Source organism: Mytilus californianus, unplaced genomic scaffold, assembly GCF_021869535.1.
Source record: "Mytilus californianus isolate M0D057914Y unplaced genomic scaffold, xbMytCali1.0.p SCAF_3, whole genome shotgun sequence".
Classification (NCBI taxonomy): Eukaryota; Metazoa; Mollusca; class Bivalvia; order Mytilida; family Mytilidae; genus Mytilus; species Mytilus californianus.
This window is the reverse complement of record NW_026262679.1, coordinates 127,593,986-127,738,164: the sequence shown is the minus strand read 5'-3', so window position 1 is coordinate 127,738,164 and position 144,179 is coordinate 127,593,986. Positions and strand designations below refer to the sequence as shown.

At 32.8% G+C, this 144,179-nt stretch overlaps 4 protein-coding genes and 4 long non-coding RNA genes across 10 annotated transcripts; 3 read left to right on the top strand and 5 right to left on the bottom strand.

The window, feature by feature from the left end:
* Window positions 1-4,423: 4,423 nt before the first annotated feature.
* On the bottom strand, window positions 4,424-19,951 carry LOC127736162 (uncharacterized). The gene is made up of 5 exons (XR_007998834.1): window positions 19,784-19,951; window positions 18,255-18,382; window positions 14,942-15,100; window positions 13,918-14,002; window positions 4,424-4,928 (listed from the first exon to the last, which is right to left on the bottom strand). It is a non-coding gene; the product is annotated as an uncharacterized LOC127736162 (long non-coding RNA).
* A 67-nt stretch (window positions 19,952-20,018) lies between these two features.
* LOC127736163 (uncharacterized) lies at window positions 20,019-24,595 on the top strand. Its single transcript, XR_007998835.1, has 3 exons — window positions 20,019-20,275; window positions 21,046-21,173; window positions 24,230-24,595. It is a non-coding gene; the product is annotated as an uncharacterized LOC127736163 (long non-coding RNA).
* A 5,379-nt stretch (window positions 24,596-29,974) lies between these two features.
* LOC127736161 (uncharacterized) lies at window positions 29,975-35,530 on the top strand. 3 transcript variants are annotated; one of them, XM_052246717.1, is made up of 2 exons: window positions 29,975-30,192; window positions 33,708-35,530. In XM_052246717.1, exon 2 carries the CDS (start codon window positions 33,710-33,712, stop codon window positions 35,228-35,230), a length of 1,521 nt encoding a protein of 506 aa, XP_052102677.1. In that variant the 5' UTR covers window positions 29,975-30,192; window positions 33,708-33,709; the 3' UTR covers window positions 35,231-35,530. The 3 variants fall into 3 exon arrangements, with proteins under 3 accessions (XP_052102677.1, XP_052102678.1, XP_052102676.1); XM_052246718.1 differs by lacking the exon at window positions 29,975-30,192 and adding an exon at window positions 30,580-30,656; XM_052246716.1 differs by lacking the exon at window positions 29,975-30,192 and adding an exon at window positions 30,735-30,929.
* A 14,408-nt stretch (window positions 35,531-49,938) lies between these two features.
* LOC127736160 (charged multivesicular body protein 3-like) lies at window positions 49,939-60,125 on the top strand. Its single transcript, XM_052246715.1, has 6 exons — window positions 49,939-50,040; window positions 52,362-52,422; window positions 53,866-54,045; window positions 54,845-54,966; window positions 56,603-56,714; window positions 57,567-60,125. The coding sequence occupies exons 1-6, from the start codon at window positions 49,996-49,998 to the stop codon at window positions 57,701-57,703; spliced, it is 657 nt and encodes a 218-aa protein (XP_052102675.1). The 5' UTR covers window positions 49,939-49,995; the 3' UTR covers window positions 57,704-60,125.
* Window positions 60,126-62,744: 2,619 nt separating this feature from the next.
* LOC127736159 (ankyrin-1-like) lies at window positions 62,745-80,524 on the bottom strand. The gene is made up of 5 exons (XM_052246714.1): window positions 80,207-80,524; window positions 76,419-76,565; window positions 72,240-72,491; window positions 71,455-71,667; window positions 62,745-65,420 (listed from the first exon to the last, which is right to left on the bottom strand). Exons 1-5 carry the CDS (start codon window positions 80,496-80,498, stop codon window positions 64,933-64,935), a joined length of 1,392 nt encoding a protein of 463 aa, XP_052102674.1. The 5' UTR covers window positions 80,499-80,524; the 3' UTR covers window positions 62,745-64,932.
* Window positions 80,525-88,574: 8,050 nt separating this feature from the next.
* LOC127736153 (short/branched chain specific acyl-CoA dehydrogenase, mitochondrial-like) lies at window positions 88,575-121,697 on the bottom strand. Its single transcript, XM_052246710.1, has 11 exons — window positions 121,657-121,697; window positions 103,564-103,726; window positions 102,867-102,967; window positions 102,308-102,514; window positions 100,135-100,305; window positions 99,065-99,190; window positions 94,737-94,829; window positions 94,469-94,558; window positions 93,884-94,021; window positions 92,609-92,708; window positions 88,575-90,789 (listed from the first exon to the last, which is right to left on the bottom strand). Exons 1-11 carry the CDS (start codon window positions 121,678-121,680, stop codon window positions 90,719-90,721), a joined length of 1,284 nt encoding a protein of 427 aa, XP_052102670.1. The 5' UTR covers window positions 121,681-121,697; the 3' UTR covers window positions 88,575-90,718.
* Window positions 104,756-119,381, bottom strand: LOC127736156 (uncharacterized). The gene is made up of 3 exons (XR_007998831.1): window positions 119,250-119,381; window positions 118,227-118,857; window positions 104,756-106,756 (listed from the first exon to the last, which is right to left on the bottom strand). It is a non-coding gene; the product is annotated as an uncharacterized LOC127736156 (long non-coding RNA).
* LOC127736157 (uncharacterized) lies at window positions 108,364-110,706 on the bottom strand. The gene is made up of 2 exons (XR_007998832.1): window positions 109,927-110,706; window positions 108,364-109,349 (listed from the first exon to the last, which is right to left on the bottom strand). It is a non-coding gene; the product is annotated as an uncharacterized LOC127736157 (long non-coding RNA).
* Window positions 121,698-144,179: the final 22,482 nt, after the last annotated feature.

Genomic DNA, 144,179 nt, shown 5'->3' with positions numbered 1-144,179 from the left:
TATACCTCGAAAATAAATTGTCATGCTGATTTTGATAATTCCGTTTATCCAAGTATATATTTGACATAACTTACATTTTTCTTAGAGAAGTAAAGTTCAATTTCTGTATTAATAATAAAAAAATATGGGGTTTTTTTCAACACACAGTCGACATTCCTAACTAAACCAATTGTGATTCTCTTATCGCCAACTTGTTCTTTTATTAGTGTGACGGGATTGCCTCCCTTGCATAGTAGATACTTAGCCAGCCGTTGATATTGCAGCCGTTAGCGGTTGAGTTATGGGAGTTAGCTCAGTCGTTCATGGTTGCACATGAATGATATAGACTTCAAACAATGGCATATCGCGAGGAATGAAAAGAAGAGTGCATATTTTTTCAACTTAACCTTTCATGTTCCTTACTGAATAATTAAACATTTGTTACTAGCTGTTATGACCTCGATCATTTATTCCATTCGATTTGTAATAAAGGATACCACAAATACAGTTATGTCTGCTTTATATCATAATTCATCTCTAATAAATGATAGCGACGTTCGTTCAACAAATATTTCGAAATCAAAAGAGATGACTTCTAATTTTCCTAATAGGAAATTTCAATTGTCTAATCAGAGACTTCAAAATTTTATTATATGTTTGCATAATAATTGAAAATAGGTACTTGAAATTTCGTGCAAATTTGAAAAATTAGTATATCTTCCCAATAAAGTATTTAAACTAAGTCGATTTAAGTTTCCTTCTGTAAAAAAAAACGTATGCGTACACAAATAGAGGTGCAGATTTTCAATGTACATACAAGATATCTCGAAAATGTTAAAGCTTTGGCATGAAAACGTAGGAGTCGATTATAAATCAAAAACTGGTACCCTCTTTCTTTGTTGTTGTACATTATTTTCAATTTTATAATTATTGCTGGAGGTACCAATTTTGTGTAATCTAAATCCCCATTTTGTTTTAGTTCATATATGCAGTCTTTTAATCATAAATTCGTGAATATACTATCATAATGCTCGAACCTGATGATTGAAATTATAATAGAATTTGGGAGATGATCATTACTCGTATGTGACATCCTCGAATTAGACTTATTACCAAATGCAAGCTTGTACTTACATGAGGAGCACGACGGGTGTTACGTGTGGAGCAGGAACTGCTTACCCTTCTAGAGCACCTGAGATCTACCCTAGTTCTGTTTTAAAGGGGTTCGTGTTGCGCTTTCTTTAGATTCAATTGTTGTTATTTGTACTAATTAAATTTCCAATGTCTGTGTTTTTGTACGTGTAACAGTCTTGTATATCCTTTGTCAAGCACATTCAGTCAAGTTTCAGGGTTGGGAAATTTACAAGACGAATGGTTTAAGAATTTGGTGAGGTCTTTTGGTATTGCATGGTATCTAATTACTTGATATATCCATGACAGTATTCATTTTACTTCCGTGGTATCACCGTATTTTATCAGAGTAACACGACATCTGTCAGATATGGAGCAAGATCTGCTTACCCTCCCGGAGCAACTGAAATCACCCGATATTTGGTGGGGTTCGTGACTCAGTCTTTAGTTGTGTATGTTTTGTTTTGTATACTGTTGTTTGTCCAATGGTCGTTTTTCGTTTACTGCCTTTGCGTTGTCAGTTTGTTTTCTGCCAATGAATATCCCTTTGGTATCTAACACCTCTCTTTTTCAACTATAGGTTGATTTTAAAAAAATCCTTCTAAATTTTCTATTAATTTCAAAAGATTTTTTTAGTACCGCAAAATGAGTTAGACTTGAATTAAGACAACAGTAGTTTATCTATGTTCAAATATCGTAAATTGATCAAAAACAGAAAAAAAACAAGGAAACGGATGGAAGCTTTTGGATAACGCGATGTTTCCCTGTCTTCATTTTATGAAAGTTGTGTATTTTCCTGTAATTATAAAGAAATTTTTTTTAAGCCATGGAGCAAAAGATTAAATCTGATATTTTTAACAATGTCGAAGATATCTTAAGAGATAAAAAACTGAAGGTAAAATTTGTATTTTGCATCAATTATTAGCTATGCGAATTCCAGCTTTTGCTCTGTTTAAATCGTCGAAACTTGTATATATATTTTTCTATCTAAACATGACATCATCATTAAGATATAGTTAAATACAAAATCAGAAAATCGGAGACAAAAAACAAGCATAATTCCACTCTCAATTTTATAATTGTTCCGATACCTTTATATAATGTATATGAATAATGTCAGTATCAAAGGACTGACTACACAACACGGTTAATATTAATTGAAACTACTATTGCACCAGTGTGTCGTAGAAGTTTTAGAAATTCCCATATAACCGGAGGACTATAACATTTTTCCAGAAGTGGTACCATTGAAATTAAACGAAACAATTTTGGTCGTAGAATTTGTTCTATACAGTATACTTTAATACTGAAAACTATCCAACAAGTTTCAAGATGAGGAAAAGCAACACAAGCATATCGGTTACCGCATTCAATATTCATTTTTTTATTTTCCTGTATGAGTATGAAAATAAGATGTGTTATGATTGCTAATTAGACATCTAAATGATACAGGCTGAAAAATGTGAAGTTGTCCGCACTTTAAAGAATAAAGAACTATTGAACGGAACCTTCGAATAGTCCACCAGGGAGATTTTTACTACCCATTTCTCCCAGCCTTATTTTTCAGTGACAATTCTCCCTGCTCAAGTTGAATCAGACTCGACCATTTGATATATGTTTAACTTATTCTCATCCTGAATATGCATGATATAAATTTGGCAATTCATTAACCTACGCGTATCTTAACTCAGTTACTCGTATCTCTACAATTTCTACAAAAACAGTTACCATAACGTAAAATGTCACAATAGGGTTATATGACACGATCGGTTAATTCATAGATCGGACGAATATTTATATGACACGAAAACATGTTTCTTTTTCTTTAAGACGCAGACACGTCGTATAGGTTAACCTATTCGTAATTTTAACATAACCTGCTGGAGCATGGGCTTCCAAATTCTATATTTGGGGCTATTGGCTTAACACTGTCTAAGTTGTTAATGTTAGGACTGTTCCTTCTTTGTTTTTTTTTTCTGTAAACGAGAATGAATAATCAAGGGTGCAATTAGAAATCATAAGTCCGATAAAAAGAAACAACATCATAACCAAAAACGACGAAAAGACAAACAACAATAATAGAACACTTCACAGAAATTTTCAAGTTAAGGAATACGAACCCAGCCAAAACCTGCTGATGACCTCATGTGCTCCACTTCACAGAACACTTCACAGAAATTTTAAAGTTAAAGAACACGAACCCAGGCAAAATATGACCTCATGTGCTCCACTAGTGGTATCTGTCGTGTTTCTTATTGCAGGTAAATATATTTTGCATTCGTTGATGTCGCAATTGAGGAAAAGGTGGTGAGATAGAGGTTACGACAAGTTGGACATATCCCTGGTCATATGTGACACAGATATACCATAAAGGTTAACGAAATCATTATGGTGTCCGTAAAACTTTCTAAAAATTGACCATTTGTAATCCTTGATTCAATAGCTTCCTTGTAACCAGTAGCCTTCTATATCAAGTGAATCATGATATGAAACGACCTTCATTGTCAATTTCTAGATGTAAGTCAAGATATGAGACAGACTTAACTGTATCTGTTGTATCCTTTATCTCAATTTCGATGGGATAGATGCGATCAACATAGTCACCAAATTTTGAATTATATAGTGAGAGAACATCATCATTATAGCGGAAAGTGAAGTTAAAGGATACTTCTCAATGCTTTTTTTTTCTTCCTAAGAAGTTCCTGTATGAAGTCAGACTCATACACAGGCAATTTTTTCCAACGGGATTTTAACATGGGAATCACGTGATATTCACGTTGTCCACACCACGTGAGTACAACGTGAAACGAGCAGAAACGTAATATTCACGTTGTGAGCACAACGTGAAATAAACGTTCGTCTCACGTGATATTCACGTTGTATATAAATCCACATAATATCAACGTGATAATACAACGTGATATTCACGTTTAATATAAAGCCAAGTGATATAAACGTGATAATACAACAAGACTTTTATGTGAAGCAGCCACTAGGAAAAATGAAATATCGTCTTTGTTGCTCTCATTGACATATCATTTTTTGTTCTTGGTCATCTCTATTTGAAGATGTTTCTCTGGTTCTTTATGGTAAAAGTACTGTAAAAGTGAGTTATACATCAATAAATTGTCTTATATTGATTATCAGTTACCTCATATGCATGTTTTATCAACCTGTTATCATCCTGAATATGTATGTAATATTTGTGGCTGGATGTTAAGCATCCATTAAAACTTATATATATATATATATATATATATATATATATAAATCCAAATCTTATTTAAACCATGAGACTGTTTCTACATGTTTGAAACCTTTCGAATCTTCCTGTTAGTATTTCTTTTTTTGTTTGTTTGAAATTCTTGCTTTATAATCGCGTTTGTTTGACAATTCATAAAAAATCTAAAAGTATGAATACCAATGTCAAAGTCAGCTACATTTTAAATTTATACAATGTTTGAAAAGAAGTCGAATTCGAAATTGCACAACAAATAATGCAAAACCAAATGTATACCAAACAACAATTCAATACAGACTAGCTATTTTACAATGTTCATTCTTCAAGAGTTGTGTCCCTTGCAGGTTTACCATGACAAATCTAAAAATAATCAGCTTATGATTAAAAAATTGTCCCTAACAGAGGCATATGTTACCAAATGTTAAAAAAAACAAAACACTTTCCACATTAAATTCAATTATATTTATATTTAAGAATATTCTAAACAGTTAACATTTGAAAAGTTACTGAAATAGTAACAAATAATATTTGATTGTTCCGTCTTCTAAATGCTCCACTCTTTTGAAAGTTTCTTCATCTGAAAGGATAAAAAAAAGAATTTTATTTACTGTTATAATATTATCTTATTTAAGCATACATAATGAAAGCTTTATTTTACTTCTAATATGAGTGTTGCTTTTGCTTTGTAAACAACAATGTGATAAAATTCTCAATATATCTATAGTTTACAACCCTATTAAACATTATTATTATATACATATGCACTTTCATGGATCTACAATCTGTCATTTCCTGTATCTTGGCATTGCACCAGGTCATGTTTTTTTCTGATTGTTTATGATGTCTTTACACTAAATCCATTGGATGTTGGATGTGTACTGATTGATAATTTATTCTTAGATGCATTTTTTTTTTTAAGTTGTTATTGGCTTTGAACTAGCTGTCAGTATCTGCACTCTCAGATTTGTACTAAGTGTCTGTTTGTTGTTGGGATGTACAAGTACCCATCCACGTCCACTCTGTGTTTTTGTTGTATGTATTTCTATTTGTATCCATCTGTTGAGTGCAGCCTTTTTCAACTGATTTTTATACGACCGCAAAAAAATTTTGTGGTCGTATATTGGTATGACGTTGGCGTCGTCGCCGTCGTCGTCGTCGTCGTCGTCGTCTGGCGTCGTCGTCAGAATACATAATGGTTTTCGCACTCTAACTTTAGTTTAAGTGAATGGATCTTTTTGAAATTTGACCATAAGGTTAAATACCACAAAAGGAAGGTTGGGATTGATTTTGGGGGTTATGGTACCAACAGTTAAGGAATTAGGGGCCAAAAATGAGCATTTTCTAGTTTCCAGACAATAACTGTGGAACGGTGTATGGATCTCTCTGAAATTATACTACAAGTTTCCATACCACAAAGGGATGGTTAGGATTTGCTTTGGGGGGTTATGGCTCAAACCGTTTAGGAATTAGGGGCAAAAAAGGGGGAAAAACAAGGTTGTCCTGGTTAATGGACAAATACTTTAGTACAAAACATAATTTAAAGCAGTGTAAGGGAGATAAATCAAATACATCATTGAAATTATCTCCCTTACACTGCTTTTAAATTATGTATAAAGTAATGGTTAATGAACAATAAAGATAATCTAAAACAGTGTAAGGGAGGTAATCCAAATACAACGTTTTGGTTACTTCCCTTACACTGCTTTTAAATTATGTTTAAAGAAATGCATATTTATAAAGGAAGACCAGTAAAAATATCTGCAAATGTTTTCATCTTTTTTTTTTACAAAAAAATCCATATGAAAGATTTGACACTATATTTTTATTAATTCTATTATAAAATAGATTAAGTTAGCACTATGGTAAATTTAAATGGGTAATTATGGTTGCCAACTCCATTGGAAATTTGAATTGAGATTATGACCATATCTTGAGGGAAAGAATTTTTTTGGGGGAAAAAGGGGGGGGGGGGGGGGATAAAAAGAAATTGTGGGGGGCCAATTTTTTCTCATTTCAGATTTCAGAAATTAAAAAGAATTATTCTTCAAATATTATTTTTTTTTCAAATTTCAAATATTGAAAAATTTCAAGAAGTAATCTTTAATTGCACAGTATGGCGCATTAGATTTGTAAAATCTTTGATCACATTTATTTATTTGTTATGCCGAATCTAACAGTGTATTTAGATTTTTAATTTTGGGTCCAGTTTTCAAATTGGTCTACATTAATGTCCAAAGGGTCCAAAATTAAACTTTGTTTGATTTTAGCAAAAATTGAATATATGAGGTTCTTTGATATGCTGAATCTAAACATGTATTTAGATTTTTGATTTTTGGCCCAGTTTTCAAGTTGGTCCAAATTGGGGTCCAAAATTAAACTTTGTTTGATTTCAACAAAAATTGAATATATGGGGTTCTTTGATATGCTGAATCTAACCATGTATTTAGATTTTTTATTTGTGGACCCCGTTATCTAATTGGTTCATATTGAGGTCAAAATGGTCCAAAATTAAACTTTGTTTGATTTCATCTAAAATTGAATTATTGGGGTTCTTTGATATTCCAAATCTAACCGTGTATTTAGGTTTTTAATTTTGGGTCCTGTTTTTTAAATTGGTCTACATTGAGGTCCAAAGGGTCCAAAATTAAACATAGTTTGATTTTAACAAAAATTGAATTCTTGGGGTTCTTTGATTTGCTGAATCTAAACATGTGTTTAGATTTTTGATTATGGGCCCAGTTTTCAAGTTGGTCCAAGATAGGGTCCAGTATTTAAACTTTGTTTGATTTCAACAAAAATTGAATATATGGGGTTCTTTGATATGCTGAATCTAAACATGTATTTAGATTTTTGATTATGGGCCCAGTTTTCAAGTTGGTCCAAGTTGGGGTCCAAAATTAAACTTTTTTTGATTTCAACAAAAATTGAATATATGGGGTTCTTCGATATGCTGAATCTAACCATGAATTTAGAATTTTTATTTGTGGGCCCCGCTACCAAATTGGTTTATATTGAGGTCAAAAGGGTCCAAAATTAAACTTTGTTTGATTTCATCAAAAATTGAATTATTGGGGTTCTTTGATATTCCAAATCTAACCGTGTATTTAGATTTTTAATTTTAAGTCCCGTTTTTTAAATTGGTCTACATTAAGGTCCATAGGGTCCAAAATTAAACTTAGTTTGATTTTAGCAAAAATTGAATTTTTGGGGTTCTTTGATATGCTGAATCTAAACATGTGTTTAGATTTTTGATTATGGGCCCAGTTTTCAAGTTTGTCCAAGTTGGGGTCCAAAATTAAACTTTGTTTGATTTTAACAAAAATTGAATATATGGGGTTCTTTGATATGCTGAATCTAACCATGTATTTTGATTTTGGACATTGGACCATAATAGGTAAATTAAAAAAAGTTCTTAGACCACATTCTTTCTGTGTCAGAAACCTATGCTGTGTCAAATATTTAATAACAATCCAAATTCAGAGCTGTATCAAGCTTGAATGTTGTGTCCATACTTGCCCCAACTGTTCAGGGTTCGACCTCTGCGGTCGTATCAAGCTGCGCCCCAGCGAAGCATTTTATTTTAGTTCGTTCTAATGTTGTGCTGTTGCACTTCTGTCCCAGATTAGGGGAGGGTTGAGATCCCTCCCAACATGTTTGACCCTGCCACATTCTGTATGTATGTGCCTGTCCCAAGTCAGGGGTCTGTAGCTAAGTGGTTGTTTGTTGTTACATATTTGTTTTTTTCGTTAATTTTTTCATACATTAATCAGGCCGTTAGTTTTCTCGTTTGAATTGTTTTACTTTTGTGATTTATAGCTGACTATGCAGTATGGGCTTTAGTCATTGTTGAAGGCCGTACAGTGACCTATAGCTCTTAATTTCTGTGGCATTTGGTTTCTTGTGAAGGGTTGTCTCATTGGCAATCATACCACATTTTTTTTATATGTATCATAACTAATGTGGTGATTTGCCTGTGTAAAATTGAAATGAAAACTAGACAAAGTGACTCCACTCTAAAGTAACTGTATTATAACAAAGTCAATGTATGACTTTCTTTGAGATATTATTGTGTCTGGGAGACACAATTGATGCCCCCGCAGATGCAAAGTGTTATTATAAAATAACTATAACATTTAAATTAACGCTTACACCCAAAAAATGACAAAAGTTCAACTATCTCCCAAAAGAGCAAATATTAATAAAAATCGAAACCCTGACCACATGCACACCTTCAATGTATGTACAAACAGCCAGCAAAGTGAAAAATTCCTAGCATTCAAACTGTAGGAGGAGTTATCTGGAAACGCTCCTCTTATGAAAGTAAATACTCCAAAAATTGACAAAGTTCAACTATCTCCCAAAAGAGCAAATATTAATAAAAATCAAAACCCTGACCACATGCACACCTTCAATATATGTACAAACAGACAGCAAAGTGAAAACTTCCTAGGATTCAAACTGTAGGAGGAGTTATGCGGATTAACTATATACCAATAATGGGACGGACGGACAGGGGTAAAACAATATGCCCCCCAACTTTCAGTTGCGGGGGCATAAAAAAAACATGACTGAATGTACAGGGCCAAATAATCTCCATGGAAATGTGATGTGCCAATACTAATACAACTGAATACCAAATATCATTGGCCCATCACTAAAGGTTCCCCTTAAACTGACAAACATTTTTGGGGCCCTTTATAGATTGCTGTTCGGTGTGAGCCAAGGCTCTGTGTTAAAGACCATACTTTGACCTATAATGGTTTACTTTTACAAATTGTGACTTTGATGGAGATTTGTCTCATTGGCACTCATACCACATCTTCTTACATCTAATCACAAACTTATATGCTAAGTGACTTTAGTATTTCATTGTCCGTATCATTTCACGGTATGTATAAAACTTTTTTCTTTTTTTTTACATTTCTTTTGTTGTGTGATATCTAATAAATTTTGTATATATATATATATATAGGCAATCGCCAATGGCAGTCAGCGGGGTTTAAGAACATCAGTTGTTCGACCTGTTAGTCAAATGCGTTTTGTTAAAATATACTTTTTCACTTTTTTGGTCTTTTGGCAAATGTTGTTTGTGCTGTATTTAGACCCCTCTACCAAGAAATTTGTTTTGCATGCACATGTATAAAAATTGCGGTTTTTATCCAACGCAATCATAGGTTTGAACGTCGTTTTCAATTTAGACATGTTTATATTTTTTTTTTGGGCTTGTATTATATTTTCCTTCGGGTTTATATGATCCGTTCATCCTATTTCAACTCTTTAAAATTCAAGAGTCTATCCTAAATTGAGGTAAATTTTATGGCCTTCCAAATACTGTTTCGATCCCTAACATCACTGAAGAGACATTAATTGTCGAAATCCGGATATGGTGTACTAATTTTTGCACCTTTTGTTTGCGGTATACCATCTTTTCCGCATATTTGTTTTCTGTTCGGTATTAGATATTAATTTTTAAAGATCCATTTTGTTACATCTTGTGATCCGTTTATTTGGCAATCGCCAATGGCAGTCAGCAGGGTTTAAGAACATCAGTTGTTCGACCTGTTAGTCAAATGCGTTTTGTTAAAATATACTTTTTCACTTTTTTGGTCTTTTGGAAAATGTTGTTTGTGCTGTATTTAGACCCCTCTACCAAGAAATTTGTTTTGCATGCACACGTATAAAAATTGCGGTTTTTATCCAACGCAATCATAAGTTTGAACGTCGTTTTCAATTTAGACATGTTTATATATATATATATATTCATTATATCTCAATTTCCCTTAAAATGACCTAATCACAAACTTATACATTGTTGAAACAGCACCCCTAGATCTAGCTTTTTCAAGGCAAGACAAAAATAATGAAAAAGAGAAGACAAAATTTTGTTCTTTATGTTTCTTAATTTTTCAATGTCTGTGTTGTTTTTACTGGTACTGTCTTGTCTATCCTTTTCATTAAAAATTTGCAAATTTCAAAACTTCACATTAGGTCAAGATTTATTGATTAATGGTTGAAAATTTACATTACTGATGCTTATTGAATATGGTGATATCTAAGTGTTAGATTAAGAGTCAATAACCAATCTGCTAGTTGCCTGATGCCTAATGACTTAGTATAACTTGGCAAAGATATTTTTTTGGAATAACACGATAGGTTTCACATGTGGAGCAGGATTAGCTAACCCTTCTGCATTGGCAAAGATATTTTTTTGGAATAACACGATAGGTTTCACATGTGGAGCAGGATTAGCTAACCCTTCTGCATTATCTGAGATCACCAAGATATTTAGTGCCGTTGTGGTGCTCAGTCTTTAGTTTTCTACATTGTGTATGCAGTTGCTTGTCTTTTAGTCATTTTTATACGACCGCAAAAAAATTTTGAGGTCGTATATTGGTATGACGTTGGCGTCGTCGTTGTCCGGCGTTGTCGTCCGAATACACAATGGTTTTCGCACTCTAACTTTAGTTTAAGTGAATGGATCTCTATGAAATTTTACCATAAGGTTCAATACCACAATAGGAAGGTGGGGATTGATTTTAGGGGTTATGGTACCAACAGTTAAGGAATTAGGGGCCAAAAAGGGGCCGAAAATAAGCATTTTTGTAACTTCCAGACATAACTTATGTGTTAGCATATGGATCTCTTTGACATTGTACCACAAGATTCCATATCACAAAGGGTCAATGCTGGGATTGATTTTGGGGTTAATTGCCTCAAAATTTTAGGAATAAGGGGCCAAAAGGGGGCAAAAAACAAGCATTTTTCTAGTTTCATGACAATAACTTGTGTGTAAGTGTATGGATCTTTCTGAAATTTTACTACAAGGTTCCATTTCACAAAGGGAAAGCTGGAATTGAGTGTTGTGGTAATTGCCCAAAACGTTTAGTAATAAGGGGCCTAAAAAGGGGTTTAAAATAAGCATTTTTTAGTTTCTAGACAATAACTTGTGTTCAAGTGTATGGATCTCTCTAAAATTGTATTACAAGGTACCATACCACAAAGGCAAGGCTGTTATTGAGCTTGGTTTGGGGGGAAAGGGGGGTGGGGGTGATGAATCATAAGGGGGGCGGGGGTCAAAAAAGGGGTAATTTTTTTTTTCCTTTTTTTTTTGTTTAAAATTTACATTTTAAGTTAGTTATTTTTTATCACGAAGAGAAAGTAGGAATTGAGTTTTGGGGTTAATTGCTCAAACATTTATGAATAAGGGGCCAAATATTGGTCGAAAATAAGGATTTTTTTAGTTTGCAACAAAAACTTGTGTTCAAGTGTATGGATCTCTGTGAAATTGTATTGCAATGTACCATACCACAAATTGAAGGTTGTGATTGAGGTGGGGGATGATGAATCAAAAGGGGGTTGAAAAAATGTGTGGGGGTAGGATTTTTTTTTTTTCCTTTTTTTTTCTTTAAAATTTTCCATTTAAAGATGGTTGTTTCAGATTTATATATGAAAGAAAATAATAATGATACGGTTATATATCATGAGGAACTGAAATTTAAAATTTTGTATATTGGAAATTTAGGTTACATTGGAAAGTAATAATTGCCTTGGGGGGGGGGGGGGGTGTTTATGGCTCTAATGTTTAAGGAATAAGGGGAAAAAAGGTTAAAAAACAAGGGTTTCCATTTTAATAGACAAATAATTGAGTAAAAAACATTATTTAAAAGCAGTGTAAGGTTGGTAATTCAAACTCATTTAAATATCTCATCTACACTGCTTTTAAATTATGTAAATTGGAAATTTGCCAATAACTTTATTGTTAATAAATGCATTGGAAATTTGCCAACAATTTTAGTGTAATAAACTTCATTGGAAATTTGCCAATATAAAATTTTGCTGATGAAGGTTTTTTGTTTACCTTTAGCCTTGACTATGAAGTCATTTTCTATTTTTATAGCCTTATGATGTAGTTGAATTATTTAATACTTTTATGATGTGTTTAAATGGGGTTTTATCATGTTTATGGTTGCAAATTTATTGTTTTAGTATAATAAACTCCATTTAAAATTTGCCAATAAAAAAAATTTTTGTTTATTTTTAGCTATGATTATGATGTCATTTTCTATTTTACTTTTATGGTTGCAAAGAAATTTTTATTTTTAGATATTACTGTTAAATGATGCTGATTAAGGTTTTTGCTATGTTTAGCCATGACTATGATGTCATTTTCTATTTTAATATCTGTTATGATGTATTTAAATGGGCTTTTATGGTTACAAAGGAATTTTATTTTTAGATATTACTATAAAATGTTGCTGATGCTGATTAAGGATTTTGTTTATTTTTAGCCATGACTATGATGTCATTTTCTATTTTAATACCTTTATGATGTAATTTCCATTTTTAGATATTACTGTTAAATGATGCTGATTAAGGGTTTTTTGCTATGTTTAGCCATGACTATGATGTCATTTTCTATTTTAATATCTTTATGATGTATTTAAATGGGCTTTTATGGTTACAAAGGAATTTTATTTTTAGATATTACTTTAAATGTTGCTGATTAAGGATTTTTGTTTATTTTTAGCCATGACTATGATGTCACTTTCTATTTTAATACCTTTATGATGTATTTAAATGGGCTCCCATGTATTTAGATTTTTGATTATTTATACATGTTACCAAATTGGTCCACATTGAACAAAAACGGTCCAAATTTCAACTTTATTACATTACATCAAACATTGAATTCTACATATTCTTTGATATATTGAAATTAACAAACAATTTAGTTTATGGATATTCCACCATAATAGGTAAATTAAATTTTTTCCAGTTCTTACACCACATTCATCCTGTGTCAGAAACCTATGCTGTGTCAAATATTTAATGACAATCCAAAGTCATAGCTGTATCAAGCTTGAATTTTGTGTCCATACTTGCCCCAACTGGTCAGGGTTCGACCACTGCGGTCGTATCAAGCTGCGCCCCAGCGAAGCATTTTATTTATTTTGTTTTATGGCGTTTGTCAGTTTGTAAATCGACCTTTGAGTTTGAATATATCCCATTGGTATCTTCTACCCCTCTCGATTATTAAAATCTACTATTCAAATGTCATTTAATTGCATCAACATGATAATCCATGATGAAGGTTTCATATATTAATAAATAAAAAAAAACTTTAACCAAAGACTGAACTTTAAATATAGCGGACTATACATTATGGATTTTTCTCATTGTTAAAGGCTCTATGGTTGCCCATTATTGCTTACATCCACTTTCTTTGAACTTTGGTGGATAGTTGTCTCATTGGCAATATCATACCTCATCTCCTCATTTTAATATTTCTATTATCACCAGTTTAATTCGCCCTTTCAGAATCTAAATAAATGCATTCTGTTCTGGGTAATATTTTCGAAAGCGTACACCAAAACGTTGTGATTGGTTTAAAAAGTTCTAAACAATAGAAATTCAACCAATGAGGTAATGTTATTTTCATTTTGGTGTACGAACAATTAGATTACCCATAATCCTTTAGATTCTGAAAAAGGTGAATTATTTCTTAATTAATCTTCCTTTGTCTAATTTGTACAATATACAAATAAGATATTAATGTATTTACTTACATGTTCAGCTATCAACAAAAAAGGCTTCCTTTTAAAGTCTGACTTGAATAGTGAAGGTGTAGCCTAGATCTGTTTTACTATGAAGCTGTAAATTAAAAAAAAAATAACATCATTATGTCAATATGTGCTTAGGAACAGGATCAAACAAAGCAATAACGAGAAGAAAGGCATACATACATCTGGAAGTCTTAAAAGATTTTTTTTAGATCTCAATCCTTTGAGCCTTCTATTTAAATCTGGGTCAATGAATTAAGAAATACTCAAATAGTTCATAAAATGAAAATAAGCCAAGAAAATGTTTTACTAAGGGCTATCAAAAAGTATAGTATACAGTTTTTATAAACAAAATGAAATTCTAGATATTCCTCAAGGTTCTGAGCATCAGTTTCAGATTACTGTTCAATTTTTATGTCAAAATCTTTTAAGCTATTGTTGCTGTCAACATGGTCAAATCTACAATTACCGGACCCTCATAACTTTATATATTTTAATTTGAATGAGCTGTCAACAAGACAATATATGAATTACTGAAACTCTAATATTCAATTATTATAATATAATTGACAATATATTATTATCTACTTGAAAAGTAATGTTTGATGAGATTATAATCTTAATTTCAGGCATGCAAGTATAGAAATAACCTGCAGTATGAAGGATTTAATCAATATTTGGTTATGTTTTTGTAACATCATTTTTGAACAATAAAGCCAAAAAATGTATACACATATTTGCTGTCTCCTGGCAGAAAGCTAGGGTAGATAGATAAAATAATTGTATTTTTTATTTTTATTTTATCTAAATTATTAATTTACTATATACAACATGTTCTGAACTTAAATGGTGCTTTACCAAACAAATTTTGACTTCTACCAGTACTTTACAAAAAAAAAAGCCAGAAAATACGCAAGTAAATTGAAAGGGAGACAAAAAAAAAAGAACTTTACCATATTCTGACCTAAACATCAAACTTTATTTTAGTATACTTGAATAGGAAACATTTCTTGTTTTACTATTAAATTACCTTCAGCTTAATAACTTGATTACAACCAAAATACTACAAACTTCTGTAGCCAAATGTGATTCTCTGAAGCACTGCTAAAGTATCATGTACTTTATCCATCTTATATCATGTGTATATATATACATGACAGTATATATTTGCCTCAAATTCAGATTTTTTCTGGAAAAATAAATATTCAAATAAATGTACATGAACATGAACTTTAGTCCACATATTATGCCTCCTTCTACTGACTGACAAACAAATGGCACATAATCATCTTTAGTAATGTTAATAATATGAACAGTATATACATGTAACATGTTATCATTAAAGATTAACATCATTGCATAGGGATTTTATGCTGAGTGACTTAAATATTTCTTTGTGTGTATGTATAAATCTTTCTTTTTTTTCTTTCTTTATTTTACATTCCTTTTGTTGTGTGATATTTAATTAATTTTGTATATATATATTTATTATATCTCGATTATATGGGGCCAACTTGGACGAGTATTCTAAGTAGTCGAACTTCTGTATCACCAGCCAGCAGCCAGTCAACACTAAGGTTGTGAGTTCAAATCCTGTACGTGGCAAGTGAACTTAACTCCAATCTTAATGGACTAGGATTGTCAGTTTTCCTACCAAAGGTCATGGTTCTCTCCAGCTTCCTCCATCAATAAAACCTGGATGCCACAAAATAGCACCATAGTGTTAAAAGTGGCGCTAAACATCAATCATTCAATATCTCAATTATGAGAAAATAAAATTTAATAAACAGCTGCGATAGGACTGCACGATTACAAGCCCTCCAAATTCATATCAAATTTGTTTAAAGTATAAAATGAAATGTTGTAGAATCAGACATGATTTTATAAGTCATTTTTTATTAGCTCACCTGGCCCGAAGGGCCAAGTGAGCTTTTCTCATCACTTGGCGTCCGGCGTCGTCCGGCGTCGTCCGTCGTCGTCCGTCGTCGGCGTTAACTTTTTACATTTTGAACTTCTTCTAGAGAACCACTGAATGGAATGAAACCAAACATGGCATGAATGTTCCTTATGAGGTGCTGACCAAGTGTTGTTACTTTGTAGCCGATCCATCATCCAAGATGGCCGCCAGAGGGGGACTTAGTTTAACATAGGACCCTATGGGAAATGCATACAAATGACTTCTTTTAGAGAACCACTGAATGGAATAAAACCAAACATGGCATGAATGTTCCTTATGAGGTGCTCACCAAGTGTTGTTACTTTGTAGCCGATCCATCATCCAAGATGGCCGCCAGCGGGGGACTTAGTTTAACATAGGACCCTATGGGAAATGCATACAAATGACTTCTTTTAGAGAACCACTGAATGGAATAAAACCAAACATGGCATGAATGTTCCTTATGAGGTGCTGACCATGTGTTGTTACTTTGTAGCCGATCCATCATCCAAGATGGCCGCCATCGGGGAACTTAGTTTAACATAGGACCCTATGGGAAATACATACAAAGGTCTTCTTTTAGAGAACCACTGAATGGAATGAAACCAAACATGGCATGAATGTTCCTTATGAGGTGCTGACCAAGTGTTGTTACTTTGTAGCCGATCCATCATCCAAGATGGCCGCCAGCGGGGGACTTAGTTTAACTAGGACCCTATGGGAAATACATAAAAATGTCTTCTTTTAGAGAACCACTGAATGGAATGGAACCAAACATGGCATGAATGTTCCGTATGAGATGCTGACCAAGTGTTGTTACTTTGCAGTCTGTCCATCATCCAAGATGGCCGCCAGCGGGGGACTTAGTTTAACATAGGACCCTATGGGAAATACATACAAATGTCTTCTTTTAGAGAACCACTGAATGGAATGAAACCAAACATAGCATGAATGTTCCTTATGAGGTTCTGACCAAGTGTTGTTACTTTGTAGCCGATCCATCATCCAAGATGGTCGCCAGCCGGGGACTTAGTTTAACATAGGACCCTATGGGAAATACATACAAATGTCTTCTTTTAGTGAACCACTGAATGGAATGAAACCAAACATGGCATGAATCTTCCTTATGAGATGCTGACCAAGTGTTGTTACTTTGTAGCCGATCCATCATCCAAGATGTCCCCCAGCGGGGGACTTAGTTTTACATAGGACCCTTTGGGAAATACATAAAAATGTCTTCTTTTAGAGAACCAATAAATGGAATGGAACCAAACATGGCATGAATGTTCCTTATGAGATGTTGACCAAGTGTTGTTACTTTGCAGCCGATCCATCATCCAAGATGGCCGACAGCGGGGGACTTAGTTTAACATAGGACCCTATGGGAAATACATACAATTGTCTTCTTTTAGAGAACCACTGAATGGAATTGAACCAAACATGGCATGAATGTTCCTTATGAGTTGCTGACCAAGTGTTGTTACTTTGCAGTAGATCCATCATCCAAGATGGCCGCTAGGGGGGGGGGGCTTAGTTTAACATAGGACCCTATGGGAAATACATACAGATGTCTTCTTTTAGAGTACCACTGAATGGAATGAAACCAAACATGGCATGAATGTTCCTTATGAAGTGCTGACCAAGTGTTGCTACTTTGTTGCCGATTTACTGTTCAAGATGGCCACCAGGATATTTTATTAAATAACGGGACCAATATTAATCAAAATTTGGCCTCAATCATTATTTGGGTATCTGTTATGATTTTTATCTATCTTTACATGATTTCTAAAACCAAAGTAGAGTCAGGTGAGCGACACAGGCTCTTGAGAGCCTCTAGTTTTTATTTTTTTAAAGGTAACAATGACAAATGAATGAGTTGCATCTGATGTCATGCCAAGTAGTCATATTATATTGGGGTGGTTGTAATTTCCTTAGAATTTCTTTAGAAAGATACTTCATTAAGTAAAATTAATTTTTATATTACGGGTGGTTGGTGTAAAAAAAGACCCTGTTAGATAATTCCTGAATAGCTCCAAGATATATCTATTGTTCATGTTGTTTAGTCACTTCTTAGGTACATTTGTATATGTACCGTATATATAGTTGGTTTTTTTAGTTACACATTTAAATGATTATTCGATTCTTATCACCTTTTACATTTGACTTATCAATTTTTGTATGCATTACATAACGTCCTTCAGTTGTCCAGTGGCAAATATTTAATGCTAACATTCAGAACATTTTGTTCTGCAAAGTTACTTAAATATCATATGTAGCATTAATGTACAACAAATTAAATCTATTCTTCCTCTGCACATATGTTGCAAGCCAAAAGGCATGTTGTTCTTTTTAAAGCACACTGTTTTATTAAATGCATTACATTTCATAGAATGGAAATAGTGCATACATATCTGTTGGAACTTTGCTGAATTATCCTGGTAACGTTGAACTGGACATCTCTCCCTGTCATTTTCTTTCTCATGTCTGGAATTTTCAAACAGATCCTCCATACTTCGTTCATGCCCTGCTTATTATCTGTCATATAGAAAAAAGAAATGCATAAATTTTAAGTATTTTTTTACACATACAGTTATTGTCATAGTCTGTCAAACTTTAAATTGGGAAAATTACAGTGAACTACCAAAATTGTGTGGTAAATATTAATAAGTGGAACAATGAAAGGTAATTGCCTGATAATTAACTCAAGTGTCATTCTATGATCATGAACAATCTTGACATATATTTAACTGGTGAAATAAAATGAGTTATGTGGTGTATGTCTATGAGACATGTGTAGTTTATATACCACTCCAGACAGATAAGTGTAAGTGATCAATACATGTAGGTCCTCAGTACCTGCAGCTGAATGTTAAAAAGCCCCTATTTATTTATTGAAGTCTTGTAAAAATCAAAACCCACATATATTTATGTCTAAGGATGTTCGTTCCTCATGTTTTTGAGTTTTTGCCAGATATTCAGAATCCTCTGGCTTTATCCATGATATTCTGACATTAAAAAAATCCCAATAATCTCTACTTTTCTTTTCATAATTTTATTTTGAATAGATATATAAATATAAAGTAATTTATCTATAAATATGAACTTTAGTTCTCTTTCATACTGGTGAAGTAAATCAGAGACATTATATATGATGTCTCTGAGTCAGTCTGAGTAAAATTGAGAATGGAAATAGGGAATATGTCAAAGAGACAACAACCCAACAAAGAGCAGATAACAGCCGAAGGCCATCAATGGGTCTTTAACGAAGCCAGAAAATCCCGCACCCGAGGTGGGCCTCAGCTGGCCCCTCCATAATAATGTGTACTAATTGAGTAATTCAGTGAAAATGGACGTCACACTTAACTCCAAAACATATAAATGAACTAAAATTTAAAAACAAACAAGACTAACAAAGGTAAGAGGCTCCTGACTTCGGAGAGGCAAAAAAATGCGATGGGGTTAAACATGTTTTGTGAGATCTCACCCCTCCCCCTATACCTCTAGCCAATGTAGAATAAAGAAACACACAGCAATACGCACAGTAAAATTCAGTTTAAAACTTAAAAAAAAATATTTATTTTTTACAGAGATTAAATTATATACAAAATGCTAGTGCCTGTGGTAATTTCTTTCAAAAGTTGGGTATTACTATTAGTGTGATCATTTGGTCTTCATGATTAACTCATAAAAATCATACGGCCCAGGCATGTATAAATGTTGTCAGGACAGTAAAATTTTAATGAAAAAGGACTCACAAGTCACAAACCATAGACCCTAAATGATTTAAATTTAAAGGAATTTAAAAGTTTATGACGGGTTTTTCCAATTTTCAGGCAGTCAAGTGTTTCATGAAGACTGTATTTGTTCAGGGAATGGTACGTTTTAATTAACTATTGTACACATACCTTCATAACGGGGTTGTTAAATAAAATATACCTGTTATATCTTCAAGAGTATCTGCATTACTTTCCATTGCCACTACTGTGGTGTCAAAATTGGTGTCGTCCAAATGTGTCGTCTGAGACGCTCGTTTCTGTGAACCGTACGGGATAATTCTCTGAGAGACGAAGCACATCAATTCTCATTTAAACTGAATTTACCGATTGTATTTCATGTTTAAATATTCAAATAATCAATTTAATTAAATATTTAAATTATATCAAGCTACCAGCTGGATAACAAAACAATGTTAATAAATTGATTCCGCTTCTGGGTTACACACCGATTCCGAAATTTTTCAAGGTGTGCGGTATTTCCCGCGGTTATTTTTGGCAAGCAATCTCCATGTCAATGTGATAACAGTCCATATGAAACTGACAGACTGAGAGTCTGTGTACTGTACAATGACGGAACTGTAGAAGTAAAAAAAAAGTTCTGTCTCGGGTCTACTGTACTGTGTACTTGTGACTTTAAAAATATGCAGTGCAGGTAAGTTCGATACAGTTTTTTTTCTGATTTTTTTTTACCCTACGGCTACACTAAAGTTTAGTTAAAACATATATTTTATTTAAATAACCTTAACACAAATTCGATAAGACACAAGTCAAACCGATTTATGAACTCTTTTTCCATATTCAGTGGTGGATCCATAAATGACATAAATTTTAATAAAAGGGGGTGGGGGATGGCATTGATTGTCTAAGGTAAATCCCACAATTAAGGGGGGCATTGCATGACTGCCTAAGGTTAAGCCAACAAAAGGGGGCATTGACTGCCTAAGGTTAAGCCCACAAAAAGGGGGGGGGGGGGGGCTGCGCATTAAATCTGTCTCTGATATTAGTACAGGTGAACATTAGGGGAATGACACACTTTTGGGTTGTGGGATATCGAGGTTAAAAAAAGGGGATTTTTCATATTGGGGGTGAAAAAGTGGGGATGTGGGATTTAGTTGGATTCTTCAATCTTTGTCTTGATGACAGGATAATTCTCTTCTCTTGTTAAACGATATTTTCAGTTGTAATTTCTCCTTAATTTGTACTTCAGGGGGTTAAATCTAATTGATGATATCATGTCAGTCAGCTTTGAACAGCTGTCTTTTATTTTATGTTTAGCTTACACATTTATGACATTACTACATATAAACTTGAGCTACATGTAAACAAATATTTAAGAGTAATATTTCTATTGTGTAATAAATAATACCATTATAAAAATGAAAGATTTTTTTCCATCAATTGAATAATTTGATATGTTTTTAGGGATACAGCAAGTTCCCAAGTTCTTAGTTAATGAACAGAGAAAATTGTTGAGGAGCTCATTGGGGAAAAAAAAGAAATTAACAAAGGAAATGTACTTTTTCAATAAGGAGAAGAAGTAAAAGCAGCAGGTATTATATACTTATTTTATACTTGATTAACTTGGCTGTAACGGTCAAACGATTGAGATAAATAAATGAAAAGAAATGTCATCTATATTTCAATGAATTAGCACCCGAACAAACAACAAAACCAGTAGAGGCATCTTTTGGTTAAAACAAAAGACTTCAATATACATTGTAAGTGTCAATACAAATGTAAAATAAATAGGATGTGGTAAGATTGCCAATGAGACACTCTCTCCAAGAGACCAAATGATACAGACATTAACAACTATAGGTCACTGTATGGCCTTCAACAATGAGTAAAACCTATAATGCATAGACAGCTATAAAAGGCTACTAAATGACAAATGTAAAACAATTCAAATTTGATTGTCTCTGCTCGTGAATATTATGTACTGGGTACATGTATCCGAGATTACCAAAGAATGGTCTTGGGCAGATATCCTGAAATGACTAAAAGGTTAAAGATATAAATAAAGGCTATATATATTAGCTTGTCCATGCAGCCTCATTATCTAAGCAGACCAAGAGAACTTGTATTATTGTTTTTGTCCCGTCAATCTGACCGTCACAAAATTTTCTTCAGTATTACTGTAAACTTTGTATCAGGCATGCATTGAGTTTTGTCATTCTTCAGTGTTACTGTAAACTTTGTATTGAGTCTTGTCATTGTACATATACATTTAAATATATAAATGTCTAAGCAGTTTCTTATTTCATTGGGTATGGTAATATATCTTGGATTCAACCTTCAAAACTTCAATTTTCATCCTCATTTGCTTTTTCATCACTTCTTCCTTCAAATCCCATAAATGTAGTTTTTATTGTCGAGCCTGCGACTTTAGTCGCTGAAAGCTCGACATAGGGATAGTGATCCGGCTGTGGCGGCAGCAGCGTTAACTAACTTCTTAAAAGCTTTATATTTTAGAAGGTGGAAGACCTGGATGCTTCATAAATTGTATATAGATGCCTTATGTTACAAAGTTTCCGTCTGTCACATGTCCATTGTCCTTGACCTCATTTTCATGGTTCAGTGACTACTTGAAAAAAATGTTAAGATTTTTTGTAATGTTAATTTCTCTCTTATTATGAGTATTGGATAACTATATTTGGTATGTGCGTACCTTGCAAGGTCCTCATGTCCCTCAGACAGTTTTCACTTGACCTCGACCCCATTTCATGGATCAGTGAACAAGGTTAAGTTTTGGTGGTCAAGTCCATATCTCAGATACTATAAGCAATAGGTCTAGTATATTTGGTGTATGGAATGATTGTAAGGTGTACATGTCCAACTTGCAGGTGTCATCTGACCTTGACCTCATTTTCATGGTTCAGTGGTCAAAGTTAAATTTTTGAGTTTTGGTCTTTTTTCTAATACTATATGCAATAGGTCAACTATATTTGGTGTGTGGAAATATTTTATTATGTACATATCAGTCTCGCAGGTTTTATTTGACCTTGACCTCATTTTCACAGTTTATTGTTCAGTGTTAAGTTTTTGTGTTTCGGTCTGTTCTTTAACTATAAGCAATAGGTCAACTATATTTGTTGTATGGAAGGATTGTAAGCTGTACATATCTGCCTGGCATGGTTCATCTGACCATGACCTCATTTTCATGGTTCATTGGTCAATGTTTAGTTTTCTTGGTTAAGTCTGTTTTTTAGAAACTGTTAGCAATAGGTTAACTATATTTAGTGTATTGAATGATTGTAAGGTGTAAAAATATACATACTACAAGTATTTCTCGTTTGGTTTATATGACCTTGACCTCATTTTCTTGGATCATGTTAAGTTTATGTGATAGTTGTAGTTCAGCTTTATATTTAGGACTATCAACATAATATCAATGGTTAGTAAAGAAGGCGAGACATTTCAGGGTGTGCACTCTTGTTTTTATAATATACATGATATATTTATACAGTCGCAAATTTAAGTTAATGGATCTTTATGACACCACAAGGTTCCATACCTCAATAGGAAGGTTGGATTGATTTTGGGGGTTATGGCCTTAACCATGTTAACAGTTTAGGCATTAGGGGCCAAAAATAACACTTTGTTTATTTTTTGTACATGTATAAACTGCTTTTTTCTTGACCAATTTCAATTGTGTTTAATTCAAAGTCTTTATTTTATTTTTCAAACCTTGTTACTTGTATATAGATTTGGCCTCCTTTTTAAAAGAGGTCCACATTGAGGTCCCTAGGGTACAAATTTAAACTTTGTCGTTTGAAGACATATAAAATTTAATAATTTATTGGTTCTATTATATGAGATATCTAACTGTTAAGTTAAAATTTTAATTTTGAGCCCTGTTTTTAAATTGGTCCCCATTAAGAAGCAAAGGGTCCAAAAGTAAACTTTGTTTGATTTCAACAAAAATTGAATTTTTGGGGTTCTTTGATATGCTGAATCTAATCGTTTAGTTAGATTTCTGATTTTGGGCCCCATTTTCAAATTGGTCTATATACCTCTGTGGTCAGTCATATCAAGCTGAGCCTTGCATTTTATTTTCAAATTGGTTAACTTATACTCATGTTAGAATTAAAAAATTTTGTATGTATAAAATCGAGAATGGAAATGGGGAATGTGTCAAAGAGACAACAACCCGACCATAGAGCAGACAACAGCCACCAATGGGTCTTCAATGCAGCGGGAAACTCCTGCACCCGGAGGCGTCCTTCAGCTGGCCCCTAAACAAATATGTATACTAGTTCAGTGATAATGGACGTCATACTAAACTCCAATTTATACACAAGAAACTAAAATTAAAAATGATACAAGACTAACAAAGGCCAGAGGCTCCTGACTTGGGACAGGTGCAAAATTTATGCATACTCAATTTAATATAATATTATTATCCTATTGTATACAGAAGTAAAACTTGTGTCTGATCCTATTTAAGTCAATTGTTCGAATAAAATAATCATAAACTAAAACATTCATATGATGTAGTTTTGCATCTTCTATTTAGAGCATGTTCAGTACCAGTAGAATTCAACGACAAAATTAATAAGCTATTATTATAATTTCTTTGTTCTTACTACTTTTCTTATGTTTGCAGGGAAAATTGACACAGAGTGATACATCTTCTATGAATAAAAAGAGGAAATAAGTGTCTGCAGCAGTAAATCATTATAACAACAAGACTGTGAAAAGACGATATCAGAACATGAAATGAGTTTTATTTCTTTTAAAAAGAATTGTTACGGAATATACCTCTTGTGATTCTAATGAAAACCATTGTCAACTTGAAGTAAAGGAAGATTTTATAATTTGATAGAACAGGAAATAAAGGAAGACTCATTTAGAGCATAACAAAGCACAATGTATATTTCTAATTAGTTTGTTAATTCAGAATAACCCTGGTGAAGGAATTATAGTTTACAGTAAACAACATACAATACACTTACAATTTCATGTTTTGCAATTGGTGAATTTTTATGTTGTACTCAGGTAAAATTTATATGACAGATGCATTACCTTAAATATTCACTGAACACATGAAAATCCAACATAGCCATTGCAAAAATAACTTGCACTTACATGTACATATGTTATTCATGTGATATTAATATGAAATTCACATCACCATCATGTGAAAATATAGATGTGAAATAACACAACTTTTACACTTTAAAATAATGTGAAAAAATTTAAATGTGAAATTAACACAATATTTACACGTTAAAATCACGTTTAAAAATTTACGTGTGAAATTAACACAATATTTACACGTTAATATCACGTTAAAAAATTTACATGTGAAAATAACGTTACGTTTAAACGTGAATATCACGTGAGCAGATTAAAACGTGATTATCACGTGAGAATCTTGTGTGTGTCAAATACAGGTGATATAAACGGTGTGATACACACGTGGAAATAACATAGTTTTCACGTAATGAGCACAAACGTTAAACACACGTTGGAAAAAATTGCCTGTGTATGAATAAAGGAACAAGGCGGCAAGAAGAGGAGCACAGTTGGTTCCCATTGGAATGCCGATTGTTTGATGAAAAACATGTCATCCACACGTAACAAATATGTTGTCAATCAAGAAATCAAGCATCTTGATAATGTCAGTTTCAGAGAATTTTTTGGTAGAATCAGAGTGATTTTTTACACAGTCAGATTTATCCCTCCCTAAGACAAGAATCTTGTATCTACGTAGGCCATTCTTTTTTATAACAAAGCAGGACCAACTCTTTCAATTTGTCTTTTAGTTTGGAAAGGGGAATACTTGTGTAAAGTGTAGAAAAGTTAAATGTTTTAATAATATTGCAAGATGAAAGAGTCTTAGATTGTATGTACTCCACATCTGATTCACGCCACCTCTAGAAAATGTAATTCCACAATAACTTTAAAGCCCGGCTTTTATTGCTGATTAAATTGATGTCAATAATTTAGAAAGAAGTTTCGTGGAGCACTTGGAAAACCCAGCAATATAACGTTGTTTGTAAGAACACTTATGTAGTTTAGGTATCCAATACAGTGAAGGAAGATCCAGTTCTTCATCTTTGGTTGAAATTCCAAAGGAACATAGAACAGACCTATGATTATCCAGGTAAGTGTCGTTGGGGTATATGTTGAGTTTCCAAGCGAATTGTCAATACCTAATTCATTTATCAAGCAGTTTATGTAATGGAATTTACACACAAAAACGATGCTGTTTTGGGCTTTATCTGAGGGGATAACAACATATTTGTCATTAAGGTAGGACAGGTGTTTTGCAACATTTGGGTCTTTAAAGATTGAGGTAGCATAGGTATTCATAGACCCATTCAGTTTTTTTTTTTAATGCTGATTTGTATCAACGACCTCACAGCCTTAATCCATTCGGAAAGAGTACCTATGTCTTCTTTCTTGCGTTTAACCCATTGCCTGGCATAATCCTCGACTGAATCCATTATGAAGTTGTGTTTCCAGTTGATGGATTTAGGCTCACGATATTTCGGGCCTTTGGATAACACATTTGGCAGAGAAGTGTTATTGACAATGTTTAGGTCATCAGTAATAACGTGGCCAGCGGGATTATATATGAATGGGGAACTAGCACAGGTGCAATCAGGAGGTTTAGACTTGAAATCGTCAATATTGAGATCTTGAAAAATGTGCCATGTGATTGGTTAGCGATAAACGTGTCGACCTTGACAATACAGAATAGTATATAGAACTTTATAATGACAGATCTAACACATGAAATGAGAATAAGCTTCGGACGTTTCGTATGTACAAAAACTCTGTGAAAAATGAACAATACGTTAGTTTAAACATTTTTCGAATGGAAAGACGAACTATGGCCCTTTTCCGCTCAGGCTCCTTTCCTCTCGTAATTGAAGTAGGGAGATGCTACAGGACGCATACAGAGGAACGTTTATGTGAAATGTGTGACTGCAGAACCTTTGTGCAGTGATCTATGATATGACTAGTTTCACGAATGTTTTAAACACATTGCGAATTTTGACACTCTGAATATTAATGACAAATTTCTAAATATTATGAATTTCACAGAAATCCAGCATTATTTTTGTAAAAGTCTACATACATTTTTTATTCGAAGAAAATTATGTTTATAATGATCATCAACGTTCTTTTTCGTGCCTAATTTGAACAAATAATAGGGATATTAAATTTTTAAAGTTTATATTTTTAGCTTAATTTTTACTTATTTTTTAGATTATGTGATTTATAAACTGATATTTTATTATAAATAGGATGCTTTGAGATTTTTTATCATTCAATGTGAAATGATTATGTTTTAAATAACTTATTATAAGAGATTTATGCTTAGGTTTATTCTTTTGTGTAAAAGACATATTTATTTTATTTTAATTTTTACGCTGTCTCAATTTGTAAATAGTTATTTGGTATATAGTGTCTCGTAAGTCAGAGGTTTGGCTGGATATTGGTTGTTTTATTATGTATGTATATTGTCTATGAATTCTTTTTATTACAATCAATATGTGACACTTTGATAAATATTTTATTTATTTATTTATGTATACTCCATATGCATTGCTACATAGAAATAGTCCGGGAGTAAAAAAAAGTTCACAATATCTCTTTTGTCGTAAACAAACAGGCTTAACGTATTTGTTGTGTACTTTATGTCTAGTTTATTTGAGTGAAAGGCAGTCAACATAGTCATCAAACTTTGAGTAATCCTGTGAAAGGACATCACTTTTAAAAGGAACGTGAATTTAAAGTTTAACGCCAGCTTCTTTTCATTTTTAAAGACAGGCATTTGTATTAAGTCTGCCTAATAAGAATAAAGGAGCACGTCGACAAGCATAGTAGTACAATTTGTTCCCATAGGAATGTCGATGGTCTTGAAAACATGTCCTCCAAACACAATGATATGTGAGGTGAAGTGGTTTTTTTAGGGGGTGGGGGTAATGTTGGGTGTCATTTTATCGGTTCTAGTTGGTCATCGTATTGCTTAGACTTATGGTTTTTGTTGTCTTCATGGTATCAAGACATCGTTTTAATTATGGCTTTTATACAAATTTTAATAAAAATTAAAGAACGTTTTATCTTTAATGGTCTCTTTAAGAATTAATATATATATGTGTGTTCCTTGAAAGTCCGATTGAATCTCTTCGTATATGTCTGTGTCTATTGCTGCATGTAATCTTATGATAACTCCGTGTTAGCATTTTTTACTTTGATTACGAAAGTCACGAAAATAAGCCATAATCCGATAGGCATGTGGTTTCTCAACTTGATCTTCTTTTTTAATTAAACAAAGATTTCAAATATCGAAAAATATTCAACGAATGCTCGAACAACACAATAATTTGCGAATGCACTGTGACCATAAGTTATTATCGCCGTGGTTAAGTCACTAGTTGGATATTGCTTAGTTTTTTTTTAATCTTTTCTATTAGCTATTCTTTTCATTTTATTTGCTTTTTAATGAAACAAAGAATTTTAAAATGCAAGGAACTCATCTTTTTCTACTCATTCTCACTTCGTTATGATTCAAAGTCATTGACAAAACCTTTTTATGTATGACGTAATATAGTGAAATAACAGGGCTTATTTCACATGTGAAATATTTTTCATTACAAAAGAGAGGCGAACGATACCAAAGGAATATTCAAAATAAGTCGAAAATAAACTGACAATGCCGTGGCTAAAAACGAAAAAGACCAAAGGACAAACACAGTATAAAACGCAATATAGAAAACTAAAGACTGAGCAACAAAAACAAAACCGGGATTGATCTCAGGTGCTCCGGAAGGGTAAGCAGATCCTGCTCCACATGTGACACCCGTCGTGTTGCTAATGTAAGTACAAACCCGGTGAAAACTCTAATTCGGTAGGTCACATTCGAGGAAAAGAGGACGGGATTGTGGTGAAACAGATATTCCATAACGGTCAACCAACTCACGATGTCGTCTGTGAAATTTTCGAAGGGATGATGTCAACTGCACCACTTGGAACTCTTGGTTTAATAGCTTCTTTGTGAGCAGTAACCCTCTATCAAGTAAATCATGATAGGAAATGCAAGCCCTGGAATATCATATCAACAGGGAGATATATACTCCATATACATGCGTTGCTGGAATGTTGCTACACAGAAATGGAAAGTTCACAATTGGGAAGCTAAACTCATCTCTTTCATTGGAAAGTTTTGTTCTCAACCGACCATTATTGTCAATTTCTAGATGTAAGTCAAGGTATGAGGCAGACTTTCTGGTGTATCCTTTATCTCAAGTTCGATGGGATAGACGTGTTTAACATAGTCACCAAACTTTGAATTGTTTAGTGGGAGGACATCATCTATATAGCGGAAAGTGAAATTAAAGGATAATGCTAGCTTTATGATTTGTGTAATAAAAATTATGTAATAAAGTTACCTTAAATTCTATATTGTACAGTAGAGCTTGTATTTTAAAACAGTTATTCGTTTAGAATTTTCATTTATTTAATGCATTCAACCTGTAAATCATGAGTCCACACATTATGTCAATATAGTTTGTATCCTTATATTTCAATAGTAAACCATTATGACCTAGAATGATTAACGATGACCGGGTGACCCAAACAAAAAAAGTAAAAATATAATAACATTGATGAAATTTTACAGCAATTATTACATTGTAATTGGTACATAATAAGTTATTGTTGGTTGTTGTGATAAACTTTCTTTAAATCGCGTGTTTAAACAAAAGTGAATTCATTGGGTCTAGTCAGTCGGAAATTTTCTATCAAATAATTATATGTATAAATGCATATTTCGATACCTGATTGTTGTATGTTGTCAGTGGTAAAGATAGAACACATAGAGAAACTTAATGTAAAGCAAGATATAAAAAAATAAACTATAGTAACAGACTGTGGGGAACAGCATCCACTCCTTATGCATTCAACTCACTGGTGTCTAGCATTGAAAAAAGAAATATTTAACAAATACGTTTAGAAATAAAAAGGAAGTGAAATTAGCATAAAAGAATATCAAATCAGTTTAATTATCTCAAATTATATACGTCATACAGCGTTCAAATAATAGTCCCCTCGACTTTCCTATGAGTTTAGTCGATACCCTTTCAGCTTTTTGAAATAAATATACATCTAAAATTGTACCTTTATATTTACTTTTGTTTCAAAAATACGGAATGAATTGGTAAAAACCAAACATTTCTAACATTTTAAACAAACAAATCTGTAAATGTCTGCAAAATCAGGCTATAATGAACGTCAAACACTTGGACTAGTGACCATTCACTACAAATAAAGGGAGCGATATATTTACAAAGAACGCATAATACACATTATCGCTTTTAGATTAATATTACAGTGATTGCCAAAACGTTTGATAAGCCTGGTTGCTGGGATGAAATTGTACATCTAAAAGAACTTTTGTCGATCTCTGTCTTGAGGTCGTTTTAACATAACTATAAAACGCAAGTCGATCTTTTTATTTTTTGTGATTTATTGACCCATCCAAAAATGTGTAAAGTTTTCTTATGACGACGTTTTGATGAGTGATTCTGCAATGCTGTAAATTCCACTAAACCAGTAAGTATACAGCCTTATTATTTAATCTGATTTTTTATTGATAGAAATAGATACAGATGCATTTTGAATGACAATAATGATGCTGATTTGAATTTTTAACAAACGTTAATACATATAGCAGATTTAAGGCATACAGATAAATAAAATTAACCCACATAAGAATAACCTCACAAGCAATGAATCGAATAAAAAGAAGAAAGAAAATACTTAACAAAAATTCTAAATTGAAAATGGATATTTATATTTGATCCCATGATCGAGTCAGTTAAAGATCGGAAGATCGTCAAGCAAAATAAGTTCCTTACGGAATAATTTAAACACATACTTGTTATATTGAACGGAAAGTAGTTAACCATTCAAAATTTGAAAAGTAGCAAAAAATGCCAATTTGGGTTATATACTAGTGTACTCGGCTCACGGAATCGTAACATTATGAAGAAAGTGAAAACGTTCTAGACAAATAGGTAAATAATAGTGGTGTGTTGGTACAAACAGCTATTGTATGGATAAATACTTTTTAATTACCTATCTCTACCTTTAAAACTACCTTACGCATTTGAGTAAAAGTGATATTTTGACAGCTTGTATTATATTCTTTACACAATACCTACTATCTTCCTTTGCATGAAGTTTGTTAAAAGTTTTTAAGTGTTTTTTTCTGTCGGCATCTGACGTTTGAACTAATATCATGAAATAGTTATATATAGTCGTGCAGAGGAATTAGAATTTTCAAAGTTGTAAGTTTAATTCTTTAGATTTTATATCTTATTTTTTTTAGTGATAATGTACTTAATTGAAATAATGCTTTTCAATAAAGAAAATTGATACATATTTTTTTTTTAGATAATTTAATGCGGCGGTAGCCGCTTGAATACTGCAAAAAAAATAATTCAAATAATATATTAACAATGTGATTTATGCAATTGAAAAAAAATAAAATGTAAAGAGCAGTTTGCTAATAAACTGGAAATTAAAAAAAAATGCTGTTATAGTTAACTCGCCTTACATTTAAAAAAAAAAACATTTTTCTTTTCTGTGTAAATTTTGTAGTCAGTAGCTGCAAGTAAACATTAACATGGCAGTTTACTCCGTAGATTTTTGTTATGATTTATTGATTGATTGATTTTTGCTTGCTTGACGTAAAGTGACAATTATTTCATGCATATGTAGGACGTATAACATGAACAAGTGATACAATATGTAGATTCTGCAAAGTAGGCCAAACGGCAGAAAATTTTATTGTTACTGTGGGTATGTTAGATAGGGCTGTTATTTAGCTTTGGAGCAGGCCACCTACGGACCCTCAAACAATCCTTGTCATGTTTCTTTAACATGCAGAGCGTATCAATCTCTCTACACGAGGCATTGGATGTAACTTCACCGTTCTAACCAGACGGGGCTGCTTATCAATATATCCCGCACAGCCACACAGACGTCTTCTTTTGGCAAATGATTTTTGAAGGAGGCCAGGGTGGCCATAATTCTATACAATTTAACTTTCAACGGGCAATTAAACATAACAGCAAAACACACAAGGGTGACGGGGGTATAAATTATGGTCACCCTGGCCTCCTTCAAAAATCATTTTTTTTTTAAGTTTATTCTTTTTTATGTTCTAATGTTTCAATAATTAAGAATATTTGCTGCGATCACATTTTTTGACGTGGGGCACTTTTAAAGACATTCATTTTACATTTTTCCACATTTGAATACTGAAGAATGTAATTGGTAACTTGATACGTTAAATATTTGAGAGGCGATCGTTTAAATGAGGATTAAACGAGATTTTCAAACATTTACCAAACTTTATATGCACACTAAACCTTAATAAGATTGTTATTCTTTTGATCAAAATGTTTATCTTCTGTCATATGTGTTATTGACAGTTGTGTTGCTTTTGGAGTGTGTTTGTCAATAAGAACTCATTATTAAACTTTCAGCTGAGATCAAAACTACCAAACTTATTCATTACAGTAATTATAATAAACGGATTTAAATACCACTATACAAAATTTATCTGACGACATTTAGTTCAGAGATTGATTGATTGATGTTTTCTTTACGCCGCATCAGGTTTAAGGGCTATATCGCGGCGATTTAATTCAGAGAATGCTGTGACGAATTTATAAGGATGCAATAGTGATTACTTCAACAGTGTTGTTCTCCTCTTCCTTTCCGTAACTTTTTAGTATTTATTAATGGTCTAATGTAGCTTTTGCTTTGTGTGATGAAATAATAGCATCTGACTTCATTCACAAAGCGGCCCCTTGGACATGTGAACAGTTAATGAAAATAAAAGAATGTGTCTTGGGCCCGATCAAGTTTTGTAATTTTCCAAGTTAAAAATGGACATAACTCTTTAACGGTAAATGACTCACTGACCAAATTCGAACTCTGTCTGTGTGTTGTGGTTCTTAGCATTATGTATGAGTTTCATAAAATTTGCATCAGCAAACTTTAGTTAGAATGCAGAAACGAAAAAAAAAGCAATTTTCCAAGTTATAAAGGGGCATAACTCTAGAACGGTAAGTGTCTCACTGCCCAAATTTGAACTTTGTCTGTGATTTTTGGTTCTTAACATTGTGTATGAGTTTCATAGAAGTTGCATGAGGAAAACATAAGTGAAAATGCGGAAACGAAAATGAGACGAACGGAAGGACGGTCAAGGGTAACACTTCAATATTGCCCCTTTCGTCGCGGCGGGGGCATAAAAACACGAATTACAATACTTCTATGATTTGACGCTTTTACTATTATAATCACTTAGATTTTGAGACTGAAAATTTTACGTGATTAAAATTGTAAAAACAGAAAAACATTATAAATGCGCCTGTGTAAGTATTTTAAAACTGTTTAAGGACGGCCAGAATTCCCTTTCTCGTTTATTATGTTTTTCGTCTAAATCAGATCGTTTATTCTTTTGCAATGTTTCTAAATTTATTATTAGCACCTTTTAATTAGTATATGAGTAATGAAAATAGCAGTTTTTTTTATCTATTTTATGTGCATACCTTGATAAAGGCCTGCAACTTAGAAAATCAGAAAATAAGTTAAATACTCTAATAGATAGCAAAATTATCTCCCATTGACCACTGACCCTTTCCTCATACATTTGAACTATTATTTTATGTTTCTTTAATCACTCTGTAATGTTTATGTCATGTTGTTATTAATGTTATGCTCTTAATGGGCCCTTTAATTTGGAAAAATAAAATATTGTATTGTATTGTATTGTATAGTATATGTGCCAATGAGCATTTTTTAGGAATTACAGAACAGTGACATTTCTTTCATTTCTTTAAATCTTCACCTTTCCAAATGACCTCCGGTGGGTTCCAATCCCAGTTTTCAGTCGGATTTTTAAAGTAAAGTCGTTACTAAAAAACGTTTGGCACTGGATATTTGGAGGGCACAAATTAGTTAGACTCTGAACTTTTCTTGTCCCCCCTCCTCTTCAGAAACATATTCTGTCGTCATTAACCTGATATTCCATATACATTTTTGTCTTATTACAGACATGGCTACGTCAGCATCGTGGACTTTATGGAAGAGGCTTCCACCAAGATACCAGCTAAGTGTTAGAACATTCGTTGACGAAGACGACCTAATTCGACACTCTCCGCCTGGTTCTCCGAAAACACAGAGACGGGGATCGCCTCGACATCCTCGAAGTGAAAATAAGTCTCCAAGACCACCAATTACTTCGCCCACGCCTGCCAATAAACGATCAATTCAAAATATACCTGAAATCGCAGAAAATGAAAACCATATGGAAAGACCAGTTAGTCCGTCGGGGTCTTATTTTCCATACAGAAAATCTGGATACATTGATCATTTTAAAACTCAGCAAAGAGTTAATTCGGCTCGAGCAATGATGGTATCAGATGACCGGTCACGTTCTCCGTCACCTAACGGTAGAATGAGTAAGACGTCTGCTCCTGATGCGAAAATCAATAAAGACATATCTATGGCAGCAACAGAAATTCAGCATTCGATTAAGCGTTGTGAGCACCACAAAGTACAAACTGAAAAAGAAGATCAAGATACATATCCCCAGTACTCTAACAAAATAGAACAAAGAAAATACTTGGTGCGAGAAACTGACGAGGGGACTATGTATATTGACAAAGGGAAAATCATATACTTCAGAAGATATAAATCAAGTCCAGTAGCACAAACGTCTAATTTATCGCGCTATAACGATGGTGGGTATCTTGCAAGTATTCGGAGAGAATATCTCACCAAACCACGATTATTGGCAATGGGACCAAGGCGAAAAACTTTTAGAGAAGAAACGAAAGTGTTCGAAGAGAGAGAAAAATATAACCGAAAAGTGGCAAATATACTCGACTATTACAGTTACCCTGATGAAGACAATATTTCGTTAGATGATTTGACTAAGTATACATCATCTGGTAGAAAGGACCATTCCCCTCGTAAACACGCTAATATGTCTCCAAAAAATGTTAAACGAATATATTTTGCCTATCCGAAATCAGAACATGAAGTTCGTTCTGTACCAATACCAGATATCCAGAATGACCCCGGTTCGTATTTCAAGGTCAACCAGCAATCGAAACTTCACGACAGAAATTTTTACTTGAAGACTCCCGGTCACAAATCCTCTTTCCGTGAGACAAACATACTAGACTGTGCATGTGGTATGTGTAGAATAGAAATGCAGCTCGCTTTAATGGCTCAGGCAGAGACAGAAAGTCATGCCAAGTTTCAACAATCAAAGATGCTAAAGGCTAAATCTACGAATAAGGAGAATGATGTTGCTAACAAAACTGATTTGGCCGAAAATGACCTTAAACTTGACCTTTCGTCCATCAATAAGGAAGTTGCTAAGGCATCTAACGTGCAGATACAAACCGAGGATAGTACAAAACAAGAGCAGTCAGAAGCAGTGGTAGAAGTAAACAAACAAGAGCAAACATTGACGGTTACTATTCCAAAGATGGAAACCAATAGGGAGATAAGTGAGGTGGCAAGAGAAAACGAGGCTAATACTGAAATAGTACAATCTGTGGAATAGTTTTCAATGCTCATCTTCCATCTAGTATCAGGAATACTCATACAATCCTAAACAAGTGCTACAATGCTTTATAGATATTGCCTGTTTTAATAGTTTGTGGGAATTTGGATTTTGTAGTTCCAATTTATATTTGAATTATTTGACATGTGTGGATGTACAAGAAAATGATATTCAGTTAATGGTTGAAATTCGTCAGTTTTTGTTAAAGAGCTAGTGCTATTTGATTAACTGTAATAATTGATTTTTTTATGGCATTGACCATCTTGAAATTAGTAAATTAAAAGAATAGGTTGTCTTTTAGGAGGGGAATTAGATAGTATGAAAAAATAAGAAGATGTGGTATAAGTGCCAATGAAACAACTCTCCACCAGAGACCAAATGATATAGAAATTAACTGTAGGTCACCGTATATCTTCAACAATGAGCAAAACCCATACTGCTTAGTCAGCTTTAAAAGGCCCCAAAATGATAAATGTAAAACAATTCAAACGAGAAAACTAATGGCCTGATTTATGTAAAAACAATGAACGAAATATAAATATGATATACAGCAACACACGACAACCACTGAATTACAGGCTCCTGGCTTGGAACAGGCACATACAGAATGTGTCGGGGTTAAACATGTTAGCGGGCGCACAACCCTCCCCCTAACCTGGGGCAGTGGTGTAACAGTACAACATATGAACAAACTATAAAAATCAGTTGAAAAGGGCTTAACCGATCAGATCGATACAAAGCAGAAAAACAAGTAACAAAAACACTGACCGGACGTGGCAGGGTATTTGTATACATCCCTACAACAAAAAACACTAAGTACAGATCTGAGAGTACTCGCAGTTACTGACAGCTAGTTCAAAGCCAATAACAACTAATAAGAAAATCATGTATCTAAGACTAAAATATCAATCAGTACACATCCATCATCCAATTGATTTTGTGCAGAGAAAAACACGACCTTGTGAATGCCGTTTTTTTTTTCTTCTTTCTTTGTTGTTGTAGATTTTTTTAAAACTTTTTTTGCCATCTTTATTCAATGTTGGTTTTTATTTATTTTTTTATTTTTGTAAAGGGCCCCGGGGGGGGGGGGGGGGGAGGTAGGCGTAAGAAATTGAGGAACGTGTACGTTCGTTTCATGTTATTTCAATGATGAAATGTAAATAACACAGTGATTAACAAAATATTTATAAAAGTATAGAAATCAAAGATTCAAGTTTCAATGCAAAATGACAAGTGATCAGTGTGAATGAATTAAAATAAATATAAAGTAAAGCATATGTAATTGTATGTAATAAGTTAACGATGTAAGTTATTACAATGTTGGGTTGAATTGAATGCACCAAAATTGTAAACATGTATAGTGAAAGTCTTGTATAGCCGCTTCCTTGGGTATTCTATCAAATGGAGAAATAATATCGTAGTGTACTAAAAGTTCATAACGTGTGTAAAAAACAACAGTTGACTAGTAACAGTGTCATCCTTTGCCATTTGTTGTTCATCAGATGAATCGAACAAATATACCTTCTCCAAGCTACTATACATCATGCTATGTCTGTGTTACAGTACTAGATTTAAGCAGACCACGAAATGCATCATCCGACTAACAAAAGCTATACAATTTATATCTACAGGCGATGTTGTCATTAATATTTCTATGTAAACCTACAGATCAAGCTGAGGAAAAGATACACAAATTGCAAAATTCCAGTCACAGTCTAAAATGCTTGAGTTTAATGAATTTCGTCCGTCTGTCCGTAGCGCTTTTCTGGGTCTACCTTCATCAGGAAAGCTCAAACCTAAACATTCGACACCAGGGATGTATGAATACGTTCATCACTGGCAAACAGCATAAAAATTACACGAATGAATAAAACATTTGCATGAAACAATGCAATTAACTTTTCTATAACAATATGATAATAAATGCCCTATTGCATAAAGAAAATAAGAACAAAATATTATATAATAGAAAAAAACATATGGGGTATCTATCCATGACACAAAATCAGTACATGCACAGCAGAAAACATACAAAAAGCAAATGAGCAGCGCTTTTATTGCTGTTCTTCATCTCAAAGTCACAGTAATAAGATATTATATGTTCGTTCTCTCAAAACCATTCTGTTCAATTTTTATTTATTTTCGGAGTGCATCATATCCATTGATCCAACGTACAAAGACGGATTGAAGTTGGAAGATTGCTACTAATTCAACTTAACGGTGATGAGTGACGGAGTATCCGCGGAGTTGACTCCACTCCCTCCCTCTTCCGGTTTTTGATTCGGTTTGTGTTGCTCAATCTCACTTTTCTAGTGTAGTGTTTTATGGACTTGTTTGTGTTTTTGTCATGGCATTGTCGGTATGACATGTCCCTAAGATTTGGAAAAATAACCATATTTTCACTCGATGAATAAGCATTACCATGAACCAGTAGAAGTAAGGTAGAACATTATGTTTTACAATGGGTTGAATGATACATAAGCGCCGAATTTGAAATTAAAAAGTGTGCTTTTATAGTTATTATTGACTTTGCACTAGCTTTCAGTAACTGAGAGTACTCTTAGATCGGTTGTTTGCGTCTTTTGTCTTTATGCTAGTTGTAGTTTTTTTTTTTTTTTTTTTGCTTCTTCATATTCTGATTTATAGTCAAACCATTTCTAACTGATGTTTACAGTATGTTCTTATGTTGTGCTGTTATACAACTGTCCTAGGTTAGGGGAGGGTGGAGCGCTCACAAACCCCGCTACGTTCTAAGTGTTCCTGTTCCAAGTCAGGAGTCTGCAATTCAGTGGTTGTCGTTGGTTGCTTCCTGACTTATTTGTTTTTTCATTTATTGCTTTGTAAATAAATCAGGCCGTTGTTTTTTTTTCCATTTAAATTGTTCACATTTTGTCATAGTGGGGCCAAACTAATATATCCGACTATACGGTATTAGTTGTGATCATTTTTTAAAGCCGCATGGTGGCCTACAGTTGCTTACATTCACGTCAGTTTGTTGGAAAGTTGTGTCAATGGCAATCATACCACATCTCCTTATTTTATTTATTTTTATTAAAAGAGGAAACAGCTATGTAGCATGATTCCTTAGTTTATGTTAAATAGGTTGTCTATAAATCTTTCTGCATGGGAAACTTCAAATATATTATGATAGTACTTACTAGTTTCGTATTATATACCAATTGTGGAATCTTGAGGAACTCAAATGACATATTTGAGGATTTGAAAAAAACTCCTTTAATAATTGATTTTTCTACATTTAGTACCACATGTAAAATTGAAAATCGAATAAAATATATATAAAGTGCTTCTCACAACACAAATTTCCAAGTGTGTTAAATATACAGATGCTGTTTTGGAGATATTTGCATATTTCCAATTATTGTTTAATATCAACCAATAGCTACATTGTATTACACAGAAAGTCAAGAGATCAGTATTACAGAGTATACGTATATAGCACATAAATTTTGCGTTTAAGGGATAAATATTTCAACAATCTGTAATCCTCAAATAAAGAACCAACGATTTGATTTACCTCTGTTTTTTTCGAAGAATTATAGAAGTTTTTGTTCAATATTCTCTCCTTAGTAGCAATGTAAAAATCTTGCTTGTGTATCTAAGCAATCGATCGATTATTTATTTCGTATTATATTATAGAATAAAGAATGGATTCCCTTTAAGCCTAGGAGATAGCAATAAATTAATTGTTTTTGGTTTATTTAACAAAGCTAATTACGTGTGGATAAGATGTCATATTTATGATTTTGAACTCCTACCGGTGATAACTATATTACTATTTCAACCTTATTTATAACATGAAAATTAAGGCGAACGTACCAAGGACTGTGGGCCAACATGTTTAAGCCATTGCTAGCGAATTCTTCTCTGATTCTCTATGATTCATTGTTGCTATCAAATTATCCTTATGCAATTCTGGTAATCTTCAATTTTAGTAAACTTGGCTTATTCTTTGTAGATATTGTAACCATACAACTGTATGTTATATATTATAAAGAGATTTGACTTATGTTTTTGTTATAGTGATTTTGATCTCTCAAGGAATAAATACTGGACATCGAATGAATTGTAGTTAGTAACACTCGGATATGACGTTTTTATAAGCGAAAACAACATCTGGTACATTAGTCATCATATTTCCCATATTGCCATGCCATCAGTCAGCTTCTTGTCGTCGACTGATAAGCATATTTAGTTAATCTTAATGTTTCCCTAATATAGATGAATATTTAAAAGGTGGCACATAATCTGAAAACCGAAAATAGTTGGTTGATAAAAAAATGAATACAATGTAATTATACATGACCACTAATGGGATAACTGGTAACTGTGAATATGAGAAACCAGGCTGTCTAAGAAGCGGTTAATATCCCGGATTACCAAAAACTGTCCTTGCAGAAACCAGGCTGTCTAGGAAGTGTTAAATATCCCGGATTACCAAAAACTGTCCTTACAGAAACCAGTCTGTCTAGGAAGCATTAAATATCCATTACCAAAAAAGTCTTTACAGAAACCAGGCTGTCTAGGAAGTGTTAAATATCCATTACCAAAAACTGAATGTCCTTACAGAAACCAGACTGTCTAGGAAGCGTCAAATAACCATTACCAAAAACTGTCCTTACAGAAACCAGGCTGTATATGAAGCGTTAGATATCCATTACCAAAAACTGTCCTTGCAGAAACCAGGCTGTCTAGGAAGCGTTAAATATCCATTACCAAAAACTGTCCTTACAGAAACCAGGCTGTATAGGAAGCGTTAGATATCCATTACCAAAAACTGTCCTTACAGAAACCAGGCTGTCTAGGAAGCATTTAATATCCATTACCAAAAACTGTCCTTGCAGAAATCAGGCTGTCTAGGAAGCGGTAAATATCCATTACCAAAAAAGTCTTTACAGAAACTCTATTTCTACTAAAAGAGAGAAAAAAGACGACTGTTTTGACAGAATGATGAAGTTTAAGAGACATGATGATACAAGGTGAATTGTTAATACTTCAAGGTTTCTTTACGTTGTAGAGACACTTGTATGAAAGATAACTGGTGTGCAGTTTTCCCGCACTACCGTATCGATTTCAGTCGAACTTATATCAAGTATTGTGATATATGTTTGCAGTGTACTTTTGCTTTGCGTTTTATATACATTTTTGGTCCTTTATATATGAGAATCTCGAGTGAAAGCTTGTCAAAAGGAAGTAAAGTCTTTTAGGCTTGGATAATATGGTTTATTTATTAGTTACTAACAAACTAAGATAAAAGTCTTAGGACTTTAAAGTTAAGTTTGTTAGAGCATAATTCCAGTTTACACACAAAAGTCTTAGGATTTTAAAGTTAAGTCTGTAAGACCATAATTCCAGTTTACACACAAAAGTCTTAGGATTTTAAAGTTAAGTCTGTAAGACCATAATACCAGTTTACACACAAAAGTCTTAGCACTTTAAAGTCAAGTCTGTAAGAGCATAATTCCAGTTTACACACAAAAGTCTTAGCACTTTAAAGTTAAGTCTGTAAGAGCATAATTCCAGTTTACACACAAAAGTCTTAGGACTTTAAAGTTTAAATCACAATCAAGTATTTATAGATATAATTATTTTGTGTTTTCAGACCACTGGTCAAGGTAATGGGAGTATTGAGCGCTAACAAACATGTCAAACATCAACACATTTTAATGTCCCTGTCCCAAGCTAGGAATCCGTAATCCAGTGGTTTTCATTGGTTGCTGTCTGTCATATTTGTTTTCAACTCAATGTTGTAGTATCAGTTCGTTGGTTTTCTCTTTTGAATTGTTGGTCATAGTGGACCTTCTATAGCCTTCTATACAGTAGGAGATTGTTCATTGTTGAAGTTCGCACTGTGATTGTTCACATACTTGTCATGTTGTCTTTATGGATATCTGTCTCATTGGTAATTCTATCTCAACTTCTCTATTTATCTATATTGTATGAATAGGTGCTTTGAAAGTGAGTTTGGACGACTTGATATGTATTTTGAATATCTTTTAAAAAATTTGACCTTTTCATCTTGTGCAGTATGCCCCAAAGAATTTTAGTAAATATGGATTAACATCTATATTGTTTAATGTTATCTTAAGTCTAGAAATGTGTGTCTGTCCTAATATTCCCGGTCCTGATCTCGATTCCTCCTGACTGTGAGAGATTTATATATGAAGCAAACAATAGTGTTTTATAAACAAGTATATCATTGAGATCAAATGGTCATTCACAGTTGGTAACCTTATCAGACACTACCAAATCATTGATTGCTTAACTGTTTTATCCATATATACGTCCGTCTGAAATTGTGATACAATGTAACTTGACAATGTAACACTATGTCGTGTTTTGTGTGATGTTGTTTGTCATTTTGGTCTCTTTTTCTGTTTTAGCCAAGACGTTGTCAGTTTGTTTTTGACTTATGAGTTTGAATGTCCCTTTGGTACCCTTCGCCTCTCTTGGCACTAAAACATATTTTGTTTTTGTGGAATTCTGACAAGTATCCTTTTTTAATTAGAAGCTTATATAGGATAATGAATCTGGCATAAGTTTGTATAATATTGATATTTATTGTCCCATTTTTGCAATCATTTTTTTTCTCAAGAAAACAAATCTAGTATGTTCTTATGAAATCACGATTTCTTCGGAGTCTGGTTTCTTATTATTATCATTTTTTTAATACAGCTTGTCAGAACAGTGTTGCTAGCGCCTTTATTTTTTCGGACCCTCCTCAAATTTTGATGAAGGCTTCCGCTCATCAGAAAAACTGACGTGTTCGATAATCAGATAAATATGAAATAGGGATAATTTTTCGGGAGGGGGGCTTTTAAAAATAACCAGCATAATTTCTGGCCTACGGGATAACCCCTTTATTTCTCACCAGACCCTTCTCAAATGTGTATGAAGGTTTCTACTCATTAGAACAACGGATGAGTTTAATATTTAGAAAAATCTGAAAAAAGATAACCCTTTTTTGGTAGCGGGAGACTTGTGAAGACAATCAACATTATTTCTTGTCACATGTATAGCACTTTCACTTTTTGTCGGATTCTCTTCAAATTTAGATGAAGGTTTCTACTCATCAGAACAACGGATGAGTTCAATATTTAGAAAAATCTGAAACAAGAGAACCCTTTTTTTCGGCAGGGAGACTTGTGAAGATAATCAGCATTATTTCTTGTCACCTGTATAGCACTTTCACTTTTTGTCGGATTCTCCGGATTCTCTAATAATCATTAAAAAAATAAAATAGGGAATCATTTCTTCGTGAAAGGGACCTTAAAATACCCAATAAAAATTATTATCGCCAGGAGCGGTCCTAAATTTTTAATCAGATCCTCTTCACATTTTGATGAAGGTTTCCATTTATCAAAACCTCGGAGGTCAATAATTAGAAAATCTGAAATGGGGGACTAAATTTACGAGAAGGTGACTTGTAAAAAGATCCCATATTAATTATGACTTGGGGAGGGGTATGTGAGCATGCTCACTAAAGGTTCCTTCATTTTTATCTATTAAACAGCTTCAACATGTTCAATGAGAATATTGTTAATGTTTAGTTCCCCTAAGTTTCTTTTTTGGGGCTAAATATCGTTTAATTGCTGTCTCATTGAAATGTCAAGAATGTAAGAAGCTATTTGCCCATAAACATTGATAAACATGATAAATGGTTTTTTTTTACAAATTGACTATAATATTTGTGTTTTTGAAATGTCCAGTTGCCATTATTTCATCCACATAGAAAGAGCCAAAATAAATCGATACAATATAAACATGACAAACCAAATATATATATATATATATATAAATAAGAGTCTTTGAACAAACAAGCAGCAAATTTATAATGTACCAGATCGTTAGAAAATAACGATACTACACAAACTTGAAGAAGTCATAATAGTCTAAAGTTTTGAGCAACGATATATACGAATAAGATGAAATAATACCGATTTTGAAATATAAATATTTCGGCACAACAACTTTTATTCGTCAGTGTCGATATTTTGTTTCAAAATGAAATAAAACTTGTATTTCCTAGTTTAATGTTTATGATGATGTATAGTATACTTCTATCCATATAAGGCAATTTTGAATTTTGAATTTTTATCATTATCTAATATTCAATTTGAACTTTACAGAACTAAATTCAATACTGAAATTATTTAGAAAAAGTTATAATTATGTTTGACTTAATAGTCAAACCACATCAAACCACAACAAAGGTTTACTCCAGTCAAAACTTTGCTTTCAAAATAATTTTTGATCCGTTTATCATGTTTATGCGGAAAAAAGGTTGTTAAGTGTAATAACAATAATGTCAACCAAATAATGGCAATCATGGCAATGTTAACAATACGAAACATCAATAAAAAATTAGCAATTTATTCACTTTTAGTTACGACTTTTTAAATCATTCACATTTACATACCCGCTTTTCACAAATATATAAAGATAAATATATTATATGCACACATTTATCACATTTAAAACCCAGTCATTAATTATATCACTTCATTTGCTGCTCAGCCAGTAGTTGCCTCCCACCGAAATCAAATAAATGTCCTGGAATTGATAATCTGGAATCGGAACTTGGAGAGAGTTTATCTCTACGTGAGCGAGACGGATGTGGTTTTGGAGATGGATGTCTTCTTGGATCATCATACCATAACGTATCATCTGGAACCTCCAATTCAACCGTGTCAATGTCTAAAGCGGATGTTTCTGTCCCTTCCGGAGGACCACATACTTCTATACTTTCTAACCATGTTTGACATTTTTTCGTAGTTTCGTCTATACCATCCTGACTTTTCAAACCTATATCCTGTGGATCAGTGTCTGCTAAACTCAATGTCATATCACAGTCTGGCAGATCCTCACTCTGAATACAATATTCACTCCTTGTTCTGTGTATTCGCGCTCGTGTTCTTTTCGTGGGTCGACTTGAACGAACATATGAACTTGGCTGAGGTCCAACAGGGGAGTTTTTCGATCCTCCTTCATCCGATGACGTTTGAACTTTTAAATCTAACCAACATGGAGGTTTAGGTCGTGTGTTGGTCATACCGATTGATATACCTGATCTTGATTTCTGCATTCTATTTACATGTTCTTTTGTTCATTTACTCCATTTTATTCGTTTTTAACAATCCTGTTTACTAACACATGAAATGATGTAATACTCCTTTTGTGAAGAGGTTAAATCCTCTAAAATACTTGAATACAGCGGATACGAACTGACATTTGTAATATAAACAATTGTTTATTTCAAAGATAGATGCACCATTTTTAAGCAAATGATAATTCTAAAAATAACACTGTGGATGTGAAAAGTTGCCAGTACATTACTAAAATGTAATTACTCCAGGTTAATCATACACAACGTTGAAACGTTAATCCAATATTCATTCCCAGTGCCTCTGTTAATTAATCCCATAATCTCGATGTGCGAGTGAAGGTGAGCAATTAAACTGTTGTTGTCAGAAATCTGGGTCATTCCCGTTCGTGCATCAATCACATGGGGCGATTAGGGTTACACGTGCGTAAACAACACAGATTTCCATACATCCATTCACAAAGATTAATTAACTACAATCTATTTCTGCAACTTCTGTTCTCATTTAACTTTTATAGTAAGTGTGGTGTTTATAAAAGGTGTGCAGCGGAAGTGCAGACGTAAAAATTGGCACCTCCTCGCCTGAACAATACATGCGTGTCAGTTTACACACTTCTGTCTTTATCATTAAGTCTTTGTCTGTTGTAGCGATATATTTTGTTACCACTGCAGAAGTTGATGATTTACCGACTTCTTAGTTATTTATTTTCTCCTTCGCTTCAATTTTTTTCTACCTCGATATTTTTTCTTTGTTTTTTATGTGGTTTGTTGTAGACGTGATTTTCGGCAAAGTGGCTTTAAATTAATTGCATTAGTAAATGTTGCAACTGTATTAGATAAACGAATTGGAATCGAAGAACATCGCCAAATGATTCATTATTCTATGGCTAATCGTGCACAATGGCTGTGTATGCATAATTTTCCCTATTTTCTCTTAATTCGTTGATTGAATTGTTTAATGAATTTGTGAGTTTGAATAAAAACAGTCGTAATTCATACCATGGAGCATTAGGGAAAAGTCAAATCGAAAATGCTTCATTATTTGGATGTTTCACCATTGAAATCTGATCTTTCACATGAAACTATTGAACGTGGAACAACTCTTGACAATATGAAATGCAAAGAAGGCTTCTAGAATATAAACAAAAATAGTTGGTCTTGATCAAGTATAGAACATATTTATTCAGGTTCACGCGCGTTAAATCATTTCAAAATCAGGTCGATAATGAAAAATCATGACCTGATTGGTTATTAGGTTATATAGGTCTTTTAAGGGAGATGTGCTGTGGACGACTTACCAGAGAAAGGTGTTTGGGATGGGTGCCAGAATTCATTTAAAACTAACTAACAAAAATGTTAATATTTTTCAGTTTTTACAAAATTGTAGTTTGATCCATAAGTAATATTTGTAGCAACAGCAGCAATTAAAGGTTCACGAATGAATCAGTACCGTAATTATTGACTATAGATATCCCAAAGAAAATTCACATAAAGGTTGGTTCAAATCTGTTCTGTCGTTTTCAAAAGAGATGATTTTTGAAAAGATAACACAAAATGATATAAGGAGATGTGGTATGATTGCCAATGAGACAACTATCCACCAAAGATCAAATGAAGTGGATGTAAGTAATTATAGGACTTCACCAAAAAAAAAAAACCATGCCGTAAAGTCGGCTATATTAAACAGGCCACGACATGAAAAATGTGAAACAATTAAATTTTGGAAAACTAACGGTCGAATTTATAACAAAACAATTTACGAAAAACAAATATGACAGACATGAACCAACGACAACCACTAAACTACAGGCTCCTGGCTTAGAAAAGGAACATAAAGAATGTGGCAGGGTTTAATATGTTTGAGAGTGCTCAACCCTCCCCTTAACCTGGGACTGTGGTGTAACAGCACAACATAAGAACAAACTGTAAAAATCAGTTGCAATGGGCCTAACTCAAAAGATCAGTACGAGGTACAAAAATAACTTACATTAAAACAATAGACACATTGCACCGAAATAAGAGTACTCGCAGCTACTAAAAGCTAGTTCAATTAAATTATGACTAATAAATAAATCATTTTCTCCCAGACTTAAGTATCAATCATTACAGTAACACATCTAACGGGTTTAGTATACATATGTCATAAACAGTCTGAAAAACGCATGACGTTGTGCAATGCCGAAATATAAATAAAACAGTATTGACAAAATGTAGGATCATTAGTTCTCATAACTTCAAATATATAGCGATATGTATTTAGTTATGTTTTAATTTTTCAAAAACAAAATCAATTTTAATACCAATAAAAACAATATATAGATTTTACTACTGTGTTAAATTGATAACCTGTAAGTACCGATTATAAGGACAAAAACTTGATTACTGGTTCGTCCGATCTTTCAAGCATTCCCATGTGGAAGAAAGATCTTGTTCCTCTTATAATTTTCGTATTTAAATATTCGAGATAATTACCAAAAAGTTCCAAATTCGAGGAAAAAATGATAATTCAGGGGCCATATACGTTACGCGCTGAAGTGTTTCTTTTTTTTCATTTGACCCTTTCTTAATGCATAAATGGGATTAAAAGAAATACATTCTACTAGAGACTAGATACTACACATATCTCTGATTCTACGTAATTTTAAATGGTAAACTGTCTTGATTCATCTTTTGAATTGAAATCAAATTAAAACTGGTCTTAATAATTATATTCAGCATTGTGCATTTATATAATTTAGACCTCGTGTGCATGCACAAAGCCAATTTTACTGCGTAAGACGTAACAATAAGAAACCAACCATCCAAATCAAAACGAAGAAAAAATACAAAATACTGAATGGATTTCGATAAAAAAAATTAAAAGGGAAATGACCCTATAGTCATGACGTTAAACAGTGAAGTTAATTGTAGTAAAGTCAGTCAAAGTCTAGAAACCATTTTTGAACTCAAGTTCTAATATACCACAAGATTATAAAATTCGTAGACAAAAGTATAACGGCCAGCAGAATCCATGACAAATCGCCCCACTGGCAAATCGCCCCACACCTAATCGCCCCACTTTTTCACCAACTCGCCCCACTTTCTAAAAAATCGCCCCACTCTTGTTTACCAACTCGCCCCACTTATGAAAAAGGGTAAAATCCCATTGAAAATAGGTTGGATAACTTGCCCAACTTATGAAAAGGGTTAAAATCCCGCTGAAATAAGGTATGCCAACTCGCCCCACTCATGACAAATAGATAAACCACGATGAATTCAGTAATGCCAACTCGCCCCACTTATGAAAAAAGATGCAATCCCGTTGTATATTTATGTTCCTGCCCCACTTATAAATAAAATCAATACCTATAAAAACCTTAGATAAACATGAGTATGCATAACAATAACATTTTAAACAAACATACATTAAATTAATTATGACAAGGACTGGCATGATAACATAAAACGAAGTACTAGATAAAATGTCAGCACTAGAAACATGAACATGAATACACATATATGGCATAAAATAGATTGTCATTAGATAGTATAGTAGCTGTCTGCTTCCACGACTGGACCGTTGACACGACAACACTGGCGTAAGAGTCTGGTTGTAGATATGCTGCCTTCAATACATCACAAGGATACACAGTAGACATAGTAAATGCATGACAAAGGCTACTTTACTTTTTATAATTTTGAAACCAAGCCATAAATTTCTCAATTTTTATTGTTTTCAAACCATAAACAAAACTTACCAATCAATTTTTCAACAACAACAAAACCTGCTTTGACTAGAATGCATGAATGGACATTCTCTTTGATATTTACTTGAAAGAAACATTTGCCTTTCACTGATTGCTCGTTAGTGTTTAATTATTCTTAATTCAAAGACAAAAGTAACCAATCCGTTTAGTGCTATAAAAACAAATTGAAATCCTTCAATTGTTATGATAAAATATCGGATTATGATACAATTAACAGTTTTCTTTTCAATTGTTATGCAAATAACTAAGCTTACAAGAATAAAGTTATTCTCCAATAATACGAAACTTATATGATAATGAATAATGTATTTACAACTATATTTTGAGAAAGTGAAACATCATTTAATTTCAATAATAATAATCTAATAAATTTGCGTTTTTATGTATTCTGTGTAGATTAGTTTTCATTTAAGTGGGGCGAGTTGGCAGACCTGAAAATTATGTATTCATCTAGATTTTACCTTTTTTTCGTTAAGTGGGGCGAGTTGGCAGGAGAAAAATTAACGGGATTTAACCCTTTTCACAAGTGGGGCGATTTTTTAAAAAGTGGGGCGAGTTGGTAAACCAGTTTGGGGCGATTTTTTTAAAAGTGGGGCGAGTTAGTGAAAAAGTGGGGCGATTTGGTGTGGGGCGATTTTCCAGTGGGGCGATTTGTCCTGCTTCCCGGCCAGCAGTTCGACATTGAAAGTTTTTCACAATAGTTATTACGGAACCTGGGACTGCCAACGGTTATACTAAAGTTAGTATAGTAGTCCCAGATAGAACAGGTGTGTCACCTCGGTTTATAATTTACGAGCATATATATTTAACATATTATATAACATTTTATTTGTTTTCAAAATTTTCCGTGTCTCCCTTACATTTTATCAGAGTCCCATTGCTCAATTTTTTTTCAGTGCCAGTACTAGTAATAAATTTCGATAACTGACAATATTTGGCTGTGAAAAATATACCATAAAGTACTTTAAATTACAGTGGTGTACGGTAATTCCGTCCGTCCGGTAAACCCGCCCACCGTCCCATTTACTTCCGTAATTGTCATTTCCTTGAATATTTCGTCTGCTATTTTATTCATAGGAACTGTAATTATCATTACTGCGGCATGTCAAATGTTAAAGAAAAATCCTTTATTACGCATATATATAGTGATATATATATATATAATACAGTTCCTAAAGCTAACGATAATCTATTATTGCTTACAAAACTCGTTTCTGCTTGAAATTTTGTTTTCGATTGTCTGGAATCCCTTTATTAATAGATCAGCGTTCCTTTCATAAATATATGATCAACTGGCCCTCCATACATATTTACTGTCCATCGGGACGGATTAACCGGACAAACACATTTCCGATAAAAACACAGATGACCCACTTGTTTTGTTGATTTTAAAATTTATTAAGCCGTTCAGATATTTTTTTGGGAAATTAGATAAACTACTCAAAATTGATTTGTCAGTGAAGCGTTAAATTTGATACAACTTGTATATAATTAAGCAGAAATACATATGATACGGTCAAAGCCTTATGTGGGCGGATTTAACGGACTGTATCGTAGTTAAGATTATCAGATGATCTCAGATGTTTCAGTGGAGACTCATTGATTTTTGTTTACAAAGTTTCAAAAGCAAGTGGAAAGAATTTTAAAAAAAATACGAAAAAGGTAACTGATGTCCAATCTGGGATAAAACATGAATATAAGATAAATTATATACTTAGTTGCCTTCTTGTAATCTTCTACATATTAAAGACTAGTTAAAAAGTATTATGTAGTGTTATGTAGATGTTCTAATAACGGATTTGTGCAATACGTTGTCGTTTTTGTTTTACTATATTGTGCACACTTCCTGTTGTTGCTTTTCCTGTTATTATTATTTTAGCCGATGATCATATTACATTATGGGTCTGTTTGGAAAATCAAATGAAAAATCGCCAAAAGATATGGTATACTTGTTTACTTTTCACACCAATTTTTCAATATCTTCGTCTTATTGTCTGACAAAATCATAGAAAATTGTCACTCCGATAATTGGATGACCCAAAATTTAAGGTATCGTACGACAATTTTTAGAAGATAACGACTCGTCTTTAACAGTCTACAGTTTATATATTGTATTATTGAATCTTCAGCAAACTAGTAACATCATACTAACAAACAAGCTTTATTTAGAGTCGGCATAATATACAAAACAACGAGAATTTTTATAGTGACAAATACGAATCGACATAACATCATGTTTAATGGAAATAAAACGTGGGCTTGTATATTTTTGTGATATGTCTGTCATTAGGGATCTGATATTGCCTTTTACTACTACATCAAGGCATTTATACTTTTTTTATATATGATAAATGTGATGTTGTAAAATTTGCAAGAATCTCTCACCTTTTTTAAACTCAATTACATGTGTATTAAAGGATTTTTGAGTGATAGCTTTAACATATTTTTGAAAGGATGCTTGGTCATGAGTCTGATAGTGATGATGGCTTGGACCCCCTCTTGTTGGTGTATAATGTCAAATGACGAATATTACATGCATATCAGGAAGAGAAAATGTTAACAGATATGAGTATGGACCCTTCTTTGTACTAAAAAGAAATGCTGAGTCAGATTTTTAATGTGCTAGTTCACAAAGTACATGTACATGTGTAACAGTCTGCATGAGGATATGGACACATTATTCTAACTCATGAGCCAACCAGTCTTTACTCTTTCTTCTAAGTGCAGTCTACTTATAGTTAGCAGTGAAACATCTTTGAACATGTTGAACAAATTTTCAAGGCTTTGGTTTGAGATGGAATCAGTAACTTCCCACATTAGACATGTTAGAGGTGAACAGGCGAATCTGGGTCCGTTCGCCCAAAAATATGTTCGCGCCCATTCATGTTCGCCCCTTTCATTTTCGCACCCTACACGTTCAAAGTCCGTTCCCACCCTTTTTATTGGTTTTGTGTTTAATAATTTTGTAATCGAGTTTTGGTAAGTGTATTGCTGTAAATATTTCTTTTTTCATTGTTTCAAAATAAAGTTAGATTCTGACAACATTTTTTTGTGTTGAATAAATCTTAATCATGTTTTGGTTAGTGTATTGCTATAAAATAAAAATTCATTGTTTCTTAATAAAGTGAGATTCTGACAACGTTTGTTTTTTGTGTTGAATAAATCTTAATCATGTTTTGGTTAGTGTATTGCTATAAAAAAAAATTAATTGTTTCTTAATAAAGTGAGATTCTGACAACGTTTGTTTTTTGTGTTGAATAAATCTTAATCATCTTTTGGTTAGTGTATTACTATAAATTTATGTTTTCATTGTTTCAAAATAAAGTGAGATTCTCACGTGTTTTTTTTTGTGCTGAATAAATCTTAAATTATGTTTTGGTTAGTGTTGTGATATAATTTTTTTTTTTTTCATTGTTTCAAAATAAAGTGAGATCAAAGTGGCGAAGCTGTTAAAATCAATTATCTTTCATGTTTTTCTTTTAAAATCTTCAATGTTTTACTCATACCAAGCTAAATACATGATGCAGTATTTACATCAAAGTAAGTTAAAACAACAATCATGATTTTCAAACACACAACAATGATACCAAATTTAGCTGTGTATAAATACCAATTAGCAGTAATCATACATTGATTTGTACATAATTAACATTTAATAATTAATCATCAAATTGATAAAAAAAAAAAAAAATTCATATAATAATTCCCCAATTTTTATTCAGGAAAATATATTTTTTTTGGTATATACATATAAAAAAATATCTAATAATTCAACTTGAATTTGAATAAAAAAATGGGTGCAAACGTGTAGGGTGCGAACGGACCTAGGGGGCGAACGTGTAGGGTGCGAACATGTATTGGGCGTGAACGGACCTGATACCTGAACAGGCTACCTCATGACTGCAGAGGTGGTTGAGGTTGAGTATCATTGTTCACATAACCTGTAATTTTTTCATTTTTATTTAGTGAAATTTTTAGGCCAGATATCCATTTAATTCCTTAATTATATAAATGGTTATTGGTTTGTTTGCTATATTTTTTTTTTGGCTAAAAGCTCTTTTATTTAATAAGATATTAAATCATATACATACATGCATATACACATGTAGGCTTATTAATTAACATTTTTATTCAACAAGCTTTGCAAGATTTCCTCCCATGACACAAGTGTATTCTCTCTCTCTCTCTCCTTTGCTAATTTTTTCTCCTGATACATCTAAATATACATGCCTAATGATATAAATATAATGTGTTTCAATTTTAGGTGAATGAATGGACACACAAATTACGTAAGGAGGGTTTTAACATAGACCGACAGATCAAAGGTATTACTGAGTTATACATATGTACACATTAGTCATTTCTAAATAACGACCTATTTGAATCAAATATAATACAAAGTCCATATTGTGCTTGTGGCGCTCCGCATGAGGATTCTTTTCATTTCTTCTTTAATTGCAATAAATACGCCGATATAAGGAACGATCTATTAACCAACATTCATCGTCTACAAGTGACAATAAATCTACAGTTGCTCACTGAGGGTAGCCAAACTTTAACATACGAGGAAAACTGTGAAATCTTTAAAGAAGTCTTTAGATATATAAAAAAATCAAAAAGATTCCTTGTAGTAAAATCAAATAAGATATGACTGAACAAAAAACATCGTGTCCACAGAATTTCATTTATTTTTTTTCTTTATATTTGTATTATTTAATATTTTTTTTCTTTTTTTTTTCTTTTCTTTTCTTTTTCTCAATTCTCTATCCTTTTTCTTGTTAATTGCGTTAGGCTTTTTTTTTTTTTTCTTTCTTTCTTTTTCTTCTCTGACTGTGCAAATGCCTCATTTTACTATTACCTTTAATATATATATACTGAACTGTGCATGCTCTGTATAATTGTTATTGTAATATTATGTAAAGGAGAAGACTTCATAAGTTGGTTAAACTTGTGTCCGATCCTTTTTGTATCTATGAGCAAATAAAATCGTTATAAACTAATTGGTCATGTATTCTTAAAATTTACACATTAAAATTGATACATCTTTTTGTTAAACCATGTTTAACAATATTTTATTATTAAAGTATCAAAATTTAGATACCTGGTGCAGTAGAAAATTATTAAATATTCTTTCAGTGGATAGATGGATCATCAGATTTTTAAAATAACAATACTTACAAATTTTAATAGAAAAGGTCATGATCATGGCTTTCCAAGTTAGAAGAAGGGACACCAATGAGAGCAAAAAAGTAACTTCTTCAAAGTATGGTAAATTTGTCTGGATTAATTTTAAATTTGACAAATAGATATATGTAAGGAAAATTCAAACAGGAACTCTAGGTCTAACTAGTTCATATTTAATGGTTATGAATATCCATTTTATGATTACAATGTTCTTCATTTAAAAATCACTCTTGCTGGTGATTTGAAGTGATAACACTGATCAAGACCTTGTCATATTGTTTCTAATGAATGTAAAAGTGTACAATTCACTATAATGATAGCATAGTTCGTTATGGAAAACACCAAAAAAAGTAATTTTCATTTGTGACTCCTTGATGACTTTTGAACATTATAAGGAAATGTACATTTATTGTAGACATGACAATATAATGTGTTTTTTTACAATTTATTGATCTCTGTGATTCCTAATCTAACATTTAGTTGGAAAAATGTCTTGAATGTCTTAAAAGTTGAATTTTATTGTGAATGTAAGTTTTTGCTTGCAAAAAACATTTGTACTAACCTTACATGTTATTTTGTAACAGGTATACAGAGAGAGGAAGAGAAAGCAAAACGTCATCTGAAAGATGCAGCCAAAAAGGGAGAAAAGGGAGCTTGTAAAATTCTGGCTAGTGAAATTGTCAAATCACGAAAAGTTGTGAATAAACTATATGCATCAAAGGCACATATGAATTCTGTATCTATGAACATGAAAAATCAACTAGGTATCTATTTCATATAATTTCATTTATATGTGTTTATTATATCTTCATTATTTTTACATGCAAAAGAATGAAAACAGAGAGAAATAGAAACTGTTAGTAGAAACACTGCCATTGAAAAATAATGGCTGCATCACCATACATTGCATACTGTCAAGGTCATCATTTTGAATCCAAAATTGTATCTATATTTATATATTTCTAGGATGAATTTTTAAATTCTATACTTTAAACACCAAAACATTCTAAAGAACAGCATTATTTAAAGATAAAAAAGTAACTGCAGAACTGAAAGAAATTTTCATGAAGTTAGCTTGTCATTACCAATTTCATATTATAAATTGTAATGCAATTAGAAAAAAAGTGATACACCCACAGTTGGAATAAAATGCCTTACTTTTTATAATTGGGAGATCAGATAAGACAAGAAAGACAATTTAGGCACACTGGTGTGCTTCAAGAGGTTTAAAATCACATGCAATAATATGTTTTTGTGACAGAAAGTCGTAAAATACAAATTCATAACGAACATAACAAAATTTACATCTGTAGGTAAGTGAATCTTTGTTAAATTTTTCTTAAAACATATGCTGTTTAGTCAACATTTTACTTTACAATTCTACTGCACATGCAGATTTTATTCAAAGGGGTTTACAGTGCATGCATAATATTTACATAAATACTTTTCTTGCTGTATCATAATTTATTTCACTTCTACACATACATGAATCATCTGTACATACATGTGAATTGCAAAGTATACATTTACTAGGGACATAATCATTAATTAACATTTTTTTAGCAACATTGCGAATAGCTGGAGCTCTTGAGAAAAGTACAGATGTGATGAAAAGCATGCAGGCATTAGTAAAACTACCAGAAATTCAACGTACCATGATGGAAATGTCAAAAGAAATGATGAAGGTATAAATTTACTTGTTAGAACCACTGGAATTATTGTGTATGAAAATTTCAAAACTTTCAAAACCTTATTTCCAGAAAAAGAAAATAAAAAAAAAACAGATATACTGAGAAACATTATATTTTACCTTGATTCATGTATTTTATGTGACGTCTTATATGAAACCTATGGACTAATTCAAACCTTAACATGATTGGCATGGTATTTCTCTGAGAATTTAATTTAAATCTATTATAGCAAAGTTTATATGACCCTGTATGGTAGCTAAGTATACTGTATATCATACAAAGCATATCAAGACGTCATGGGGACAGTATCAAAATGGAGCCTTGTCCGCCTCATACAACATGCATTGTAACATTGAAATCATGGTTTTTCACACAGGGGCCCAATAAGTTTGTATGGTTTACTTATATGTCTTAATGCTTACAAGGGTACAAAATTGCCAGAAGACCATAATTCACATGCCCATGTAGCCTTTTTTGTAATCACTTGGGTAGGAATGGAGGATAACTCAATTTTTTATCATAAGTGTTAAATACCATAAACAGAAAAATTACACATGTTACAGATTACCAAACACAGAGTTTTTTTTACTCTGCCTTTAAGCACTGGCCTAAGGTTGTAATACAGATGTTTTTTTGAAAGTTAAAGAGTAGTGTTTCAAGTCAATGATAATGTATGAGTTATGCTTTGCTGAAATATTAGTCTTTCAAATGTGCATGCAATTACCCCAGATATTAAAGAATTCTGTAGATACACATGAACAAACTTTAACATAGCTAAACAGGAAATTTGTTGTAAAACACAAAAATTTTCTTTAAGTTTTCACTTTATTATTTGAAACACCTATCTGATTAAAATAAGCTGTTAGTTTTCTCTACGATATACTTCGTAGTTAGGGAGTGTAGCATATCCAATTTGAATCAGATTTTTGAAACATCTGTTTATTGTACAAAATGAATATTTAATAACAGATACCTCCTGTACTCTGTTTGTACCATTACAGTTTCATAATAGTTAGATGTTTTAAATTGAAAGTAAACTCTTTTAACATTTGGAAGGTTGAATTTTAAGTCAAACATGAATATAAAATTAAAATCAACCATTTAAGGTATTTTACATTTATTAGAAAGAAACAAGAATGTGTCCATAGTGCACGGATGCCCCACTCGCACTATCATTTTCTATGTTCAGTGGACCGTGAAATTGGGGTCAAAACTCTAATTTGGCATTAAAATTAGAAAGATCATATCATAGGGAACATGTGTACTAAGTTTCAAGTTGATTGGACTTCAACTTCATCAAAAACTACTTTGACCAAAAACTTTAACCAAAAACTTTAACCTGAAGCAGGACAGACAGACGGACAGGGGTAAAACAATATGCCCCCAACTTTTAGTTGCGGGGGCATAAAATAGGTGATGTTTAACATGTCAATACAAATAATTACACATTTGACATAAAACATGTAAAATGGATAATTTTCATTTAAATGAGCCAAATGTGAAAGTTGTCATTTGGAAAGTAAGTTTATAAAACTTCAGTTGGACTGTCCTGTTAACATTTACTCTGAATGTTTTCAATCACACAAAGGCTAACTCAGATTACTAGTAATTTGGTGTTATTTTATTGCAGGCTGGTATATTGGAGGAAATGATAGAAGATACAATGGAAGGCTTAGATGATGAAGATATGGATGATGAAATTGATACAGAAGTTGCCAAAGTTTTAGATGAACTCACAAGTGGTAATTTTTATTTTGCATATCACAAACACTACATGAGAATGTGCTTGAAGGAATATAATACTATTCCAACATGTTAAAAGGGAGATAACTGAATTATTCACTTGGTCCAGCTTATTAAAGGGATATACTTGAACTTACTAACTTGGTTTAACTTGTTAAATGAGAGATAATTGAACTTACTTACTTGGTCCAACTTGTTAAAGGGGAGATAATTGAACTTACTTACTTGGTCCAACTAGTTAAAGGGGAGATAATTGAACTTACTTGTTAAAGGGGAGATAATTAAACTCACTTACTTGGTCCAACTTGTTAAAAGGAAGATAGTTGAACTTACTTACTTGGACCAAATTGTTAAAGGGGAGATAATTGAACAGATTTACTTGTTCTAACTTGTTAAAGGAAAGATGATTGAACGGATTTACTTGGTCCAACTTGTTAAATGGGAGATAATTGAATGGATTTACTTGGTTCAACTTGTTAAATGGGAGATAATTGAATGGATTTACTTGGTCCAATTTGTTAAAGGGGAGATAATTGGACGGATTTACTTGGTCCAATTTGTTAAAGGGGAGATAATTGAACTGATTTACTTGGTCCAACTTGTTAAAGGGGAAATAATTGAACAGCTTTACTTGGTTCAACTTGTTAAAGGGGAGATAATTGAAAGGATTTTCTTGGTCCAACTTGTTAAAGGGGAGATAATTGAACGGATTTTCTTTGTCTAACTTGTTTAAAGGGTGACAATCAAATTTGCAGGGTCGGGATATCTTTTTGAAAATTCACTTACATTTCTGTTTAAAAAATTTGCATTAAAAAATTGAGTGAATTAAATGCTTTTTTTACTTTTTATAGGTGTATTAGATAAGGCACCAGACGCCCTGGCTGACACACTGCCATCAGCAACAGTAGAGGCAGAGGGCGCCACTGCATTGAGTGAAGATGAGGGAGAGGAAGATCTGACAAGTCGATTGGAAGCTTTAAAGAGCTAATGTTAATCATGTGACTTATTTGTTATTGTGATATTTTATACTTGTTGACATTATTTATTATACCATTATTGATAGCATGCCTGGCTTGGGTCATATACACAAGTTACATCCTTCACATTAACAATTTCAGGAATATTGTTTTGAATACATATACCTGTTTTATGAACTTTTGTAGGTTATGTGGCTAGAAATCCATTTACTACCAGAACTAATAGAAAAAACAATGTAGTACTTGCTTTATGTTTTGAATACTGTTTACCATGATGGCTAGATATGTTCAGTTCTATTGATATTATCTTCACAAATTAATAAGGAATTGCAACAGTAATTAAAGTCAAAGAACAAAAATTATTTTCTTAAACTGTTAGATGATTTTAAAACGTTTATGATGTGTTTTGTTATTTTATTTTAATATGCATTATGAAACAAGCAAAATTATCTATTTCATATGAAATTAAATAATAATGTTTAACAGATCAATCATATAGTTAATCAGTGTGTCTGACATACATAAATATTATGAACAAATGCAGTAGGTACCAATAATATATGTCCTTTGAAAACCACGACCTGCAAACACATTTATATTTGACTTTAAGGGAGGGAGGGAGATAATAATTTATATATTTGTGTTTTGAACATTATATTCTTTTCATATCATAACTTTGGAATATAGGAAAAGAAATGTCTATTGAAAAACATTGTTCAAAGTTTTTTTTAATTTTAAATAACAGAATATGTGTAGCCTAGTGATATAGCAAGAAGAGCATAAACTGTTGATTTATGATCCGATTTAGTTTGTAAAATAAGCTTTATAATGTTAAAATATTTATAAAAAGTTTTGTTATTCTCTTCATTTGTTTTTAAAATCAAAAAGTTTATTTTCCATAAAATTATGTTATAATAAAGTGAATTTTTTCAGGCAAGTTTCTCTTGAAACAAGCTTATTTCTAAAATTCACATGAAATTATGTGTTCCAGCTAGGTCGTTTTCACAGGGCGGTCCGCCCGCCCTTTCCCGAGTGCCGCCCTGTGCCCTTTTTACAGTTTGCAGGGCGCCCTGCCTTTTTTGAAGATCGATTGGTATATTATTTTGTTCATATTGATATGATCAGCCAATTACGAAAATTTACCTGGCGACAAGTATATGACTTTGTTTACGACCCCAAGCTAATCAACGGTTACAACAGGTGTCATAATCTGTTGTTATAGGTAATCCGTTTATCGGATGGGTCATTTAATGATCATCAACATTAATTCATTCAAATAGAATCGGTCAGTCGGCATTTCTCTTTGAACTTGAAGAAATGTTCATACAACTTGGGCACAATTAGCAATGTTTACCGTAGTTTCATGGAGAAAACGTACTTGACAGAAATTCGAAAACCATAATCAACTCGTTAAAAACATTGCTCTTATTGTTTTCCGTGAAATAAATAGCAAATTAAGACGTATTTTTCATTGACTGCCTTCATTTTTTACACAAAAATAACAAAATCGGCCGCCATATTGTTGATCATATTTACATCTTCTACGTACTGTTTATTATCCTCCAAAGAAGGAGCACACCCAAATAAAGAAAGATAACTCAATCTTATTTTTTCCTAGCATTGAGTAACCTACTAAGATATAATAAAATATGTCTTCATACTTCTGGCTTTAGAATTTATATGTTTAGGTGTTTTGAGTTATGGGAAAAGTTAAAGAGGGTCTTAGTAGCAGGGTTGGTAGGGTGCCTTGGTCATCTTTTTCTGTATTTTTTATTTTCAATCCAAATGTTCACTGTTCACTATATCCTAACATTGTGCATTTACAGCTGTTTTGTGCTGTATTGCCATTAAGCACAGAAAAGGTAGAAAGGTGAAACTTGTAAAGTGTGTCAGACCATAGAAACAGAATGAAGCAGGACATTTTTCAAAAAATACTGCATATAAAGCTTAACTGTGCCAAGCAATGATTTAAAACTTGTGTCACAAGCTGCTTGACAAGTTTTCAGCCTAAAAAGTAGAAAGATAGTTTTTCTCTGGGCTAATGATGTTGTTCTTGTATATTTATAACCAGTGATCCAATGAACAAACAATGTTTGATTATAATCTTTATTAAAACATGCCCTTTTCATATTATCATATCACGCGTTAAATGCCCTTTTTCAGGATTGGCACCCTGCCCTTTTGAAATCCTAGCTGGAACACTGAAATTAATAAAAAAGGAATACATGTAAAATTGATTTCTTGTGAACAAAATTAAAGCTTATTGCACACGAAATTTATGTCAAATCTTGTGAAATCATGTGAGTGAAATTTGCCTGTTTACACAGTGTCAGTATTCTATGTTTATTATGTGAAATTTCTAAGTTCATAAAAGATCATTACTTATTACAAGAAAAATAGCATTTGTATTATAGAATAAATCGTTTTATAATATTTCATTCTTTTCACTGTTTTTTATTCTATGAAGATATTCTGAACTGTTCAGAATCTGGGTTACAAAACATTTTTTTTTTTTTTTTTATGAATAAAGGGAGATATGGGTATACATCAAGGACACAGCAACCCAACAACAATAATAAAAATATATTAAGAGGTTAACACAATTTTCAGTAGTCTACATGTATCTTTACAACTTGCCAACGTCTAAATCATCCTTAAATAGCTAGAAATAAAACAGAAATAAATAGATATCAGCCATCAAAACCAAATTTAAAAAAAAAGAAGTTTCTTGACATTAAACTTTTGAAAAATAAGGAAGAATACCAACCTGACTTTTTTTGTTGATGTTTACCTCCAGCAATTTATATTTAAACCTATTTTATTCATAATGATAGGAATAGGATTGAGCAAAAGGCACAGTCATCAGACCATGGCCTCTTTTTCATGGTTCATTGCTCAATTATAAGCCTTCATGTTTAAGCCAGCTTCTGAGTGATTGTATTAAAGTCATAGGTAACCAAATTTGGTATGTAGAATCATTGAAAGATATACATGTCTGCCTGATGGAAAGACGACTGTTCAACGTCCAGTAGCAAGTAAAATGCATATTCAGGACTTGTTAATGTGATATGAATATGAACCCTGCATTGTACTCAACTGCCATGCTGAGCACAATAATTAATGTACAAGTACACAAGTAGCAGTCTCTAGGAAGAAATGTCACCCTTCCCCGTATACATTACTCTGACTCCATACTGCCCAGTCTGCTCATACTCCTAAATGCTGAGTGTTTAGATGAGAAGTAGCAAATACCAATTTTCTAAAGTCTTAGGTTTGACCCAGCAGCTGAGAATCAAATCCATGACCTTCCTCACTCCAAGGCAGTTCTGTCTGGAGGTTCTCTAACCATCTCATTTTCAGTTTCTTTGATAAGCAATAAGTTTTCCTGCTGAGATCATGTTTAACAGTTACTACTAGTCACAGATGTACTGTATTAGTATAGATATACTAGAATATGTGGAAGGTGTACATGAATGTTATAGGGGTCACATGCCATTGACCTATTTTTTTTTGGTTTGATGATTAGTTATGTTTTCATGCGAAATAGGTCAGTTTCTCAGTTTAACCACATGTAAGAGGTCAAATATATTTGGTCTACAGGCTCATTGCAGTTTGAACATTTTTATGTGAAAGGTATAATCTTGCCTATATGTCATTTCCATGGTTAAATAATCAAGTTGAGTTTTCATGCTTTTAGCGCTTCCTCAATTACTGCAAAGGTCAACTATATTTGGTCTATTGAATCATTCATTGTAAGATGACCATGTTCATATAAGAGGAATCGAATGACATGACCTCATTTTCTTGGTTCACTGATCAAAATTAAGTTCATATATCAGATATTTCAATTGACAAATCATATATTTTTTTTCCAATAGTTGATGTCAGATGTACATAGTCTTTTTGTAAGGGGTCATCTGATATGACCTTGTTTCCAAGGTTCATTGATCAAGCTCTCATGATGAGAATGTCTCAGCTACTTTAAATGATGGGTTCATTTACAATATTTGGTCTACAGAGTATTTTAAAGTGTACTTGACCATTGCAAGGGATCAATTGGATTAAAAAACGGATCCTGTGTCTAAGCTTTGCTTACATGGATCTGACAACACTTCTAAGTACTTTCTGTTCTGGTAATTTTTACATCAGTCAATGAAATTTCCGCCTTCAAATTTTTGAAGGTTTGTTTTAATCAGACAAAACCAGACGATCTCGAAAGTAGAACAGACTGATTCGTATCCTTATTAGCAAAGCTTGGACATAACAATGCCCTCTTGTAGTTTGATCCGATGACAGTTTAGTCCCAGTGTATTATTCTGTCATTATCATTTTTGCTACCAATTCATTCAGCTTGTCCACTGTAGTTAGTCTATTATTGTGTAATATATAGTTAGAGATAACATAGATGACTAATTATGCAAATGTATATATATGCCTGACATTTTAAAATAGTTTGCACGTTTCATGCAAAGTTTTGAAGTAAAGTCCATGAAGTATGTTGTATGCTGAAGAAATGAAATAGTATTTTTAAGTCTGCAGACTTTCATTAGGAGTTACAACTTTACACAGCTGTTGAAAAGAATGTTTTTTAATGGTAATCTGTATGGCACCATAACTGCTATATGTCACTCAATGAACACCAAATGGTGAATCTTAGAACAGGGTCCTCCTACAGATTTCTTGTACAGTTGAAAAGATGAGACCTTGAAAAGAAATTATTTGAATCATCAAATCGGAATCAAAAATTGTCTCTGGGGTCTTGCTCTTGTACTGTTCTAACAGAAACAGGCACATAAAGTACACTACAGCTCACATAGATTTTACCATTTCAACCTGTCTAAAGAGGGAGTAGGCAAAACTTTTAAATGTTCCATGTCCACCCTTTACAGTGGAAATTCCATTTCTTTTTTTCAAATTGATTATACAACTTAACTCAGAAAAATGAGAAAAGCTATTGTATTTGAAATGTTTTTACTGTCTGGTGGAAAATGCAACATAAATTTGACCTGTACTGTATGTGACAAGGCATATAAAAATATCTGTACAAAGAAATTGTTTTACATTTTATTTTGCTTTACGTTTTTTCTAAACCCTCAAGTTTAAACATGATTACTATATATGAAAATATCTATGAATAAATATATAACTATGCTTGACTACCATGACTACATGTAAACAAAATGAAATGACTTGACTACCATGACTACATGTAAACAAAATGAAATGACTTGACTACCATGACTACATGTAAACAAAATGAAATGACTTGACTACCATGACTACATGTAAACAAAATGAAATGACTTGACTACCATGACTACATGTAAACAAAATGAAATGACTTGACTACCATGACTACATGTAAACAAAATGAAATGACAAGTCTTTCTTGTGTTTATGTACATAACAAATAAAATTCAACAGCACAAATGTAAGGTTCATAATGGAAAATAACAAATCAATCAAAATCAAAAAATCGAAAATGTTCACTTATAGTCACTTTCAGGTGATCTACATGTGTACATAGATTTTTTAGATGTGTTTCTTAAACACCAGTAAATATTTGCCTATCCTGATTTTAAGTCAAGGGGCTTAAGAGCTTGTCTACTAGATCTCTAGATGTGTCTTATGCAGACAGATCATGAACTTGGCATTGCCTGTAAAAGGAAAATTAGCAGTTGTTTGTTTTGTAATTTTAAGCCAGGTGGCTAACTAATAAGGTTATCAGAACCAAAATCAACTGTTTAGAAACATAAAATAACATAAAAAACGTCAAGCATGATGTCAGAAGAACAATGGGAAAACAAAATGGCTCAGTATGTTGCTCCTATCAAATTTTCTATATTTTTTCTTTCTATATTCCTTTTTTACAAACTTATGAATTTTGCTATATAGACGGACTACATTGGTGATGGATTCACCAAGGGTTACTCCCCTTGTACTATCATTACGCATATTAACTTATATTTTGTATATTTCACCACAACCTGTCTTCTATTACTATAACTGAGTCATGTACATGTATTTTGGACATGTAAATCTTATTTTGTTACTACAAATAATATTCTGTTCTTCACAAATGTTCCACATCCTGATAAGTACTGTTACTTGTATGACTGAAATGAGTTATTCACAACTTTCTTAAAATCTCTACAGATAAGTTATACAATTTGAAGTTGATTCGACAAGATGTTTAACAAAATTTAACAATTACATAAAATATATGTGCTGAACAATTTTTCATTATTATTAACAATCAGTTTGTTAAGCATGTATGTAAGGATATAATATAAACCTTATAAGAACTCCTTTAAAAAAAAAATTTAATTTACAAAAAAATTTGCAAGCAGATAATCATTTAAAATCAACTAAATACTGTCTCTACACTCGATCTAACAAGAAATTTTACAAACTGCAGAACTTTTTGATCTGAAGAATGTTTCGAATGGTTTCAAATGAATTAACAATACATATAAACAATGTAAACTGGATTGCATTGCACAATCATCCATTAACATTAATTGCCATTTAAATTTTAAGTATTAATCTTTTCAAGATTTGATTAACAATTAAGATTTAAACATTATGTATTGTTAATTGACGTCAATCTATCTTTAATAATAAACAAATTTCAACTATTTAGATATTGCACAAATATGTTTTTGAATGAATGAAGCTGACATTTCTGGATAAGGAGGAGTATTCTCTTATGGATTACAACTATCCTATTGAAAATCAGAAATGAATGAACATGATGGAATCAGAGAATTTTTCATAAATTAAATACCATTGTATATTCTATGCATGATTTCTGTTCTGAACAACTAAGTAAGAGAATCCGTACCAACGTTTTAATGATTACTGACCAGAATGTAAATAACATAATAACAAAGCTTTGGTTAACTTCAGATTTCCATCATATGTCCATGGTAAACTTTGGAAACACCATATAATTAGTATATTTAGATACATTCAAATGTCATTGACTGTGCTTGCATCATATTTGTTCAACATAATAGTAATGAGCAGCATGTTAAATATTCTCTTATGTTACTCTAGTTTAAGCTATAGTTCTGATACGTTTAATAACAGAAAATTCTTAGTGCATAGTCTGCTCTAATCGTGTTGCAATACTCTGAGTAGAGAGAGCTCTGGTCTTAAAAAGTATATTTATGGAATACTTTAATGTTGATAGGAACACTCTTAATGTCAGAAATGAATTCCACCATTCTAAAAGCAATCAGTCTTCATCACCATCATTAAACAGTAAGTAGTCTTTTAATGTTGTTGGTATTTTCAATGTGCGAAGTTGTCCAATTCTTTTGACAGTGATTGTTTTTCTAACAGAAAATCTACACAAATGCTGAAGTGATCTAGGTGTCCTACACTCATTTTTAAACCATCGGACTTTCTCAAAATGATTTTGTGAATCTGCCATCATAAGACGTCGCCTTGTAGCTAGATCCATGTGCAGGCCTACAGTTGAAGGGCCAATCATTCTCACAGTGTCTGGACTTGGCAGAACAACCATTGTTTTCACAATATATTTCAATATAGATAAATCAGCGAATGGACTTCTAAGTTCTTGTGTCAGAAGACTAGCATGGTCAGCACCAGATATCTTGATGTCAACATTGGCACCATAAGCAATTAATAGTCTGGCCACTTCAGGTCGACGTTCCTGCATGTTGTTCTCATGGAAACATGCATAATGTAGAGGAGTGTAACCTGAAATGGTAATGTATGTTATTTATATAAAATATGTCAGTTACTTAAGAATTGAATGCTTCTTTTTGTAAATTCATTGGGGTGTAAAAGCGTTGACCGAAGTACATTTTTTATGAAGCGCGAAAGCGCTTCATTCTAAAAATTTGTAAGGGTTCCGCGGAACCCAGTGTCTCGCCTTCTTTTGCTGTTAATCGCAGGCTCAACAAAAATGAGAAAAAAAAATTAATAAAAATATTCCTCTCTATACAATCATTTGAATGTAAGTAGCTTCTGTCCAAGTTTGGTAAAAATCCAGGATAATTTATGAATCTAATAAATGTTTTAAAACCTTAAACTGCAGACTGTATGTAATGTTGACTGGAAGAATCAAAGCACTGTAAGCGCTGTAGGCAGTTAACCAAAAACCAAGGCAAACATAATTATAAAAACTGGCTATGTTGCTTCATTTTTTTTAAGATTTAAAAGAACAAACATTAAACATTCATATATTGTGCATTTATGTTCATTTAATGAATTAATTATTAAGGCAAATAATTCATATTTTATCAAGGTTTTCCAAAGCAATGCATATATCAAGTATATTTTTAATGGTCATGTGTCTGCAGTGGTACAAGTTCGAAATGATTGCAATTGTTCTAGTTGATAGTTAACGTTGGTAATAGTTGACTGTTAGTAGTTCAAGTTGACTTAGTACGAGCTTGTAATAGTATGCATGGACTTGCTTCCCTGGAAAGAAAACTGAGTTTGTGTTCTACAGTGCAAAAGTTATGAGACACAAATCAGACAAATGTTTACTACTACGGGGATCAAAGGTGAGGTCTGACTGACCTGCCCATAGTAAATGTAAATAACCCCCGCCTTCACCCCAAGTCCATGATGTCTAAGTTTGGAATAAAATGACAGGTGATTATAATAAAGTTGGTCAAACATTCTTGGGCTTGAAAGATATGTTTTCTTTAAAATGAGCCATATTAATATGAAATTTTTTATAGAACCAGAAATTATTCAAAATATAATTAAGGTAAATTCTTTAAACCTACTCATTTTTTGCATCAATAAAATTTTATAATAAACAAGAAATAATTGTAACAGAATGCTGTTACGAAGTCTCCCAAACAAAGCTCCCATAATTATTCATTCCCATGGTCGCCTGACATTGGGCAAAGTCTAGTACACATTGATTAGGTCTAGTAAAGTGATATGCATATGTGATGCCTATGAGATTGACCTTGTATGTCATTCAAATCTGTTTGAAATGACGAACAGGAATGAATATGGTTTAGGAGTTGGTATCTCAAACTTTTACAAGTTCTTAAAACACACACAAGAGGGGATGGGGTGACCTTAGGGACTACCCCTATATTTCATTTGATTTTTTATGTTGTCCCATACATGAATATATATATGGTTTAGGGGTGGGGATCTCGGCCGTTATCAAGTTTTCAAACAGGAGGGGGTGGGGTGACCCCAGTGACTTCCCCTATATTTCATTTGATTTGTTATATTGCCAAATACATGAGTATTTATGGTTTAGGGGTGGGGATCTCATCTGTTTCCAAGTTATCAAACAGGACAATATTTCATTTGATAAGTTCTGCTGTCCCATACATGAATATATATGGTTTAATTTAGAGGTCGGGATCTCGACTGTTTCCAAGTTCTCAAACAGGAGGGGTGGGGTGACTGCAGGGACTCCCCTATATTTCATTTGATTTGTTATATAGTCCCATACATGAATATATATGGTTTCGGGGTGAGGATCTCGACCGTTTCCAAGTTCTCAAACAGGATGGTTTACAGTGACCATAGGACCTGCCCCTATATTTCATTTGATTTGTTATATTGTCCCATACATGAATATATATGGTTTAGGGTGGGGATCTCGACCGTTTTCAAATTCTCAAACAGGAAGGGGTAGAGTGGCCCCAAGCACTCAACCTATATTTCATATGATTTGTTATATTGTCCCATACATGAATATATATGGTTAAGGGGTGGGGATCTCGACCGTTTCCAAGTTCTCAAACAGGAGGGGTGGGGTGACCCCCAAGGACTCCCCCTATATTTCATTTCATTTGTTATATTGTCACATACATGAATATGTATGGTTTATGGGATCATTATTTTTTTGTATGCTCCAATGAACAAATTATGTCTTTAAGAGAAAGGTATATACCTACATATTACACACAAAATCCTTCCCAATTGAAACTTACTGGTCTATTATCACACTGTAACGTGCCACTGCTAACAAAAGTGTGCATGTTTCTAAGACATATTGAAAAAATATTTTCATAATACAAAGCATGTTACAATAACTTCATATCCACGTTGCAATTAAGAATTTTGCAAACAAATCAACCAAATATGGTTTATTTCAATTTTATTGTATGATATCACTTATTTATTTATTGTGTGTCTTGCTTGTAAATGTATAAGTATATATGTAATTGTTAATGTATAATTGTTATCCTCTTGTAGCACCATACGTGTGCTTAAGTTTAAATAAATTGTCTTGTCTTGTCTTGGGATCTTGACCGTCTCCAAATTCTCAAACAGGAGGGGTGGGGTGACCGCAGGGACTCCCTCTATATTTCATTTGATTTATTATATTGTCCCATACATGAATATATTTGGTTTAGGGGTGGGGATCTCGACCATTTCAAAGTTCCCAAACAGGAGGGTTGGGGTGACCCCAGGGACTCCCCTGTATTTCATTTGATTAGTTATATTGTCCCATACATGAATATATATGGTTTAGGGGTGGGGATCTCGACTGTTTCCAAGTTCTCAAACAGGAGGGGTGGGGTAACCCTAGGGACTTCCCCCTATATTTCATTTGATTAGTTATATAGTCCCATACATGAATATATATGGTTTAGGAGTGGGGATCTCATCCGTTTCAAAGTTATCAAACAGGAGGGGGTAGAGTGACCCAAAGGATTCCACCTATATATCATATGATTTGCTTACATTCAGGTATCATATAATCTAGTTGCACTATTTGTGAAAACAAAGTAAGAAACTTCCAGCTATTTTAACTGACCCTTCAAAATTGAGAAAAAAATTGCAGTAATATGTTTACACTTTAAAAGCATCTTACATGCATTATCAACATTTATCACTGATAAAGAAGATTTATACTGTCACCAGGAACATATATATTGTTAGATATACTGTTCCCAGCTGTCACATTGTATTGGATTTGGACATTAAAATTTGTCAGAAAGTAATTTTGAGTTTCTGTATCAAATATTTTTTGCTTTTTCTTTCTTTTACATATATCTTTTGGTTTCCATTTCTAGTGTTTATATTTATTTACCATGCATAGATGTATTTTGTCACCTGCCTGAAATTTTTTTTTTTCTAGTTGATCTCCAAAACCCGGAATTACCCTTATCCGCTTCCGGAATCGGACCCGATATTGTAATTGTCTACACGGCATCCATTGTTTTTCGATGTTGTTTTTGTCAGTCAGATACGATTTTACTCGAATTTACACATTACTTGTCGGCGATTATCTGTATAAAGCTAGCGGTTGAACAAAATGAACATCGCTGTTATGAATAATAAAGATGAAAATACGTTTTGAGATCGTTTATTTAGAGACTTTGGTAAAAAGGTTTGCAAAGTTATTTTAATTTCTTTCAAGTGAAAGGTCCGTCGGGCGTAGCTAGTAACCAAGTCGAGAGTCCGATTGCAAAAGTGGAAGGTCGCGGACCTCGGACCACCGCTAATTTGAACCCCTGCCTCCAAATTGAAATGATACGAAAATTTCGTCTTCTAATTTGAAATTGCCGCCAACAGCATGAACAGTTGAACTTATTAATAGACTACTGACGTAGTTGTACCACGTATTGACGACAAACAATATTCCTACGACTTTTGCCATTTGGGAAATCTAAACTACTTGTCTTTAAAGATTTTCGGCGATTAAATATTTCATACAATTGTTCTTTGACATCTTAGCCAAAAGCACAGGGGATAATAAACTACATAAGGATTCCTAATGTGCTCTACTTCCTATGTGCAACTTCAAAACTTTTGGGCGGTTCGACGATCATTTAAGGATTTTTCTGGTCATATTTTTGTAATCCAGAATTAAAAGTATGAAAAAACTATTCAATTAGTTATAAATAACATTATATCCAGGTAGATAATAACAATGGCACGTATTTCAGCATTTATTGGGTAGAACACAAATCTAGGGTGCTCGCATAAGGCAGCTTAACTGCCTAAAAACTAAGTCCATTTATAAGTAAAATACGGAAAAAATGGAACAAAATTTTATCAAAATTTCCTTCTAGATACTAGCTTTTGATCATAAACAAGCTTCTGTCCAAGTGCGGTACAAATCCAGGATAGTTTAAGAAAGTTGTTAAAATTTTAAAAACTTTAACCACAGAGTGAATGTAATGTTAACTGGCAGAAAAACTAAGTCCATTTATAAGTAAAATACGGAAAAAAAGGATTTTTTTTTTACAAAATTTACTTCTGGATACTATCTTATGATCATAAACAAGCTTCTTTCCTAGTTTGGTAGAAATCCAGGATAGTTTAAGAAAGTTATTAAAATTTGAAAAACTTTTAACCACAGAGTGAATGTAATGTTTCCTGGCAGAAAAACTAAGTCCATTTATAAGTAAAATACGGAAAAAATGGAATTTTTTTTTTACAAAATTTACTTTTGAATATAATCTTATGATCATAAACAAGCTTCTGTCCAAGTTTGGTAGAAATTCAGGATAGTTTAAGAAAGTTATTAAAATCTGAAAAAGTTTAACCACAGAGTGAATATTTGTGGACGCCGCCGACGACAACGACGCCGACGGAATGTAGGATCGCTATGTCTCGCTTTTTCGACAAAAGTCGAAGGCTCGACAAAAATGTACGCACAGTCAAGGCTTTTACAACCCTATGAAATTACTAAAAGAAGCATTCAATACTTATAATTACATTTTTTAGCTATGATCATGAAAACACAATTACTAACATTTTTTTCTTTTATTTACCTGTGCACTTTATTGTGGAAACGTGTGTCATCATGTATGTTACAATTCATGAAATTCATTTTGAAATGAAGAATGACGCGAGATTGCTGTAAGCCAATCAAACTAACGTATAATAATGAAACATACATCTAATGTAATTATATAGAATTAATAATAAATTCTAATTTTGATGTTTACATATTTTTTCTTATCCTATCTTATCATGAAATTAATCTGCGTTATTTCAGCATAATTTGCTTTTTGTATGTGAATCAAACCTTGAGCGGAAATACTCATCTTTGCTGAAGATGTGGTTTGTCTTACTAGCAGAAGAGTCTTATGTATACTATATAGAAGGGAATGGGGGGAGGGGGGTAGAGGTGAGCAGCTGAGACATCTAGTACCGCCCCTTTTCATATATTTTGAATACCGGTATTTAAAAATACATATTTATCATATTACATGTAAAAGTAAAGTACACTATTTCATGGAGTTCAAATAAGTTTGACAAATATCTGAGGCATTTACAACTCTGGTTTTAATCACATCTTAAAAATAAATACTTACTTTCTCACCTTTGGCATATATCATAAAGCTTGAAATAGTGACCTATTCCAGCGGCTCATCTCTACCACTCAGTACATATTAAGTTCCCCCCACCCCCCTTCTTATATCTTATAAACATTTTTTTTTGTAACTCCAGAGAAGTTTTATTTCTGAATATACCTCTATTTATGTTTTTTATACTCATTATGATGGAAAGGTTTTCAATTATTTCATCCCCCTCTTTTATTTATCTTGCCACTGGACGTTAAGCAACCAACAATCAATCAATCAATCAATCTTTTATTTATCTCCGATGGATATGTACTGGATTATATTCCTTTTATTTATCACCCATGGACATGGACTGGATTATTTACCTTTTATTTATCACCCATGGACATGGACTGGATTATTTACTTTTTATTTATCTCCCATGGACATGTATTGGATTATTTACCTTTTATTTATCACCCATGGACATGGACTGGATTATTTACCTTGTGAATCTGGAATATTAACATCTGTGTTGTAACCATTTGCTACCAGTTCACGTAAAACTGGCATAGAGAAGCCCTCACCAGCTTTGACAGCCAAATGCAGTGGACTAAAACCTGCAGCATTTAGATGATTAACATCTGAACCTCGTTTTAGAAGTGCTCTTATGCAGGTCACCAGCTTATGTTTCACACATTCATGTAAAGGTGTGTTACCTGAAAGTAGTGAAGAACAAATTAAAAAAAACCAATGAAAAGCCATAGAAGAAAATACTAGTATGTACAGATTTTTTGGGAAGGACATTTTAAGTCTTTCTTTTGTTTACGAGGGAAGAATTTTCAGACATAATCTGCATGTCGAAGAATTCAAATTATTCCACATACTGTAAACTACTCTGCTTAGTTTTAAAATTAGGAAAAAATTATGTCAACATGTTTTATGGTACGGACACAGGCATGACAGGTATATACCATTAACTCATTTAAAATAACTTTATCTAATTTTACAAATCAGAACCATATATACCATGATATACTGTTCCTTTCTATGAAGAATGAGGAATTCAAATAATAGAACAAACTTATTTACGCTTAACCCTTTTTAGCCAACTGCACAGCAAGTTATTTTCAGGATTTTCTCATTTTCATGATGTATTTATATAAGGGAAGATCTAAATTTTACATATTCACGATGATTTCTATTCGCTTTGTTTTCTACTCTGGCAAATTGCAAAAAATAAATTGTCCACGAAAATAAGTTGGTTTACAGAAATAAAATAACATTTTACCAATTTCTTGTCCTGGGCCTGAACCTGTTCCTTTCACTGGCAAAGATAAAATGTCCTTCCAGATAGCATTATTTAAATGAGCATGGACACAGTCTTCAAATGCAGCTGCTGCAGCTAAATATAGACTGGTCCTGCCATACTCATCAACAGCATTGTAATCTGCACCATGCCATATCAATGCCTTCACACATTCTAAATGGTTGTGAACAGAGGCTAAATGCAGTGGTGTTGTACCTCCTGGGTGTGGAAAGGCTGCAATATTAAGGTTTAAATTAATACATGTAATCCGACATAAATCAGGACTTGCAAATCATTTTTTTCTCTGATGTAAATTTTATGCAATTATAAGAAATCATTTGTACTTGTCATATATATCATGTATAATTTGCACCACATGTACTATGCAATTTAGCATTTGTACTTGTCATGTACTACGCAATTAAGAGAATCGTTTGTACTTATCATGTAGGTATAAATTTGTTCTTCATGAACTAAGACACTAAAGTTATGTTTTCATGCTAAATTGTAATTTTTAATTTCGAAGGATTTAGCTAGTTCTATATATAAATCCTTGGAATTTCAGAGGAATAAAATGATAAAATTATTAGTTTTTAGTTTTAGATACATTATTTTTTTTATAAGTTGTTATTGGCTTTGAACTAGCTGTCAGTAACTGCTAGTACTCTCACATCTGTAATTTGTGTCTTTTTTGTTGTGAGGGATGTCAAAATTCCCTGCCACATCCTGTCTGTGTTTTTTTTAGTAGATTTTTCTGCTTTGAATTAATCTGATGAGTTAAGCAATTTTCAACTGATGTTTATACAGTGTAGTTTGTCTTACGTTCTACTGTAACACCATTGTCCCAAGTTAGGGGAGGTTTTGGCACCAGCAAACATGTTCAAACCCACTACATACTATATGTGCCTGTCCCAAGTCAAGAACCTATAAATGAGTGGTTGTTGTTTATTGCTGTTTCTCATATAGCTTTTTTGTTTATTGTTTAGTAGTTTGTTCTTGTGTTATGCCGTTACACCACGGTCCCAGGTTAGTCACCTTCAAACATGTTTAACCCAGCCACATTCTTTATGTGCCTGTCCCAAGTCAGGAACCTGTAGTTCAGTGGTTGTCGTTGGTTCATGTCTGTCATATTTGTTTTTTTTCGTAAATTGTTTAGTTATAAATTAGGCTGTGTGTTTTCTCTATTGAATTGTTTCACATTTTTCATAATGCGGCCTTAAATTATAGCAGACTATACGATACGGTTTTCCTGATTGTTGAAGGCCATATGGTTTGCATACATCCAATATATTTTGGTGGATAGTTGTCTCACTGGCAATCATACAACATCTCCTTATATCTATGATCCTTGAAAAAGTTTATGACGACGACTGACACAAAGTGATGGTAATACCTCACATGGCCCTATGGGGGGTAGATGGCTTAAAAGGGTTTGAATCAAATGTTGGTCATTTAGATTTTATTGATATTGTTTTTATATATACCAAGGATATTTTTTACAAATTTTCAATTATAAAAAATATATCATCTTTTCACTTTTAATACTGGTTATGACTTTCAGCTTTGAAAAACATGTTATTTTATATCTTATGAATTTTCATGTATTCTTAGAAATTTGTTAACACTCAGCTTTTAATTTTAAAGAAATCTTTAGGTTCAAATTATTATACATGTATGATATATATATATATAACTGCTGAAATTTCACACATAACCATGAATTAATATTGTTTTTACAGGAAACTTCAAGTATTTCACACATCCCTGGAATACAAGTGTTTTTTGGTGGATTAACTGTTATGCAATATATCAGTAATACATATAAATCTATTATCCATGTTTTTTAAAACAAATTCCCTGGGTCAAACAATGTCAATCAATATTTGTATATTCATGTCAGTAAAAATCTAAACAACTTAACAAAGTTTACATATGTACTAGAATTGTTTAGATTAGTTATTTAAATTACACACCAAGATGTAGCCAAGAGTACTGAAAGTGGCGTTTAACAGCAAATATCAATCTAGCAATCTAGCACTGGAATTATCACACTCAATTTTTTAACATGTCCAAAACCACATAAAAACCTTTTTGGAAATTTAATAAATGATTTGCTGATACTTGAATTCTCAGTTGCATTTTATTGTACATCTATATGAAAAGAACTAAACTATTCTTGATACATGGTGTAATTGAAGTTCAACTCTAGTCCTGGTCCAACTTACTGTTAATTCAGAAAATTTTGTTTTTCTATTATTAAGAAAATTGTGCCAAAAAAGGTATGGCAAAAATAAACAAGAATGCACATGCTGAAATGTCTCACCTGTTTTCCTGACCATTGATTTTATGTTGAAAGTCTTTAAGATAAAGGTTTTACTACAAGTATCACATAAACTTAACATTTCTAAAGATCCATGACAATGAGGTCAAGGTCAGATAAAAACTGTCACACAGACATGTACACCTTAAAATTATTCCATACACCAAATATAGTTGACCCATTGCTTATGGTAATATGCAACAATGAACTATGAAAATGAGGTCAAGGTCAGTTGACACCGGCTAGACAGACATGTACACCTTACAATCATTCCATAAACCAAATATAGTTGACGTATTGCTTATAGTACTTGAAAAACAGACCAAAACACAAAAACTTAACATTGACCAATGAACCATTAAAATGAGGTCAAGGTCAGATGAGACCAGCTAGACAGACATGTACACCTTACAATCATTCCATACACCAAATATAGTTGACCTATTGCCTACAGTACTTGAAAAACAGACCAAAACACAAAAAATTAACAATGACCAATGAACCATGAAAATGACGTCAAGGTCAGATGAAACCTGCCAGTCTGACATGTACCCCTTACAACCATACCTTACACCACATATAGTTGACCTGCTGCTTGTAGAATCTGAGAAACGGACCTAATCATGTAACTTTAACCTTGATCACTGATCCATGAATTGAGGTCGAGGTCAGGTTAACCCTGTCTGACGGACATGTAGACATTGCAAGGAACCCATATACAAATATACATGTAGTTATCCTATTACTCATAATAAGTGAAAAATTCACATGACAAAAAAACTAATTTTTTTTCAAGCAGTCACTGAACCATGAAAATGAGGTCAAGGACAATGGGCATATGACAGACGGAAACCTTGTAACATATGGTATCTGCATACAAGGAATGAAGCATCCAGGTCTTCTACCTTCTGAAATATAAAGCTTTATACTAATAGTTTACGCCACCGCCGGATAGTAATACCTATGTCTCGCATACTGCGACTTTCGTCACAGGCGAGAAAAAAAAATTCATTCTTAATTTTAATTTCATTATTTGTATGCAGAAATTTACTGAAATCGAAAACAATTAATCTCCCATTATTGTCAGTTGTTCAAAAATCACAATAATAAATACAATGTACACTATAAATTTCTAAATTTACAGTATTTCATATATGTACGGTAATTATATAAATTGATTCGAGATGGATCACTAAAAAATCAGAAATTATGAGAAAAGCAGTCTTATATAGACAACTAACAGGGTTGTCCATAATTGTTCAGAGATGTAATAATTTTCCAAAGGATTGTAATATATAGGAAATTGTCAAAATAAAATTTGATATAACTTTTGTCATACAAATTCTGACAAAATGACAAAAGTTTCTGAAGCATTCTGAAATTATCCTTAGGGAACGAAATAAAGTCACAATATAAAAGAAACAAGAGCCATATAGCAGACAAGCCCTACAAGGAAAACAAATATCATTTTTACCACATGTCCTGTTGAATAAATAAACAAGAAAATAATTAATATTTGGCAGGCCAATTTTTGAACAAGGACTGGGGGAGCACTACAAAATGTAACTTAGTCATACAAAGTCACCCTATTTCCAATTTTTAGATTTTCACATTTAGATAGTTTTAGCTATTAAAAGTACATGTCACACCAGCCCCCTTTAAATGGAGCTAAATATATGGTTAATGCAAAGATGTTTTACAGGTCCTAATCCTAACATTGCCTTGGGGCCCCCTCCCCACCCTAACTTTGAAAACCCTAGATCCTCAACTAAGCAAAATGGGTCAGGTAAAGTTCTGGAACAAAAGAGAACTTTAAATTTGTACAGATTAGGAACACTTACCTGTATATGAGCCATATTTGGAGTACTTAGTTCCAATGTTACAATCAGCACCACCCTCTAACAATAGTTCTACACATCTAACATGGCCTCCTTCAGCTGCCATGTGAAGTGCTGTTACATCAAATCGGTCCCCAGCATTGATATCAGCTAAATTACAAAATGTAAGAATGATGCTTACAACATTGTATAATGCTAAAGACACTTTTGTTAATTTACATTGTATTTGTTTATAAATGTAGAAAAGTTCTGTCATTTCATCTCTCGGATGAGTCTTAGCATTTCATTTACATGATATACTTAATGTTAATTGGACAAAATGATAATTGGACATACAAAATTATCTGCCGGATTGGCATAACAATTTCTTAAATTAAAAATCACATACATGCATACATGTACCATTATAAAATTTTTCACAAAAACAAACAAAGGAAAAGTTTCTTTCATGAAAATTTGAATAAACTGCTGACACAGAGATATGTCTCGTGTTTTTGTAATTTTGATAGTATCATGCAAATATGGAATCCAAATGGCAATATTTATTTAAACCAGTAAACTATGCAATAAATTCAAAGTCAATAAACATGACTTAAGGTGCAGGACCAAATAACCATAGAAATGAGAAATGCCCATGCTTATAGAACTGCATACCAAATACCATTGACTTATCATAAGTGGTTCACTTTACATTAACCTTAACACAAAATTTAACTTGTAAACAATGTAAAAGTTTCAGTCAATGACCCATGATCATGATGATGAGGTGGTGGGGCAATATAATCTTCATGGAAAAGAGACATTCAAATGCTAAAACAACATTACACTGAACTGAATACCAACTATCATTGACCTACCACTAGTGGTTCCCCATAAACTGACCTAATCACAAACTAATACATGTAAAATAATCAAAAGTTTCAAAGTCAATAGACCATGACTGAGGGAGCTGGGCCAAATAATCTCCATGGAAATGAGATATGCCTATGCTAATACAACTGCATACTATGTATCATTGACCTATCACTAGTGGTTACCAATAAACTGACCTGATAAACAAACTTATACATTGTTGATGCCTCTGCTGCCGGTAACAGCATACCTAAAACTCACTTTTTTACTGCGTCAAGGTGAAACAACTAGAGGCTCTAAAGAGCCTGTGTCGTTCACCTTGGTCTATGTGCATATTAAACAAAGGACACAGATGGATTCATGACAAAATTGTGTTTTGGTGATGGTGATGTGTTTGTAGATCTTACTTTACTGAACATTCTTGCTGCTTACAATTATCTCTATCTATAATGAACTTGGCCCAGTAGTTACAGTGGAAAATATTTTGTAAAAATTTACAAAAATTTACAAAATTTATGAAAATTGTAAAAAATTGACTATAAAGGGCAATAACTCCTTAACAATTTTGGTCATGTTGACTTATTTGTAGATCTTACTTTGCTGTACATTATTGCTGTTTACAGTTCTCTATCTATAATAATATTCAGGATAATAACCAAGAGCTGCAAAATTTTCTTTAAATTACCAATTCAGGGGCAGCAACCCAACAACGTGTTGCCTGATTGGTCTGAAAATTCAGGGCAGATAGATCTTGACCTAATGAACAATTTTATCCTAGTCAGATTTGCTCAAAATGCTTTGGTTTCAGAGATATGAGCCAAAAACCGCATTTTACCCTATGTACTATTTTTTAGCCATGTCGGCCATCTTGGTTCGCAGGCGGGGTCATCCGACACATTTTTTAAACTAGATACCCTAATGATGACTGTGGACAAGTTTGGATAAATTTGTCTTAGTAGTTGCAGAGGAGAAGATTTTTGTAAAAGATTATAAAATTTACGAAAAATGGTTAAAAATTGACTATAAAGGGCAATAACTCCTTAAGGGGTCATCTGACCATTTTGGTCAAGTTGACTTATTTGTAGATCTTATTTTGCTGAACATTATTGCTGTTTACAGTTTATCTCTATCTATAAAAATATTCAAGATAATAACCAAAAACGGCAAAATTTCCTTAAAATTAACAATTCAGGGGCAGCAACCCAACAACGGGTTGTCCGATTCATCTGAAAATTTCAGGGCAGATAGATCTTGACCTGATAAACAATTTTACCTCTGTCAGAATTGCTCTAAATGCTTTGGTTTCAGAGATATAAGCCAAAATCTATATTTTACCCCTATGTTCTATTTTTAGCCATGGCGGCCATCTTGGTTGGTTGGCTGGGTCACCGGACACATTTTTTAAACTAAATACCCCAATGATGAATGTGGCCAAGTTTGGTTAAATTTGGCCAAGCAGTTTCAGAGGAGAAGATTTTTGTAAAAGTTAACGGACGACGGACGCCAAGTGATGAGAAAAGCTCACTTGGCCCTTTGGGTCAGGTGAGCTAAAAATTGTCCAAGAGATCGATCATGTAAGCTTTTAGTACAATCTCTTGATTAGTCCAATATTTTCAAACTCTCAAGTCGTGTGCTACTAGACATGCTCATTTTCATTTTTTGGGGGAAGAAAGGGTGTTGGGGTAGTTTCAATTCAGGGAGTCAGTAAATCTATAATTTTAGCATTGAGTTATCTACCTTTGTCTATTAACATTTTCAAAAGAAATTTCAGTTTCTGAATTAATATCTGGAATTGGTTGATAATACTCAACATGAAATATAAAGAAAAATTGAATGAATAGTATGTATACAAAATTTCAACTTTCTTTGGATGTCTGGAAGCTGTACTTCTGAATTATGTCTTCAAAGTTTATGATTGTTCTTCCATACATGTATATTCAATGAGAAACAGAAATTTCATTTAAAAATTGAGATAACTTTTTATACCCTGATAGGGCATTCATGAACAGTATATCATGTATAATTAGCCTGATCACACTGAATGTATATTATGTTTATGTATATATTATAGCTGTGCAAAAACAAAATGAAAATTTACAGGCAACAACTTTGATTTTACCAATTTTCTGGATACATGATTGTTTAAGATATTTCAGAGGGATCAATCTAACAACTTTTATGACATTTCTGTAACATTATTTAACCAAAAGTTGCTAGTATTTTTATTAGTTTTAAGCAATTGCAAATGCTCTTTTGAATATGTTCACTGAAAAAAAATCAATATGAAATTAAGACTTTTAGCACTTTACATTTACATCCCATTAGGATGGGGTTACCTACATGTACTTGACAATTAACAATAGTTTTTGATCAAATATTGTAAACAATAAATATTTTTCTCTGTTTGTGGCTACAAATTAATGTAATGGTATAGGCGGGTGGTAGAGTGTATTTTGTGCAACATGTTTACAGTTTTCATTTCATGTGTTTTCATACTGGAACTTGGAAGCTCACTTTTCCCCAGGTTTTATGCAAATTAAAGAAAAAAGAAATGTGCAAGTTATTATTTCGATTTTTAGTTCATAGTGAAATGGCCATTTTATTTCCTGTTATACTGTGCTTATACATGTCTCCCCTCTCCACCTATGTCATATATCAATGTATATATCAGATACAATGTACATGTAGCGCTGCTAAATAAAATACCTGTGTGAGCCTAACAATACAATATTAAAAAGAATATTTGACGCTAAGGGTAATGCATAGAGAAAATGAGATGTTTGATGGTAAATGCCGTTCTTAACCTGTTAAATAAACATATTTGGATGAGTCAATGGTCCCAACCTGTGCAAATTTACAGAACCTGTTTAAAATAACTGTAAGAATGAATTATTTGAGTATAGATTTACACAATTTAAAAAGCATTCAATCGTATATACCTTCATTTTCTATAAGAACCTGTGTCAATTCATGAAAGCCTCCCGATGCAGCGTTTTGTAGAGGTGTGTTGTAGTTCTCAGAAGCATAAAACAGACTCCTGTTATACTCCTTGGCATCAGGTGATGCTCCTCTTTGTAACAGTTGCTTGACTCTCTCTATTCTGCCATTTTTTGCAGCAACCACTAAATGTTTTTCTAACTCCTGCTTTCCCATTGAATCAAAGTCAATATCTTCTTCGTTTTCATTGTTTTCGCTTTCGTTGTTGTTCTGATTTCCTTCGGTGTCCTCCATTTTCACGAAGTTGTGTAATTCACAAAACCGATACCGATATGACCATGTTTTCTCCGGTTTTTTGCTTGTGAATAAAATGCTTGAGGGCATACCACTCAAATCTGTTAATCTTTCAGAAACACGAAAGTTAAACAGAAGACATTTATATGTATCTGGTTAAACTGAACAATAGAAGATTTTAAAAAGTAAAAATATGGTCCAGAACTGATTTCTCGTTAAATCGACAAAATAGAAATTTCAAATTATTTAAAACTGTTATTTAATAATTGTCATAAACCGTTATATTATCTTTTTTTTGTATTTTAGTATGATTTGTTTTCGCAGGTATGTACATAAAAATATTGTTACAAAAATATTTAGGAGGAAGGAGTATATTAAAAACATAGGAAAGCAAACTTGATTCGACAGTGAGAACTTGATAAAAAAATGTGGATATATATATTTTTTTTTAAATTTGGTAATAAAGGGATGATTCGGAGGCAATGCTCCCGGGCCCCTTCGGCAAAACCAGCTTCATTATAGAAAAAACATCATGTTTCAATTTATATAGTTCTGAAAGATGTAAATATCATTTCTAAGAACATTAAAACTTGTTTCAGCTTCAGTTTTTAACTATCACATTCTATAGATTCCGAGATGTTTAAAGGACTTTCAACAACTGGTCCAATTTTTAACAGAACATTTTTAATTATTCAGCCCCATGTCACGGGAGGGGGAAACTTCCTACTCAATAATAGGATCATCACCTATATGGAGATTGTGTTCCAATAGTATTCCGATGACATCTTTGAGTGCGGGAAAATATTTTAGGCATTATCATTAATATTGCTTTATGTTCCGAGCGTTGTGATAAAATGCGTATTGCGCATTTTCAGGCAGTTTTGCATGTTTTAACTTGATAATTTAAGTCAAGTTTCGGTTTGGATAAATTTCTCTATTATGTTGACGACCAATACCGTTGCATGGTATCACAGTGGTAAATCAAGACAAAAACATAATGTTTCCTTTACTTTCTTATGTTTTACACATGCTAATTAATTATAGACTGCAAGCGTTATTCAGTAACCTACATGCAAATTATTGTCCCCAGTCCCACCAAATAAAATAGCATTAATCATCTTTATTTCAACATTTATTGTGTATTTATCGTACATACATCACACATATTATTGTTCTTGTCATAGTTAATATCTAAATCATAATTAATTACCTAACTGGAACATTTCGTATGTTATTCAAGGTACTTATATATAATTACCCACGAGACGTCACAACTACTCCACCAAAGACACTGAAAAGTCGAGATTGTAAACAGCTATAGGTCACCATACGACCCGGTTCAACTATGAGCGACACCCATACTGTATAATAATTATAAAGGGTTTCAACATGGCAAACTGAGAACATAAAATAAAAACCGGCTCGATTTAGTGGTGTAGTAGTTCGGGTTTGATTTAATAATAGTAAAGAGGGTAACTCAATTAGAACTAGTCTAATTTTCATTGAGGCCCTCAAACAAAATACATGTATACAGTTAACATTCATAAAAAACTTTTATATTATTCTGGTTCTCAAATATGGAACAGTTTACCGAATGAAATAAAGATGAGTAATATACTTGTATCTTTTAAAACAAAATGTTCAATTTTTTTCATGAAAAAGGTAGATTGATATGCTTTTTCATTAATATCTATATAAAATTGTATATTTTGTATATATCATTATAATATTGTATGTACTTTATGAATATGTTATTATATTAATTTCATGACTCTCAGGAAGATTAGTTTTAACTAATGGGATTATCCTCTTGAAATAAAGATTATCTATTTATTTATAAATGTTGTATTTTTATGTATGAGTGTTAACTGTATACATGTATTTTGTTTGAGAGCCTCAATGAAAATTAGACTAGTTCTAATTGAGTTACCCTCTATAAATAAAGAATTTAGTATAATTATTATAGATTCAATATTTTATTTAAGTCTCACCACTTGTAATACATGTAATACACTCATCATAATATATACATTGAATAAAACAGTAATTTTATAAATCAAAATACAAGTGCCATTCTATAAAGAATTATGAGAGACTACAGAAATCAAAATAAATAATAACTATATATTTATCATGTCTATAAAACATTTCCGTTCTGTAAAAACATATAACTACATATTATATAATTATTAGCAATTTTATTGATCGTTGATGTATTGCTCATCATTTTTCCTATTTACAATAGTTGTTCAACTATTTACAGTTTTCAAGATAATGGTCAGAAAGCTAATTGTGATCAGCTAGCAAGTAAAAATCCTACTCCGCGTTTCGGTCTATTACAAAGCAGGACGTGTTCATGTTTCATTATACGGTCCTGCGACTCATTATAATACTCGTAAGTCATGAACATTTCAGTATAACTTACGATCAATTTTAGTCGTAAGATATTTTGTGAAAAGAGCCACTGAATATTTTTCATGTCGGGGCCTTTTATAGACGACTATACGGTATGCGTTTTTCTCATTGTTGATGGCCGTACGGTGACCTATTATTGCATATGCCCACTTCATTTGAACTCTGGTTAATAGTTGTCATTGGCAATCATACCACATCCTTATTTTTATAAGTAATTTTTTTGTCACTTGACGTTAAGCAGCCAACAATCATTCGATCAATCAATCATTAAAGTTTTCAAAGATAAGATTATAATAGACATAAACACTATACAAGTTGTCAAAAGTCGTAATTAAAGCGCACGAACTCCTTTAAGGAGTCAATTGATGCGTTTAACTGATTGATCTAAACTTTTCAGTCTATTTAGAGATCTTTGACCTTGACCTTTGATATACTGACTAAAATATAGTAGAATCTTAAAGGTAATGAAGTAATTAGCAAACAAATTTTGGCACACAACGGGGTTCGACTGTACATTATTTTTAACCGAAATAGCATTTCTGATGAAGTTAATTCAGAAAAGATCTTTAGATGCACAAAATTTATAATGTGTTATTGACGTCCAGCAGCCGGTTGTAAGAACGTGTCATTAGTCTAATGAGTCATTAAATCTTCATTAGCCTAATGCATCATAAAGGCTTAATGAAGACTAAATGACCCATTAGGCTAATGCCACGTTCGTACAACCGGCTGCTGGCGTGAACAGTATTATATCTATCATGAATTATAACAAGTCGAGTTCGACGTCTAGCAATGAGTCGCAACTCGGTTAGAAATACTACATTTGATAAACAAAATCTTCATTTAAGCCATTCTAAAAAGAGTGAATTAATTGTTTTATAGATTTGGCATTGTTGATCATTTGAATTGTATGTTTACAGATTTTGTGTTTCAAAAAAAAAAACGCTGAAGTTGTCAAATCCGCCATAAAACTAAAGGAAATAACTGAGTCTCTTTTAAGAATTTAAGTGATAACATCTGTGATATTATTTTATTGTTTGTGTAACCCTGCGTTTTGCTGATCATTTTCACCGCGAAAAGTTTCTGTTTTGTCGATATAATTAAAGTTAAAAATTGTGGCAGATCTTGTCTTGAAGACAGTTTCTGTCTATCTATTCAATATTTAAGGTAGACAAAATACCAAAAAGAGTGTAGAGAAAGACATTAGCTCTATGCATATATATGTCTACAACATCTGGTAAAGAAACAGTAGAAGATCGTAGAAGTAGAAGCTGGAGTAATGCAATAGACCTAAGAATAGATGGAGTAACAATCAGAGATACCAAAGATTAAATCGAAATCTGTACAAGAACCTATAACTCAACTTATAAGGTATAATGACGAAGAAGACATGTACGACAAATTCTCTACTAAGCCAAATTGGTAAGATCTTCTGTTAAGCATCATATATGGAGAAAAAAGTATTAACAAAATATACCAAAGTCTAAGGTAAATTCTAATCGGTGAAAGTCTATAAAAATTGACAAAATCAAACGTTAGACTATATCAACCAATGAAACGAATGGAAAACAACTGTCATACAAAGAAATCAGGAATAAATATCAACCTTATAGAATCTTAATTTGAATGCAGATTGAGGGAAACACAAATAACACAGACAAAATCACTGTACTTGAGTCGATAAGTAAAATCCAAGCAGAGCAACAGTAAACACCGAATAACTGTATAGATATAGGATGGAACCTTTAGGATAAGATGCCGACCATTAATTACAAATCTTTAGTGACTTCTCAACCAAAAGATACTTTAAAAAATGAAAACAACACTTTAAAATTTTCATGCGTTCATAACTTGTTTGCTCAGCCTAGAACAGGATTCTCAGAACTCAATTACTACAAAAATCAAGTTAGCCAAACTAAAGCCACTGAATCATACGAATGTGGAGCACAGAAAACACCTCACCAATTCATCCTTGAGTGTCCCTGCTATAAAATGTGCGCATGAAATTATGTACCATAAAATTGCTGAAGAAGTCGGTATATGTAACACAAACTTTAAGTGACAGATAAGACAGCAAAAACAGCGAGCAGACAAGAGCAACATTGCAGAAAAAGTGACGAACTTCATAGACCAAACTGGCTGATTTAAAGATCTAGGGGCTCTTTTCACAAAAAAATCTTACGACAAAAATAGATCGTAAGTTATACTGAAATGCTCATGACTTACGAGTATTTTTTTTTCTGTAAGATTGTTGGTGAAATTAGCCGCAGACCCTTAATCACAATAATTACAAACACAAGCAATAATGGCACATAGATAGAAATACTACGTGAAAAAACACAAGAGAGCATACCATTACCCTAGAGACTAAATGGTCAAAAATGTTTCAATTATTTGACCTTAGAACCAGTGACTACAAAATCGATAGAAGTCTTTTCACCCCACTGGGCATTAGCAAACCAAGTTTATCAAAAGTATTTTATGGCTTAACAGGAATTGTTAAGAAATTAATATTTTGACGCCTGGCATTCATCACAACTAGACTGAATTATTCACGACTAAACATGTTTTTTATCAGAAGATTTTCATGAAAGGGCTACAGAGGAATGATCTTTATGCGTAAAAGATAGGCGAAAGATACAAAAGTAATATACTAATTCAATAGTCGAAAACAAACGATTACGCGAAGGCAAAGAACGAAAAACGATAAAAAGACAAACAATTGTAAACAAAACATAGAAAACTAAAGACTGAAGAAAACGAACCCCACAAAAAAGGGGGTGATCGTAGGTTCTCTGGAAGAGTAAGCAGATCCTGCTCCACATGTGACACCCGTTGTGGTACTCCTATAAAATATGCTTACAAGTTATTTTAAGTGATTAGAAATCACGCAATGGCGGATCAGTAATTGACTCTTATCTGACCCTAAGACATAACCAAATTCATAAGTAAACTAACAACAATACCGAACTCCAAGGAAAATTCAAAAAAGCAGCGAAAACCTAAAAGTTTTCTTTGAGACTAATTAATTTGTATTTTTATGATTTACCATTATGCACGCCTTTGGAAATAGCTATATTTATTCAAATATGCACAAAAAGATCACATTAAATATCAACAGATGAAGTATGAAAAAAGTGAAATTGTCTGAATCGTCTCAGGTGACGTTCACAAAAAGTCAACTTTTAAAAATGAGCAATAAAATTATGTCTCGCAAAATGAATAGTAAGCATGGACTATGGTTAAATTTTTTCTAAAATGTGAAGAAATAAACAAAACATCATTTATTCCATTTTTACGGATGTGAATTTAAGCAGGAGTGCAATTTAGGTACCTCATTGAATAATATTGGATCGCTTGGACGTCGATTCAAACCCTTTTTTTTCTATGATTCAGTATAGATTCAAAATTAAATTTGTGGAACTATATATTAAAAGAGGATACATCTACAAAAGAAAAATAATATGTAAACTTTTGACAAGTTTTGTCTGGATCTTGAATAAACGTAGCTGAAAAAACTGCCAAAATAGGTTCAATTTAGGTACCTAGCGTTATAGGCACATGAAGGGTCAAATGGTTAGTTTGAAATTAATTCAGGTCTTGTGTGTCAACCCTGAAGCTTTTATGACAATCATATATGAAGTCTCTATAACAATGCAGTTTTATAGAAACTTTATGAATCATCCTTAATAATGGACAAAAAGAGGCGAAAGATACCAATGGGACATTCAATCTCGAAGTCTAAAATAAACTGACAACGCCATGGCAAAAAAAGAAAAGGACCAAAAGACAAACAACAGTACAAAAAACAGGACATAGAAAGCTAATGACCGAGCAATACGAACCCCACCAAAAACCGGGGGTGATCACAGGTGCTTTTGAAGGGTTAGCAGATCCCGCTCCACTTGTGGCACCCATCGTGTTGCTCAGGTAAGAACAAATCTGGTGACAAGTCTTATTCGGTAGGTCACATTCAGGGAAAAGTGGACAGGACTGTGGATAAGACTTTTGGAACATATCTATCCTCAACTAACTCGTGATGGTGCCCGTAAAATTTTCGAAGGGATGATTTCAACTTCACCACTTGGAACTCTTGGATTAATAGCTTCCTTGTGAGCAGCAACCCTCCCTTAAGGAAATCATGGTAGGAAATGCAAGCCCTGGAATATCGTATCAATTGAAAAATATTTACACCATATGCAGGCGCTGCTGGAATGCTGCTACAAAGAAATGGAAAGTTCACAATTAGGAAGCTGAAATCATCTTTATGTCGTAAAGTTTTATTCTCTACCGACTATCATTGTCAATTTCTAGATGTAAGTCAAGATATGAGACAGACTTCACATCTGTTGTATTTTTTATTTCACGCTCGATGGGATAGATGCGTTCACCATAGTGACCAAATTTCGAATTATTTAGTGAGAGGACATCATCTATATAGCGGAAAGTGAAGTTAAAGGATAATGCTAGCTTCTTTTCATTATTCCTAAGAAATTGTTTTATAAAGTCAGCCTCATTTGAATAAAGGAACAAGTCGGAAAGAAGAGGAGTATCTTGTTCAGTAACAATCTGTTTTAAATTTGTATGCAGTTTATCCTTAATTTATGTACAAGTTATCATACTTATCTTACCTGCTGTAATCATACTTATCTTACCTGCTGTAATCATACTTATCTTACCTGCTGTAATCATACTTATCTTACCTGCTGTACATTTCTGGGAATATCATTGTTTAAATTCCATATGGGATTCAAGCTTCGCTCTCACCTCATCTGGAATTTACTGACCCCATATATATCGAATTAGGTCACTAGCACACTGTGTAACTATTAATATTGGAACTCAGCAAATCATTGACAAAGTCACCATTTATTCTTTTTTTTTTTTGTCATCTCACAAGAACACAAACTTTCAGTGTAGTGCAAGATGATAAATGTGGCACAATAAGTTCACCTATTACCATTCTATTCCATTTAGCTAATGCTTATCATATTTATTTTTCAAATTCAGAGGTCATTTATAGTTCTTTATGAAGTTGAATGCATTCAGTTTGTTGTTTGTATGTTTGGTTTTTTTTTTCATCTTAAGATGCACCACACCAATGAAGTCTTTGTATGTGGTATCACTGGCCTTGGTGTATGTTTTTATCAAACATATCAGAATAATCTAACAAAATGTTAAACAAGAAAAGCAACGTGTCTTAAACAGGAATATGTGCCTGACAGATATGCAAAGCACACACAAATAACAACTTATCACTGTCGAGCTGCTGACCAAATACGAAGTCATTATACTGTAGTTTTGGAAAAATATGCAAGAAAAATTTAAATTTATTCTCAACATATTGAAAAATTCAAAGTAAAGGTAACCAGCAAGTAAGCATCTGACAGATCCGAAAAGTGATGACACATTACAACCCTGTAATGTCAAGCTGTTGCCCAATTATGAAGTCATTCTGTTCAATAGTTTTTGGGTAAAAAGGGCTGAAAATAGTTGTTTGACAATGGATGGACACGGGTATTGCAATATAGCCCACCTATTAAGACATTCAAAATATCTAACCGGAAGCCAAATAAGAGAAGTCAAAGTGTCAATATATCAATACCCTTGTGGTTGCTATTCAAAATATTGTGTCAAACTTCCATAAATATAACAAACACATTATTACATTGTACTCTTTTATCTATTTTTTGTCAAATACATGATTCAGCGGGAAAAAAATATCTAACAACATTAAAAATTCACACACACAATAACATATTATTACAACAGAAATTATTTTTCATTCAAGTGGTGAATTCATTTCTACTTATGTCAAGAAATTATAAAAAAACATCGATATTAAAACCAAAATTGTTCCAGTGGAACCCAGAAAAGTATAGGATAAGGTTTATACCTTAAACAAGCTGTAAAAAAAGTAAAATAACAAAAATACAGAACTCCAAGGAAAATTCAAAAACGGAAAGTCCCTTATAAAATGGCAAAATCAAAAGCTCAAACACATCAAATGAATGGAAAACAACTGTCATATTCCTGACTTGGTACAGGCATTTCATTATGAAGAAAATGGTGGATAAAACATAATTTTATAGTAGCTAAACCTCTAAATTTAGTAATATGGATAAAAACATCTCTTAAACAATTTTTTGAATGAATATTAAAAAAATTAAAATCAAAATCACCAGTTGCTGAGAACAAATTAAACATGAATGGTTTCTGTTGTTGCCATTAAAAAATGCCTTATTTTCCCTACAATAAATACAGTACATTTAATTACCATAACTCAAATCTGACAGAGAAAAAAAATAATCAGAAAAATATAGTTAGAAAAAAAATAAATATTTAAATCACCAGTTAAAATATTAATGCATGATTTGAATCAAAGTCAACTTGATAATTAAACATTAACTTCTTTTATTTGTTGTATTTTTTACATATTTACTCACTTTTTTCTTTGATTAAAACATGTCTTTAGATTCTACTAAGACAGAACTTCAGATCAATAGTATTTACAAATTTAACTCAACCCTTTTCAAATTACTAACAATTTTTAAACATCCAAAATGTTCATTTAACTGTTTTAATTACTTTGGATTCATTATTATTTATCGGAGACCAATTTTCATGGGTACAGAGGAACCACGAATTAAAATCTTCAACAAATTAGAAATTTTCTAAAGGAATGTATGCAGACTTTGTCAACCACGAAATCAAATATCCAAGAAAATGCTAGTTTTCTGTCATTTAGAAGACCTTGGTAATCAATGATGTTGTTTTAGGAATTTTCATTTTTTGGGAAATATCTTCTTCATATTTTGATCAAGTAAATGTATTTTGTTAACAACAATTTCTCTTTAGTTTTTCTGTTTAATGGCTCAAACCTCTATCAGTAGATGAAATTGACATCAATTTACTTAAAAATCCATAAAAATGTGAATGCTTTAATCATGTGTCTGGTAACAAATTCTACAAATAAATAGTAAAAATAATACCCATTAATTTAACATTAGACAATTGAAATTTGACTAGAAATGTGTTACACATAATCACTGTAATGCCATGTCATGATTTAAACTATTTCATATATTGACAACCCTGCTTACTAAGGAGACTCTATAGAATGTAAACACAACGGCGTTGGTTCATCACATGGAGTTATACTTCATATGTTTGTTACAAATTCTTTTCCTGAGATATATTGTTGCAATTTTAATAAATACAAGGTTATCATTTAACTTAAATCTATCTCATCTTTGAATAGTAAAATTTTATCTTCAGTTCTACAACAATTGAAATACATATTCTAAATGCATTGAAGAGCCTGAGAAAATTATAATTCACATTATTGTTCAAATAATGAGTTCTACATATAAATGCATTTACTTCTAAAAATCTAGAGTATTTTGTATATAAATGAAATATAAGTAAGCTTACTTGAAATCATCATTAGAATTTAATAGATATTGTAAATATTGAACCAAATTGGTCATTCATCCTTTTGGTTACTTGTTCCATGATTTGATTAACACATAATAACAACTATTCCCTTTCAATGGCTATTAAACAAATATTATACTGATTTCACAGTCAACAAATAAAACAAGCAAACACTTTATTGTTTTTTGCACACCATGAAATAGATTTACTGTAGCATTATACACAAACATACATATCACAGTTTTACTTTATTTAAGAGATTCAGTCACAGATAAAATGCAACACAGTCTTTTTTCTGTTACACATAATCACTGTAATGCCATGTCATGATGCAAATCTGATGGCAAATTCAAATGTTCCCCATCCCATCAAGATTCAGCTTCGATACATTTAGCAATAGTGTTCAACTGAATGTTTGACGTTCCTTCATATATAGTCCCTAAAAAAGAATGAAGATGTCACATATATATCTTCTTTGTACAAGGTACCCTTAATGATAGAAAATACTAAGGTAACATCAATAATTTGCACAAAACTCATAAAATCACAATCTTAATTTTTTATTGGAATAAATAGGGAACACCAACTTTTTTTTTTAAGGTACTTATTTAAAAGTATGTATAACAATCTTGGATGTTGGATGTGGACACTTAATCCATTGGATGTAGGATTTGTACTGATTGATATATTAGTCTTAGATACATAATATCTTTTATTAGTTGTTATTGGCTTTGAACTAGCTGTCAGTAACTGTCAGTACTCTCAGATCTGAACTGTGTCTTTTGTTGTTAGGGATGTATAAATACCCTGCCACATACGGTCTGTGTTTTTGTTAGATGTTTTTCTGCTTTGTATAGATCTGATGAGTTCAGCCATTTTCAACTGATTTTTATAGTTCGTTCTCATTTTGTGCTGTAACACCACTGTCCACGGTTAGGGGGAGGGTTGAGTGCTGACAAACATGTTTAACCATGCCACATTCTTTATGCCCCTGTCCCAAGTCAGGGGCCTGTGGTTCAGTGCATGTCTGTAATACTGTATAGCGGGTTATTTTCGCGGGTGTAAAATTTCACGATTTAGGGGCAACAAAGTATACGAAAAATTTTGGCGGTTTTTATTTTGGTGGATTCTCAAATCCCAATTAAATATTTTGGCGGATACTGAAATTGTTGCAGTTAAAAAGTTGTAAAACTTGACAAACAAGTAAGTGTTTATTGTTATGGTAAAATGATTTGTTTTTACCTAAATGACGTTGTATTAATTGATTATATTCTGATACAGTTAATAAATAGAATACCGATGACTTAGATATTTGTTACAGGTATTCAAACGTCTTGTAAATTTTACGGTTGATTAGTTACGAAATTGACCGGACCTTTGATGTACTTACTAATTAGGTTACAAAATTATTATGAGTGTTTACAACTCTTGTATAGTTTGACACTAATTAATAAGGGTAATTATCTGATCAGAGTACCTTACACTCTTATTCTAATTGACACTTATTAATAAGGGTATACACATCTGACAGTCATTTTATAAAATACATGTAAGTACAATACCCTTTTGGCGTTTATGTTGTTTAAACTAATATATACCGCTATTGACTTGCCGACTGGGAAAAATAGATCGTTCACAAAACACTTAAGCTATTAGAAAATACCCAACGTATGCATAAATTTTCACGGAATTTATTTCGCGATTTTCGTTTATCCGCCAAAATAAGCGAAAAATAATCCGCTATATGGTATTTGTTTTTTGTAAATTGTTTTGTTGTAAATTAGGGTGGATAGTTGTCTCATTGGCAATCATACCACATCTCCTTCTTTTAATATTGATTAAAAGATATATTATTTGACAAGATATCTTATTGTCAAATATTGGTGAAATATGTTTTCAGTTGGAGACCCCTTGGTTGCCAGGGGCTGTTTTCTGCTCTTTGGTTGGGTTGTTGTCTCTTTGACACATTTCCAGTTTCAATTCTCAATTCTATTTGTTTTTCTTTTTGTAATGGATGTAAAAACATGTTTTGCTTGACTGGCCCTATAGACCAAGTGAGCTATTGCAATAATTGGTCTATGTTGTTGTCGAGTTAACTTTAAGAAAATCTTATCCTCTGAAACCACAGAACCATTTTCAACCAAACATGTTTATTTTTGTTAATTGGTGGGTTATCAAACAGTGCATTTGAAGACTTCATAAGGATGACTCAGGAGAAATGTTTGTCTAACTTATTTTCTCAAATTTTTATATATTACCTATTTTACAGTCTCTGTAATATTTTTCTATGGGGTAATCTTTTGTAAATCCAACACCACCCATCCACTCAATACACTTTGTTGTCGTTAAGGAGGCAACCTAAAACAATCAATTTTAACATGAATCTACCAAGGCAATCTAACAGGTATTATATGAAAGGATACACAATAATTCAACAGCTTCACCAATCAAGATAATGTTTTTCTAAAAACTTAGATCAAAGCACAATGTTTCAAGAATGTATTTATTTTGTTTATAAATGATTTACCATTAGAAAATATTGACAGTCAAATTGACATGTATGCTGATGACACAATATTACACTGTGCTGGTAATAGTATCCATTCTATCGAAAATATTAAATACTGATCTCTGTTTAGTAAATATTTGGTGTAATAAGAACAACATGTTAATAAATCCAGCAAAACCCACATGCTAATAGGTACTACCCAGAGGAAAAATATATTTGACAAGCAAATAAATGTTAGTATAGATAATAAAATTATTCAAATGGAGAATACACAAAAGGTATTAGGAATTAAAATAGATCAACACCTTACATGGAAAGAGCAAATTAGTCAAATTTCTAAAACAATTAGCTCGAGGTTGTTTATTTTTTCAAAAATTAAGAAATACTTAGACCCAAAAGTAAAATTTTTTTTATAATTCTTATATTCTACCAATATTTGACCACTTGTAGAGCTATGCATATAACCGGACAATTTAACATTAGATGAATGGGAAATGGTTTTGTGCAGGAGAAAACTATTCAATTAACCGAATTATGCTATTAAACGGTATGCAATTAAGTGGAGTCGACTGTAATCTTGTGTATATATACTACTTGATTGTTTTTAATGTTTATTTGTATGTACTTTATTATGTTTGTACTTAATTTATGAGGGCCCCAAGTAAGATAAGTGAAAACTAATTGGGTTACCCTCTTTAAATAAAGAATATTATTATTATAAAACTTAGTCTCAATAAAATCAGGCTCATTCAATTTCAAAATCTCTTAAACTTATATCCTTAATAATAGGCTAGGTAACCTGTTAATTCAACATAGTCATATTGTATAAAATAATCATCAATAAACTCTGCAAAATAACCTTTAATCTACATTATTCTTCAACTATTGAACTAATTTTGTTTTTTTCAACAACTGTCAATTGTAAAGTAAGTTATTGGTACATACCAGTAATGATTTGGATTGTACATCTTGAGCAAGTAAAAATAAATCAAATTTTTATTATTTATAACAGCTTAACCAGTACCTCTGAAGCATAAAGTTTTGCCATTGCTGCTTCCTTTACAAATGGTTCTCCTGCTTCTTTCCTTCTTGCAGCATTGTATACCAGCAGACGACAAGCCTCAATCTGAGTTGCAACATGAGCTATCTGATGCTGCATTGCCTGTAGATAAAAAAATCATTAATTTTAAAACAATGTGACATTTAACACCACTTAACTGGATGACATCTGTTGCCAATTCTATGGTTGATGGTTATTGGCAACTAGCTGTTTCTGTTTATTCAAGCATTTTATTTTAAAACATTTTATGAGTATAACATTAGAATAGAAATAACATTGTACTGTCCATTGGGCATTTGAGGGTTGCAAAATGCACATTTCAGTGACTCAATTCCATATCATTAGTAAAACCATGCCTGGTATATGAATTATCAAAAAAGCTGCCTTGCTGGCATCTTGGTCTAGCAGTTGGATAACTATTTTTACTATCCAATTAATTTGATAAGATCTTACAAACTATATTATTGTAAAAAGATTATCCTACTGCAAAGGCAGGACACAACACTTCGTTAATAGTAAGTCCAGGTAATTAAAAAATCATGGTGATACCTGAAAGTCCCAAATTCTTCTACCAAACTGTTTCCTCTCTTTAGTGTATGGAACAGTGTTATTGAAGCATCCTTCTGCAAGCCCTAACATCTGTAAAGAACAAAACAGAACATAAGTGTTTTATATTGTAAACATGTTATTTCTAAATGATTTTGTCAATTCATTGTAACTGCAGATCTAAAACATTCTCTATTAAATTCATCTACAACTTTTTTACTTTCTACCAGTTAATCTTATATTTTACTTAAACATAAAATTTTAAACAAACCTGAGATGCAATGCCAATTCTTCCTTCATTTAATATCTCAATAGCATATCTGTATCCCATTCCAACCTGTCCTAAAACATTACTGGCAGGAACCTTTATAAAGTATAAAGCATCAATTAATGAATATGTTAGCTACAGTTAAAATATTTGTAATACTGAAAGTCCATTGTTTATACCCCACACTTTCCAGCATATCAAGACAATTGCTTTCTGCACGAGTTACTATTAGGACAAGAACTATCAGTATTTTATAACATTTTTTTTTCCTTTGTTTAGTTTTTATGCTGATAATTATCTTGACAGTGTCAACTTTGAGGTGTGTTTACACGGTACGATTTTCCATCCTATTTGATACCAGCATCCAGGTAAATCGTACAGCGTTCTGCTGACAAGATACAATTTTCCATCCGATTTGATACCGTCATCCAGGTAAATCATACAGCATTCTGCTCACAAGATATGATTTTCCATTTGATTAACCAAACAACATCCGACTTGAGTGTTCACACAGTTCAATTTTAATCAAAAGCAGGTCCACAGGTAAAAATAGGAATAACAATGGAAAGGAAAATTGTTATAGTATAACTAATCGCCATATTTGAATATCAAAAATAAGACAACTTTTGACCAAACACCGCTATGGATTTAACTCGTGCTGCGCACCTGTTTAATCCATGCGTCGTTCGGTCACGCGTTGTTGTATTTTTTATATTCAAATACGGCGATTAGTTATACTTTTTATTATATAGATTCAGAATATCAAATCCATTTTTTTTTTATATTTGGATTCACTTCATTGTCGATTTCACTGGGATTTTTTTTGGCGTATGAATATATGTGTACTGCACACAACTGTCAAAATGACAAATTCCGATTGTCACCTCGAGAAGATTGATGCATATTTTGCAGTTATTGTGAATCGAAGAGTTGTTTTTAATGCATCTAGGGTATTAATCGTTGATGTGTGACATATTTAACCAATAAGTTTTAAGTGTCGATGCGAAAATCTTCAGTTGGAAGTCTCAAATGAGCGTAGGATGTGTGTCGTGAAAGTAACCATGCCGCCTTTTTTCAAAACTGGAAGTTTGAGTTTATTTTGTGTTATTGTGGTGTGAATATTGAAACGATTGAAAGATTTGGATTACAAGAAATTCCTACGACAAAGTCTCTATGGTGACCGTGAATTATCTGTGTGTCAGCTGTTGATTAAATAGGAAAAATAGGAAAACACATGTATAACATGTATGTCACTATAGTATGACTAGTGTTTCGTAACACATTTATATGAAGTTGAGTCTGTGGCATTGGTCTCTTCAGTTGAATTAAGGTAAGTTCTTTATTATTCATGAAATACAAATAGTCTGGTTTTTTATGTTATTCATACCAAGAGTTTACCAAAAAAGATATACATGTGTACCTGGGTAACATTGAACATTTTATTCATGTGCCTGTCCTAATTGCCTGGTTGGCATAATAATTCAATGTAGTTTGTTTACATCTGTATGTTGAAGTCTAAACATGTACATGTATGAATGTTGCCCTCTAAATGTCTACTTTTTATTTTTTTGTTTTCTGATTTAAATACTACTTGACACTCACATTTACCCGAAACAAAATCTGCTGTTTTTATATTTAATAAGATGAACATTGAGTTTCATTATTATCTTACCAAAAATTGGTGTTTTATTAACATTGAGCCAAGTCACCCAAATCAAAATAAAATTAAAAATACACTCTTATGATACATTACACATTGTCATTTTCTAAATGTCATTTTGTCATTGTTTGAAGTGGTGTAAAACTGTTAAACCTGTGTATTAAATATTGAAATTTGGATTAGAAAGATAGTCATAAACAGAATGTCAACTATTAATCAGAGTCAGAATCACTGAAGGTTAAGGGAAGAATTCTTTTGAATTTCTTCTGTGGTGCCTGTTCTGGAAGAGAATCAGTTTCATGTTGTCTTTTCTCATTTCCAGAGTAACTAAAAAAGTTAAATGTTCCACCATTGATGTAGTTGTTCCCTTGAAAGTAAGAGGACATTCTATTATCCGAGTGGACACTGGTGCAATTGTTTGACTGCAAGATGGGTGTGATACTGTGCTTGTAGTTGGTGCTACAATGGCAATTTCATGAGCTGTTGTATGTAGTGCTGGCCTACATTTTTTCCAGTAGTATCATTCAGGACATCTGAAATCTGCCTTTGTTGGCCCTCATTTAGCCTGGAGTAACTGTTGATACTTGCAACATTTTTATTGCCACTTATTTGCATTATTTGGGCATTTTCAACACCTTTGTCTTGTAGTTTTTGAATAAGATGTTTTCTGGCACTATGATTTGTTAGCTTCCTTTCACCAAGGATTGTTGGACAAGCATTCACCATTTTTGAAGTTAGGCTATACTGTGGATTCATTTATTTTCGTGGGTACCAATTTTCGTGGATTGAGGAAAACTTGCATATTCGTGGATATTCAATTTCGTGGTTTTTGCAAAGTCTGGATACATTCCTTTAGACAATTTGTAATTCGTTGAACATTTAAATTCGTGGTTCCCCTGTAACCACGAAATCCACGAAAATTAGTATCCAACGAATATTAATGAATCCACAGTATACAGTATTAATTCCCATTGGTGACTCTTCAAACCATGCATGATAATATTGCCTATTGACAACATGATTAATGGGAAGGAAAAAAGGTGAGTCATCTTTTGTCATCTTTGTTGGTCTTTTACTTTGGAAAATGCGGAATGCATTAACAGGACAGCAGTTTTTATCAGGATGGGCCCAGGCTTTTGTTTTGATTTGTTTCATGTTGTTAGGATCATTTCCTTGTCTTGTTTTGGTTTGACGATCAGTGCGTATATAGAGATATTCCCCACCTTGGGAGTCTACTCCAATACAAATATCTCCAAAGTTTAGATCCCTTTGCTCTTTACCACCACGCATCCCAAGAACAAGAGTTAGAGTTAAATGTAACAAATTAGTTAAAGGTAAAGGAGCATGTGTTCCTAATAAATCATGTTCATAAAGTTTATCAATGTCTGAGTCAGTCAACTCATCTGAAGCATTAGGCTTGTTTCCATACCCCAAACTTTTTAACTGTTTTTGTTTGGCCTGAAGAACTTTTCTACATTTTTCAAATTCAGGACCCTTTGTAATACTTAAGGTTGAATTTTTCTGTTGAAGATACCTATCTACACTACACATGAAGCCTTTCAGTGTTGATGGTTCATATTGGTTACCATCCTTTTTTTCACAGCCAAGAGATAGGTGCAAAGTTTTTGATTTAGATGTTCTGCAGACATTTTTTCTGTCATCTGTTTCACCAGACTCCTCTAAATACTTTTTAAAGAGTTTAATGTCAGACACTGTTTTTCTTTTTGTATTTTCATTTGTGGTGGCTTCAAGAAAATTGTCGATTTCTTCATAACTTATGTCTTGAAATCTTGAATTTTCTGTTGATTTGTTATTTGCTTGTTGAATCTGAGCCCCTTCAACATTTTCCTGTGAAATTCTAGCTATCATATTAAAATCTGGTAATTCCACTGCTTCTAACTCGAAATCATTTTGTTCAAGAATTTGACCTACTATGGCAGCAGTATAGGAATCAAGATAATCAGACATTTTGGAATCTTCAGAAAAAGCAGACGATTTTTATTTTATAGAAAAGAAGGAGGGTGAAAGGAAGCTAACTATCATACCATTTATTATGCCGTATTTTATTTGTTAATTGCATGTTTGTGATGTTTTTCTCGCTTTAAAAGACGATCATAACTCTAAAATACTTGTTATTTACCAAAAGAGGACATAATTTCGTTGAAAAGATATTTAACTGAAAATGTTCATTAAATTGTCCGAACAATTGTTGTGTTTACAATCTTTTGTGTATTCACACCATAAGAAGCCGTGTTAATATTCGTATTTGCTCCGAATTCGGCACAACACATAACGGGACCATACGATGTAAATAGCACACTATTTATACCTAATTATATCGACATCTATAATGATATTATTTATTTTAATCGAACTCAAGCTAGTTAAGCACTACAAAAGAAACGGTTGTTGTTTTTATCGTACATTTATTATTTATACACAGTTGTGCTTCTTACATTGCATCTTGTGTCTTTGTGTGTGAAAAAGTAGTTCCCGTAAATGGCGCGGAGAGTCTCGAGAGTGAAAATAAACGAGTTATTTCACATGTGAGATTATCGGAATTTATCACAATGGGAAATTCATATAAATCACCATCATCTATATAATAAACCATGTTAACACAACATAAGTTTACATTTTCAGGGATTTAATTACTCATGTATATAATTACCTTAACATTGTCAAAATGAACAGGACATGTGCTACTTGCTCTTATACCAAGTTTGTCTTCCTTCTTACCAAGTGATAAACCTTCAGTATCTCGGTCTACAAGAAATGTGGTTATTCCTTTATAACCCTGAAACAAACATGTGATCGATGAAACAAACATGTCATCCATCATGATAAATAAAGGAAGCAACTGAATTGTGCTCCTTTTATATTTTATAGGTTTACCAATGTGTTGGTAACAGTTTACTGTTTGGACTTAAATTCAATAAAAATATTTAAATTGAAAATCAAATGACAGTATTCATCAAGTTCATTCGTATGTTTCTCATGTTTGTAGCCCAGATGTCTTCGTGGGGATGGGGATATTGTATGTCTTAGGCCTGCTGCTCTGACTTTAATAGTCAAACTTCAATCTGGACCCTGACTTTAAAAGTTTTTAATTGTATTTTTTGTTTTCAGAAAGAGGTTCATATGAATCCCAATGACTCTTGTTTGTTACTACTCCTAATTAAATGTCAGCTTTTTTAAATGTTATCACAAATGATCTGTACCTAGTGCCTAAACTCCTTTGGAGATGAAATTTTCATGCTGTTTTCATGGTTTTTATTTCATGTGCTAAAGTTTGCAAAACATTTGTTTATAATATTATTCCTTCAAACAGAGTTCACATGCATTTACTTTTCAAAGCAAATACTCAAACACTGCAAATTGACTTTCTAAGTCTATATTCAAACACTAGACATTAATTAAGCAATTATCAATCAATCTATACCTACTTTCAACAAATATACATTCTTATGAATTTCAATGTAATAATAGTGAAGTAAATGCATGTGCCTTAAAAAGCATATGCAGTTGTTAACAAAAAGTTTAGTCTTTGTATAAGTGTCAATCTAACTTTAGACAAGCCAATATAATCTGTGTATATGTTAACATATTTCAAAATAATCAGAGAGAATTTAATAGATATATATAGCATTATACATTGTAAAAGTGTAAAGAAATGAATCAGAAGCAACCTGTACATATACCTTATCACCGGATTTGCTTAAGGTTTTTCTATAAACTTACCTTTGTAGGGTCAGCATTAGCCATCACCATAAACAAGCCAGCATGTTCAGCATTAGTTATCCAAATCTTTGTTCCATTTATTGTATAGTAATCTCCATTTTTCACTGCTGAGGTTTTCATTGCAAAAGCATCAGACCCTGATTCTGTCTCTGACAAACAAAAACTACCAACCTGTAATACAAAATTATGCTATAAAAATATTGAGGTAAAGAACTGGCTATCCCCAGTATTCCATGTACATTGTAAATTACTTTGCAAATAGTTGTATCAACTCATGAGCATAACTTTTCCAACAATTTCGAGGAAACCACAAAATAAAAACTTTATCCAATAATGTGTAACTCATTTGGGATCAAATACAGCTTAACCTTTTTGTATTCCATGAACAGAGGACAAAATGATCAACTAGAACAGTACTTTATCATAATTTTTAATAGTAAAGGCTTCCTTAAATAAAAGTTTCTGTACACAATTATTGAAATATTATATAAATAAATTGCTTCGCTGAGCGCAGCTGGATACGACCGCAGATGTCCAACCCTGAAAAGTTGGGGCCAAAATGGACACAATATTCACGCTTGATACAGGTCTGAATTTGGATTGTAACTAAAGTTTTGACACACAATAGGTTTCTGACACAGAATAACTGTAGTCAAAGAACTTCAAATTGGTTATATGATTTGAATTTATATTCAATTTTTTGCTTTTGTGCAATACACTATGCTGTGTTGCGAATTGACCCCCCCCCCCCCCAAAAAAAAAAAAAATTTTACTCCGGGTTTTGCTTTTGTGCAATACACTATGCTGTTGAATATCAACCCCCAAAAAAAAATATTTGAAGAAATTTTCTTTTAATTTCTGAAATCTGAAATGAGAAAAATTGTCCCCCCCTCCAATTTTTTTCACCTCCCCCCTTTCCCTTATTCCCCCAAAAACAATCTTTCCCTCAAGATATGGTCAGTATCTCAATTCAAATTTCTAATGGAGTTTGCAACCATAATTACCCATTTAAATACATCATAAAAGTTTTAAAATATAAAATGACATACATAGTCATGGCTAAAATTAATATTAATTAATAGTAACTGCTAAAAATAAATTGACAGCTAATCACCTCAAGACAATCATCATTTCTTAATACATAATTTACAAGCATTGTAAGGGAGGTAATCAAACTGTTCTTTTAATTGATTTGGATTACCTCCCTTACACTGCTTTTAAATTGTCTCAATTGTCCTTTAACCAGAAAAACCCTTGTTTTTCCCCTTTTTTTGCCCCTAATTGCTAATTGGTTTGAGCCATAACCCCCCCAAAGTCAATCCTAACATTCCCTTTGTAGTATGGAAACTTGTGGTATAATTTCATAGAGATTCATACACTTTAACACAAGTTATTGTCTGCAAACTACAAAAATGCTTATTTGGGCCCCTTTTTGGCCCATAATTCCTAAACAGTTGGGACCATAACCCCCAAAATCAATCCCAACCTTCCTTTAGTGGTTATAAACCTTGTGTTAAAATTTTATTGATTTCTATTTACTTATAGTAAAGTTATTATACAGAAACCATCTGTCTTCAGACGACGCTGACGATGCTGACGACAACAACGTGATACCAATATACGACCAAAAAATTTTTAATTTTTGCAGTCGTATAAAAAGCACATGGGATAAAAATTTCTAATGGTCAAAACAGGACAGTAGAAATGAAAATAGTATGAGCATGAGCTAATTTGCAATCTTCTTGAATTTGACGTGCCAGGTAAGGGACCTAGGAAGGTTTTCAAACAAAATGTTGTTTTGATTGGACATATGGTTCCAAAGATATTATCTGAAAACAAAAAAAGCTCTTAATTTCATTCTACTTATTGCTGCTGTAATCTTGACATTATACTCGACGACCTAAAACAAACACAAAGGTGTTTTATCCCCTAAATTAGTGTAGATATTGATTTATGGCTGAAAAGATATTGTCAGGGAATTTTTTCCCCCAAGGATTTCAGTTTATTTATAAGCAATGTGAACTTGAACTTTGATAAACTGACCTAAAATTAATTCCTAAGAAAATGTGTTCTTCTATTGTGGTCTAAAATTCTAATATTCTATGTTTTTATAATGTAACGAAGTACTCTTTTAGACAAAAAGGGGTTATAAACTTAGCATACAAGTACCTACAGTGTCAGTTGCAAGTCGAGGAAGATATTTGTTTTTCTGTTCCTGAGTTCCTAATTTTTGTATTAAGTTGTTTATCAATGTATTATGTACATCTACTAATACGCTGACTGAGGCATCCACTTTAGCTAACTCCTCTATAATCAGATTGGCTATAAAAAATGTTGAACCAGTGCCTCCATACTCTGTGTCAACTTCTATACCCATCAGCTATGAAATAAAAATAAAACAATTTGTATAAGGTATAACATGTTCTATTGTAAATTACCAGCATACAGTCCATCTAAGATCACGTATTTATATGACAATGTTATTTCATACATAAATGTACCATAAATGACTTGATTCTCTAAATTTCATGTTCTCTCTAACTATTTTGTCATTTATTTTTTTAAATAGTAGTCATATAAAAGTAGTTTACTGTTTACTTTACCATTTTAAAAAAAATTTTAAATGCACATAACACCCCCAAATAAAGCTTTTTAGACCACACTGTATAAAAGCAAAAACATATTTAAAACTGAAGTGAAAATCCTGAAGCATGTAAATGTTTTATAGCTACCCCATTATCAAATAAAGCTTGTAGCACTGATGGGGCCAACTGACTGTCTGCATCCATCTGTCTGACCAAAGGTTGGATCTTTTCTGCTGCCATTTTAGCCACTAAATATAAGAAAAAGAACATAAGTGAGCAACATTCATCTCTGGGATTGAATATTTTTCAGGCCAAGCACAATTCTTTGTCAATATGTTTTAGGCGGCAAATTCAGACAAAACAAAGAGTCAAGCTCTACTTTAACATGTTTTAAGTACCTTTCTAAATTGACAAACCCTAGTTTCATTTTCAAAAATATGATTAAAGGAGATGTGGGGTATTTATGTCAATGAGAACAACAACACACATATTTTTGTAAATAAGGCACCAGGGCCCAAGAAGTACGTCTTGGTCTTCCTTGATTGAAATTAGTTATGGTAGCTGGTGACCATTTTGTTTTTGTTAGGCATTAACTAACACATAGCATTATCATGATTATGCATATATGTTAAACTCATTTTTGATTACCTCCCGAAACTGTGTATGTAGAGGCCTGATTTATCCTTGGATAGTGGTACAGACCTAGTAGAAGTGACAAATGTTGGTGTCTTTTGCCTCAAGAACATTTACTGTGGCATTTTAATTTTGCATTTCTTAGTTATTGACTTTCATTTGTTTTATGTTACAAGTCTTCTTATTCAAAGCCATACAATGAAATACAAACCTGTTTCCTTCATCATCTTTTCTTCATCAGACAAGAAGTCAACTGGCAAATTTCTTTGTTCACCTCCATATGAAGATGGAACTTTGTGACCAGTTGTTGACATGCTGTACAATCTTTGGCTCCATCCTCTCTGACACTGATGGACAGCTCGTCTAAGAACTGACTGAAAACATGAATAATACTCTCAGAACATGACAACTATATATATATATGTAGAGTCTTTTTGAAGATGTAAGCTCAATTTTTTTTTTTTCAATTCTTCAGGAACGTAACACAATATCATGCCAAGCAATTTAACATATTTTTGAAAATCAACATGAATGAAAAAATACATGTTTACAACAACTGGAACATACAAATTATACATTGTCATCTATGAAACAAGTATTCCATAACAGTTAACCAACCCATGATAGTGCCGGTAAAATTTAATGATTTTTTATCAATAATGAACAAAAGACCCCAAGTGGTCAATGATTGAAAACATTCCCCATATGATTGCTACAGCAAAGCTCATAATGGCCTTCAGCAGATGATCTACATGTCACAAAACAAAGTCACAATTTGTAAAAGTAAACCATTATAGGTCAAATTACAGCTTTTACTTTAGTACATTTTTGATGAAGTCATATATATAACTAATTGGATGATACATGTACATGTATATGACCAAGATGACCAACTTTGTGGGAATGATTTGGAATTTCAGCCTTTTCTTTCCCACTGAACTGTGTGACTTGTGCACTCAGTAAAATTATAGTATGTGGCAGGGCTTCCAAAATTATTTTTAGCCAGCCGGACATTTTATATATTATCCCGATTTTAATCCCTTAAGACTAAATAAACAAAAGGCAATTATGGTAATCAGTTGCAGAGTTGGCCATCCCAATGATTGACATTAAAAAAAACGATATTAAACTTTCTTTGATTCAAATTCGAAGTTCTGACGTAAACTGTTAAATTGGCAGTGCATCATTCGAAGTGTGCAACATCAGCGTACTTATATCTGCCTTAGACTCTTTATTTGTGCAAAATAACGTTGTCAAAAACATGTGTATGATTCCCAGAGGTCTGACAGGGATGTTTTTTCTACTGATATTGCAAAACATATTCTGTAAATTTGCATCTACTGAGTTTATCATTGACAGCAATTTGTTTATCTACAACTGATTACTGAAAGAATGTTAAATAAATCAAAGCACGAAAGCGCTGTAAAGGCAGTTAATTACAGGTTGTGTGTATTTTAAGTCCAGTTATATCATTATCTTGCATAGTACAGTGTACTTATCAGAGGTGGCTTTCAGTATTTAAGATTTAGAGTTCTCTAATGATATTGAATAAGTTTTATGAATGTCATATTCTGAGCACTATATGAAGGCGATTGTTCTCACTTGTTTATGAACTAGTGCATTATGTCCAGTTTGTACCTTTTTTATCTATGTTTATAGTCAAATTAGTCATCAAAGGTACCAGGATTATAATTTAATACGCCAGACGTGTGTTTCGTCTACATAAGACTCATCAGTGACGTTCAGATCAAAATAGTAACAAAGCCAAACAAGTACAAAGTTGAAGAGCATTGAGGACCCAAAATTCCAAAAAGTTGTGCCAAATACGGCTAAGGTAATCTATTCCTTGGATAAGAAAATCCTTAGTTTTTTCATTGGCAATCATAACACATCTCCTTATTTATATAATGATCTATATTCAACGACCTCAGGTACAAAAAAAAATGTATGTAACTAAACTATGATGGGAAACCTTTGACTTCTTTCTTTATATAAACTTTTGATTTGGTACCATAGAACTATGTAGAGTAAATGTACATTGCAACATGTCAACTCTTTCAACTCCAAGCAAAATTATATTTCCAAGCATAAAGTAATTTATGAATGAAATAAAATGCTCCGCTGGGGCGCAGCTTGATACGACCGCAGAGGTCGAACCCTGAACAGTTGGGGCAAGTATGAACACAACATTCAAGCTTGATTCAGCACTGAATTTGGATTGTAATTAAATATTTGACACAGCATAGGTTTCTGACACAGAATGAAAGTGGTCTAAGATACTTAAAAAAATTTAATTTACCTATTCAAACCATATCATTATAAATCAGAAATAACCAATTTAAAATGGAAAATTTTAAAGAAAAAAAAGGAAAAAGAATCCCCCCCCCAAAATTTTTTGAACCCCCTTATGATTCATCACCCCAAAACTCAATCCCAGCCTTCCCTTTGTGGTATGGTACCTTGCAGTACAATTTCAGAGAGATCCATACACTTGAACACATGTTATTGTCTGGAAACTAGAAAAATGCTTGTTTTTTGGCCCTTTTTGGTCCCAAATTCCTAAACGTTTAGGGCAATTACCCCCAAACTCAAACCCAGCTTTCCCTTTGTGATATGGAACCTTGTAGTACAATTTCTGAAGATCCATACACTTACACACAAGTTATTGCCATGAAACTAGAAAAATGCTTGTTTTTTGCCCCTTTTTGGTCCCTAATTCCTAAAATTTGGAGGCAATTACCCCCAAAATCAATCCTAGCATTCCCTTTGTGATATGGAACCATGTGATACAATGTCAGAGAGATCCATAGACTTACACACAAGTTATTGTCATGAAACTAGAAAAATGCTTGTTTTTTGCCCCTTTTTGGCCCCTAATTCCTAAAATTTGGAGGCAATTACCCCCAAAATCAATCCCAGCATTCCCTCTGTGGTATGGTACCTTGCAGTACAATTTCAGAGAGATCCATACACTTGAACACAAGTTATTGTCTGGAAACTAGAAAAATGCTTATTTTTGGCCCCTTATTCCTAAACTTTTTGGGCAATTACCCCCAAACTCAATTCCAGCTTTCCCTTTGTGATATGGAACCTTGTAGTACAATTTCATAAAGATCCATACACTTACACACAAGTTATTGCCATGAAACTAGAAAAATGCTTGTTTTTTGCCCCTTTTTGGCCCCTAATTCCTAAAATTTGGAGGCAATTACCCCCAAATTCAATCCCAGCATTCCCTTTGTGATATGGAACCTTGTGATACAATGTCAGAGAGATCCATAGACTTGCACACAAGTTATTGTCATGAAACTAGAAAAATGCTTGTTTTTTGCCCCCTAATTCCTAAAATTTGGAGGCAATTACCCCCAAAAATCAATCCCAGCATTCCCTTTGTGATATGGAACCTTGTGGTACAATGTCAGAGAGATCCATACACTTACACACAAGTTATGTCTGGAAGTTACAAAAATGCTTATTTTTGGCCCCTAATTCCTTAACTGTTGGTACCATAACCCTCAAAATCAATCCCCACTTTCCTTTTGTGGTATTGAAACTTATTTTAAAATTTCATTGAGATCCATTCACTTAAACTAAAGTTAGAGTGCGAAAACTAATGGGTCTTCGGACGACGACGACAACGTCATACCAATATACGACCACAAAAATACACCTGCAGAGGTACTACCCTGAACAGCTGGGGCAAAAATGGACACAATATTCAAGCTTGATACAGGTCTGAATTTGGATTGTAATTAAATATTTGACATATTATAGTTTCTGAATAAATGTAGTCAATGAACTTGAAATCGGTTATATGAATTGAATTTATATTCAATTAAAGATTTCTTGCTGTTGTGCAATACACTGTGCCGTTGTGCAATACTTAATAAATCTGTTGCCAGACTATAAACAAATAAAGTTCAATTTCTTCTCAATGTCATATTTGAAATTTATGAAAATCAATAGGGAGATTACATCAATAGCTATAAATAATTCACCAAAGTTTCATGTGAACTGCTTAAAGCATTTTTGAGTTGTTGTCCAAAAACTGGAAAATCCCCCCTTTTTTAATGAATAAAACCCCATAACTCAGAAATGTAAAATCTATAATTTATAAAATTCTAAAGGGAGCTTACGGATTGATAATTTAGTCTTAGATGCAAGATTTTTTTATCAGTTGTTAGTGGCTTTGAACTAGCTGTCAGTAACTGCTAGTACTCTCAGATTTGTACTTAGTGTCTTTTTGTTGTTTGGATGTACAACTACCCGACCACGTCCACTTGTATTTGTATTTATCCATCTGATGAGTTTAGCCTCTTTCAACTGATTTTTGTAGTTCTTTCTTATATTGTACTGTTACACCACTGTCCCAGGTTAGGGGGAGGGTTGGGATCCCGCTAACATGTTTAAGCCCGCCACATTCTGTATGTACATGTATGTGCCTGTCCCAAGTCAGGAGCCTATAAAAGTGTAATTCAGTGGTTGTCGTTTGTTTATGTGTTGCATATTTGTTATATTTGTTCATTTTTTTACATAAAATAGGCCGTTAGTTTTCTTGTTTAAATTGTTTTACATTGTCATTTCTGGGCCTTTTATAGCTGACTGTGCGGTATGGGCTTTGCTCATTGTTGAAGGCCGTACTGTGACCTATAGCTGTTAATTTCTGTGTCATTTGGTCTCTTGTGCATGTGTGGAGAGTTGTCTCATTGGCAATCATACCACATCTTCTTTTTTATATTTACATCAACAGATATAGAAAATTCACCAAAGTCAAGGTGAGACAACAAAACTTATTTGTAAGATCTCTGAAATTTTTTACAGGGTACGAGTTTTTCTCATTGTTGGAGATTGTACGGTGACAGTAACACCTGTAACTGCTTAAACCCATTTCTTATGCACTTTAGTTTGATAAACTCACTGAATATCATACCACATCTCCTTATTTTTATATGCATTACAATTTACATGTGCATGTAATTGTAAATATATACATGTATATATCAGAACAAAATTCATTGCGTCACTTTTATTTATGCATCCTTTGGCACAATACAAGTTCTAAAATTACACAACATAAAACAACTAAATGTTATTTCAGATGAAAGTTTTGTTTCAGTTCCATTCATAGGATTTATTAGAATTTTGTATGTTTTGCCAAGTCCAATAATTCGCTCTATGTGACATAGAGACATAGTTGACTAAACCACCAGGTGTCGAACATTCAAGAATTTTCAGTGTTTCTGTTTTTATTTGATGAAAAGGTTGCCTGAGCTCTAGGAGCTTTAGGTTTTATCACGGGATATTCTGTGCTGTCAATAATAATCCAAGTCGTAGGAAACTTTAATTTGAAGTTGGATGGTGAAAAATACCTGACTAAACCACTAGATGGCCAAGTGTTAGCCTCACACCACTGTTTAGACATAAAAACAATCCATGTATACACAATATTCTTAACACTAGATTCAATCTAGAATCTAGACAGTTCAAAGTTGGTTGTATGATGCCTCAATTTCATCAAAGTCATAAAAAAACTGATTTTCAACTGACACCCTATCAATTTGAAAATATATGTATCTCAAACAATGTGCTGCTGGACCAAGTGTGGTCAAAACAAAAAAAATTTAGTATAAAACTCTAAACCGGTATAAAAATGCATGGCTGTGTCACGTGTCTTCATTTCAAAATTCTCTGCTGAAAACATAGACATTGATGGTGTTTGCGTAATTCCATCTGTGAAGCTCAACATTAGCTCGGCAGTTGGTGGTGGACAGTCATAAATCCTTTCTGCAGTATGAATGACATCTTCAGGAAAACCAACTTTACAATCAAAACTTTCCTCTAGATTTCTACTACAATATTCATCAAGTTTAGTTCTTTTGTTTTCACAGGAAACTGCCCTGATTTTTCTTTTTGCGGACGATTCAGTCTCTTGCTTGGTCCAGGAAAATAGGCTGGGAATTGCAGTAGACTTAAGTCTCTGTATGGTGGGTTTGCGCCCTGAAAAAGGTTATAAAACATTAGTTTTTTTATAATTAAATGAAGTTCCATTAGCAATGTATACTTTGTACTACCTGGCGAAATATTAACTAGATTTATTCATTACAATCTGGATAAAACTATGTTTGCCTGATTCAATGTATGTTATGTAAATCCAAAGGACAAACAATGAGAGACTTATGCAACAAACGTGCATTGTTTGTACATAAATAACTATAATATAGATGAGAGCATGTCACTGTTTTGTTCCTGTTAACATTGTCATTGATATTTTTCAAGAAAGTCTATGAGGCATAGCTTATGCATTCCTGTCATTACTACATTAGCATAATTACTGCTAAAATAATTCTCAGTATGATATACCTCTTGTAAGAAATCATTATAATTGTAGCAATCACCAAAAAATCTCAAACAGATCACATTGAATCGTAATCCAAAAAATTATGACGTCTTGAATTACCCACCCCCTTTTAAGTTTTATTCTATAACGATAATTGCGGTTGTAAACAGACTTTGGTTTATTCGCATGGCGATTACATATATAACTATATATTTCACAAAGAAAATAGAGTTTTACCATGAATAGTTTCCTGCACGTAGTCTTTTTCAGTAAAACGTGCCTTGCAAACAACAGCTGATTGAGATGGACTTCACGATATCATCGTGTTCTCGTCCAATCTGCGTATGGGCCATGGCGTTGATCCAACTTTTCCTTCTTTTTAAGTCATTTGGAAATGCATGTCCTCCTCTTAAATGACATCCAGGTACACAACAACAAGTACTTGGCATCGTTAATTAAAAATATAACTGAAATAGTTGCACAGTGCAGAAACCGGAAGTAGAGGAACAGGATCCGCTACCACGGCGCCACCTATTCAGGAACGATAATTTGCTACTTTATATAACTGCGAAAATAACGTTGGACGGGTTCACGTGCATAAACAGAAATGCGCTTTAAATTGTATAATATAATTCATGTTCAGTCGACCTTTAATTATTCTATCAACGACTGAAATGATTTATAAACATCTAGATTGCAGATAACACTCGAAATTAACCCGAGCTCTTTCCACACGGAATTCAAATAATTCTAGTTTGTCAATCGGTTGACTGCTTATAATGCAAAATACTAATATATCAAAAGTTTTTAAATCTAACAAAACACAATGATCGTTTCTCTATTTCCCAATGTAAATGAAATGAAACAAAAAACATTTTATATCGCAATAAGAAGAGGAGAGAATTCAACATTTCCGGATCTACTTGGAGTCTAATGACCCCCCACGTAGATAAGTTGGATATCGCGGAAGGAAGGATTAACCCGGCAACTAGAAAGGCATTAAAGCACTGCCTTTAAAAAAAAATACACCGATAACCTTTCAGGTTACACCTGCCTTATATTAAATTTATTTTGTACTTGTTTTATTTAGGTTTCACAATCTCATTCTATTTTAAATATAATTTAGGTATTTGTAGGTCAGAGATGTTTTTTTGATTAGGCTGTCCTTTTAATATACAGCCAATACAGCCATTACAGGGGCTCTGATGACCTCTGAATCTAACAACACGGATGCACGTTCAATGGACCAATAAGTAACGACATAAATTTCCGTCTATATATTTTTTTCTAAATCATTATTTTATGGTAATATTTCATTACACTGTGTAAAAATATTTAGTGGCATACTTAAAAAGAAAATACCCTAAAATAAATAAGGGTAATTTAAAAAGCCATTTATACTGACTTTGTTCTCTTTCACGAGAAACATCTGGTCATATAAAGAAATTGACGGGATAGTATGAAATGGCATATTTTTTTTATATCATATATCATATAAGGAGATCATATAAGGAGTTTAAACTATCCCGTATTTGGCATCACAGATTGATTATTATACTTTAGTTTTTGTCGAGCCTGTGACTTTTGTCGCAGAAAGCTCGACATAGGGATAGTGATCCGGCGGCGGCGGCGTTAGCTAACTTCTTAAAAGCTTTGTATTTTAGAAGGTGGAAGACCTGGATGCTTCATACTTTGTATATAGATGCCTTATGTTACGAAAGTTTCTGTCTGTCACATGTCCATTGTCCATGACCTCATTTTCATGGTTCAGTGACTACTTGAAAAAAAAGTTAAGATTTTTTGTAATGTTTATTTCTCTCGTATAATGAGTAATAGGATAACTATATTTGGTATGTGAGTACCTTGCAAGGTCCTCATGCCCGTCAGACAGTTTTCACTTGACCTCGACCTCATTTCATGGATCAGTGAACAAGGTTAAGTTTTTGTGGTCAAGTCCACATCTCAGGTACTAGAAGCAATAGGTCTAGCATATTCGGTGTATGGAAGGACTGTAAGGTGAACATGTCCAACTGGCAGGTGTTATCTGACCTTGACCTCATTTTCATGGTTCAGTGGTTATAGTTAAGTTTTTGTGTTTTGGTCTGTTTTTCTTATACTGTATGCAATAGGTCTACTATATTTGGTGTATGGAATGATTGTAAGGTGTACATGTCTAGCTGGCAGGTTTCTTCTGACCTTGACCTCATTTTCATGGTTCAGTGGTCAATGTTAAATTTTTGAGATTTGGTCTTTTTTTCTAATACTATATGAAATAGGTCAACTATATTTGGTGTATGGAAATATTTTATGATGTACATGTCAGTCTTGCCGGTTTTATTTAACCTTGACCTCATTTTCACAGTTCATAGCTCAGTGTTAAGTTTTTGTGTTTTGGTCTGATTTTCTATTACTATAAGCAATAGGTCAAATATATTTGTTGTATGGAAGGATTGCAAGCTGTACATGTCTGCCTGGCATGGTTCATCTGACCTTGACCTCATTTTCATGGTTCATTAGTCAATGTTTAGTTTTCTTGGTTAAGTCTGTATCTTAGAAACTATAAGCAATAGTTCAACTATATTTAGTGTATTGAATGATTGTAAGGTGTACATGTATTTCTTGTTTGGTTTATATGACCTTGACCTCATTTTCTTGGATCATGTTAAGTTTATGTGATAGTTGTAGTAAAGCTTTATATTAAGAACTATCATCATAATATCAATGATTAGTAAAGAAGGCAAGACATTTCAGCGTGTGCACTCTTGTCTTCATTTAGTATATTATTTTCCCCAGAAAAAATTCCTCGCCCCTTTTTTTAATAACATCTCCCCAAAGAAAACCCTTTCTGAAACTTTCATATAGATTCATCAATGCTTCTTATTCTTTCCTGTAATAAGAGAAAACAATTTCTTATATAAAAAGACAATTTTTATAGAAATCGTTGTATATATACTGATCCTCATACTATCTTGTATGTTACAAAAAAAAACTTTCTTATATAAAAAGACACATTTTGTAGATATACTGATCCTCATTCTATCCCGTATGTAAAAGACACTTTTTATCGAAATCTTCGTACATATACCATGTATACTGATCCTCATTCTATCCCGTATGTTACAAAAAAAACTTTCTTATATAAAAAGATACATTTTGTAGAAATTGTCGTATATATACTGATCCTCATTCTATCCCGAATGTAAAAAAACAAACTTTCTTATATAAAAAGACACTTTTTATTGAAATCTTCGTATATATACTGATCCTCATTCTATCCCGTATGCTCAATAAAAAGACACTTTCTTACATAAAAATTTGTAAAGGTTCCGCGGAACCCAGTGTCTTGCCTACTTTTGCTGTTGTCTATGTTTTCAGTGTGATAGGGGAATGCACATAATAGATTTACAGTTAATGAAATAAAACGTTTGAAATGTATAAAAAAAGTTATGCTTATTACTGTAAATTCAGAAATTATTGCGATGTTTTTATTATTGCGAAAAATGCGACAGGGTTTTAATCGCAATAATTTAAACTCGCATTTTGAAATCTTTTATATGAATTAAACAGGATTTTTCTCAATATCGCAAAAATTAAAATCGCATTTTAGTCTACAATGACAAAATCGCAATAATAAATGCATGCAATAATTTCTGAATTTACAGTATTATTAATAAAAATTTTCCTCTAGATACTATCTTTTGATTGTTATTATATATAAGAAGCTTCTGTCCAAGTTTGGTAAAAATCCAGGATGGTTTATGAATCTAATAAATGTTTTAAAACTTTAACTGCAAACTGTATGTAATGTTAACTGGAAGAAAAACTAAGTCCATTTATAAGTAATATACGGAAAAACAGGAAATAAATTTTTACAAAATTTCCTTCTAGATACTAGCTTTTGATCATAAACAAGCTTCTGTCCAAGTTTGGTACAAATCCAGAATAGTTTAAGAAAGTTATTAAAATTTTTAAATCTTTAACTGGCAGAAAAACTAAGTCCATTTATAAGTAAAATACGGATAAACAGGATTTTTTTTTTTTTCAAAATTTACTTCTGGATACTATCTTATGATCATAAACAAGCTTCTGTCCAAGTTTGGTAGAAATCCAGGATATTTTATGAAAGTTATTAAAACTTTAAAAACTTTAACCACAGAGTGAATGTAATGTTAACTGGCAGAAAAACTAAGTCCATTTATAAGTAAAATACGGATAAACAGGATTTTTTTTTACAAAATTTACATCTGGATACTATCTTATGATCATAAACAAGCTTCTGTCCAAGTTTGGAAGAAATCCAGGATAGTTTAAGAAAGTTATTAAAATTTCAAAAACTTAACCTCAGAGTGAATATTTGTGGACGCTGCCAACTACGGAATGTAGGATCGCTATGTCTGGCTTTTGCCACAAAAGTCGCAGCTCGACAAAAAGACACATTTTGTAGAAATCATCGTATATATACTGATCATCATTCTATCCCATATGCTCAATAAAAAGTTTCTTATATAAAAAGACACATTTTGTAGAAATCATCGTAAATATACTGATCCTAATTCTATCCTGTATGTACAAAAAAAAACCCACTTTCTAATATATATAAAAAGACAATTTTATAGAAATCATGGTATATTTACTGATCCTCATTCTATCCAGTATGTAAAAAAAAATCTAATATAAAACACAGTTCTTATAGAAATCGTGGTAAAAATACTGATCGTCATTCTATCTCGTATGTTCAATTACAAAGAAACTTTCTTATATAAAACGGCACTTTTAATAGAAATAGTTGAATATATACTGATCCTCATTCTATCCCACATGCAAAAAAAGGACACTTTTTTATATCTAATTGGGACTATTATATGGGGACGAGGTCCCCATTTACAGTTGAAAAATCAATAAAAAATTTTTTTTTTAAAAATCAATCTACTGTGGAACTCAAAATCGTTAACTTTTTTTTCTAACTCTTTTTATTTCCCGCATCTGGGCAGAAATCCCTTTCTTTCTTCCGGTCTCATTTGTCACGGACTTTACTTTGAGTAAAATATAGGAAGGAGCATGATATTGTTTCCCATAAATTTGATGTTTTTGATAATTCTTTGATATGAAAAAAACGTTACCTGATGATAGCGTTTCTTTGTTTACATTGAAAATGACGTCACAACTAAAATCCCTAACAACAGGATTAACATCGGAAACATTTCCTTATTTCTGTTTCTTTTTCATGTTTTTTAACAGATTCTGAGTTAAAATATGATTGAATTTAAAAAATAATGTATACAGACTTCATCCCCTTTCACAGGTAACACCTGCCTCATATTACTAACTATACAGTAGTATAATATTAATAGTCCCAGTATTAACATGATTAAAAGACAGTTTTTATAAAATCGTCGTATATATATACTGATCCTCATTCTATCCCGTATCTAGATTAAAAAGACAATGTCATATATATATATATTATGATGTGTATTGTATATTACGGGAGAGAATGAGGATCAGAACAATACACAGCTGATGATTCTTTTTAAGAAGCTGTAAAACAAAGTCTTTTCTTCTCTTCTTCTTCTTTATATACAGAATAAAATGCTCCGCTGGGGCGCAGCTTGATACGACAGCAGAGGTCGAACCATGAACAGTTGGGGCAAGTATGGACACAACATTCAAGCTTGATACAGCACTGAATTTGGATTGTAATTAAATATTTGACACAGCATAGGTTTCTGACACAGAATGAATGTGGTTTAAGAACTTAAAAATTTTTAATTTACCTATTCAAACCATATCATTATTATTTGCTTTTATATATAAATCAGAAATAACCAATTTAAAATGGAAAATTTTAAAGAAATAAAAGGAAAAAAAATCCCCCCCAAATTTTTTGAACCCCCTTATGATTCATCACCCCCCAAACTCAATCCCAGCCTTCCCTTTGTGGTATGGTACCTTGCAGTACAATTTCAGAGAGATCCATACACTTGAACACAAGTTATTGTCTGGAAACTAGAAAAATGCTTGTTTTTTGGCCCCTTTTTGGCCTCACATTCCTCAACGTTTAGGGCAATTACCCCCAAACTCAAACCCAGCTTTCCCTTTGTGATATGGATCCTTGTAGTACAATTTCATAAAGATCCATACATTTACACACAAGTTATTGTCCTGAAACTAGAAAAATGCTTGTTTTTTTGCCCCTTTATGGCCCCTAATTCCTTAAATTTAGAGGGAATTACCCCCAAAATCAATCCCAGCCTTCCCTTTGTGGTATGGTACCTTGCAGTACAATTTCAGAGAGATCCATACACTTGAACACAAGTTATTGTCTGGAAACTAGAAAGATGCTTATTTTTGGCCCCTTTTTGGCCCCTTATTCCTAAACGTTTTAGGCAATTACCCTCAAACTCAATTCCAGCTTTCCCTTTGTGATATGGAACCTTGTAGTACAATTTCATAAAGATCCATACACTTACACACAAGTTATTGTCATAAAACTAGAATAAAATGCTCCGCTGGGGCGCAGCTTGATACGACCGCAGAGGTCGAACCCTGAACAGTTTGGGCAAGTATGGACACAACATTCAAGCTTGATACAGCACTGAATTTGGATTGTAATTAAATATTTGACACAGCATAGGTTTCTGACACAGAATGAAAGTGGTCTTAGAACTTAAAAAATCTTTAATTTACCTATTCAAACCATATCATTATTATTTGCTTTTATATATAAATCAGAAATAACCAATTTAAAATGGAAAATTTTAAAGAAAAAAAAAATCCCCCCCCAAATTTTTTGAACCCCCTTATGATTCATCACCCCCCAAACTCAATCCCAGCCTTCCCTTTGTGGTATGGTACCTTGCAGTACAATTTCAGAGAGATCCATACACTTGAACACAGGTTATTGTCTGGAAACTAGAAAAATGCTTGTTTTTTGGCCCCAAATTCCTAAACGTTTAGGGCAATTACCCCCAAACTCAAACCCAGCTTTCCCTTTGTGATATGGATCCTTGTAGTACAATTTCATAAAGATCCATACATTTACACACAAGTTATTGTCCTGAAACTAGAAAAATGCTTGTTTTTTTGCCCCTTTATGGCCCCTAATTCCTTAAATTTAGAGGGAATTACCCCCAAAATCAATCCCAGCCTTCCCTTTGTGGTATGGTACCTTGCAGTACAATTTCAGAGAGATCCATACACTTGAACACAAGTTATTGTCTGGAAACTAGAAAATTGCTTATTTTTGGCCCCTTATTCCTAAACGTTTTAGGCAATTACCCTCAAACTCAATTCCAGCTTTCCCTTTGTGATATGGAACCTTGTAGTACAATTTCATAAAGATCCATACACTTACACACAAGTTATTGTCATGAAACAAGAATAAAATGCTCTGCTGGGGCGCAGCTTGATACGACCACAGAGGTCGAACCCTGAACAGTTGGGGCAAGTATGGACACAACATTCAAGCTTGATACAGCACTGAATTTGGATTGTAATTTAATATTTGACACAGCATAGGTTTCTGACACAGAATGAAAGTGGTCTTAGAACTTAAAATTTTTTAATTTACCTATTCAATCCATATCATTATTATTTGCTTTTATATATAAATCAGAAATAACAATTTAAAATGGAAAATTTTAAAGAAAAAAAAAATCCCCCCCCCATCAAATTTTTTGAACCCCCTTATGATTCATCACCCCCCAAACTCAATCCCAGCCTTCCCTTTGTGGTATGATACCTTGCAGTACAATTTCAGAGAGATCTATATACTTGAACACAAGTTATTGTCTGGAAACTAGAAAAATGCTTGTTTTTTGGCCCCTTTTTGGCCCCAAATTCCTAAATGTTTGGGCCAATTACCCCCAAACTCAAACCCAGCTTTACCTTTGTGATATGGAACCTTGTAGTACAATTTCATAAAGATCCATACACTTACACAAAAGTTATTGTCCTGAAACTAGAAAAATGCTTGTTTTTTTGCCCTTTTATGGCCCCTTATTCCTAAAATTTTGAGGAAATTACCCCCAAAATCAATCCCAGCCTTCCCTTTGTGGTATGGTACCTTGCAGTACAATTTCAGAGAGATCCATACACCTGAACACAAGTTATTGTCTGGAAACTAGAAAAATGCTTATTTTTGGCCCCTTATTCCTTAACTTTTTGGGCAATTACCCCCAAACTCAATTCCAGCTTTCCCTTTGTCATATGGAACCTTGTAGTACAATTTCATAAAGATCCATACACTTACACACAAGTTATTGTCATGAAACTAGAAAAATGCTTGTTTTTTGCCCCCTTTTGGCCCCTTATTCCTAAAATTTGGAGGCAATTACCCCCAAAATCAATCCCACCATTCCCTTTGTGATATGGAACCTTGTAATACAATGTCAGAGAGATCCATACACTTACACACAAGTTATTGTCATGAAACTAGAAAAATGATTGTTTTTTTCCCCTTTTTGGCCCCTAATTCCTAAAATTTGGAGGGAATTACCCCCAAAATCAATCCCACTATTCCCTTTATGATATGGAACCTTGTAATACAATGTCAGAGAGATCCATACACTTACACACAAGTTATTGTCTGGAAACTAGAAAAATGCTTATTTTTGGCCCCTTATTCCTAAACTTTTTGGGCAATTACCCCCAAACTCAATTCCAGCTTTCCCTTTGTCATATGGAACCTTGTAGTACAATTTCATAAAGATCCATACACTTACACACAAGTTATTGTCATGAAACTAGAAAAATGCTTGTTTTTTGCCCCCTTTTGGCCCCTAATTCCTAAAATTTGCAGGCAATTGCCCCAAAAATCAATCCCACCATTCCCTTTGTGATATGGAACCTTGTAATACAATGTCAGAGAAATCCATACACTTACTGTGACTTACACACAAGTTATTGTCATGAAACTAGAAAAATGCTTGTTTTTTGCCCCTTTTTGGCCCCTTATTCCTAAAATTTGGAGACAATTACCCCCAAAATCAATCCCAGCATTCCCTTTGTAATATGAAACCTTGTGGTACAATGTCAGAGAGATCCATACACTAACACACAAGTTATGTCTGGAAGTTACAAAAATGCTTATTTTTGGCCCCTAATTCCTTAACTGTTGGTACCATAACCCCCAAAATCAATCCCCACCTTCCTTTTGTGGTATTGAACCTTATGGTAAAATTTCATAGAGATCCATTCACTTAAACTAAAGTTAGAGTGCAAAAACAATGTGTCTTCGGACGACAACAACGCCAACGTCATACCAATATACGACCACAAATATTTTTTTGCGGTCTTATAAAAATGCTTGTTTTTTGGCCCTTTTTGGCCCCTAATTCCTAAAATTTGGAGGCAATTCCCCCCAAAATCAATCCCAGAATTCCCTTTGTGATATGGAACCTTGTGGTACAATGTCAGAGAGATCCATACACTTACACACAAGTTATTGTCATGAAACTAGAAAAACGCTTGTTTTTTGCCCCCTTTTGGCCCCTTATTCCTAAAATTTGGAGGCAATTACCCCCAAAATCAATCCCAGCATTCCTTTTGTGGTATTGAACCTTATGGTAAAATTTCATAGAGATCCATTCACTTAAACTAAAGTTAGAGTGCGAAAACCAATGTGTCTTCGGACGACGACAACGCCAATGTCATACCAATATACGACCACAAATTTTTTTGGCGGTCGTATAAAAACATCAACTGGTTGATGATTACTTTCTGGCGCATGCCTAGTTTAACAGTATTGTTAATGATTAAAAATATATTTAATTTCATAATAATTTTCAATTTTTTGATATATACAAGTGTATATGTAAGTAATATTTTTCAATTTTTATTTTTAATTTTTGGTATAAGATAAAAACAAGATACATGTACATATTAAACATGCAGGTATTTGTAAGTGTCAAGGAGAATTTCTCTAGTGAGTTTCTCCTTGAAGCACTCAGTAGTGGTGCTGCAGGCTATTGGTTCTAGTAGTTTGTTCCAGTCTTTTATAGTTTGGCAGAAAAATGAAAATTTGAAACTGTCTTTGCTGCATCGAATTTTTCGGTATGCTTGTTCATGGCTAGACCTGGTGTTTGATTTGCTTTTAATTAGTATGTCAGTATGTGGTATGGCAATTTTGTTGTTTTTCTTTCTATGGAACATATTTAATTGGCTTTTGAGTCTTCTTTCTTGTAATGTTGGCCAGTGAAGTGTGTTAAGCATGTTTGTTACACTTTCAGTATATTGGTACTTAGAACATACGTATCTTGCTGCACGTCTTTGGACTTTTTCTATGGAGTTAATGTTCTCTGTTGTGTAAGGGTCCCAGACAGTGCAGCAGTATTCTAGTTTCTGTCTAATAAGGGCTTGGTATGCTCGGTCTTTGATGGTTACTGAGTTTATTTTTAGATTTCTTCTGATGAATGCAAGGGTCTTATTTGCTTTTGATGTCATGTTCTGAATGTGTTTGTTCCATTTCAAATTTGATGATATAGTTATGCCTAGATATTTTGCATTTTCAACTGACTCAAGAATGTGACCGTGCATATTATAGTAAAAATGAATAGGTGTTTTCTTTGAGGTCACTCGAAGTATGTTGCATTTGTCAGGGTGGAACTGTATTAGCCAGTCTTTGTTCCCATTTGATTGCCCCTTCTAGGTCTTCTTGAAGTTTAAGACAATCTGATGTTGATTTCATCTGTCTGTAAATGATGCTATCATCAGCAAAGAGCCTGATTTGACTGTGATGTAAATAGTCAGGTAATTATAAGTCACTGATGTATATTAAAAATAGTATTGGACCTAATACAGTGCCCTGGGGAACACCTGATGTAACTGGTATGTTGTCAGAGGAATGGTTTTCTAGTATGACTGTTTGTGTACGATTAGAAAGAAAAGATTTAATCCAGTTTGTAGCTTGTTCTGATACACCAAAAAAATTAAGTTTATACAGTAAACAGTTGTGTGGAACTTTATCAAAGGCTTTTGCGAAATCCATGATGATTAGATCGGTTTGTATGTTTTTATCGTTATTTGATGACAGTTGGTGAATTAGTGAAATTATCTGGGATTCGCAAGATCTATTTGCCCTGAAGCCGTGTTGCAAGTCATAAAGTATGTTTTTTGATTCAAGGTGTTCATGATGTTGCTTGCAAGTATGTGCTCTAATAATTTGCAGGAAATACATGTTAATGAGATTGGTCTATAGTTACCAGGATGATGTTTGTCTCCTTTTTTGAAAACAGGTGTTAGGTTTGCATGATTCCAATCATGAGGTACTTTTCCTGTTTGTATTGATTTTGTAAAAATTAGAGTATGTCTGTGCATGTGTTAATGTTTTCTTTTAGCACTATTCCAGTTATGTTATCTGGTCCTGTTGCTTTTTTAGGATTTATATTTTTAATTAATTTATAGATGCCTTCTCTGTTGATCTCTATGTTGTCCATTATTGGGTGTGTTGATGGACCTTTGTCAGGGATTACTGTACTATTAGACTCAGATGTAAAAGTTGATTTAAATTGTTTGTTTAATATATTTGCTTTTTTCAAGGGATCTGTATGTAGTAAACCTTCACTCCTAAGAGGTGCAATACCAGTGTTTTCATTGTTTTGGCCTTTTATGTATGAAAAGAGTTTTTTAGGTTGTTTGTTGAATCTCTGATTTTCAGGTTCTTGTATTTCAATGTCAAAAATCATGTTTTCGATATATTTCCAATAGGCATTTCTAATCTCTTTCTGCAATTGTGTTTTGATTTGTTTGAATTTTTTAAGGTGTTTAACATCATCATGTTTTTTCTTTTTAATTTTATATAATTTGTTTTTCTTATTAGTTTTTTATATAAAAAAAGGACCGCAGTTTTATATATGTTGGAAATGTTTTCTTCAATCCCGTAAGGGATAGAAACACGATATAGCCTAAAATAGATCTCATGAAAATATAGAAACCAACATAATTCTCAATTTTACATAACTTTCTTACCGAGACGGACTTTAAGGACGCCATGATTCAAAAATTCGAAATGAAAAGAATTTAAACAAAACGATTTCACTTAGATATTAAGTTTTAACGAAGGATACAATTAATTTTTGATAAATATGTAGAAAATTGGGTAAGTAATAATCTTGATAGCAATATTCATATATATTTTACCAATATATAGTATATGATATGGTAAACTTGAAGTTCGTATTTTATATATTTTGCGAAATTAAAATTTATCTTTTTACCGAAAAGTACAAGAAACAACAAAGGATGCTAAGGCCACTCTACTTTTGAGTGTTTCAGCAATAATTATCATTAGCAACTTTTTTTTATCAATGTTTCAAAAACAACTATAGTAAAGATATAATCTCAGAAAAGAATTATAAATTAATCATTGACCGAGCAGAGGGTGCAACTGAGTTGCAACAACTTGCAAAACTTTTTTTTATAAAGGATATCAATTGGATCAAATGAAACTGAATAGTATAGAATAGAATAGAATAGAATAGAATAGAAAATTTTATTTTAAGTCGGGTAACATGAACATTACAAACAAGCTCTGTAGAGCTTTTTGCCTACATTAATAACAATAACAACACATACAATATTAAGACATATAGTGTTATATTTATCTTTTTAATACTGGTTAATGAAATCATAATACAGTGTGTACTGGCAGGTCATAATCGCGTATGATACGATTTTGACACGCCTTCATAGTTGATGAATATTCATGACTTTATAGATAAGGACAGCACGTGTAGCCAAACAGAGTGGAGTTGTAGATTTGTAGCGTAAATGTATATATGTAGTTTATAGAATAGAAAATTAGATCAGAAATATAGTTATGAATTATTATAAAGCCAAGCGAGTAAAAATACGGATCTATCAATAGGACATATAAAATATACACATTAGACATACAAAGTCATACAGCTATATATATATTGCATAAGCAAAAATGATCATATATAAAAGCAAGCACAAACAAGTAAGCACTAAACTAGATTATAAGCACATAAATTAAGCAAAACTGGTTCTAAAAGTTGCAGGGAAAACATAAAAAAAATCAAAAGCTTTAAGATCTGCAGGAGCCACATCTGCATGAGTTGACATTCCAGTTGTTGATCATACTTTTGAACTGGTTCAGGTTCGACTGCTCACGGATCGCGTCAGGCAGCTCATTCCAGAGTGTAGCTCCACCATACCTCAAGGAATGAAGTCCAAATTGTGTTGTTCTCACCTGTGGTACTTCAACAGTCTAAGACTTGCTTTCTAAAAGAGTACGGTACATTTTTAAAATTAATAATATCATGGAGATAAACCGGTGACTCTTTGTGTAATATTTTAAAAACTTCTATTGCCATCATTCGTAGACGTCTTATTTTTAAAGAAGTTAACTGAAGAAAAATTATTTAATAAAACAGGTATTTATCTAGAAACATTTAGACAAAATGATAGATTTCCACTTTTGGATATTTAGCTGAACATAACGAAAATCTTTCTGGCAATGTCAGTGATGTCAAAATAATTGAAATCAAATTTAAAGATTTATAATTCAATAAAGTAAATGAGAATTATGTAATAAAACAAATATATATTTAGAAAGATGTGGACAATATGATAGATTTACTTTGTAAATTTAGCTGAATTTGCTAAGAATGACCCTATATATGTCTGAATCAACTTGACATATTGGACGTCAATAGTATATAATTATGGCCCTCTGAGGAGGGGGTATGCAAAATTGTCAACCCCTGCTAAGGGTTATTTCCCCGAGGTTTTAGCCCGAGGGGAATTACCTAAGCAGGGTTGACAATTTTGGATTAGTATTCCCCGACTCATAGGGCCGTAACTGTTTTATTATACCGAACTTACATATATTGGCCTCACCGGCGGTGAATGATAGGGTTATTCAGCGGACGGTTCAATTTGGCCTCACCGGCGGTTATTCACCGGACCTACCGATTTGGACGAAAATATCCGAATTAATTCACACCACGTGATCTTTTATTAGCCAATAGATTTATTCAATTATACTGTGAGGTATAATAATATATATAATCAAACCGGGTCAACCCGTTGAACAGTAACGAGTCATGACGAACGTCAAAACCGACACAGGAACGAATGTGATTTCAGATGATCATTAAATATTTTAACAAATTAAGCCGATTGTGGATTGTTACACACCAGTGGCATATATTACACAGATATCAGGACGAGAACATGTTAATGATTTATGAATATAAACCCTTCTTTGTGCAGTTGACCGACCGTGGCGCTAAGCCGGGTGTGTTAGTTTAATTCGGATGTATGCAGGAAATCGCATCATCCTTTGTGGACATATCCATATCATAGGTACTAGGGGACATGACCATTTTTTTTGGCCCTCCCCCTTTTTTCCAAAATCCGTTATTGTTTTGTTTTCTATTAATTTCAATTATTTTCGCGTTTTTCTGTAGTATACGATCTCGAATATACTACAAATAAGTTGTATTTGCTATTTACTACTAATTCCAAGTTTTCGATCCACAGCGATCACTGATATATTATATACTAGAAAATATATCAATGACCGCTGTGGATAGTAAACGAAAGAAAAACGCGAAAATAATTGAAATTAATATAAAACAAAAAAATAACGGATTTTGGAAAAAAGGGGAAGGGCAAACAAAAAAAATTGTCCTGTCCCCAAGTACCTATAATCCATATTATGAATCGGAACCGATCAGTCTTTGCTGTGACTCCCAAATGCCGCAAAATTCAAATACGGATTATCAAGCCTTTTGGTTTGACCCGTCCGGTGATCAACTCCCAGAGACAACCGAGGCGGTTGAGTAAACGATGAAGTTCCGAATCAAATGACAACACAGCTTAAGAATCACACCTATTCATACAGATTTTTTAGTATTGAAGAACATGATTTATTTATTAGTTATGATTGGTTTTGAAATAACTCTCAGTAATTGCGACTACCCTTAATCGGTACTTTTTGCATTATGTTTTTACGCTAGTTGCTATGCGTATCCGACGAGTCAAGCCATTTCCAACTGATTTTACAGTTTGTTCTTATGTTGTCTCTGTTTAGGGGAGGGTTCTGCGCTTACAAGCATGTTTAACCTCGTCACATTCTGTATGTGCATGTCCCAAGCTGGGAGTCTGTTCTTTTGTTGTTGTCGTTGGTCGCTGCCTGTTTCATTTGTTTTTCGTTTGTTGTTTTTAGCATAAATCTGTTTTGAATTTTGTCATGCCGGGGTCTTTTATAAATTATTATACGGTATGGTTTTACTCGTCGTTAAAGACTGCACTGTGTTCTATGGTTGTTTACATCTTCGTCCTTAGCTTATGCCTCGGTGTGGTGAATACTTGCCTCATAGGTAATCATACAACATATACTTATGTTTTTATCTATACGGAAGTTAAGTTATGACTCTTTTTTTTAATTTTTTTTGTGTTCATTCTATTCTTTTTTTAATTTTTTTTCTGTTTTTTTTTTTGCTTTCGCTTTTGCTTTCATTAGTAAATTTTACCGGTGAATTTACTGACATTACATGTCTTCCTCCGGACAGTCCGCTTATAAGCTAGCCGATTGAAATCAAAACATTCGGGCTGAGCATAAATATATCATTTTTCTATTGTAGAAAACCATGCATACCATTTGTGTTTGTGTGTTATAAAAATAATGAAATGAGATATAATTACCAATGAGACAATTTTATATAAAACAAAGAAATCTTAAAAACTACATGTTGCTGTACGAACTTAAACGATAAGCAAAACCCATAGTTTATGGTCTTTAATTCTTCCTGGTATATAAAAATAAGGAGATGTGGTATGATTGCCAATGAGACAACTATCCGACAAAGTACCAAATGAAGTGGATGTGAGAATTATAGGCAACCGTAAGGCCTTCAACAATGAGAAAAAAACCACACCGCATAGTCGGCGCTAAAAGGCCCCGACATAAAAAATATGAAACAGTTTAATTGAGCCTAATTTATAACAAAAGAATTGACGAAAACCAAATATGACAGACATGAACCAACAACAACCACTGAACTACAGGCTCCTGACTTGCGACAGGCACATAAAGAATGTGGCGGGGTTAAACATGTTTGTGAGCGCTCAACCCTCCCCCTAACCTTGGACAGTGGAGTAACAGCACAACATATATATCATTTTATTGATATTAAGTCCACGATCTTCTCTATTAGAATTATAATATATAAATTACAGAACAATCCGAATAATATCAAAAACATGTCATGACAGTCGTTCATTTTGTATGTTATGTACTAGTATATGATTTCTCAAAATTCTTTTTTACCGACGACAAAGTTATCTTTGAACTCTCTTCGGTACCAAAAATAGATAATTACATCTTTTATAATATTAGGCGGCGTGGATCAGATGTGGATACTAAAAAATAAGATCTGTTAGTGTACATACATACTAAGACTCTTTCATCTTGTAATAGTATAAAAACGTTTGACTTTTCTACACTTTACATAAATATTCCCCATTCCAAACTAAAAGACAAATTGATGGAGTGAATCATCCTTTGTTTGATGAAAAAAGAATGGCCAACGTAGATACAAGTATCTTATCTTAGGGCGGAATAAATCGTACTTAGTGTGAAATCACTCTGATTTAAACAAAAAATACTCTGAAGCCGACATTATCAAGATGCTTGATTGGTAACATGTTTCTTCATATTTTGGAGGACGTGTATTTTAACAAACAATCCAAGAGTTCCAAGTGGTGAAGTTGAAATCATCCCTTCGAAAATTTTACGGATGCCATCACGAGATGGTTGACCGTTATAGAATATGTTTCACAGATGACGTCGGATGTGTTTCAATCGTCTTAACCACAATCCGGCCCTCCTATCCCCGAATGTGACCCACCGAATTAGACATATCACCGTGTATGTACTTCCACAAGCAACACGACGGGTGCCACTTGTGGAGCAGTCTGCTTACCCTTCCGGAGCACCTGAGATCACCCCCGGTTTTTAGTGGGGTTCGTGTTGCTCAGTCTTTAGTTTCTATGTTGTGTTTTGTATATTGTTGTTTTTCTTATGGTCTTTTCTTTCATTTTTTATTTTGCTTTTTTCCATGGCGTTGTCAGTTTATTTTCGACTTATGAGTTTGAATGTCCCTTTGGTATCTTTCGTCTCTCTCTAAGCATAAACGGTGAACGTAATGATATCGGCTTTAGTCCTTTTGTTTAGTAAAGATTTCATTTTTTTATGAACAATTTTAATTTACGTTTGCGTCAATCACGACATTGATATTATTCATTACCCATAACACTTTAAGAAAAGCTCACTAGGACATACAAGCAAAGGCATATCCAGTGCAAACATCATTAACTAATGTTATATGAAAGGGATATAGACTCGTCTTTTATAGACGATTTCAATTTGTATCCTCTTTCTTCAGTAATCACTTCATTACAGTTTTAATTACCTGAAATTAATTTATTGATATGGATGATTGGTTTAACTTTTTATCTGATATTGAAATGGAACACCTTTTTTTACAATTTCTTCCTACTTGTCGTGATATGTTGATCGTACAAAATCGACAACAAAATAGATAAGGATATCAAAGACATCAAAGCGCAAAGCTAGATTAATTTTAATTAAGCAGAAGGAGCATTAGATTTTCCAATTTGACCATAAAGAAGACAACCACATCACGTTTAAACATACCACATCTCCTTATTTTTATATTAAATAAAAATCGGGAGTTTCAATAGCTACCACGAGAAGGCTTATTCACTACGATGCTAATGTTACCTTGATTATATTAAAAATCGATATTGTGATAGGGAAATAGACCAAAGCGCAGAAAACAGCACAAGGCAACTAATGGGTCTCAACGCAACAAGGAAATGAGCACCCGGATGCGGGATTCAGCTGGCCCCTAAACAATAATGTTAACTAGTTCAGCGAGCTAGGCGCCACACTCAAAATCGAAACATACAAAAGAACCAAAATGAATAAAAAAACACACACAAGACTAACAAAGGCTAGAGGTTCCTGACTTGGGGAAAGGCGCAAACATGCGGCGGGGTTAAACATGTTTTGTGAGATCTCAACCCACTCCTATACCTCTAGCCAATGTAGAATAAACAAACACACAGCAAAACGATGTTAGAATAGGTATCAGAAGAAACTAAGCAAAATGACAATGATAAACATAAATTAACAAAGAACTACCAGCAGTCACTGACATGCCAGCTCCAGACTTCAATTAAACTGATTGAAAGATTATGTCTTCATCATATGAAAATAATCCACAATCCCTCTCGTTAGGGGTTTATAATCATGCCATCATACATTATAAGAGAAGAACATAACCCGTATCATGCCAACATCTGGTTTTAAAATAAATGTGTTTATTTCCGATGCAAAGACCCTATTAGTGAATCAATATTAATTCAAAAAATTCCACCTTTAATGACTTGACAACAGTATCGTAACTATCCCATGTGAATAAGTCTGTTAAAGGTTTGATTAGCTTTTGAGGTGAATGACGACATTTTTGTGCTTTGTATAGAATATTACCATAAAAGATGGGATGTGAAATACCCGAACGTATAAGATGTCTGTACGGTCTACGTGGATTTATATATACGAATAATGTCCTTGTAGCGATGATAAAATTTAGTAAAAGTTTTGACAAGTTTGTAATATCGAAAACCCTGGTGTAATAATTTCTTTCTTAAACATATAATACATGTTACATACACGAGCGAATCGAACAAGTTGAGGTACATAAACACCTACGATGGTGCCAAGGGAACGTCACCATCTAAATCAGATAGTTAACAATAGTAAATGAAAAACCATCTCTTTTATCGTAAATTTTAGTATTAAGCTTCCCGTTAGAGATATAGATATCAAGATCCAGGAAATGGTAGTGTTCATTGTTAGTATTAGCTTTATCTAAAGTAAGTTCAATAGGATTAATCTGTTTAGTGTACATACCGAAGTCGTCATTATTGAGAGCCAAAATATCATCCAAATATCTAAAAATGTTATTACATTTTTGTATCAGATGTTGTTTTGCTGGGTCTTTGCTGATTTTAGACATATATTGTGATTCGTAACGATACAGAAACAGGTCCGTAATAAGTGGTGCGCAGTTAGTCCCCATTGGAATAACGATAACTTGCCGATATATTATTGAAGTTAGAAATCTACCAGATTACATTATGAAGTTATTGAAACGTTATTATAAAGAATTATGTTACTTCTGTTGCATCTTCTCAATAAATAACGAAAGATAAATAAAAAAATAAAATGAGTTTTAAATAGTTATTAATCAGTATGGATACCGAAGTAAACTTAATCACATGAAGATGCACTTTTCTACATCAATTGACTCGCCAGATGTTCCATTGACAGATTTAATCAAATATGAAACTGCTATAGATGACATCCTATTGGATTTCAATGTGAAACCTGCACAATTCCAATCAGAGCGAAATAAGTAATTAATGCTTGACCTACATTTCATATAGAAAGTCGACTTCCGTACGTTGACGGAATATTCATTTTTTTTATTTTGTTTATCGTCTTGTTATTTCGTTTTAAACAATAAACACATTTTTTATGAAAAGATTGTGATCGATTGGGAAGTGAAACTTAAAAACGTGTCGGTTTGAATAAAACGGGTTCGTGTGAAAAGTTCTATTTATCCCGATTGTAGTTCTTCACTTAAGGTTAAGGTCTGAAAGAAAATATCATTGAAATGATTTGAAGATAAGTTTGCCTTTTTTAACTTATTTGTGCGTATATACCAAAATCTCCAAAATCCATCTGAAAAATTGGAAGACTTTTCTCGCCTTATAATTTGTTATGGTTTGAAGGGATATGGTGTATCAAATCTGTTCCCGCCTAATAATTTGTTGTGGGTTGAAGGGATATTGTGTATCAAATCTAATCCCGCCTAATAATTTGTTGTGGGTTGAAGGGATATTGTGTATCACATCTTTTTCCGCCTAATAATTTGTTGTGGGTTGAAGGGATTATGGTGTATCAAATCTTTTCCCTGCCTAGTAATAATGTGTTGTGGGTTGAAGGGACATAATTTGTGTTTCATTTGTGGGTTGAAGGGATATGGGGTCGGTCACATGGTCAATTCATGACACAATCCCAACACGCACCTGAAAAAATCCAAAGAAAAGGTCATTTATAATGTTTATATCAAAATCATTGTTTTATAAAATCAAAAAGCGACTGGACTGGCTCGTTTTCAAAGGAGAAGGTCCGGTAAGGGCTAGTTTTGGCCTGATATTCGAAGTACATCTAATGAAAGATTTTTGACATTTTTTAAAGTGTTTAAAAACTTATAAGTGTCTACTTCAGTCGATTCAATTAGTTCATGTAAAAGAATTGGACTGATTTGGTCATTGAAGACGCTCAAATTCAAGCTTAAATATGAAAAATCTATCAAATATGCCATAAAACGTCACTTTCCAGATGGTTTTTGTCTAAAATGTAAGTGGCCGCATTCGTGTTCAGTCTCAACCTTTATATATGTTATGTATTATCATCAAATACAACATACATTTAGATATTAAGACTGAACACAAATGCGGCCACTTCCATTTTAGACAAAAACCGTCTTAAAATTAGCACAAATGCTAAAATTGTGAAGATTTCAATATTGCATGAAATTACGATGCTATTACCTTAAGCATGTGCATTGTATTGTCAAAAACAACCCGTATTTATGGAACAGAAGTATTCTTCTTTCCAATAAATAGCCAAAAGTCTAAATTTTAACAAATTTGTAAAAATTCTATATTTTGGGGCCAAAAAGGAGTCTTACCGGGCCTACTCCTTTGCAATGTCATTCAGAATGATAGCAAACACCTTTCGCGTTATATATCAGTTTTCTCAAGATAAACATGGAAGTGATACAAGACCGCTTAATTAAAGAACAATCAAATGACATAAGAATTGATAAATCATTCGGGGAAATTCAGCTATTGGCAGACATACAGTCATGTAACCATTTTACAGAAGCATGTCGTCCAGAGGTTGTCGCTTGTTTCTGTCTACCATAATTATTTTTTCATTAAATGTTTATAGCTTGAATTAGGTCGTTGTTTTTTTTTCTTTTCAACATTGTTTTACGATTTGTTATCCCTGGACTATTTGAAGCTTACTATATAATGTAGATGCAAATACAGATACAACTAATACTGTATGGAATTTGTTCATTGTTGAAGACCGTACGATGACCTATGATTGTTTACATCCTTGTCCATTGATCTTTGGTAGATAGTTTTCATATTAGTAATCATACAAAAGCCCCTTATTTATATATTTTCCCTCTTTTCCCGGCAATATATTTCCGGCAGTTTAGAAAAACTGTCATCTGCAAAATGATTAGGTTATAACGAGAGATAATTAAGTTCATGCCTGTTGAAACAAAGACTAGTGATGACGATAGTTGTGGTCAAATATGACTGTTTGAGATCATTGAACGAAAACCTCTAAGAATTTATGATTTCTGTTCTGTCTTATAGTTTTGTTTACTATTTTACTGTTATAATGGGTGTCCTTTTAGCAATTCTAATGTCCTATCACATTGTTATATTTGGTATGACATTATTTTAATTGATTCCTTAGTTTAAGGAATGTTACTTTATTTTGTAGGGTTATTATAATACCTTGTGGTTGAATATCCTGAATTGATGGTCTAAGTAGATTTACAAATGTGTATCTTTTTAATGTTTTTCTTAATTTTTTTTTATATCGACCTGAACTGTGGAAGCAAAGTTTCGATCGTTGTTGTGTTTGGTCGTTCTTATAGTCGCATGTGATTACGACTTAAAGAGTAAGACTTTGAAATTCTTTGTTATAAATGGTGCTTTGAAATGTTGATATTTGTTCTTCAATTTTTCAGGTAATAATGATTTATAATATTATTTGTTTTCGTTATGTTTGTTTTGACAATTATTTATTTATCTATTTGTGGTGAAAATCAGCACCAATTATCTAAATGTAATTGGGCCTCGATGACAGAATGATCAAAGAAGTTCATCTATAGCAATCACTAGCCTGTCAACACTGAGGGTATGAGTTTGAACCCCGTTTCGGCAAGGTGTCTTCGACTTCGATCTTATTTGATCAGGATTGTCAATATTTTTCTGCCGAAGTTCTGTTGTTTTCTTCGGGAACTCCAGTTTCCTTAATTAAAAATAACGGGCCGCCATGCTATATCCAAGTGCTAGCAGAAGATTGTAATCCAAACGATGCGAGTATCGTGCTATGTTGCTTACACAGAAGATTTTAACCTTAACGATGCTGGTATCGTGGTCTTGTGCTTGCAGAAGTTTATAACCCCCAACGACGAGGGTCTGAATGGGATTTACAGAATAGAATATAATGGGCAAAAAATGCAGAATAAATCGAGAAAAATATGACAAAAAATAAAGAATATAGAATAATAGGGCGCTAAAATATACAGAATAGAGAAAGAAGTCAAAACAATTTAAAAATAGAGAAAAATAGGTTAAAATGAGACTGAATAGGTCTACTAGTGAATACCCATGCTACATCAATCTTTAAAAACCCAAATTTTGCAAAACATTTGTCCTACCTCCATGACAAATATGTTGTCCCCGCAGATAAAGCCCCAAACAACATCGTTTTTGTGTGTAAATCACATTACATAATCTGATTGATAAATAAATTAGGTATTGACAACATACGAAAATCAAAAAAATTACGATAAAAGAGACGATTTTTCATTCCCTATTGTTAATTTTCCTTTTTTAGACGGCGATTTTCCTTTGGCTTCATCATACGGTGTTTATATATCCCAACTCGTTCGTTATGCTCGTGTGTGTAGTGATGTCATAGATTTTAACGAACGTAATCAATGTATCACTGGTAAATTATTAAGTCAGGGATTTCGTTACCATAAATTACTTAAGACATTTACTAAATTCTTTCACTATGTGATCCGTGTAAACTTATCGAACCTTTAAACAAACTTATTAGTAAAGGTTATCTTATTAATGTTGTAATAAGATCTTTGAATATTGTTTTCTTTGGCACTGACATCGATTTGTCATCAACAAATTAAAACATAACTAAATTTGTATTTTTTTCGAATGTTTTTTTGGGATGTATATATACACATCCACGCTTATTTTCTATTTAGAAATTGTTTTATCTATACATAACATCATACATATTTATTATAAGGTTAAATCCTAACTATCCTACTGCCTGTCGTTACTTTTATTTTGGCATTGCACAAGTCATGTCTTCTTTGATTGTCCATGGCGTTAAAACACTAAATCCCTGCCTGGGATGTGTTTTAATTGATTTTAGTCTCTGAGGCATGATTTTTTATTATTAATTGTTTTTGGCTTTTAACTAGCTTTCAGTAACTGCGAGTACTCTCAAATCGTTCTTTCGTGTTAATTTGACCTGTTGACACAATTTGTAATGCATTTCTGTTATTCAATGTTTACTTATTTTGTGTTATATCTCGTCTTATTTTTAATATGTGCAACCTTTGATAAGTTGGTTTTCCTTTTTGATTTGTTTTACACTAGTCTTTTTGGGGCCCTTTATAGCTTGCTGTTCGGTGTGAGCCAAGGCTCCATGTTGAAGCTCGAACTTTGACCTATAATTGTTTACTTTTTACACATTAAGACTTGGATGGATAGTTGTCTCATTGGCACTCATACCACATCTTCTTATTTATATATACCCCACGACACTTACCAAAGAGGAAATCCTGGATAATCATAGGTCTGTTCTATATATGTTCCTTTGGAATTTCAACCAAAGATGAATAAATGTATCTTCCATCACTGTATTGGATACCTAAACTACATTTATAAGTGTCCTTACAAACAACGTTATATTGCTGGGTCTTCCAAGTGTTCCACGAAACCTCTTTTTAAATTATTGACATCAATTTTATCAGCAATCAAAACCGGGCTTAAAAGTTATTGTGAAACTACCTATTCTAAAGGTGGCGTGAATCAGATGTATATATTGAAAAAATCCAAAGATCTTTTAGAGTACATACAATCTAATACTCTTTTATCTTGCAATAGTATTAAAACATTTGACTTTTCTACACTTTACACAAGTATTCCCAATTCCAAACTAAAAGACAAATTGAAAGAGTTGAACCTGCTTTGTTTCATAGATAAGAATGGCCAACGTAGATACAAGTATCTCGTCTTTGGGAGGGATAAATCGTACTTTGCTAAAAAAATCACTCTGATTCAAACAAAAAAATTATCTGAAACCGGCATTATCAAGATGCTTGATTTCTTGATTGACAACATATTTTTACATTTGGAGGACGTGTTTTTCAACAAACAATCGGCATTCCCTTGTGAACCAACTGTGCCCCTCTTCTTGCCGACTTGTTCCTTTATTCATATGAGGCTTCATCTTCATACAGAAAATTCTTAAGAAGAAAGAAAAGAAGTATCCTTTAACTTTACTTTCCACTATATAGATGATGTTCTCTAACTAAATAATTCAAAATTTGGTTACTAACTTGAACGCATCTATCCCATTGAACTTGAGATAAAGGATACAACAGATACAGTTAAGTCTGTCTCATATCTTGACTTACATCTAGAAATTGACAATGAGGGTCGGTCGAAAACAAAACTTTACGACAAAAGAGATGATTTCAGCTTCCCAATTATGAACTTTCCATTTCTATGTAGCAACATTTCAGCAGCGCCTGTATACGGAGTATATATCTCCCAGTTGATACGATATTCCAGGGCTTGTATTTCCTATCATGATTGCCTTGATGGAGAGTTGCTGCTTACAAGGAAGCTTTTAAAAAAAAGAGTTCCAAGTGGTGAAGTTAAAATCATCCCTTCGTAAATTTTACGGACGCCATCACGAGTTGGTTGACCGTTATGGAATATCCGTTTCACACATGATAGCGGATATGTTCCAAATGTCGTAACTACAATCCCGTCTCCTTTTCTCCGAATGTGACCTACCGAATTAGACTTATTGCCGGGTTTGTACTAACATGAGCAACACGACGGGTGCCACATGTGGAGCAGGATATGCTTACCCTTCCGGAGCCCATGAGATCACCCCCAATATTTGGTGGGGTTCGTGTTGCTCACTCTTTAGTTTTTATATGTTGTGTTTTGTGTACAATTGTTTGTATGTTGCTCTCTTCTTTTTTAGCCATTGCGTTGTCAGTTTATTTTCGACTTATGAGTTTGAATGTCCCTTTGGAATGTTTCGCCTCTCTTGAATAAAGATTTAAGAAATGAAGGACCCCCATCCAGACTTTCAAAGATGCCAGTATCGTGAAAAGTGTGATGGCAGAAGATTATAACCCCCAACGATGCTGGTATCGTAATCTTGTGGTGGCAGACTATTATAACCGCAACGATGCTGGTATTGTGATCTTGTGATATCAGAAGATCATAACCACAAACGATGCTGGTATCGTGATCTCGTGGTGGCAGAAGATTATAACGCCCAACGATGCTGGTATCATGATCTAGTGATAGCAGAAGATTATAACCCCCAACGATACTGGTATCGTGATCTTGTGATAGCAGAAGATATAACGCCCAACGATTCTGGTATCGTGATCTCGTGGTGGCAGAAGATTATAACGCCCAACGATGCTGGTATCATGATCTCGTGATAGCAGAAGATTAAAACCCCCAACGATACTGGTATCGTGATCTTGTGGTAGCAGAAGATTATAACGCCCAACGATGCTGGTATCATGAACTTGTGATAGCAGAAGATTATAACCCCATCCATGCCAATACCGTGAAAATTGTGCAAGCAGAATATTATATCAAAACGATGCCAGTACCGTGATCTGGTGCTAGCAGGATATTGTATCAAAACGATGCCAGTACCATGATCTGGTGCATGCTAGTAGAATGTTGTATTAAAACGATGCCAGTACCGTGAAACATGTGCTAGCAGGACATTTAATCAAAACGATGTCAGTACCGACCATACCAGTATCGTGCTCTGGTGATAGGAGAAAATTCTTACCCTGTAAATTGGAACGATCGTACTCTTGCTAACTTTAGATATGATAAATAACCTGTTAAGATTAACAATCTTCTAACCCTTTAATCAAAAAGATTCCACTTGGAGATTAGCTTACGATTTAACGCATTTATACATCCGAACCCTTCTTTGTGCTTACTGGGGAAAAGTTATACTTAACCTGTAAAATCACTGGTTTTACTGTAAAATTAGCTGGAAATTCAAAGGAGGGTTTACAGGGTTTAATTTTGTTAGGCATTTCTTGACGTGTATAACAAATAATGATGTGTAAATAGCTTAAGGCTTTAAAATAATTAATTAGAAACATGTTTTACTGACATGCAGATGAGAACTTGTTCTGTTCATTCATAACTAAAGTGAATATAGAGATAAACACCACATCATCACCATTACTTTATGTAAATGAATCAAAGAAAAGTCAGAACAAGGGAAAAGGTATTTTATATGACCCAAACTAAATAAATTCATCGTAGATACAAGGATTGAAATTTTGTACGCCAGACGCGCGTTTCGTCTACAAAAGACTCATCAGTGACGCTCGAATGAAAAAAGTTAAAAAGGCCGAATAAAGTACAAAGTTGAAGAGCATTGAGGACCAAAAATTTCGCGTTAGCTCAACCATCAAGAGAAACGCTTGTGAGTTTGTTTGACTGTCCCTCTGGTATCTTTCGTCCCTCTTTTATGAAACTTCCTGAAAACTTGAACGATCAGCTGACAAGTCTTGCATCAAAACATCATGAGAATCAGTGAGGGTTAGTTTAATTCTAACAGCTAGGATATAACCGTTATAATTTTATCTACCTTTTAAATGCACTATATAGAAAGCCGATGCTAGCTCAATACTATCAGCAAATATCTATCCTATAAATACACTATATAGAAAGCCGATGCTAGCTCAGTACTAGCAGAAAATATCTACGTTTTTAAAGAGCCAGTCTGCCAGAAAAACATGCATTGCTCCAAAGGCAATGTTATCATATTGAAATGTTGCATACATGATAGCCTCCTGACAACTACTCTCTGTGCAAAATATCTAAAAAAATAATTAATGGTAGCCTCTTTATTGAGCGCCATCTTTATATAGCCTAACTGTTTTATTGGTAAGATTATGTTGTAATACTGTATTTAAACTGTCAAAGTAAGTTAATACATGAGACTAAATATTTAACCTATATGTGCTCATTCTGGTCTATAAATCATATGTTTTACGAAACTGCCAAAATGTTGAAATTTGCAATTTTAAAAGTGTATATTTTCTAAAGTGGGAAAAATATTTGAATGCCATTTGTTTTTCTTAAACCGTGACCATATATCTTCAAAATAGAAAAAAAAAAATCAAATTTCGGCAAATGAACATAATACTCAATGTAAATATAATAGTTTGGAAGGATTTGTGGTTTTGCAGGTAATATTATTAGTAAATCTATTTAGATCTGTCAATAATCCCCATAAGGACACACCTTGTAGGAAATAAATGCATGATGTACAATATTTAATAAGTATCTCATATAACTTTCACATTAAACACTTTAGTGTCTGAGGGCGTATTGCGGATCGCAGATCGTTAGACTACACCACTTTTGATTTTCTCCTTTTTGGTCCAAAGTTTCCCTCATGATCCCTCAATGGATGAAACAAGTGGTGAGCAATTTCACTATCCTCTCAAGATATACCATAAATTTGGTAGTAAGAGATGTCTACCTTTTCTGCACCCATCCCAACCTTTAAGGACTTCGGACAAATATTTACCATCTTATAATCAATATGACCTCACTATTTCTCGTCTTATATATTATTTATATCTTATTTTATTTAGATTATATCTCGGATCCTAAATCTATATCTTTCATGTTTTTTCAAGGTTTGGAAAAAAGTATTGGCTCATCATTTTCTATTTTTGTTTTCACATGTTGTTTTGAAATTGAGTTCTGTATAAACCACCTGCACCCACTGTTTAGTAGGAGATAATTATTATTTGAGGAATGAATGTAATATTTTTTCTGTCTATGAAGAAATAACATAAAAAATGTGGTGCACACTGAATAATCCGCGTAGCGAGTTATTTAAAAGTGTGCACCACATTTTTTATGTTATTTCGAATAGACAGAAAAAATATTACAGTCATTCCTTATAATGTAATTTTAAAAAGGAGTAAATAATGATAAAAATTCGTAAGGGTTCCGCGGAACCCAGTGTCTCGCCTACTTTTGGTGTTAATCGCAGGCTCAACAAAAATGAGGAAAAAAATTAATAAAAATATTCCTCTCTATACTATCTTTTGATTGTAAGAAGCTTCTGTCCAAGTTTGGTAAAAATCAAGGATAATTTATGAATCTAATAAATGTTTTAAAAACTTAAACTGCAGAATGTATGTACTGTTGACTGGAAGAAAAACTAAGTCCATTTATAAGTAAAATACAGAAAAAATGGAACAAAATTTTATCAAAATTTCCTTCTAGATACTAGCTTTTGATCATAAACAAGCTTCTGTCCAAGTGTGGTACAAATCCAGGATAGTTTAAGAAAGTTGTTAAAATTTTAAAAACTTTAACCACAGAGTGAATGTAATGTTAACTGGCAGAAAAACTAAGTCCATTTATAAGTAAAATACGGAAAAAATGGAATTTTTTTTTTACAAAATTTACTTTGGATACTATCTTATGATCATAAACAAGCTTCTTTCCAAGTTTGGTAGAAATCCAGGATAGTTTAAGAAAGTTATTAAAATTTCAAAAACTTTAACCACAGAGTGAATGTAATGTTTCCTGGCAGAAAAACTAAGTCCATTTATAAGTAAAATACGGAAAAAATGGAATTTTTTTTTTACAAAATTTACTTTTGAATATAATTTTATGATCATAAACAAGCTTCTGTCCAAGTTTGGTAGAAATCCAGGATAGTTTAAGAAAGTTATTAAAATTTCAAAAACTTTAACCACAGAGTGAATGTAATGTTTCCTGGCAGAAAAACTAAGTCCACTTATAAGTAAAATACGGAAAAAATGGATTTTTTTTTTTACAAAATTTACTTTTGAATATAATCTTATGATCATAAACAAGCTTCTGTCCAAGTTTGGTAGAAATCCCGGATAGTTTAAGAAAGTTATTAAAATTTCAAAAACTTTAACCACAGAGTGAATATTTGTGGACGCCGCCGACGACGACGACGACGACGACGACGACGACGACGCCGACGAAATGTAGGATCGCTATGTCTCGCTTTTTCGACAAAAGTCGAAGGCTCGACAAAAACGTTGATGACGTCGCGGTCACATGACAAAATTATGTCTATGAGATGATAGACAAAACACTTTCAGCCAATCAGAAGACGTGTTACATCCAAAATTAAATTATTTACTGGTAACTAATAATATATAATACCAGTTTAACACACTAATTTGTTGGATCATGCAATGACAAAGTTTGATGCTTTCCGTCTACAAACTATATCTAGGATAACATTTTTTAAATGACCTGTAAATTTAACTAAAATACGCATTAGAAACATTGACTCTTTGATTCCAACATCGAAGGAACTATAAGATGCACATAAGAAGATTGTAATGCGGTTCATATCGTATAAGCTAAGATTTAAACCACATGATGCCTTTCGGTTTTAATTCTGCATAAAAAAGCCCGACACATGTCGCTTTTACATATAATTTGATATTTATTTAGTTGACGATTGATTTCTTAAGGTAACAGGTATATAAGAAACATTCTACGTCTCTGCAGGTACAGTACGTATGAAATTTTGAATGCAATTAGAGCACGACCTGAACGTTTATATATCTCCAAATATATTGACTATGTTGACGTTAAATTGCATATGGTAGGCAATTTAACGTCAAGTTTTAATGATGCTGCAAATAACATTTTTATTGTATTGATGTAAAATATTTAGGGGTCACCTAATTCGTTTTTGCTGTATATAACATTCAACATTGCGGGATTTTGTCGCTGTGTTGAAGACCCATTGGTGGCCTGCGGCTGGTTTTTTTTTACTCTTTGGTCGGGTTGTTGTCTCTTTAACACATTCCCCATTTCCATTCTCTATTTTATTTTAAGTGTTTCTGATACATCTAAAAAAAGTCGAAAAATAAGATTTCGATGCACTCTTACATGTTTGAAAGTCCCTTTGGTATCTTTCGCCTCTCTTTAACAGTACGACGTCTTTTTACTATCCGCCAATTTTTAACACTGTGTAGAAGATTCAAAAAGAGAGACGAAAGATACCAAAGGACCTTCAAGTTCATGAGTCGAAAATAAATTGTCAACGATTTGGCTAAAAAAGAAAAAGACAAAAAGACAAACAACAGTACACAGAACAACATAGAAAACTAAAGACTGAGCAACACGAACCCCACCAAAAACTGGGTGGTGCTCTGGAAGGGTACTATTTAAACATAAAAAAAAACGAATTTGATGACCTCCTATAAATGTTGTCTATTAATTAATAGAACGGAACTTTGCTTTGAGTAGCAATAATATATAAATTGTGAAGATTGCAGGACAGAATTTCAAAATTTAAAGCAAAAATCGATATTTTGCGATATTTGCGTGAATCATGCACTTTTATTTTTCGAATAAATTAATTTGCTCTATCTCGGAAAGTTTAAAATTAACATATATCATTTGCAGCTCCTCATGCTCTGTTGCTTGAAAAATTACCCTAAAAATCGTTGAGATCGCCCATATACAGTTGTTACATAATAAGGTTTTTCATGCATTGCAATTATATTTGTATATCTTTTAAAAATCAACAGAGGCATATAATTATTTGTTTTCTTTTCACTTAAAATTCGTAAAACAGAATTTTAAACAAACATGCTATGACTTTCAGGATTCCACATTGATTGTCTTTCAACAAAACAGCTCTTCTAAAATTTTATAGAGCCTTCCATTTGTATAGACAGAGACACACACACGTTCATTTTTTATCTATAAAGAAGTCACTCCTAACTATCCTACTACCTGTCGAAACATTTATTTTTGGCATTGCACAAGTCATGTCTTCTTTGACTGTTAATGACGTTAAGATACTAAATCCCTGGGATGTGTTTTAGTTGATTTCAGTCTCTGACGCATGATTTTTTATTATTAATTGTTTTGGCTTTTAACTAGCTGTCAGTAACTGCGACTACTCTCAAATCCGTACTTTCTTGTTAATTTGACCTGTTGATACTAGTTGTAATGCTTTTTTGTTATTTAATGTTAACATGGATCTTGTCTATATACCAGCTTTGATTATTTGGAATTACTACAAATTTTCACTTCTTCGTACTATAACATCAACATTATTTCATTTCTCCTTAAATAATGTTCTTGTACCTGTACAGGAAGTTTTATCTAGCACTAATTGTATAGTTTTATTGTTGATATTCACCCCATATGTACCAAGTGTTAGATTAGTTTTATTGATATTAAAGAAATTTCTTGGTATTCCTAAACGGAAGATTTTATACACACAGAAGAAGAAGTATACTTAACAACAGAATTATTTTCATTTACCTGTGTATAATATGACGCAGGTTTTTTCAAAAGTGATGATTTTCTAAATATTGTTTAACATTTCACAGTAGTATCATACTTTAACTTTGTTTCAACCTGTTTATTTACTTTTGACCTTAGTTATTTATCCCTTATAATTTTTATTAACTATGTATTTGCATTCAGGTATCACAGATCAAAGTTATTCGTTCATTGTGTGTTAATTTACGTTTTTGATTGAGTTAAGCCTTCCAATTGATATTTTATAGTGTGTCTTTCTATGTTGTGATGTTATACTATTGTTTCAGAAAAAGGGAGAAGGTTTGGTACCATTAAAACGTTTAATCCCGCTGTAAATGTTTGCACCTGTCCTAAGTCAGGAATCTGATGTACAATAGTTGTCGTCTGTTTATGTAGTTCATACGTGTTTCTCGTTTCTCGTTTTTATATAGATTAGACCGTCGGTTTTCCCGTTTGAATGTTTTTACACTAGTGATTTTCGGGGCCCTTGATTGCTTGCTGTTCGGTGTGAGCCAATGCTCCGTGTTGAAGACCGTACCTTGACCTATAATGGTTTACTTTTATAAATTGTTACTTGGATGGAGAGTTGTCTCATTGGCACTCATACCACATCTTCCTATATCTATGAACAAATTCTAAAAAAATCGGCCGGTAGGTTTTAAGATTTAATTTATCGGCTAATTTTTATTACAGGTTTTCATAGTTCCTATCAATAGATATAAGAAGATGTGGTATGAGTGCCAATGAGACAACTCTCCATCCAAGTCAAAATTTATAAAAGTAAACCATTATAGGTCAAAGTACGGTCTTCGACATTCTCCTTGTTTCATCATACTGAAACATTTTATATAAGAATTAACAAATTTATCAACCGAAGTCTTTAAATATTAATACATCATTTTATCATTAGCAAAAGCCTGTCTTTTTCAAATTTTTAATTCTTCCTTCTTCAGCATTTTAGCGTTCCACAATCAAATTAATTATGATCGATGCAGTTGTTTATTCAACTCTTAAATGTTGTTTTCTACCACAGAACAAGGTAAATACGATTTCATTATCTTGTTGTTTCTAATATTGACGTTTACTTAGGATTTTTCAAAACTCTTTCTGATTTCAAAATGATAGCTTATCCATTTGTTTCTGATTAAGTCATGGTTTGTCGTTCTAATAGTACAGTTAACTTTTGTACGAATTTATTATTTGTATCCAATAGAATTACTAGAAATCTCGAATTCCTGTCTTCTAGGAAACTCTATTGTTTTCAAGAATCTAGATTTATCTGAATTTATATAAATCTAAGTAGCAGATGCTCCTGACTTCTTTGAATTTATATAAATCTAAGAAGCAGCTGCTCCTGACTTCTCCACTGCATTTGTTGTGTGGTGACGTAATTTAAGATTGTACAACCACCAACTACGCTGCCTATAGATATAGCTTTCGTACGTGGTTTAATACCTTTCCTAGCCCGTTTAATCAGGGTTTGGAGGTCATTTTTCGTTGGCCGAAGAGTGTAAGGCGCTGGTGACCCAGTGAAATATTTACAAATCAAATCGATAATAATCAACACTTCAGTAGATATCTACTTAAGAATACATTTTTTTTCATTTGAAAATGCTTTATGTTTAAAACCTAGGACTACAAGATAACGTAAAAGGTTAAAGCATAATCGTATGTACTGCAGTTTTATTGCATGCATAATTGAGAATTTTGTCCCGAGAAGAATTTATATTGCACGACCTTGCGAGTTCAATACATACTAGTATTCTACGAGGAAAACTATTATATAATACACAGGGCATCAGTGACCTAGTATAGGAGAGGCGAAAGATACCATAGAGATATCGAAACTCATACATCGAAAACAAAATGACAATGCCAAGACAAAACATGAAAAACGACGAAACGATAAACAGTACACAAAAGACAACACAGAAAAACACGAACCCACCAAAAACCGGGGGTGATCTTAGGTGCTCCGGAAGGGTAATCAGATACTGCTCTATATGTGGCACCCGTCGTGTTGCTCATGTAAGTACAAACCTGTTGATAAATCTAATCGGTAGGTCACATTCGAGGAAAAGCAGTATAGTATATGCGATAATTTTATATGGGCCTGTGTACTCATTATATCCAACCGACTATCCGATATATGCAACTAAACATGACAATCATCCATAACTAACTTTGAACATTTACGGATACATTCTTATGGCCCAAGACCACAATATATGACCCCTGTTTTCGTTGTTCCTCTTAATTATAGTGTATTTTTTCTTTACTTTTTTCATTCCCTTTCTCAATCATTTCTAAGTTTTTATGGGGTGGAAATGAAAGAAGAGAGTTGAAATAGATTTTTGTGTATTGTATTTTAACTGATTTTTATTTGGAAAGAGTGATTAGGCCAGGTGCAAAAAGGCAATATTTACAGTTTTCGGAACATCTCTTGACTTGTCCGTAGGGGTATGAATGTGTATAGGCTAAATTTGTGAGCTGTAAAAGTGCGATTTTTCTGAATGTTGGATATATTTTTGGACTTGTACTGTACATTACACATCCAAAAAATTATTCTAAACAAAATGCTGCGATTTTTTCAAGTGACAAAACGTTATAAAGAAGAAATACGGAAATGAATTGTGGTCTGTGGCCTTATCTAATTCTTGTAAACCGCCGTGTAGGAAATATATTTGGTCAGCACTTGACGTCTCACAACCGATAGAATTCTCTGAAATCTATAGAAGGTAGGTTATTCACCAATATTCATGCAATAACCCTTTCATTGTAAAATTTGAAGCATGTTTTTTGAAACTGATGGCGTTACTAATTTGAAGCTTGATCGGCTCTGGTGCAATATTATTTCAAGCTAACTTTTGGTTACGTTCTGCATGAAATATGTTGTTGCTATACAATAGTGCAATTTGTCGTATCTATATCTGTAT

Bases quoted from the DNA above. Each gene is read 5' to 3' on its own strand.
- LOC127736161 (XM_052246717.1), top strand. From the start codon at position 33,710: ATGGCTACGTCAGCATCGTGGACTTTATGGAAGAGGCTTCCACCAAGA.
- LOC127736160 (XM_052246715.1), top strand. From the start codon at position 49,996: ATGGGTCTGTTTGGAAAATCAAATGAAAAATCGCCAAAAGATATG. The intron at 52,423-53,865 runs GTATTACTGAGT...ATTTTGTAACAG, and splicing joins CATAGACCGACAGATCAAAG to GTATACAGAGAGAGGAAGAG. The intron at 56,715-57,566 runs GTAATTTTTATT...TACTTTTTATAG, and splicing joins TTTAGATGAACTCACAAGTG to GTGTATTAGATAAGGCACCA.
- LOC127736159 (XM_052246714.1), bottom strand. From the start codon at position 80,498: ATGGAGGACACCGAAGGAAATCAGAACAACAACGAAAGCGAAAACAAT. The intron at 71,668-72,239 runs GTAAAATGTTAT...CACTACTTTCAG, and splicing joins AGGCCCAGGACAAGAAATTG to GTAACACACCTTTACATGAA. The intron at 65,421-71,454 runs GTAAATAATCCA...TTACCATTTCAG, and splicing joins TAATATTCCAGATTCACAAG to GTTACACTCCTCTACATTAT.
- LOC127736153 (XM_052246710.1), bottom strand. From the start codon at position 121,680: ATGGCGTCCTTAAAGTCCGTCTCG. The intron at 94,830-99,064 runs GTAATTATATAC...TACTTTATAAAG, and splicing joins TTCATTTTGACAATGTTAAG to GTTCCTGCCAGTAATGTTTT. The intron at 90,790-92,608 runs GTAATATATAAA...ATTCTTTTTTAG, and splicing joins TTACAGAGACTGTAAAATAG to GGACTATATATGAAGGAACG.